The sequence below is a fragment of the Mustelus asterias genome, chromosome 7 (assembly GCF_964213995.1).
Source record: "Mustelus asterias chromosome 7, sMusAst1.hap1.1, whole genome shotgun sequence".
NCBI classification, from domain to species: Eukaryota; Metazoa; Chordata; class Chondrichthyes; order Carcharhiniformes; family Triakidae; genus Mustelus; species Mustelus asterias.
In genome coordinates this window covers 30839641-30983819 of record NC_135807.1, presented here as the reverse complement: position 1 = coordinate 30983819, position 144179 = coordinate 30839641, and the positions used below count along the sequence as shown (strand labels likewise).

Sequence of the window (144179 nt, the reverse complement as noted above, 5' to 3'; positions counted from 1 at the left end):
CAGTAAAGCCATCTGATATACTCACTCAAAGGAATTAGATTGAGGTGCTTAAGATGTCGTCCTGATAGAAAGTATTTCTGTGTGGACCCTTAGTAACCGCACGGGGCCATTTTCTTATTACTACAAGCCTTAATTTAATTCACCGACATGAGTGACATGGAAGCAAATTAAATGCCTCCCCTTTGAGCAGATAGTCTAATTTAAACTAAAGCAAGATTTATATATAAGAATTAACAAGCTAATTGTGGTTGAACACATTACACTACACAATAAATGGTAGATGCAACCAAAAATGGATTCCATTTTCCATGGACAACCACCCACCCAGAGATCTGTTACATGGTTAGCCAACTAATCTCACTGGATCTTCATCTTTCTCATGAAAATTTTCAATCTCCACATTCGAAGATCTGGCCTTGGAATTCTCTCCAAAGGTCGCTCGAACTCGGATGGCTTCAGCAACAGTCCACCTCGCAGAGCTTCAGTCTCATTTTCCAAGATTCCTTTCATATGGATTCGCAAGTACACCTGAGCATCATCTTTCTAATCACAATTTCAGATTTTTGGCCGTGCCACGCAGAACACCGTTGCTCCAAAGTGGTACCTTTGCCCCAGTGGCCTGCAGCACAAAGTCACCAACCTTCCTCTGCCTTCTCGGATCTTCAGGGCTTTCCTTGAGCCCTTGTCGACTATCAGGACTTCTGTCAAGCCCATTTCACTGAAAGTGTGCTCCCGCAGACCTTTCTTTCATTGGAATATGATATTCCTCTTCTTAACTCAACTAAAACATGTTCTTGTACCCTGTCTCTTGTCCTTGCCTTTGGGACACTTCTTGGGGCCTCTTCTTGTCCCCCTCCCTTGTGTCTGGTACACTAACTTCACTATGGTGCTCCACACCTGGTCATATGTCTTAGGTTTCCTTGCTCCCTTTTTCTCTATGGGCCTATTCTCAGCCTGAAAAAGGTGAAATATTCAAACTACGCAATGTGCAGCCAGTTCCCAGTTGGCGAATGCACAGGAAGCCTGAGGTTCACTGGGACTTAGTTCCCAACCTTGAAGGTATGTTTAGGTTTCTTAACAATAGTTTTACAGTTTTAGCAGCATAGTAACCGGAACAAACCTCTAACCTAATTGGAAAGTTCCCAAGCCAGTAAAGCCATCTGATATACTCACACAAAGGAATTAGATTGAGGTGCTTAAGATGTCGTCCTGATAGAAAGTATTTCTGTGTGGACCCTTAGTAACAGCACGGGGCCATTTTCTTATTACTACAAGCCTTAATTTAATTCACCGACATGAGTGACATGGAAGCAAATTAAATGCCTCCACTTTGAGCAGATAGTCTAATTTAAACTAAAGGGAGATTTACAAATCAAAGTAATAATGTTGTTATAAAAAAGAGTTGACCGGTGAAATTCTCCCATCTGAGTCCCATGGGGAATGACATGGGAAGGGAAACAGGGAGTTTTAAAAAATTATTCATTTATAGGAAATGGGCGTCGCTGGCTGGTCAGCATTTATTGCCCATCCCTAATTGCCTGAGGTCGGTTGAGATTCAACCACATTGCTGTGGCTCTGGAGTCACTTGTAGGCCAGACCAGGTAACAATGGCAGATTTCATTCTTTAAAGGACATTAGTGAACCAGATGAGTTTTTCCTGACAATCATTTCATGGTCAGCAGTAGATTCTTAATTCCAGATATACCTTATTGAATTCAAATTCCACCATCTGCCATGGCGGGATTTGAACCTGGGTCCCCAGAACATTAGCTGAGTTGCTGGATTAATAGTCTAGCGATTATACCACTAGGCCATTGCTTCCCCATGAATCCTCATGATGTAGATCATTATGGAATATTGTAATATCATGGTGGTGTTACTGGATTAGTTATCCATTAAATATTAGTCATGGCCTAATAATCTGTTGGCACTGAGTTGAAATCCCACCTGATATTAGAACATAGAAAAGCTACAGCACAAACAGGCCCTTCGGCCCACAAGTTGCGCCGAACATGTCCCTACGCTTACCTATAACCCTCTATCTTACTAACTTCCATGAACTTATCCAAAAGTCTCTTAAAAGACCCTACTGAATCCACCTCCACCACCACTACCGGCAGCTGATTCCACGCACCCACCACCCTCTGAGTGAAAAACTTACCCCTAACATCTCCTCTGTACCTACTCCCCAGCACCCTAAACCTGTGACCTCTTGTGGCAACCATTTCAGCCCTGGGTAAAAGCCTCTGAGAATCCACTCTATCAATACCCCTCAACATCTTATACACCTCTATCAGGTCACCTCTCATCCTTCGCCTCTCCAAGGAGAAAAGACCTAGCTCTCTCAACCTATCCTCATAAGGCTTGCCACCTAATCCAGGCAACATCCTTGTAAACCTCCTCTGCACCCTTTCTATGGCTTCCACATCCTTTCTGTAATGAGGCGACCAGAACTGGGCACAGTACTCCAGGTGGGGTCTGACCAGGGTCCTATACAGCTGCAGCATTATCTCCCGATTTCTAAACTCAATTCCTCTATTGATGAAGACCAGTATTCCATACGCCTTCTTAACCACAGCCTCCACCTGCGACGCTGCTTTGAGCGTCCTATGAACCCATATTGGTCCATATTGGCACCCAGTTATTGGTGACCATGCCAGATTGTTGTAAAAACCCATCTGGTTCACTAATATGCAGACTCCACACAGACAGTGACCCAAGCTGGGAATTGAACCCGGGTCCCTGGCGCTGTGAAGCAACAGTGCTAACCAAGTTGGCCGAAGGGCCTGTTTCCATGCAAACCTTTATGACTCTATGACTTTATGACTGCCACCCTAAAAATCTTTCTTGACTAATGGTATCATTATCCAATCATCCAATGTGGATAAATACGGGACTTGAACCCATACTGTTGAACCCAACTCTGAAGAAGACTTGACTTGCCAGCGATACCTAGATATGACTAAATTCCAAAACTAAATTTGTCACAACTTGTCTCTTTTCCTTACAGATGTTGGTTGATCAGTCATGTGTTTCCAGTACTTTCTATTTTTATATCTGGTCAAAAATCCTCCCAATTATACGTCCAACGATCCTAGTGGAAAGTGTGTGTGTGTGTGTGCATGACTCACCATAATGAAGGAGCAGCGCTCCGAAAGCTTGTGCTACCAAATAAGCCTGCTGGACTTTAACCTGATGTTGTGAAACTTCATACTGTGCTTACCCCAGTCCAACGCCGGCATCTCCACATTATGGAAAGTTTTAAAGTTTATTTATTAGTGTCACAAGTAGGCTTCCATTAACAATGGAGTGAAGTTACTGTGAAAATCCTCTAGTCGCCACACACCGGCACCTGTTCGGGTACATTGAGGGAGAATTTAGCATCTAACAGCACCTCTTTCAGAAACTGTGGGGAGAATATAGACTCCCCACAGACAGTGACCCAAGCTGGGAATTGAACCTGGGTCCCTGGCGCTGTGAGGGCAATATGAAGTCTCACAACACCAGGTTAAAATCCAACATGTTTATGGAGAGCAGTGCTAACCACTGTGTCACCATGCCACCAATGTGTGACCCTGGGATCAGTCAGTAGAGCACAGATTCCTAAATCACTGAACTACTTGGGATAAACCATAACAAAAACCACTGCATCACTTTTGAGACCCTCGGTTTACATTCTGACTGCTAGAAATTGGAGGGAGTGGGGGGGGGGAAGGAAGAGGGCCTTCCTTTTACTTGATGCTCTCCTCCTCGGAGCCGGTTTGATGGGATCTTTTCCACCTTCTTTATTGCTTATTCATCAGTGTATCAGGCGCAAATTCCTGCTGTCTTACATTTTGAAATACAATAGCCTACTCCACAGCAGCAACCCACCTACTGTTAAATACTTGTAGTCAGAAATGGGTACTATTGTTTTACACTTAAGGGAAAGATAAAAGGATCTGTATTGGGAGACAGACATTAACAATGAGCTTTACAATACTGTAAGTAGTTAATTGCTAGATGAGGCACCTCACATCTACGAGAAAGGCACAAGTAGATCCAATTCATTGTGGTTTTATCTGACTGTGCCCAGAATGTTCTAGTAATTTGATATCAGCAGGAAACTTTTTCAATGCACTCCTTATTTAACAGGAGGTGAAAAAGGTGATCAGCATTTTTCCCTCAAGGCAGTCACAGCACTGGCCTGCTTGTACATTGCAAAGCCCAGCCCACGCTTGTCTCCATTTGCTTTGAACTTCACACTGCTATCAGTTCAGAGTTCCAGCATGCGCATTTGCAAATGGGGTGTTTGTTAGAAGGAGAGACTGGGACAGGATGGAGCCAGCCTGATGTGGCAACTTCTAAACTTTCCCTTATCAATCGTCAATTTAGATTTGACTTGGTGCCTGCTAAGGTGGAAACACTGGGCTGTGGGGGCTGGGTTGCGAAACGGAATTGTTCTCTTTTACTTAAATCAAAAGTCTGGCAAACAATAAGGCCTGAACTATTGAGATTTGCTATGCAACATGCACTTTACTCTTCCATATCTAGTTTAAAGTTTATTTATTCGTGTCACAAGTAGGCTTATGTTAACACTGCAATTAAGTTACTGTGAAAATCCCCTAGTCGCCACACTCCGGCGCCTGTTTGGGTACACTGAGGGAGAATTTAGCACGGCCAATGCACCTAACCAGCACGTCTTTCGGACTGTGGGAGGAAACCCACGCAGACTCGGGGAGAATGTGCAAACTCCACACAGACAATGACCCAAGCTGGGAATCGAACCCAGGTCCCTAGTGCTAACCGCTGTGCCACTGTACCACCACTGTGCTGTATTGTACAGAGCAAGAGTAGAGGAAGTTTAAGGAGTTATTTCTTGATCACTGTTTTATCTTTTTTGAAGTGAAAGGTGTAGATGTTTGAGAAAGGCCTCATCATCTCATTGGTGGAGAATTGCAGATTCAATATTTAAGTGTGATAAGAAGCGGTATGGACAATGCTGATTGCTACTCTCTGAGTTAAGAGGAAGGACAATAGAAACATTGGTCCATCAGGTGGAAAAAGGCCATCGAAGCGGTGAACTGGCAAAGAGGGAATGCTAGGAGGGTGGAATTTTCTGCCCCCCACTTTCGGCAGGGGGAAAGGTCAGTGAGGACAGAGAATCCAATGGGAATCCCCAAACGGCCTTTACGCCAATGGGATTTCTCATTGACATTGTCCCTGCCCCCCACCAATGATGTAATGGCTTCCATTGGGGAGGTTCAGGTGGGGTTGGGGTCCCATGTCAATGGGGATGGGGATTCTACTTCTGATTAGGGCGCCCTTTAAAATTGATGCCCCAATCTGTGAGTCCGCCCCACCAGCACGATGTGGATCCTCCCCCTCCATTTTCTTTTCAAAGTGCTCGGAAATTTGGCAGGAAAAGCCAACAAGGAAGCTGGTGGGATGCCCTCTGCTTTTCCTACCCAAGACAACACTTTCAATAGAAATCATAAAATTCTGCTTCTGTGGCACGGCGGCACAGTGGTTAGCACTGCTGCCTCACAGCACCAGGGATCCAGGTTTGATCCTGGCCTTGGGTCACTGTGTGTGTGGAGTTTGCACATTCTCCCCATGTCTGCGTGGGTTTCCTCCAGATGCTCCGGTTTCATAGAATCATACAATCATAAAATCCCTACAGTGCAGAAGGAGGCCATATGGCCCATCGAGTCTGCACCGACTACAATCCCATCCAGGATCTATCCCCGTAACCCCATGTATTTACCCTGCTGATCCCTCTGACACTAAGGGGCAATTTAGCATGGTCAATCAACCTAAACTGCACATCTTTGACAAGTGGGAGGAAACCGGAGCACCCAGAGGAAACCCACGCAGACACGGGGAGAATGTGCAAACTCCGCACAAACAGTGACCCAAGGCCGGAATTGCACCCGGGTCCTTGAAGCTGTGAGGCAGCAGTGCTAACCAATGTGCCACCGTACCATTTGCACAGTCCAAAGATGTGCAGGTTGGGTGCATTGGCCATGCTAAATTGCCTCTTAGTGTCAGTGAGGTTAGCAAGATCAGTGGGGTAAATACGTAGGGTTTCGGGGTAAGCCTGGGTAAGAGTCGGTGCAGACTTGATGGGCCGAATGGCCTCCTTCTGCACTGTAGGGATTCTATGATTCTATGAATGATTGTTAATAGCGTGGAGGAAATTTAACCCAGAATATTATTTTAAATTAAACTTTTGAAATAGAAACAGGGGAAACAACGTTCAAACTACAAAGAGGCCACTTCAGAATTGAAGGCAGGAAATTCTTCACAGAGTGATCAATGTTCAAAGTAACCCTCCAGCCAAAATCAAAAACCTTGAAGATCATTTAAGGAACAATCTGATGTTCCAATCAGGGAAATGTTTTCCCTCTCTGTCGTTCCGCATCCATAATTTTGTTCAGATTTTAGAGCAAATCTGTAGCAGTCTCCTGAATGTTACTGGGGTGGGTGGGGCTGGGGGGGGGGGGGCGGGTATGGGCACTGCGAGGATTACAGTGCTCCTTTAACCCAAGTGTTCTCACATTTCTCACTAGGATGTTACATGAGTCTTTGATTGTGGAGCCGTTGTCAGTTTGCACCTGAATGCAGGTAATTGATAAGACAGGATGTATATTCGAGAAGGAACTAGTCGACCTACAATAATCTACCTTAATTCAGTCCTGCAGGAAAAAGCGGAGGAACAACAAAGGGGCTGCAGTGTTGTCGTGCAAATGAGGTGTTCACTCTGTTTCAGAGGAGTTAATATCATCAAGTCTAGAAGTGACAAGTTGTAAAACAAGAGCAGTACACAAACCCCGAGAACAGGCTTGAGCTTACTTTTAAACACATACCTGGGTGGTGCGGGTGGCACAACGGTTAGAACTGCTGCCTCACAGCTCCAGGGGCCTGGGTTCAATTCCGGCCTCGGGTCACTGTCTGTGCGGAGTTTGCACATTCTGCCCGTGTCTGCGTGGGTTTCCTCCGGGTGCTCTGGTTTCCTCCCACACTCCAAAGATGCGTGGGTTAGGTTGATTGACTATGCTCAATTGTCCCTTAGTGTCTGGAGGACGAGCGGGGTACATGTGTGGGGTTATGGGGATAGGGCCTGGGTGGGATTACTGCAGGTGCTTCTGCACTGTATGGATGCTATGAAATTCTTGTCGTTCATCATTTCTTTAAGGCTCTCCCTTGCTTTTGAAGGCGTGAAGCTTGGATGAGTGAATGTAACAAGCATTTAGCACGGGCTCTCTAATTAAATTCCATCTTTCACTGCCATTTGTCACTTTTAACTCTTTCTTACCAAATCAATTTCACACACAGTAGAGGTAGATTTGCTGCCATCAGTGAAAATTCAGCCACATACACAGCCAGAGCGTGGGGAACTATGGCCCCTCGTCAAACCTGCACATCTTACATTAAACAACAAACACTAAGCTTCAGTATTGTCGTCACCCGGATTTGTAGTTAGAATTTGGCACAGAATCACCCACTTCAAATTCCCTACACAAAGTGGCTGTTTATTTGTGTATTTTACTGTAGGAAACAGGAATTCAGATAAAGATGTTACAGATACAGGCTGTTTCTAACCTTGGGATTGTCAGAATGAGCTAGGCTTCAAGCACCAAATTGTCGCCATTAGAAGTTTTATCTTTTGCCTGATGTTGCTCACTTCCGCTCTTTTCTCAGTCCAGCTGGCCTAGAATGTTCCCCCAACCAACATCACTAAAACTGTTTCTGGTAGCTTTGTTGTGTGAAAATTAATTAATAGAAATCATAGAAACCCTACAGTGCAGAAGGAGGCCATTCGGCCCATCGAGTCTGCACCGACCACAATCCCACCCAGGCCCTACCCCCACATATTTACCCGCTAATCCCTCTAACCTACACATCCCAGGACTCTAAGGGGCAATTTTTAACCTGGCCAATCAACCTAACCCGCACATCTTTGGACTGTGGGAGGAAACCGGAGCACCCGGAGGAAACCCACGCAGAAACAAGGAGAATGTGCAAACTCCACACAGACAGTGACCCGAGCCGGGAATCGAACCCAGGACCCTGGAGCTGTGAAGCAGCAGTGTTAACTACTGTGCTACCGTGCCGCCCTATTGTTGGGGTCTCCCTGTACATTCCTCCAGCAGGCACATTTCAAATGTCCCTCTCAGTTATGAACTGAGGCTGTGGGGCAGCACAGTGGAGCAGTGGTTAGCACTGCTGCCTCAAAACCACCAAGGACCTGGGTTCAATTCCCGGCTTGAATCACTGTCTGCACGTTCTTCCTTTGTCTGCGTGGGTTTCCTCCGGGAGCTCTGGTTTCCTCCCACAGTCCAAAGATGTGCGCGTTAGGTGCATTGGCCATGATAAATTGCCCCTTAGTGTCAGGGGGACTAGCTCGGGTAAATGCATGGGGTTGTGGGGATAGGGCTTGGGTGGGATTGTGGTTGGTGCAGACTCAATGGGCCAAATGGCCTCCTTCTGCATTGTAAAGATTCTATGATGATCTCAGTGACTTGCTGTGGATTGGGTGGAAGAGCAAACTGCAGCCATAAATGTTTGGTTAATAATGCAGTATTAATTTTCACGTGCTCTCTGAAGAAGCCTAGCCTCCACTGTTGCTAAAGTATCAGACTATTTGCCCAAAGCCCAATACTAGTTAAGTTGAAATTTCCTCCAATTAAATAGAGGCGTAGAGTCATAGAGTTTACAGCATGGAATCAGACCCTTCGGCCCAACTTGTCCATGCTGCCCTTTTTTATAACCTCTAAGCTCTAACCAATTGCCCACATTTGGCCCAAGTCCCTCTGTACCTAACTTACCCATGTAGCTGTCTGAATGCTTTTTTAAAAGACAAAATTGTACCCGCCTCTACTACTACCTCTGGCAGCTTGTTCCAGACACCCACCACCCTCTGTGTGAAAAAATTGTCCCTCTGGACCCTCTTGTATCTCTCCCCTCTCACCTTAAACCTATGCCCTCTATTTTTAGACTCCCTGATCTTTGGGCAGAGCACGAATATAGGACAGAACACGAAGCCGCTGCAAGTGTCCCCGTTACGAACTCTGCTTCATGCTGACTCCATCCCTCACCTGGGCAACTGTCTGAAGCTGAACTGGATTGTTTGCAGCCTTGGCGTTAAATCTGACCCCAAAATGAACTGCCGCATAAATGCTAAAAAGTGCACTGGAGGAAAAGTCCAACTCTCTGATTTGATTTGTATTGTTTGATTTAATTGCAAAAGTAATTCCTAGTAACTACACACCAGTCATTCAATGTCAATGGTGGGTAAGGTTCTCGAGACAGCCAGGGAAACAAGTTAAGAGGCACTTGGACATGTTTGAGTTAATTAAAGAGAATCAATGGTTCACGAATGTCCTTTAGGGAAGGAAATCTGCTGTCCTTACCTGGTCTGGCCTATATGTGACTCCAGATCCACAGCAATGTGGTTGATTCTCAACTGTCCACTGAAATGGCCCAACAAGCCGTTCAGTTTGCCACCACCTTCTCAAGGGTGAGTTGGAAACAGCAATAAATGCTGGCCAGCCAGCGACGCCCATGTCCCACGAATGAATAAAAAAAACACGGATTTGTAAAAGGCAGATTCTATTTGAATAGCCTATCTGAACAATTTGATGAAGTAACAGACAAGGTTGATGAAGGGAGTGTAGTGGGTGTTGTCTACATGGATTTTAAGAAAGCATTTGACAAAGTATCACATAAAAAACTGGTGAACAAAATTGAGGGCCAGCGTCAACAATGAAAATTAGCTTAAGAACAGAAATCAATGATGTTTATAGTTTATTATTTATTTATTAGTCACAAGTAGGCTTACATTAACACTGCAATGAAGTTACTGTGAAAATCCCCTAGTCGCCACACTCCGGCGACACTCGGGTACACTGAGGGAGAATTTAGCATGGCCAATGCATCTAACCAGCATGTCATTCGGACTGTGGGAGGAAACCAGAGCACCCGGAGGAAACCCACACAGACACGGGGAGAAGGTGCAGACTCCGCGCAGACAGTGACCCAAAAAATTGAACCTAGTGCAGTGAGGCTGCAGTGCTAATCACTCTGCCACCACGCCGTCCTGTTGAATGGTTGTTTTTCAGACTGGACGATGATAGGCAGCCCTCAGATCATTGTTTTTTGATATATATATATATATATATATATATATATATATAAGTGACTTGAAGAGTAAAATTACAAAATTTGCTGATCATACCAAATGTGGAGGTGTGACAATTAGTGAAGATGATACCAAGCAGCTGCAATAGGTGATAGATCGGCCTGCAGAGTGGGGAAGGGTTGTCAACTACAGCCGGATATATCCATGGAGACATTTCCATGGAATCCCATCAGCCTGGCTCAAACTGGTGAGCCCATCCGGGTGGGGTGGCGGGGGGGAGGGCAACATCCAAAACCCCAGAGACTCGCCTGCGAACAAGGCAACGAGTGCTATTAGTACAGTGAATATAGTCTCGCTGAACCTGTTTGTCACCCGATATTTACACATGGACTTTCCACCTCATCCCTTGATCATTAGCAGCAGTGAACACATTTTTATTTTAATGAGACATTACTGCGTTACTAGAACCTCAATCGCGTGGCGGTTCTTTAAAGCAGCCGCTGTCAAATCCTCACAACCTCCCTGGTCTCTCCGCGTCCCCGCCCCCCCCCCCCCCCTCCGGCCCCCACCCCAACCCTGTATACACACAGAGAAACACAGATACAGACAGAGGCACACTCACAAAGTGCTTTCTGCCCACTTGCTTAGAACATAGAACATAGAACATAGAACATTACAGCGCAGAACAGGCCCTTCGGCCCACGATGTTGCACCGACCAGTTAAAAAAAAACTGTGACCCTCCAACCTAAACCAATTTCTTTTCGTCCATGAACCTATCTACGGATCTCTTAAACGCCCCCAAACTAGGCGCATTTACTACTGATGCTGGCAGGGCATTCCAATCCCTCACCACCCTCTGGGTAAAGAACCTACCCCTGACATCGGTTCTATAACTACCCCCCCTCAATTTAAAGCCATGCCCCCTCGTGCTGGATTTCTCCATCAGAGGAAAAAGGCTATCACTATCCACCCTATCTAAACCTCTAATCATCTTATATGTTTCAATAAGATCCCCTCTTAGCCGCCGCCTTTCCAGCGAAAACAATCCCAAATCCCTCAGCCTCTCCTCATAGGATCTCCCCTCCATACCAGGCAACATCCTGGTAAACCTCCTCTGCACCCTCTCCAAAGCCTCCACATCCTTCCTGTAATGTGGGGACCAGAACTGCACACAGTACTCCAAGTGCGGCCGCACCAGAGTTGTGTACAGTTGCAACATAACGCTACGACTCCTAAATTCAATCCCCCTACCAATAAACGCCAAGACACCATATGCCTTCTTAACAACCTTATCTACTTGATTCCCAACTTTCAGGGATCTATGCACACATATACCTAGATCCCTCTGCTCCTCCACACTATTCAAAGTCCTCCCGTTAGCCCTATACTCAACACATCTGTTATTCCTACCAAAGTGAATTACCTCACACTTCTCCGCATTAAACTCCATCCGCCACCTCTCGGCCCAACTTTGCAACCTGTCTAAGTCTTCCTGCAAACTACGACACCCTTCCTCACTGTCTACCACACCACCGACTTTGGTGTCATCAGCAAATTTGCTAATCCACCCAACTATACCCTCATCCAGATCATTAATAAATATTACAAACAGCAGTGGCCCCAAAACAGATCCCTGAGGTACACCACTTGTAACCGCACTCCATGATGAATATTTACTATCAACCACCACCCTCTGTTTCCTATCCGCTAGCCAATTCCTGATCCAATTTCCTAGATCACCCCCAATCCCATACATCTGCATTTTCTGCAGAAGCCTACCATGGTGAACCTTATCAAACGCCTTACTAAAATCCATATATACCACGTCCACTGCCTTGCCCCCATCCACCTCCTTGGTCACTTTCTCAAAAAACTCAATAAGGTTAGTAAGGCACGACCTACCTGCCACAAAACCATGCTGACTATCACCTATCAATTCATTACTCTCCAAATAACTATAAATCCTATCCCTTATAATTTTTTCCAACATCTTGCCGACAACAGAAGTGAGACTCACCGGTCTATAATTCCCGGGGAAGTCTCTGTTCCCCTTCTTAAACAATGGGACAACATTCGCTAACCTCCAATCTTCTGGTACTATACCAGAGGCCAACGACGACCTGAAGATCAGAGCCAGAGGCTCTGCAATCACTTCTCTTGCCTCCCAGAGAATCCTTGGATAAATCCCATCCGGACCAGGGGATTTATCTATTTTCAGACCCTCCAGAATATCCTGCACATCCTCCTTATCAACTGTAATACTGTCTATTCTACTCCCTTGCAACCCAGTGTCCTCCTCAGCTATATTCATGTCCCCTTGCGTGAACACCGAAGAGAAATATTGGTTCAATGCTTCACCAATCTCCTCCGGTTCCACACATAACTTCCCTCTGCCATCTATAACTGGCCCTAAACTTGCCCTAACCAACCTTCTGTTCTTGACATACCTATAGAACGCCTTAGGATTCTCTTTAACCCTATCCGCCAAAGTCTTCTCATGTCCCCTTTTAGCCCTTCTAAGCTCGCTCTTCAACTCCCTCTTAGCCAATCTAAAGCTTTCTAGTGCACTACCCGAGTGCTCACGTCTCATCCGAACATAAGCCTCCTTTTTCTTTTTAACCAACAAAGAAACTTTTTTGGTGCACCACGGTTCCCTAGCCCTACCAATTCCTCCTTGCCTGACAGGGACATACCTATCACAGACTCGCAGTAGCTGCTCCTTGAAAAAACTCCACATGTCGGACGTTCCCAGTCCCTGTAATCTCCTAGTCCAACCTATGTTTCCTAATTCTCTCCCAATAGCCTCATAATTACCCTTCCCCCAGCTAAAACCACTGGCCCGAGGTTCATGCCTATCCCTTTCCATCACTAAGGTGAACGTAACCGAATTGTGGTCACTATCACCAAAATGCACACCAACTTCCAAGTCTAGCACCTGGTCTGGCTCATTTCCCAGCACCAGATCCAATATAGCCTCACCTCTAGTTGGCCTGTCTACATACTGAGTCAAAAAACCTTCCTGCACGCTTTGAACAAAAACTGACCCCTCTAACGAGCTAGAGCTATAACAATTCCAGTCAATATTAGTCAAGTTAAAATCCCCCATAACAATTGCCCTATTACTATCACTCCTAAGCAGGATTGACTCCGCAATCCTTTCCTCAACCTCTCTAGAACTTTTAGGAGGTCTATAAAAGACTCCCAACAGGGTGACCTCTCCTCTCCTATTTCTAATCTCCGCCCATACTACCTCAACAGATAAGTCCTCATCAAACCTCCTCTCTGACACTGTGATACAATCTCTGACCAATAATGCTACCCCTCCCCCTCTTCTACCTCCTTCCCTACTTCGACTAAAACATTTGAACCCCGGGACCTGCAGCATCCATTCCTGCCCCTGCTCTATCCATGTCTCTGAAATAGCCACAACATCGAAGTCCCAGGTACTGATCCACGCTGCAAGTTCACCCACTTTATTGCGAATACTCCTGGCATTGAAGTATACACATTTCAAACCCTGCTCCACCCCACCTCTGCAATGCCGTGCATTGCAGTCCCCATCCATGCATCCCTCACTTTCAGCCCCACTACTCAGGATCCCTCCCCCCCCCCGAATCAGTTTAAACCTCCCTGCATGGCCTTAGCAAATTTACCCCCCAGGATATTGGTCCCCTTCTGATTAAGGTGTAGACCATCCTTCTCATAGAGGTCACACCTTCCCCAGTACGAGCCCCAATTGCTTAAGTACCTGAACCCCTCCCTCCTGCACCATCCCCTCAGCCATGAATTCAAACCTTCCCTCTCCCTATTCCTCTCTAAACTATCCCGTGGTACAGGCAAGAGTCCAGAGATAACCACTCTGTCAGTCTTGGCCTTTAGTTTCCACCCCAACTCCATAAATCCCTGCCTAATATCCCCTTCCCCTATCCTCCCTATGTCGTGTGTCCCCACATGTACAATAACTTGTGGTTTATCTCCCTCCCCCCTAAGAGTCCTGAATACCCTGTCAGACACATCCCGGACCCCAGCCCCTGGTAGGCAACACACCAACCCTGAGTCCCTACCTTTAGTTCCGACCCTCCTATCTGTCCCCTTAATTGTGGAGTCCCCAATCACAAGGCCCAGTCTTTTACAGCCCCTAACCACCTGAGCTTTCTCACTCGGCTCACCCCCAGAGATCTGCTCTCTATGCTCAGTTGATTCCTCCTCAACTGTAGCCTCCAGCACCGAAAACCTATTATGGAGGGGAACCGCCCCAGGGGATTGTCTTCCCGATTGCTTCTTACCCCTCCTCCTGGCATTGACCCAAGCCTCATTTCTAGGAGTTACTATTTCTCTATAACTCCTATCAACTTCCACCTCCGCCTCCCGAATTATGCGGAGTTCCTCTACCTCCCCCTCCAGCTCCTTTACACGCTCCTCCAGAAGCTGCAATCTAATGCACTTCTTACAACTAAAATCTCCTGAAACACTACTGGATTTCCTCACCACATACATCCCACAGGAGATGCAGCATACTGCCTGAACTGCCATCCCTGAAGCCATTACCAGCAAGAAAAAAAGAAAACAAAAAACTTCCCCACACTTATAATTAGGTTAGAGGAGGATGGAAGGGTGGGATCCTCTACCAGTGTAGAGGATCGGGTATCTCCTCTGCACCAATTTATAGGGCTAGGGGCCCGAGAGAAAAAAAAAAACTACTACTGAGGGGGAACCACCCAGGTAACTGACTTTTAAAGTTAAAATAAAAACCCTTCCCAGACTCCTTTGCTGCCCACTTCTAGTTTTCACTTTAAACTTGAAAAACTGCTGTTAAAGTAAAGGCCAAAAAAATACACACACTAGCTGACTAATTAAATAAATAAACAATTCAATTAATCCAATTAATCTCTTACCAGCACTGCTGCTTTTCAATCACCCCTCTCAGCTTGCTCCAGTGGATCTTACGTTGCACTCCCCTCACAGCCAGCCAGCAGCAACTGCTGAGCAGACCTCCAATATGGACTTACAAGCAAACCAGAAACAAAATGGTTTCCATTCCATTACTCTTCTCAACAACTACACCCTAGCTTAGCCTTTAACCTTCTTAGCAGGAAAAAACAGGAAATTATGTCGATGAGTGTAATAGGTATGCGTCATCATAGAATCCCTACAGTGCAGAAGGAGGCCATTCGGCCCACTGAGCATGCACCGACAACAATTCCCCCCAGGCCCTATCCCCGTAACCCCACATATTTACCTTACTAATTCCCCTGACACTAAGGGGCAAGTTAGCATGGCCAATCAACCTTGCCTGCCCATCTTTTGAGTGTGGGAGGAAACTGGAGCACCCAGAGGAAACCCACACAGACACGGGGAGAATGAGCAAACTCCACACAGACAGTCACCCAAGGCCAGAATTGAACCCAGCTCCCTCGTGCTGTGAGGCAACAGTGCTAACCACTGTGCCACTGTGCTGCCCTTAAATAAAATTAGCATTAGTATTAACCTTATAGGTGGCACACACTGCTGTCACTGTGCACTTGTGGTGCAGAGAGTGATGTTCAATGTGGTGGATGGGGTTCCAATCAAGCAGGCTGCTTTGCCCTGGGTGGTGTCAAGTTTGATTAATGTTATTGGAGCTGCAGCGATCCAGGCAAGTGAGGAGTATTCCAGCGCATACCTGTGACATTGAGATGATGGACGGATTTTAAAGAGTCAGGAGGTGAGCTATTCACTGCACAATTTTCAGCCTCCGACTTTCTCTTACAGACCAGAATATTTATATGTCTGGTCCAGTTACGTTTCTGCTCAATGGTAACCAAGGATGATAATGGTCGATGATTCAACTGTGGGTAACACTATTGAATGTCAAGGAGAGATGGCCCATCGAGTCTGAACTGACTCTCCAACAGAGCTCTTACCCAGGCTCAACCCCTGCCCTATCTCCGTAACCCGCACATTTATCCCACTAATCCCCCTGACCTGCACATCTTTGGACACTGTGGCCCTATTTTACCATTTTCATAGAAATCATAGAAATCATAGAAACCCTACAGTGCAGAAGGAGGCCATTCGGCCCATCGAGTCTGCACCGACCACCATCCCACCCAGGCCCTACCCCCACATATTTTACCCACTAATCCCTCTAACCTACGCATCTCAGGACTCTAAGGGGCAATTTTTTTAACCTGGCCAATCAACCTAACCCGCACATCTTTGGACTGTGGGAGGAAACCGGAGCACCCGGAGGAAACCCACGCAGACACGAGGAGAATGTGCAAACTCCACACAGACAGTGACCCGAGCCGGGAATCGAACCCGGGACCCTGGAGCTGTGAAGCAGCAGTGCTAACCACTATGCTACCGTGCCGCAAATGCTGGGCAGACTTGAAACTGGGAGTGTTTCAGATCTGACTTTTAGACCCGTCCTGAGGCGCCCCCAGAAGTTTTCTGCCTCCAAAAATATCAGCGATTTTGAATCATGCTGCACAAGCCTGTGGGCGGGGCTTAACGCGCCCGAAACCCTGCAGCTCTGATCGGAGTCTCCAACTGCGCATGCGCAGAAAAAAAAACGATAGCATGCGGCTCCCCTACCACATCGCTCCTGGACCGGATAATGCCTCCCCCTGGCTCCCACAGACATTGCCCCATCCCCACAACATTACTGACCCCCTTATCCCCCATCCCCTCCGCCACCCAGACTGATCGCAGGCCCCTCCCCCTTTCCCCTCACTGATCGCGGGCAGAGTGGCAGCGAATCTCCCCTTCCCCCTCACTGATTTCAGGCAGAGTGGCAGCAGACCCTCACCCCCCCCCCCCCCCCCCCCCCCCCCCCCCCCACTGATCTCAAGCAGAGAGCCGTCAGACATTCAGCACTTACCTCCTCACTAGCTGGAGCACCCGAATCGGACTTCTATGGAGCATGTCTGTTTTGCCCTGAATCTGGGTGGGCGAACGCGGTGGTAAAGGGGGAAATGCCAGTAAAGTTGGGCGTGCAGCCCATGAAGTCAATTTAAATGCATGCAAATGCATTTAAATGGCCGTCGTGCCTGTTTCGGGTGCGGTCCCGATCATGGCCGTTTTCGCGCCTTGGTAAAGGGGGAACTGGCGCGGAGGCGGGCCCGGATCGGGTTACTCGCCTCTCGCCCGACTTTACCAAGCTTCCGCGCCTGAAAACGGGCGCAACTTGATGGTAAAATCGGGCCCTAAGAGGCAATTTAGCATGGCCAATCCACCTAATCTGCACATCTTTGGACTGTAGGAGGAAACCCACGCAAACAAGGGGAAAATATGCAAACTTCACACAGACAGGCTGGGATTGAACTCAGATCTCTGGTGCTGTGGGGCAGTCTTTGTGCCACCATGTATCCCATGATATGATCCACGACAACTCATTTCAAAATCTCCTGATTGCTTTCAATAGATTTTACAAAGTTCTGTCATGGACTCCATGTGACTCCCAGCCATTCATTTGTGTCAAGTGGAATTTCATGCAGAGAAGTGATAGGTGATATATTTTTGTAGAAGGGATAAGGAGAGGCGATATGGACTTAATGGCACAATTCTGAAGAGTGTGCAGCAACAGAGGGATCTGGGTTGATGTACATAGATCGTTAAAGGTGGCAGGATATATTGAGAGAGTAGTATGTGAAATTTGAGTTTCAAAACTAAAGAAAGGTATTGGATACAATAAAACAGTGAAGATATGCTAAGCCTTTATAAAACCCTGGTTAGACCACAGCGACAGGGATGTGTCCAGTTTTGTCACCTTGGGATACATGAAGGCTCTTTAGAGACGCAGAGGAGATTTTGCAGAATGCCAGGAATGAGGAAAAGCTAGTTGGGCTGGAGAAGCTGGGATTGTTCCCCTTGGAGCAAAGGAGATATCAAAGAGATAGCCATGTAGATGATTTTAGGATAAGGAAGGCAGGCAAATCCTTTTAGTTGATAGTTGAAGGCGCACATTTAAAGCTTTGGACAAGAGATGCGGGCAGAATGATTTGGAACTTGCTCCTTACGTGGGAAGAGTGGAATCAGATTCAATGAATGATTTAAAAAGGAAATTGGATGAGCAACTGATGGAAATGAACAGAGCTAAGAGGATAGAGAGGGAATGGACCTGAGTAGATTGACCTATAGAGAGCTGACATGTACTTGACAGACCCATGGCTTCTTTCTGTGCTTTAATGAATCGATAAGACTCTCCCGTCCTGAAGGTATTGCTGGGGGCATTTTTTGGCAAGTAACCCTTTATTCTAGAATGATAACATTGTGCGACACAGAACATGGTGTTTGAAACGAGCTATCCAAGTTGTTTTTTGAGCAATTTCCCCTGTATTTCCCCAGAGCGCTGTATAGTTTTTCCTTTTCAAGTGTTTATCCAATTCTTTTTGAACATTGTTATTTGATCTGCTTCCTCTAACCTTCCAGGCAGCTTATTCCAGATCATAGCAGCCTGTTGCTCTGTAAGAGCAAGAAGGCCTCGCTACCTCGCTAATCCCCCTGTAAGAACAAATCTTCATCTCTACTCTGGATCTTCTGCCAATTAACTTAAATATGTATCTTCTGCACATTGACCCTTCTGCTAGTGGAAACCATGGCTGGAATTCTCCGGTCTCGCACACGCACACCCCACCACCACTGCCAGTGAGAATGGAGAATTTGGCACTCAGCCAAATCTCCATTTATAGCAGCGAGACTGGAAAATCCCATCCACGGGTGAGGTCAGAAAATCCAGGCCCATTTAGAAACTAGAAGCTGGAGTAGGCCATTCAGCCCTACAAATGGCCCTTCAAGCCTGCTCTGCCATTCATCTTGATCATGGCTGATCATCGAATTCAATATCCTGATTCCCCCCTTTCTCCCTAAGTATCCTCATAATGTTGAATCCCTTAATTAAATCTCCCCTTCAAAGAGGCCAACCTCAGCTTCTCTATCCACAGAACTGAACGATAGAATCCCTACAGTGCAGAAGGAGACCATTCAGCCCATCGAGTCTGCATTGACTCTCTGACGGAGTATCTTACCCAGGCCCTATCTCTGTAACCCCTCATAATTACCTCACTAATCCCCCTAACCTACACATCTTGGGACACTAAGGGGCAATTTAGCATGGGTAATCCAACCTAACCTGCACATCTTTGGACTATGGGAGGAAACCGGAGCACCCCCACACAGACATCGGGAGAACATGCAAACACAGTCACCCCAAAGTTGGAATTGAACCCGGGTCCCTGGCTCTGTGAGGCAGCGGCGCTAACCACTGTGCCACACCGTGCCACCATAGTGAAGTCCCTCATCCCTGGTAAATTTCCTTTGTATCTTCTCCAAAAACGTTGACATCCTTGCTAAATTTCAATAAAGTTGGGATAAACTGCATTCAGTTGTGATACTTCAAGAAATTGGAAAGCCAAGGAATGAGCTGAAGGTGAGCCACAAGATTCCTCCCCAATGTTTGGGGGCTGGAGTTCTGAGAAATGAATTCAGGAATAAAAGCAAAAATACCCAGTAGGTTTGGCCGTATTAGTGGAGAGAGAAACCGAGTTAACGTTTCAGGTCGTTGACCTGTGGTTGAGTTTTGATAGGACAGATAAGGGAGACACTGGGTTCCTTTGGGATTTTCAGCCGTTGTGGAGCTATATTACCAAGCCACATAAGATATTCAGTTAAACAGAACTGCAGGAATAGTACTGGGGTCACAGATTCAAACTAGCAAAAAAATATATAATGTTAAAAATGATTCTTTGAGAAAAGATTGTTCAGCAAGTGGAATGAATTTCCAGATAGGAGAGACTTCAGTTGTTTAGAAATAATTGGTTCACTCTGTTAAAGATGGGTCGAGTGGCCTTTCTCATCCTGTGACAATAGAGGGGTTAATACAGTTTGTTAAGTTTGAGTGTTGAGTGCCCTCTAGTGGGGTATGGAGTCATTATTTCCTCAATGCACCACAATACCACAATCTAACCTTTACTAAAATGTAGAGCTGGAATCTCATTGAATCATAGAATCTTACAGTGCAGAAGGAGGCCATTTGGCCCATCGAACCTGCACTGATGACAATCCCACCCAGGCCCTGTAATCCCACATATTTACCTTGCTAATCCCCCTGACACCAAGGGGCAATTTAGCATGGCCAAACCACATAACCCGCACGTTTTTGGAGGATGGGAGGAAACTTGAGCACCCGGAGGAAACCCATGCAGACACAGGGAGAATGTGCAAGCATACATGTAGACAGTCACCCGAGGCTGGAATTGAACCCGGGTCCCTGGCACTTTGAGGCAGCAGTGCTAACCACTGTGCTACTGTGTCGCCCGTTGGCCTACTCTCTCCAATCATAGATGATCTTGTCCATAACTTCCTTCTCATTCACACACAAGTCTTCATGTTTGTGAGCTTCTGGATTGACAGCTGCTGGTAGAGAACTCGGGTCACAGGTTCAAACCAGCAAGAAAAGAGGTAATTTTGGTGATGATTTTCATTTTGCAAATGAGTGGAATAAACTTCCAGATGGAGTAACGAAGGTGAAGATCTTGGAATTGTTTAGAAGCAATTGAATATAGAGTAAGAAGGGGCTTTGCCCTGTTAGTGAACAGGGGTGATTATCCTGAAACAGTCCATTTCAGCTGAGAAACAATGCGAAACATCCACCCAAATAAATGTTACTGATGGTGTGTTTGTGGCATCTCTGCTGACCGGACGACCAGGAGCTACCATTCCAGCCAGGCAGGGGTTAATTTGCGCTTCCCTCGATTTTCCTGTATTTGAGTGCAGCAGGGTTGGCAAAGGCCCACGTCACCTGACTCCTGCCTGACTGGTTCAAATCCTCAGGAGTGACTGTTTCGTCCAGCTGTTAAAATTGTAAATTTGCTGAAAGGTTGGGTGGGGGAGCATCTCAAAACATATGAAGTAATTCAGGGCCAGCAGATGCGATTTCCCCACCGGGACTGCAAAATAACAGAGCTCATGTCAGGTCTACAGCTTGGACGACTGTTTCCTCTGAGGAGTTCAGCACAGCTGCATTTTTGAATTAGGGGGAAAAAAAACTCGCACTTACAAAGAGACTTATTGTATTCTCCGCACTTTATAAGCAGCACCGTTACCACATGTAAGTAAATATGACAGCCAGCTTTGCACACAGAGGTGTCAACTAAAGCTTAGGGGTATCACCTCTGCCTGGTTGTAAGATCAAGTCTTTTAAAAAATATGTTTTCACTCCAACCTTAAAGTTACATGCTAGCGGAGTGCCACAGGGATCAGTGCTTGGCCCTCTGCTCTTTGTGATTTTTATTAATGACTTAGAGGAGGGGGCTGAAGGGTGGATCAGTAAATTTGCTGATGACACCAAGATTGGTGGAGTAGTGGATGAGGTGGAGGGCTGTTGTAGGCTGCAAAGAGACATAGATAGGATGCAGAGCTGGGCTGAAAAATGGCAAATGGAGTTTAACCCTGATAAATGTGAGGTGATTCATTTTGGTAGGACTAATTTAAATGTGGATTACAGGGTCAAAGGTAGGGTTCTGAAGACTGTGGAGGAACAGAGAGATCTTGGGGTCCATATCCACAGATCTCTAAAGGTTGCCACTCAAGTGGATAGAGCTGTGAAGAAGGCCTATAGTGTGTTAGATTTTATTAACAGGAGGTTGGAGTTTAAGAGCCGTGGGGTTATGCTGCAACTGTACAGGTCCTTGGTGAGACCACATTTGGAATATTGTGTCCAGTTCTGGTCACCTCACTATAAGGAGGATGTGGAAGCGCTGGAAAGAGTGCAGAGGAGATTTACCAGGATGCTGCCTGGTTTGGAGGGTAGGTCTTATGAGGAAAGGTTGAGGGAGCTAGGGCTATTCTCTCTGGAGCGGAGGAGGCTGAGGGGAGACTTAATAGAGGTTTATAAAATAATGAAGGGGATAGATAGAGTGAACGTTCAAAGACTATTTCCTCGGGTGGATGGAACTATTACAAGGGGGCATAACTATAGGGTTCATGGTGGGAGATATAGGAAGGATATCAGAGGTAGGTTCTTTACGCAGAGAGTGGTTGGGGCGTGGAATGGACTGCCTGCAGTGATAGTGGAGTCAGACACTTTAGGAACATTTAAGCGGTTATTGGATAGGCACATGGAGCACACCAGGATGATAGGGAGTGGGATAGCTTGATCTTGGTTTCAGATCATGGGCCAAAGGGCCTGTTCTGTGCTGTACTGTTCTATGTTCTATTACAAGCCAATGCTCAGAATGGACCGGGCAAACCTAAATCCATTCCTTACTTGCTTGCTTCACAAATCCAATTCATGGTCCCCACCCCAATAATCTAGTCCAGCTCCAGTCCCAATAGCAGTACATGGTCTCCACTCCAGTTATCTAGTCTACCTCCAGTCTCAATAGCAGTACACTGTCAGAGATGAACCTTTCAGATGACACATTACACTGAAGCTGTTCTTGGGTGGCAGTAAACACTCCCATGGTGATACTTTGAATAAGAGTGGGAAAGTTGTCCTGTTCAACATTTATCACAAAAAAACAGATTGTCTACCTTACTGCTCCTTGTGAGGTCCTGCTGGACGCAATTCAGCTGCTGGATTTCCCTCCGCGATCACATATATAATGCAGCTTCTTACTTCTTTCACAAATCGAAATTTGAATGAAAGCCCAAGTGATCTGGTTTTGCTGGTGGTTGAGATGGAATATTGGCCAAGGCAGCCGGAAAATTCTCATCTTCCTCTTCAAAGAGTGCCCCACGGGGCTTCTTAAATTGCCTGAGTGGTAATTGGAGCTTTGGTTTAATGTCTTGTCTGAAAATGCTCTTTTCCGTGGCACGATGCTGATGTGTGGGCCTAGGCTGCTTGCTCAAACTAGGGCTTCAAGCCACATCACATCATTACTGTGGTGTGAAAAAGACAGTGCTTTTACAGTGATGCAGAATATGGAGGAGTACTGCTCAGTGAGTCTCAGAACAACAGCAAATCAACTTTTTAAAAATTCTTTCACGGGATGCAGGGTATTGCTGGCTAAGTGTAATAATTAGTGGCACAGTGGTTAGCACTGCTGCCTTACAGCACCAGAAAACTGGGTTCGATTCCTGGCTTGGGTCACCGTCTGTATGGAGTTTGCATGTTCCCTGTGTGGGTTTCCTCCGGGTGCTCCGGTTTCCTCTCATAGTCTGAAAGACATGCTGGTTAGGTGCATTGACCTGAACAGGTGCAGGAGTGTGGCGACTAGGGGAATTTCACAGTAACTTCATTGCGGTGTTAATGTAAGGCTTACTTGTGACTAATAAATAAGCTTTACTTTATTTCTTGCTCACCACTTTAAGGGAAAAGCAACAACACATTTATTTACGGGTATAGGTTATACAGAGGCTTGCAGCCTTGTGGCTGCAGCCAGCTCCCAAGATGGTTCCGGAACAGAATCAAAGAACAAAGAACAAAGAAAATTACAGCACAGGATCAGGCCCTTCGGCCCTCCAAGCCTGCGCCGACCATGCTGCCTGACTTAACTAAAACCTCTTAGCCTTCTGGGGATCATATCCCTCTATTCCCATCCTATTCATGGATTTGTCAAGACGCCCCTTAAAAGTCACTATCGTATCTGCTTCCACTATCTCCCCCGGCACCGAGTTCCAGGCACCCACCACCCTCTGAGTAAAACTTGCCTTGTACATCCCCTTTAAACCTTGCCCCTCGCACCTTAAACGTATGCCCCCTAGTAATTGACTCTTCCACCCTGGGAAAAAGCTTCTGACTATCCACTCTGTCCATGCCTCTCATAATCTTGTAGACTTCTATCAGGTCGCCCCTCAACCTCCGTCATTCCAGTGAGAACAAACCAAGCTTCTCCAACCTCTCCTCATAGTTAATGCCCTCCATACCAGGCAACATCCTGGTAAATCTTTTCTGCACCCTCTCTAAAGCCATCTTTCTGGTAATGTGGTGACCAGAATTGAACACTATATTCCAAGTGCAGCCTAACTAAGGTTCTATAAAGCTGCAACATGACTTGCCAATTTTTAAACTCAATGCAAGCATGCCAAATGCCTTCTTGACTACCTTCTCCACCTGCATTGCCACTTTCAGTGACCTGTGTACCTGTACACCCAGATCCCTTTGCCTATCAATACTCTTAAGGGTTCTGTCATTTATTGTATATTTCCTATCTGTATTAGAACTTCTAAAATGTATTACCTCACATTTGTCCGGACTCAACTCCATCTGCCATCTCTCCGCCCAAGTCTCCAACTGATCTATATCCTGCTGTATCCTCTGGTAGTCCTCATCGCTATCCGCAAATCCACCAACCTTTGTGTCATCGCAAACTTACTAATCAAACCAGTTACATTTTCCTCCAAATCATTGATATATATTACAAACAGCAAAGGTCCCAGCACTGATCCCTGAGGAATGCCACTTGTCACAGCCGTCCATTCAGAAACACAGCCTTCCACTGCTACCCTCTGTCTTCTTTGACTGAGATGTGGAGATGCCGGTGTTGGACTGGGGTAAACACAGTAAGAAGTCTCACAACACCAGGTTAAAGTCCAACAGGTTTATTTGGTGGCACAAGCCACAAGCTTTCGGAGCGCTGCTCCTTCATCAAGTGAATGATGAATTGTGGCTTGTGCTACTAAGTAAACCTGTTGGACTTTAACCTGGTGTTGTGAGACTTCTTACTGTTCTTTGACCGAGCCAGTTTTGTATCAACCTTGCCAGCTCACCTCTGATCCCATGCAACTTCACCTTCTGCACCAGTCTGCCATGAGGGACCTTGTCAAAGGCCTTACTGAAGTCCATGTAGACAACATCCACTGCCCTACCCTCATCAATCATCTTCATCACTTCCTCGAAAAACTCGATCAAGTTTGTGAGACACGACCTCATTTTAACAAAACCATGTTGCCTCTCACTAATACGTCCACTTATTTCCAAGTGGGAATAAATCCTGTCTCGAAGAATCCTCTCCAATAATTTCCCTACCACTGATGTAAGGCTCACCAGCCTGTAATTACCTGGATTCATCATGATACCCTTCTTACACAAAGGAACAACATTGGCTAGTCTCCAATCCTCTGGGACCTCCCTTGTACACACTGTAAGGAGGACACAAAGATTTCTCTCAAGGCCCCAGCAATTTCCTCCCTTGCCTCTCTCAGTATTCTGGGGTATATCCCATCAGGCCCTGGGGACTTGTCTACCTTAATGTTTCTCGAGAACCCCAATGCCTCCTCCTTTTTGATCTCCACGTGACACAAACTAACTACACACCCTTTCCCAGATTCATCATCCACCAACTCCTTCTCTTTGGTGAATACTGACGCAAAGTACTCATTTCCTCTGGCTCCATGCATAGATTCCCTCCCTTGTCCTTGAGTGGGCCAACCCTCTCCCTGGCTACCCTCTTGCTCTTTATGTATGTATAAAAAGCCTTGGGATTTTCCTTAACCCTGCTGGCCAATGCTTTTTCATGACCCCTTTTAGCTCTCTTTACTCCGTGCTTAAGTTTCTACTTTCCTTGTATTTCACAGTTGCTTTGTGTGTTCCCAGCCTCCTAGCTTTGACAAATGCTTCCTTTTTCTCTTTGACTAGGCTCACAATATCTCTCATTATCCAATCATAGAATCATACATCGCAGAAGAGGCCCTGCTTACCAGGGTGACCCCACCCTGCTCCCCAATTAATTCCCCAGATCATGTGACCTTTATGTTGCAGATTAATCCTTAAAGGGACAATCACCACATTCCTCCCCCTCTACATCCCTTTATACAAATGTCAATACTCAATTTACACAGTCCCAAATATGCAAAGTGGCGAAGGCTGGGAGGACCTTGGCACTGCCCACTGGGCATCTGGCAGCACCAAGGGGGTGAAACCTACTGAGGGCAGGGCCTAATGGGGGCAGGGCCTCTGGGAGGAGATCAATGGGGGTGAGGGGTCCTGCTGCCACTCTGCACTTCGGGATCAGTGACAGAGGGAGTGAGACCAGCGATCAGGGCTGGCCATCAGTTTGTAGGGTGGGGGGCAGGATGGTTTCCGCTTGCCGGGACAGTCGGGGATGTGGGAGGGGAGATCGAGGCAGGCCGGAGTGGGGGGGGGGAGTGCAGAGATTGGGGTGCCGGGGCGCCAGCAATCACAGCATGGAGGGGGGTCGCATGGCCAGTGATGCGGGGTCTCAGGGGTGGCCAGTGCTCGGGAGACTGGCAGTGCCGGGCTACTGCGCATGCGCTAATCTCTGCTCTGACAGATCAGCGCATGCACAGTGGACTGCTCAGCACTGTGCTGCCGGCCTCTCCAGTGAGAATAGGCCCCTGATTTTTCGCAAGATTCACGTTAGTGCACTCTGTGGTGCACAGAGTGTGGGACATTCATTTTGAAAATCCCGCTGAAAAAACCAGCAGGATTTACTCCAGTTTTTATGCAAATTTGACGCTTAAATTTTTTTGGGAGAATCCCACCCATAGTGTTACAGTCATAGCTCGGGTCTGGAGAAAGATCAGCTTATGGTAGGTCCATTCAAAAGTCTGATGGCAGAAGGGAAGAAGCAGTTCTTGAGTTGGTTGGTACGTGTCCTCAGACTTTCGCATCTTTGTCCCGACGGATGAAGGTGGAAGAGAGTATGTCCGGTGTGTGTAGGGTCCTTAATTATGCTGGTTGCTTTTCCTAGGCAAACTAAGGTGCATAATGTGAGAGTGTTGGACAATACTATACAAGGATCATGGAATCATAGAATCCCTACAGTACAGAAGGAGGCAATTCGGACCACTGAGTCTGCACTGACTTCTGTGACAGTGACCCTATCCTATCCCCGTAACCCCATAGATTTACCATGACCAATCCATCTAACCTACACATCTTTGGACTGTGGGAGGAAACGCATGTAGACCTTGGGGAGAATGTGCAAACTCTGCACAGTCACCCAAGGCCAGAATTGAACCTGGGTCCCTGGCGTTGTGAGGCAGCAGTGCCAATCACTGTGCCACTGTGTAGCATCATATTAAATAGGACCAGACTCTGGTGAATGCAAAGACAGGAATGCATGTATGTAAATGCACAAGGTGTGCTGGATAAGGTGGGTGAACTATAAGCACAAATAACCCAGGTGTGACTGTGCTGTACTGGCAATAATGGAAACATAGAACATAGAACATAGAACAGTACAGCACAGAACAGGCCCTTTGGCCCACGATGTTGTGCCGAGCTTTATCTGAAACCAAGATCAAGCTTTCCCACTCCCTGTCATCCTGGCGTGCTCCATGTGCCTATCCAATAACCGCTTAAATGTTCCTAAAGTGTCTGACTCCACTATCACTGCAGGCAGTCCATACCACACCCCAACCACTCTCTGTGTAAAGAACCTACCTCTGATATCCTCCCTATATCTCCCACCACGAACCCTATAGTTATGCCCCCTTGTAATAGCTCCATCCACCCGAGGAAATAGTCTTTGAACGTTCACTCTATCTATCCCCTTCATCATTTTATAAACCTCTATTAAGTCTCCCCTCAGCCTCCTCCGCTCCAGAGAGAACAGCCCTAGCTCCCTCAACCTTTCCTCATAAGACCTACCCTCCAAACCAGGCAGCATCCTGGTAAATCTCCTCTGCACTCTTCCCAGCGCTTCCACATCCTTCTTATAGTGAGGCGACCAGAACTGCACACAATATTCCAAATGTGGTCTCACCAAGGTCCTGTACAGTTACAGCATAACCCCACGGCTCTTAAACTCCAACCCCCTGTTTTGAAAATGCTGGGAACTTATGTGTTCAACAAAGATATGGAATGAAATAACTCCTCAGAGGTTGGTGTCTCTTCACCAGATTCCCTTTCTGTACAAACTTAATTCCACTCCGAACAGTGCTGCAGATACAGAGTCAGAATCTCAAATGTCAGTAGCTATGACACTCCTCAATATATATATATACAGGTGAGACTCCCTGATTGAGCAGGCAATCATTATCTCAATCAGGGAACTCATACTCCAAGAGGCCAACCTCATAGGCTTCGTTGAGGTAATTACATAGAAGAAAAAAGGGAAGTAGGGTATAATATTGAATAGGGATAATGTTGTGGTGTTGGGAAGTGGGGATGTCCTTGAGTGGGTATAGGCACAATCCATTTGTTTAGAGTTGGGAAACAAAAATGGTATGATCATGCTACTTGGGATGTACTATAGGTCTCCAAATAGTGAGACGGGGATAGAGGAACAAATCTACAGGGAAATCAGAAAGGCGTGTAAGAAACATAGCGTGGTGATATTGGGGGACTTTAATTACCCAAATATCAATTGGGATAATGTTACAATAAAGGGTAAGGAGGGGGAGAAATTTCTCAAACATGTTCAGGTGAACTTCCTTCATCAATATGTTCTTAGCCCAACTCAAAAGAAGACATTGGTTTACCTGGTGCTGGGAAATGAGGTGGGCCATGTGTCCATTGATGAACATTTGGGTAAGAGTGATAAGCATATCATATTTGATTAGTACAGGAGAAAAACAAGGCGTGATATAGAATCAAATGTTTAAATTGGAAGAGGGCTAATTTCATGCAATGGCAATAATCCAGCCAGGGTTAAATTGAACCAGAGACAAAGAGAAAAACCTGTAGCAGAATAATTGACAATCTTTAACCTTGTAGATGGTGGACAGTGTTGGGGAGCCAGGGGATGAGTTACTCGCTACCGAATTCCCAGCCTCTGACTTGCACTTGTAGCCACAGTATTTAGAAACATAGAAACATAGAAAAACTACAGCACAAAACAGGCCCTTCGGCCCCACAAGTTGTGCCGAACATATCCTTACCTTTTAGGCCTACCTATCAGTAGAAACATAGAAAAACTACAGCTTAGTTTCTGGTCAATGGTAAGTGGGATTTAGCAATGGGAATGTTATTGAATATTAGGTGGAGATAGTTAGATCCTTCTTTCATTTGTTCATGGGATATGGCCAGCATCCATTGCCCATCCCTAATTGCCCTTGAGAAGGTCATGCCTTCTTGAATCACTGCAGTCCACGTGGTACAGGAACAGCCACAGTGCTCACAGTGGGTGAGGGGGAGTGAGCACCTTAAGACCAGGAATGAGCCAGACACACTCTGACCCCATCACACTCTAATACTCATCTTTATTTATTGCTCATTGGGGCGAATTTTCCTGTTCCGCCTGTCATGGGAATTGTAGCGGGCGAAGGGTGGACCATGAAAAGGTTTGTTGACGTCGGGCAGGGTTTTCCAGTTTCGGGGCGGGCGCAGCTGGAAAATCCCGCCCATTGTTTCTTCGCTCAGCAATAGTTTCTATTCATACCTCCGTGTTTTTTTGAAATTCCTGCTAATGTGGTGCCAAACTTTTATCTTTCTGAATTTTGCTCATCGGCCCCTTGAGTGAGAAACATTTTGAAACATGGCTCCCCATAAACAGGTTGGTTAAGCTTTTACTGGACAAATTAATGGAGCTAATTGGTAGAGGCAGAAACAACAATCATTCAAGGGTACTAATAAGCACTTGATGAGGAAAAAAAGGGCAATGGGGAAAGGGCGTTGGGGATGGGATAAGCACAATTGCTCTTTCAGAGAGATGGCATGGTCTCAGTGGGCCAAACGACCTTCTTTTGTGCTTTCATCATTCTATGATTTTCTGAAGTGTTAATAAATTCTCCACATCAGCATCCTTAGGTTTTACACAAAGTAGCCACTGAGATGGTGAATACATCGATTTTGCTTTTTCAGAATTTCTTCGATCCTGGAAGAACTCCTAAGGATTGGAAGATAGCAAACAGAATCCCTGTTATTTAAAGTAAGCAGGAAGAGAGAAAATGGGAAACTAGGCCAGTTAGCCTAATATCAGTGGTAGGGAAAAATCCTGGAAACTATAAGGGGTGTAATAAGGCACTTAGAAAATCATAATATGATTAGGGTGGCACAGTGGCACAGCGCCAGGGACCCAGATTCAATTCCGGCCTTGTGTCACTGTCTGTGTGGAGTTTGCACTTTCTCCCCGTGTCTGTGTGGGTTTCCTCCGGGTGCTTTGGTTTCCTCCCACAGTCCAAAGATGCGCGGGTTAGGTGGATTGGCCATGCTAAATTGACCCTAGTGTCAGGGCGATTAGCAGGGTAAATGTGTGGGGTTATGGGAATAGGGCCTGGGTGGGATTGTGCCCCGATGGGCTGAATGGCCTCCTTCTATACTGCAGGGATTCTATAATTAAGCAGAGCTAACACTGATGGATCTCAGCCATTTAAGAATCTTGATTCATGACGTAGATAAATGTACTGAGTGTAATATTCCCTAGTTTGCTGATGATATAGAGTTAATTGGAAAAGTAAGCGATGATGAAGAAACAAAGAAGCTGCAAATGGATATAGATAAGTTGGATGAGCGAGCTGGAACAAAGTTATCCTGTTAACAGGAAAAATAAAAAAGTAGACTTTTCTTCAAAGGTTGATAGACTGGGTCATGTTTGTATGCAGAGGAGAATGGGAGGGTGATGGTTAACTGTGGAGAGGGGTCATTTATTATGTCAGCTAACATTGGGGGCAGAGATTGAATGGTTGGCAGTTTAGTGGGAATGGGGACATGTTATCATCTTGGCCAAGGTATGATTGATTATCTTACTGATTTTTGATGAAAATGGGACCCCCCTTTAAAGGATCTGGGGATTAAAAATACTGCTGACACATGGGGCTGAATTTAGCAGGTTTGTGGTGTTTCCAGCCCAATAGGAGCCAGGATGGAGGTAAGTGCGGAGGTGTGTGTGAGGGCATGTTGTGGTAGTTGGGACGGGAGGTCCAACAGCACAGTGGCACAGTGGTTAGCACTGCTGGCTTACAGCACCAGGGATTCCCGGTTTGGGTCACTGTCTGTGCGGAGTCTGCACGTTCTCCCTGTGTCTGCATGAGTTTCCTCTGGGTGCTCTAGCTTCCTCCCACAGTCCAAAGACGTGCTGGTTAGGTGCATTGGCCATGCTAAATTCTCCCTCAATGTACCCGAACAGGTGCCGGAGTGTGGCGACTAGGGGATTTTCACAGTAACTTCACTGCAGCGTTAATGTAAGCCTACTTGTGACACTAATAAATAAACTTAAACTTAGGGGTGACTTAATATAGAGGTTCCAGGTGGAGGGAGCAGGCCCGACCTGTAAAAGATCAGTGTGGGAAGACTCGATCCCCTTTCAACCCCCAGCAGCTTATCCTTCCAAGATCCCCTCGTGTCCCTGACCTCCCTCCACCAGCCTCAAAATTGAAGCTGGAGAGGAAGTGGCCCTTAACACTTAAAGGACCTCAATTGGAGCTAAGAAGGGCAGGTTGACTCACTCCCCTGTAAAATGGAGGTCAGTTTGAGGGCGGAAGGCAAGGCCACCTGGGGAATTTTACGCGCTTTCCTGGTGACAAACCCACTAACGGGAGCCTGTACAATTCTGCCCATGTAATCAGGAGGGTCAGACTATTTACAGCTTTCTGATCTCTGCTGCACGTGCACACACTGATCTCTAAATTCCACAAAGGCTTGCTCCTCTAGATGGCGTCAATGGTGAATTCTGTTGACATAGATGCAAGAGGCTTTTCAGCCCCTTTGATTCTGTTCTGCCAGTCTCAATTTGAGTAAGTACTCTCATATCACCAGGTTAAAGTCCAACAGGTTTATTTGGTAGCACGAGCTTTCAGAGCTTTGCCCCTTCATCAGGTGAGTCACTCACCTGATGAAGGGGCAAAGCTCCGAAAGCTCGTGCTACCAGATAAACCTGTTGGACTTAAACCTGGTGTTGTGAGACTACTTACTGCGCCTACCCCAGTCCAACACCGGCATCTCCACATCAAGTCTCGATCTCAATTTCAATGACCTGCCTCTGCTTCATATTACTTGGACTCGCCCACGGATTTTCACTTCCTTTAGATGTACAAAGTCATGGGAGATTTGTGCAATAGACCATCCTTTGATTCACCACAGACAAGGCCACAGTGTTAGCAGATTCAGTAGTGCACTAGTAAAACTGTGTTGAGTTGAATGTACACCCTCCCAGAATCAAGGGGAGTGAAGCAAGAGGCAAAAAAAAGACAATTTGTAGTCCTTCCACAACATATTTATTGGAATTAATCATATCCCACAGGCAGAAATCTATTCATAAATACATTGCATAATAAATTAAAGACTAACACATGATTCATTTTCATTGGCAGTATGAGGGCAGCATTTGGCAAAACGTAAGGCTTCATTTGAGTTTGGAATTGGATAACAGTTTAAGGTTTATTTATTCATTAGTGTCACAAGTAGGCTTACATTAACACTGCAATGAAGTTACTGTGAAAATCCCCTACTTGCCACAGTCTGGCGCCTGTTCGAGTTCACTGAGGGAGAATTTAGCATGGCCAATGCACCTAACCAGCATGTCTTTCGGACTGTGGGAGGAAACCGGAGCACCCGGAGGAAACCCATGCAGACACAGGGAGAATGTGCAAACTCCGCATAGACAGTGACCCAAACCGGGAATCAAACCTGGGTCCCTGGCGCTGTGAGGCAGCAGTGCTAACCACTGTGCCACACAATCAAATGATCAGGCATTAAATGCCAAGTATTCAATACAGCACTTTTAAAATAGGACTGAGCATAATTTTCCAGGTGGTGCCCTTCCCAGTCACGGCATAAATCAGAAAATCATCGGCACAATGCCCACACTTATCTACATACACTGGGTGAGGAATTGGTGACTACATCAGTAAGTGTGTGTTAAAGTCACAGGCAGAATTCCCATGATTTTCCAACACCGATTGCTGGTGGACATGATTCCTTTCGCTGGCACAAACTCAGGAAATTACCTCCAGTGTTTACACTCAGCCTACCCCTGACTGGTTCCTCTCGGGCTTTTCCCCCTTCTTTTTCTGTGGGCACTGACTGCTAACAGGCAGCGGCATACTTCCAGGAGCTTTCAGAGTCCAGGAGCCTGTATTGAGCTTTGCTGGTGATCTAAACTTAGCTCATTCTTTGTGCTTGTCTGCCAGCAGGGCAGTCGACTGAACAGTGAGCAGGACTAGTAATCCTGGCTGATTGTAATGTTTTAGGACTATACTGAGTGTACCAGTTTCCACCGCTGATTAAACACTCGTTACAGACAGTGGAATGTGGAATGCATCCTTGTCTATATTTGAGATCTTCCCTGAACATTGCCCACAGCCCACGATGACAGAGGAATAGGAATAGTGCTTTGCCACATGGTTGCTTCAACGTAGCATTTTCACACCATAAGGAAGATTAATAAAGTTATTTAAAACAGAATGGCCAGTATAAAATGGTCTGTCTCCCTTTATAATACAGAACAATGCAACAATCATAAGTTAACCTGATTCCTGTTCTTTCTTAAATCAGTATACTGCCCCTTTATGTCAAACAGTGAATTCTAAAAACAAGTACACAGATTTTAGTTTTATCAATATTGCACCCACCACCATTATTAATAATGGATTATTAAATATGAATTTCAGTCATTCAACAGCATAATCACAGGTGGAGATAAAATTCATTTAGTGGACCTAAACTGCCACAAATTTTGAAATGTTAATTTATCCAACTTAAACATGTTTTTGACCACATAAAATATGCATTCAGATTTTCTTCAAAGATTCAACAAAAGTACCAGTTTTAGAGTTGACTTATTCAGAAGATGGAAGAATATAGGAGAGCTTCTCTTTTCCGAGTTCATTCTTGGGATGTGGGTGTTGCTGGCGTTCATTACTCTGTGATGTTGGTGATACTGGTCTCCTGCTTTAGCAAACCATACAGAGGGCAGATAAGCAACAACCACATTGGAGTCTCATGTAGAATTGGACATCGCATGCTCAATTCTTCGCATGTCAGTCTTGAGAATGAGTGTCAGCCAGTCAACTGAGTGAATTGGTTAGCTCAGTTGGCTGGGCGGCCGGGTTGTTATGCAGAGTGATACCAACGTCACAGGTTCAATTCCTGCTCAGGCTGAGGTTATTCATGAACTTTGGCCCTTCTGAGGTCTGGTGATCCTCAGGTTAAAATCACCACCAGTCAGTTCTCCCCCTCAAAGAGCAGCCTATGGTTATCTGGGACTATTGTGACTTTACCTTTACCTAGACCTAACAGCAATGACATCCATCGAACTGTATGTCATTCTGACAGACTGAGACCAATTGTAAGACTCCCTCGTGCCTGGCCAACTAAGCTCAGCACAAACTAGCAGAGAAATCATCTAAAGGTAAATAAATTTAAAAAGGGTTGTAAGAGGAGGAGTGGGGCCAATTAGAGATCAAAGGCTTGGTAGGCATGAGGGCATAACTGAGATACCAAATGAATACTTGGCATCTTTTTTTTACAAGGCAGAAAATGCTGCCAAATCAGAGAAAAAGATCATTGAGATATCAGGCGGAATCTTGTGCCCTCCATGTGGCAGGTTTGGTGGCAGGGAGGGCATTTAATTGGGCAGGAGGATGGCAGATGGGATCTTGCTGCCTTCCTGCCTCCAACCCAATTAAGCCCACGTTGGGAAGGCTTATGGATGACCTTTCTTCCTCACCACCAGCTGAAGGTCTGAAGTGGGCAATTAAGTATTAACCCAGTGGCGGGCGGAGGTGCATGACAAACAAATGCGCTGGCTCCCAGGAGTGGGGGGCTGGGGGATGGGGGGGGGGGGAATGCCTCATTTGAAAGCACTCGGGGTACAATTTCAAAACATAGATCACCCAAAGAATGAAAGTATTGTGAACTGAGTGCGGACAGTGATAGACTTCACAAGGACATATGACAGGTTGAGGGGATGGGGCAATACGTAGCAGATGAAATTTAATGCAGAGAAAAGTGAAATAACACACTTTGGTAAGAAGAATGAGGTAAAGCAATAAAAATCAAAGGGTACAATTCCAAAGAGTGCAGTGGTTGAGTCTTCTGGGGGCATATGTGTTGAAAAAGTGTTGCATAAGGTATTAGGATCCTGATAGAATCATAGGTTTACAGCATGGAAACAGGCCCTTTGGTCCAACTTGTCCATGCCACCCTTTTTTTAACCACTAAGCTAGTCCCAATGGCCCTTGTTTGACCCATATCCCTCTATACCCATCTTACCCATGTAAATGTTTTTTAAAAGATAAAATTGTACCCGCCTCTACTACGACCTCTGGCAGCTTGTTCCAGACACTCACCACCCTCTGTATGAAAAAAATTCCCCTCTGGACACTTTTGTATCTCTCCCCTCTCACCTTAAACATATGCCCTCTAGTTTTAGACTCTCCTATCTTTGGGAAAAGATGTTGACTATCTACCTTATCTATGCCCCTCATTATTTTAGAGACCTCTATAACCCTCAAATCTCCTACGCTCCAGGGAAAAAAGTCTCAGTCTATCCAGCCTCTCCTTATAGCTCAAACCTTCAAGTCCTGGTAGCATCCTAGTAAATCTTTTCTGCACTCTTTCTAGTTTAAAAATATCCTTTCTATAACAGGGTGACCAGAACTGTACACAGTATTCCAAGTGTGGCCTTACCAATGTCTTGTACAACTTCAACAAGATGTCCCAACCCTTGTATTCAATATTATATGCAGAGGCATTGAGTTCAAAAGCAAGGACATTATGGTGATTGGCGTATTGTGACTCATTCTGTGCACCACATTTTAGGAACAATGTGAAGGTTTAAGACAAAATGCATTAAAAAAATTAAGAGAATGTTTCAAGAGATGAAGGACTTCAGTTACATGGATAAGTGGGCAAAGCTGAGACTACTACTCTCCTTTGAGAAAGGAAGGTTGAGAGGAGATTTGATAGAGGGGTCAAGATCATGAGGGGTCTGAACAGAGTGGATAGAGAGAACTTGTTCCCATTAGCAGAAGAATTGAGAACCAGAGGGCACAGATTCAAAGTGATTGGCAAGACAGGGGGGAAAGAAAGTTATGCACTGAGTGGTTGGGCTCTGGAATGCACTGCCCGAGGGGGGCAGAGGCAGATTCAATCATATCCTCCAAAGAGCAATTGGATAAGCACCTCAAGATGAAATATTTGTAGGGTTATGGGGAAGGGAGGTGGTGGGACTAGCTGAACTGCTCTTATAGACTTAACTGTTCTCTGATTCTCATTGACCTATGATTTTCACTTAGCAGTGAATGAAATTCAACTCTGGAAACATTATTGAAAATCTCCATTCAGATGGAGTTGGATTTCAAATGACAATATAAACCTATGGTGTTAATTACAAGTGGGTGTAAGTGTGATCCTCAATAATGGGGCGGTTCCCTGGCCCCACGTGTTCGTGTGCAGATTGCCCTGGGGCCGCGCGGTGAGGAGCTTAGTACATTTAGCGCTGGCAAAAACTTCCTTAGGGATTCTCCCCACCCCCCGTATCCCAACATAATCTAGTTCCCACCCTAAGACCAAATTAGCATATTTAAATATTCTTAGTCAGTTTCAAGTTGGATTCTCCCTGCTTCTGGTATTCCCCAACCTTCGCATGCAGCAGGAACCTGGAACACATCACTCCTGGTCTCCACAAACAGAGACAGTCGTGATGGCCACACTGGGGGCCTTGAAGGCTTTTGAAGCACTCGGTTTGTCGTGGACATGAAAGGCAGTGCTCTGGCACTGACCCCTGGCACTCCCTACCAGTCAGTCCGGCAGTCTATGTTTGAGGGTGTGGGGGTGGGGAGATAAGGCTGGCAATCTATGATGAGGGATGAGGGGGAAACATGCCATCAATGCGGGGTTCCTGATGTCCATGGGTGGGGGGAGGGAGGGAGGTCTTCAATTTCACTTTGAGATCAGGGCGCCCTTTTCAAATGACAAGCTCGATCTTTGTGAAATAAGGCTTGCCGGCACATTTAGGCCTTGCCCCTCTCTCGACTGGTGCAAAAAATGGTCCCCCTTCCAAAAAATGACAAAGTGCAGAAAGATCACGATCCGATTCACTCCGACATGCTGGCATGAATCGCACCGGTTTTCTCATCCGGAATGACACTGGGAAAATTCTGCCTAATCTTCTCAAGTAATAAAACAGAATTTAACTTATTCAATCGGGAGTAAACATGGACAAGTGGACATGGGCATTTAACCTTTCTGGTCAGTATGGTTCAGATTCAAACGTGCAGTGAACTCCTCTGCTGCGGGGAGGGGAGGGAAAGGGAAACTCTGATTGATTGGATCGTGAGATCACATCCAAACCAGAGAGGGAGTCACAGGCGCTTTTGGAGGAAATTGAAAAGGGGTTTTTTTTACTCCCAGTCTGGCCTCAAGGCTAATTTCAGAGCAGCATTTGTCAAACCATCTGATGGGATACAGCAAGGGGAAACACAAGGCAAAGGTTAAAGAGTAGAAAAATAACTTTAAAGAAAGGATTTAATAAAAGAGTTTAAAAACATGCAATTCTGTATTCCTTATCCCTTTTACGTTTTCTCTCCAAATTTTAAACCACAATTTTGCATCCAGTATTGATGCAGAATGACATTGAATTAACTAAAAGGTACAATTATTTTTTCAATGCATCACATGATTTCAAAAGTTCTTTGTAAAATTATCATCCTATTCACCTACCATACAACAAAAAAACCCGATAAAAATATAAACTATACTTTCCAATTTTCCTCCCACAAAAGACAATGGGGCAAATTGGAATTTACAGTTATATAACAGACTTTATAGTTTCAGCCTCCCATTACACAAATGTCCCAAATTTTCTGTCAATTTCAGTGGAAATGACAATCGGAAGTCAAGCCTTGGATAGCTGAACTGATATTGCCTGTTTTACACCATTATCTTAACTGGGTACAACTCCACAGAGGACTGCCAATTGTTGTACGGTGATTCAGTCATATTCCTCATGTGTGTGTGTCAGTAGATTATTTACTGCATTGTCAGTAGTGCACAGTCCTTGCAGCGGGATCAGCTGAACACTGATCACAATCAGGATTCTTGCTGATCCTTTATCTGCCTCAGGGGCAGGGAAGCCATCTCTAGTGTCTCTGCCACTGAACTGCTGAGATCATCTTTATTGAGTACTAAACAAAGATAAAAGTTGGAACTGTCACGGTCGGTACAGATCAGTGCTGCAGCCCATTTACTAAGTGAGCTGTCTGAAAGATTTAACTGCTTTAGTCTTGAATTAGGTGTCACATTAGGCCAGATTCAGGGCGGAATTTTCCTGTCCCGCCCGCCATGGGACCCATAGCGGGTGGGACAGGACCATGCAAAGATCCACTGAACTCGGGGGGGATTTTCCGATCTTGGGGCGAGCACGGCCAGAAAATCCCACCCATTATCTAAAGAAGCTAAGACCAGGCTGAAGTCCATGCATCATGGATATTGCAATTCTACTATGTTGAGATTTTAAAAAAAGTTAGGAACTGTATAAAGAGTTCAGAATTTTCTCCTTCAACTTATTTCAACTCTTCAAAAATCCGGACCCTTGAGTGACTGGGCCCCTTCAACCAACTTGTGTTAGTTTTTCTGTTTTTATTTCAGATCTCCAGCATCCACAGTCTTTTGCTTTTACTTTCGTGTTAGTTTGGGCTGGAGAGAAACTCTTTGAAAGCCTTCAGTTCAGATACAAGTAAAGTCATATAAAGTTACCAGCAACATACATTTCATTGAAAAAATTCTGTGCATCAATAGTACCCCGTATTTACTCAGGGCCCAATAAATTGGCAACATCCTTCCATTTCAGCAATTCATTTGGTTACATATAGTTAAGAACTTCCCACTTCCTAGATCTTCCTAGATAACTATAGGGTCCATGGATGATAGGGAGTGGGATAGCTTGATCTTGGTTTCAGATAAAGCTCAGCACAACATCGTGGGCCGAAGGGCCTGTTCTGTGCTGTACTGTTCTATGTTCTATCTGTAGGGTTAACTCCAAACTCCTCATGACATCTACTTGAGAGAAATGAGGTTTGGAAAATCAGGCCAACATTGCTGCAAATTCGACATGGATTCCCATGGAGTGGGAACCCTGCAAGGAGGAGTGGGATGGCAGGAATTATCCCTTTTATCCTCATATTCCGTTATATGACGTATTCTGGGGCAGAGTTTGAGAGGTATTATCTGCCCTTTGGCACACTTCCCAAGTGCCAGTGAGGGGCCAGCGATAATGTGTGCACTAATCCTATGCATAAATGTGCTGACCTCACAATAAGGTGAGAACAGCTCATTTTAATTGAGGCCCATTGTCACATACATTCCATTCCTGAGATAAGCTAATATACACAAAATAAACATTTTTATACTTCATGTACACATGCAAACACAACATCACTGACGTCCATTAATTTGAACTTAGCCATCCTTCAAATACCTTTTCCTCTGACTTCAGCTTAGCTACTTTTGTAACTACTCGATGGCTGATAAAACAGTCAGACATTTCTTCCCCTCTCTGGCTGCTACTCTACAAAACTAATCATTGAGTACATCTTACAACCTGTTTAAGGCAATTTGGTCTCTTCAAACGATCCTTTGGATTTGTCTCTTTTCAGGAGTCCAGGGTTCAGAATAAGAGGTAGTGTTTTTCAACTTTCATTGTTAGTGTGGAACATTCTCCTGCCTCAGATTCAGTTCTATAAAATGTCTGTTGGAACTATTTAGTCAGTTCCCACATGACTCTCTTCAGCAAGAGAGAGAAAGACTGATCGGTACGTTGGTGGATGTCAACCGACTTGACAGTTTTTCAGGAAAGGTGGCGATTTCTGCAGTGTGTTTTTCAGAGGATTCAAGCAGCCATTCTTCACCTGACGAGTTTCAATAGCGAATGCAGGCAAGCTACTTTGACAATAGGGGTGGGTGGGGGTGCATCACAGCTGAATCTGATCCAATCTCCAACCAATAGCCACAAGAGTTCACTTTCCAGCACTACAATGACCAGGAGCAGGAACTCTTGATGATTTATTCATACTCAGAATACAAAGGCAACCAGAGTGTCGCCTGAGACAAGGTCAGCATGGGGTATATTCCTCTTGATATACCCCACCATGCATATACACACACACACAACCATCAATCAGAATGGAAATAGGGTGTTTGGCCAATTCATTTCAGAAATGCGCCATAACAGGGATGATAACCAATTATATCCGCATCACCCCCAATAAATATAGCTCTGCACTAAATTTAATTGCAATTAAGTACTTCACTGGTTAATATCGGTGTTCTTTCAGAATGCCAATATAATGGGGCTTAAAAGGTCCATGGATTTAGTGAAAAAGAAGAACAGGTGAAAATTTTGATGGCGGAAGTGGCTCCTTGCATTGGATGTAAGGGACGGTAGTGACTTTCAGTGCGATTTGTAAACAAACGAGAAAATATTTAACATTTAGTTCCTCATGAAGACAGCAACATTTTTTTAAAGGTATTGGCAGTGGGGAGCTGCCATGAGGACTGGTGTTGCTTTCTTCCATTTCACATCCACTCATTTCTTCCCCTTCTCTCCCCCGAATGGTACAGGCACTCTCTGGGATAGGATTCCGTGATGCTGGACACTCTAGTTAAGCTCATCCAAATGCAGAGCCTGGGCAGTGAGCATAGCAGGCTATTCATCCATACTGGAATCACAGCCAAAGCCCCAACGTCTGCATATAGGCAAGTTGAAGTAGGGGTAACTGGACAGTGATTGAAATATATATCAAGACTGGTGTTTCTCTTTTGTTGTCTGGGCCCATTATTCTGCTTAAATTAGTTAACTCAGCACAGGCCAATGATGAAATTTGCAAGCTTTCTCATTTTCCTGACTGAGATACATTTTTTATATGCTCAGCCATTCTGCGGAACTCCTAGGCATAAGTTTAACTAAATTACAATGTCATATTGAGTGTCGTGCTGACAACACCACATTCATTGTCAGCCTCTTTGCACAGTAAAAATTCTCTCTTTTTAAATATAACACGGCATTGTAGGAAGAAATTCGATCAACTCCATTCTGTCAATCATCATTCTCAAATCCCCACAATCCATTTAAAGCCATCACCAACTCAGTAAATTGTTCAGCTTCTCTTCTCTGGAAACTATTTTGTTCATGTTCCAAAACTCTCGTCACTATGAATGAGTTTACCATGGTTTGTTTTGGCTGTGCCAGTCTCTTTTGTGTTAGCAGTCTGGATGAAACCAGACAATGGAAAGCTGACTAGATGATCACACCTGCTGAACTCAAACTGACAGTTCCTGTGGATAATATTTTAATACAATACATGACAGACAAATTCTCGCCACCCTAACTCGCTCCCAACTGCAGAAATGATCTTCGGGCTAAAGCTAGAGACATGAAGTGAGTCTAAGGTAGTTTCCTCTGAGTCAGTGATCGATACAAGTCCACAGCTTGTGAAAATCCTCATAATTTGGTATGAATTAGCCTGGATTGAAAAACACACTCAGACAGATCAAAGATAGTTGCTAAAATAGGGACAAAAAAATCAGTAAGGCATTGTTTGGTAAGATTAGAATTAAGGCACATCATTGGAAGAGAATAGAAGCAATTTGACTTTTCATTTGTGTAACTATACAGTTGATTAGGAGTTGATCTTCTGAGTTTCCAAAGCAGCGTTAGATTTCCTCGTTCAACCATTCATCACCTCATTAAACATGATGATATTTACAAGATGTATGATCCTCATCTGGCGCCCACACACAGTCTTTTCACGGTCAAACACCTTGAAAGAATTTTATTTTACCAACATTGGCAAGCGACTTAGTGACATTGGCTTCGAAGTTTCCATTATGAACGCCTGTCCCTTTGAAGGCTCCTGCGCCACCATTCTTCTCCCAGTAATGGTGCCAGTTTCCTAAACTGTCGGCTCCAAATCCATAAACGCTCACCTGCAAAGCAGAGGCAGCACATCTGTTAAAAGTGAAGCTGCACATGAGAAGGAAGTCCAAATTTTCTCCCCTTTTATTCCCCCTTTTGACAGTGACTTGAGGTTACAAGGATGGGACTACCCTTGTCGATGGTGGAGGGATGGGTTGGGTCACACAGCTTGATTCTGAATTGGTGTGATATCCACACAGGCCCTTTCCAGCAAAACAAACATCACAGGAGAATAAGCACTGCTAATCTTTCAATTTGCTTAATCAGGGGCACTGAGGCCAATTACTCCATCGAGATTAGCAGTTTTATGTATATGAACCTGGGATTGAGTATTCGTCATCTAGGAACATAGGAACAGGAATAGACCATTCGTCCCCTTGAGCCTACTCTGTCATTCATGACTGATCTGAACCCAAATTCCATTTACCTATTTTGCTTCCATATCCCTTGATACCTTTGCCTAATCAATATTACTCTTGGTAGCCCTTTTCGTCAGAGCAAACACAACCATTTGGGGGACAGAATTCCAGATTTCCATGACATGCTGCATGATTGAAGTGTTCCCTAATTTTATTCCTAATGGCCCGACTCCAATTTTAAGACTGCAACCCTTTGTCCTTGATTCTCCCGTCGGGGAAAACAGCTTCTCTGATTCTACCCAGCCGACTACCTTCAACATGTTAAACACCCCGATCAGATCACTCCTCCCTCTTCTATACTCGAATCCACGTGGCTGTCCAACATTTGGTGGTATATTTACCAAATGAGCAATACAAGGGCTTTATTACTTTTCTTTTTAATGAGTATGATGCACCAGAAGTCACATTTACCTCATCACAAACATGAAGTGCAAAAGCTATGACCAGCATTCCAGTCGAGCAGTATCTTCCTTGGTGCTCATTCCAGTTGTCATGAACATACTTAAAAAAATGCGGGCTATAGATCAACACCTGAAAATTTCAAGAAGAAGTAATTGGACTTAGAACATAGAATCATACCGTGCAGAAGAGGCACTTTGGCCCATCAAGTCTGCACCAGCAGGCGAGAAACACCTGAACTCCCACAAAATCCCATCTACCAGCCCTTGGCCCAGAGCCTTGAATGATACGACATGTCAAGTGCTCATCCAGGTACTTCTTAAAGGATGTGAAGCAACCCGCCTCTGCCACACGCCCAGGCAGCGCATTTCAGACCGTCACCACCCTCTGGGTAAAAACGTTTTTCCTTACATCACCCCTAAACCTCCTGCCCCTCACGTTGAACTTATGTCCCTTTGTGAGTGACCCTTCAACACTTGGAATACTGTGTACAGTTCTGATCACCCTAATATAGAAAGGATATTATTAAACTAAAAAGAGCGCAGAAAAGATTTACTAGCATGTTACTGGGACTTGATGGTTTGAGTTATAAGGAGAGGCTGGATAGACTGGGACTTTTTTCTCTGGAACGTAGGAGGCTGAGGGATGATCTTATAGAGGTCTATAAAATAATGAGGGGCACAGATCAGCTAGATAGTCAATATCTTTTCCCAAAGGTAGGGGAGTCTAAATCTAGAGGGCATAGGTTTAAGGTGAGAGGGGAGAGATACAAAAGTGTCCAGAGGGGCAATTTTTACACACAGAGGATGGTGAGTGTCTGGGACAAGCTGCCAGAGGTAGAAGTAGAGGCGGATACAATTTTGTCTTTTAAAAAGCATTTAGACAGTTACATGGATAAGATGGGTATAGAGTAATATGGGCTAAATGTGGGCAATTGGGATTAGCTTAGCGGTTTATAAAAAAGGGCGGCATGGACAAGTTCGGACGAAGGGCCTGTTTCCATGCTGTAAACCTCTATGACTCTATCTAAAGGGAACAGCTGCTCCTTATCCACTCTGTCTACGCCCCTCCTAATCAGGTTGCCCCTCAGACCTCTCTGCTCCAACAAAGGTAAGTTGTAAGATAAGCTGCAACTCTACGAGTGCTGTGTATGCCTAAAATGAGGCAATGTGCAAACACCCAAAAAAGCAGCATGATTCTGTGCTGCTGGTTGCAAACCAGCTGGCTTTTGAATCAAATTCCTCATGGTTTATACAAGGCACACAGGATATCAACAGAAATGCAATCAATGACCCTGAACCCTGGGAGATGCAGTCAAATTTGTGTTCCCTTAACATGCTGATGCTGTCAGCCATGAAAATAATTAATCACTGAATCAGACAGTGCAGAAGAGGCCCTTCGACCCTTTGAGCCCACACCGACATGCGAGAAACACCTGAGCTTCCACCTAATGCCATTTACCAGCACTTGGCCCATAGCCTTTGAGTTGAAGTTTAGGTCTGGTTGAATAATGCATTTTTTGCTCCTTTATGCTTCCGCAACAAGCTGGAGAGATGTCCTCATTACCAATTCCCAACTACCAATAACCATCACTAGGATGAAAATCCAGCCCATAATCACTATATTACAGTGTGATTTTTAAAATGTACAAAAAATACATTCAATATCAGTGTTTGATAGGATTTTTCCAAGATGTCTCACAGCTTTGATCTGGAAGCGGGCACTAGAACTCCAGCGTTGGTAGAAATGTTCCAACTATAATGTAAATGTGACCTCAACCAGTCACCAAAGATCTTCCACCTGCACATTCCCAACTAAATACAGAGAACAAAATTCCAACTCACCTTGTCTTTATTTGCATTGATCTTACGTAACACTGGTGCATATGTGCTGTTCATAAAAGAATAAAATGTAAAAAATGTCATTAATTAATCTCATTCTGAGCACAGAGTTAAAGAGAATATAATAATTTTATCGAAACAATCTGATGTCTAATTGTATCGTATTGATCAACTTGGATATATATTGTTAATTGTTGACCGACAGTGCATCGAAAATTCTTGATCAACATATTAATTTATCCTTTATTTTCATTGAATTTGTGTGTCCAATGGACACTTGTTTTAATATATTCATTCATGGGATGTGGGCATTGCTGACTAGGCCAACATTTATTGCCCACCCCTAATTGTCCTTGAGAAGGTGCCTTCTTGAACTGCTGCAGTCCATGTGGTGTAGGCACACCCACAGTGCTGTTAGGGATGGAGTCCCAAGATTTTGACCCAGCGACAGTGAAGGAACGGTGACATATTTCCAAGTAGGATGGTGTGATCCCATGTGTCTGCTGCCCTTGTTCTTCTCAGTGGTACTGATCATGGGTTTGGAAGCTACTGCGTAAGGAACCTTGGTGAGTTCCTGCAGTACATTTTGTAGTTGGTGGACACTGCTGCCATTGTTCATTGGTGATAGAGGGAGTGAAGGGTGCAGACCATGCAAAGGTCCGCTGACCTTGGGTGGTATTTTTCAGTTTTGGGGCGAGTGTGGCTGGAAAATGTTTTTAGGGCGGCACGGTAGCACAGTGGTTAGCACTGCTGCTTCACAGCTCCAGGGACCTGGGTTCGATTCCCAGCTTGGGTCACTGTCTGTGTGGAGTTTGCACATTCTCCTCATGTCTGCATCGGTTTCCTCCGGGTGCTCCGGTTTCCTCCCACAGTCCAAAGATGTGTGGGTTAGGTTGATTGGCCATGCTAAAATTGCCCTTAGTGTCCTGGGATTCATAGGTTAGAGGGATTAGTGGGTAAAATATGTAGGGGTATGAGGGTAGGGCCTGGGTGGGATTGTGGTCGGTGCAGACTCAATGGGCCAAATGGCCTCTTTCTGTGCTGTAGGGTTTCTATGATTCTATGAAAATCCTGCCCTTGGTGTCAGGAGAATTAGCAGGTTAAATATGTGGGGCTATGGGGATAGGGCCTGGGGGGGATTGTCGGTGCAGGCCCAATAGGCCGAATGGCCTCCTTCTGCACTGTAGGAATTCTATGATTCTAATTGTGTTGTTGCCTTCCATTCAATAGAGATGGAAAACAAAACAAATGTAAATATAACATGGAGGGAAGTTGACCACCATGGAGTCACAAGTCTGATTCAGCTATTGACTCACCGAGTGATTTGGCCCGTGGTGAAGGCACTGATTAGCCACTTCATGTCTAACACTTTAAATGGGATCAGGACCAAGGACACGTTGCTCGGGAGATTCTGAGCACTCTCAGGGTACATGAAGTGATGAGTGGTTTTAGTACCCACGTCCGCCTCGTAGCCAGAGGTTTGTGCCCGATTCATCCTATGAGAACAGGAGACAAGGAAAGGAAAATGAGATGTCAGAAGACAACAGGACATTAAGCGAGTGCTAAAACGATTCCAGCTCTGGGGTGATCTTAAACCCCCGCTCTCCCTCCATGGGAATGGCGGCTGGGGTTCAAGATCCAGCAAAACCCAGAAACGATGGATCTCGCTGGCAAGATTGCGATCTCAATTTTCACCGCCCCCTCGCTGGCAACATTACCAGGTTCATGCATATAAGGGATGTGAACTTAATCTTAATCAACTTAAATATAATTAAACACCCCCCTTGCCAGATATTCTCTCCTAAGTATATTTTCAAATCACGCCACAGGTTCACCCAGACATGAACCTGTCGAGGGAATCCCCCCCACTCCCCCTTCCCTGGGGCATAAAGGTGAGCATAGCCCCTGGGGGAGAGGGATGTGGCCAGGCAATAGCCTGGCACTGCCCCTGACACAGGTTGGTATGGTAGAGGTAGGGTCCCCCAAACCCCTTGGGCTCTGGCTTTCCGATTTGATTTGATTTGATTTATTATTGTCGCATGTATTAACATACAGTGAAAAGTGTTGTTTCTTCTGTGCTATACAAAGCATACCATTCACAGAGAAGGAAATGAGAGAGTGCAAAGTGTAGTGTTACAGTCATAGCTAGGGTGTAGAGAAAGATCAACTTAATGCAAGGTAAGTCCATTCAAAAGTCTGACGGTAGCAAGGAAGAAGCTGTTCTTGAGTTGGCTGGTACGTGATCTCAGACTTTTGTATCTTTTTCCCGAAGGAAGAAGGTGGAAGAGAGAATGTCCGGGGTGCGTGGGGTCCTGAATTATGCTGGCTGCTTTGCTGAGGCAGCGGGTAGTGTAGACAGAGTCAATGGATGGGAGGCTGGTTTGCATGATGGATTGGGCTACATTCATGACCTTTTGTAGTTCCTTGTGGTCTTGGGCAGAGCAGGAGCCATTCCAAGCTGTGATACAACCAGAAAGAATGCTTTCTATGGTGCATCTGTAAAAGTTGGTGAGAGTCGTAGCTGACATGCTAAATTTCCTTAGTCTTCTGAGAAAGTAGAGACATTGATGAGCTTTCTTAGCAATAGTGTCAGCATGGGGGGACCAGGATAGGTTGTTGGTGACCTGGACACCTAAAAACTTGAAGCTCTCGACACTTTCTACTTCGTCCCCATTGATGTAGACAGGGGCATGATCTCCTTTACGCTTCCTGAAGTCGATGACAATCTCCTTCGTTTTGTTGACATTGAGGGAGAGAATATTGTTGCCGCACCAGTTCACCAGATTCTCTATCTCATTCTTGTACTCTGTCTCGTCATTACTTGAGATCTGACCCACTACGGTGGTGTCATCAGCAAACTTGAAAATCGAAATGGAGGGGAATTTGGCCACACTGTCATAGGTGTATAAGGAGTATAGTAGGGGGCTGAGAATATAGCCTTGTGGGGTGCCGGTGTTGAGGATGATCGTGGAGGAGGTGTTGTTGCATATCCTTACTGATTGTGGTCTGTGAGTTAGGAAGTTCAGGATCCAGTCACAGAGGAAGATGCCACGGCCCAGGCCACGGAGTTTGGACTTGTGTTTCATGGAAATAATGGTGTTGAAGACTGAGCTGCGGTCAATAAATAGGAGTCTGACAGAGAGTCAGAGAGGTTTACAGCATGGAAACAAGCCCTTCGGGCCAACTTGTCCTTGCCGCCTTTTTTTTAAAAAACCCCGAAGCTAGTCCCAATAGCACGCATTTGGCCCATATCCCTTTATACCCATCTTACCCATGTAACTGTCTAAATGCTTTTTAAAAGATAAAATTGTACCCGCCTCTACTACGACCTCTGGCAGCTTGTTCCAGACACTCATCACCCTCTGTGTGAAAAAATTGCCCCTCTGGACCCTTTTGTATCTCTCCCTCTCACCTTAAACCTGTGCCCTCTAGTTTTAGACTCCCCTACCTTTGGGAAAAGGTATTGACTATCTAGCTGATCTGTGCCCCTCATTATTTTAGAGACCTCTATAAGATCGTCCCTCAGCCTCCTACACTCCAAAGGAAAAAGTCCCAGTCTATCCAGCCTCTCCTTATAACTCAAACCATCAAGTCTCGGTAGCATCTTAGTAAATCTTTTCTGCACTCTTTCTAGTTTAATAATATCCTTTCTATAATAGGGTGACCAGAACTGTACACAGAATTCCAAGTGTGGCCATACCAATGTCTTGTACAACTTCAACAAGACGTCCCAACTCCTGTATTCAATGTTCTGACCACTGAAACCAAGCATGCTGAATGCCTTCTTCACCACTGGGAACACACGAAGCAAGTGTGGAATACAAGGAAAATAGAAAGAAACTTAAGCAAGGAGTAAGGAGGGCTAAAAGGGGTCACGAGAAAGCATTGGCCAGCAGGATTAAGGATAATCCCAAGGCTTTTTATACATATATAAAGAGCAAGAGGGTAGCCAAGGAGAGAGTTGGCCCACTCAAGGACAGGGGAGGGAATCCATGCGTGGAACCAGAGGAAATGGGTGAGGTATTAAATGAGTACTTTGTGTCAGTATTCACCAAAGAGAAGGACTTGGTGGATGATGCATCTAGGATAGAGTGCGTAGATAGTTTGAGTCATGTTGAGATCAAAAAGGAGGCGGTATTGGGGTTCTTGAGATACATTAAGGTAGACAAGTCCCCAGGGCCTGATAGGATATACCCCAGAATACTGAGAGAGGCAAGGGAGGAAATTGCTGGGGCCTTGACAGAAATCTTTGTATCCTCACTGGCTACAGCAGAGATACAGTAAGAAGTCTCACAACACCAGGTTAAATTCCAACAGGTTTATTTGGTAGCAAAAGCCACTAGCTTTCAGAGCGCTGCTCCTTCGTCAGGTGAGTGGGAGTTCTGTTCACAAACAGGGCATATAAAGACACAAACTCAATTTACAAAATAATGGTTAGAATGCGAGTTTTTACAGGTAATCAAGTCTTAAAGGTACAGGCAATGTGAGTGGAGAGAGCGTTAAGCACAGGTTAAAGAGATGTGTATTGTCTCCAGACAGGACAGTTAGTGAGATTTTGCAAGCCCAGGCAAGTCGTGGGGTTACAGATAGTGTGACATGAACCCAAGATCCCGGTTGAGGCCGTCCTCATGTGTGTGGAACTTGGCTATCAGCCTCTGCTCAGCAACTCTGCGCTGTCGTGTGTCATGAAGGCTGCCTTGGAGAACGCTTACCCAAAGATCAGAGGCCGAATGCCCGTGACCGCTGAAGTGTTCCCCAACAGGAAGAGAACACTCTTGCCTGGTGATTGTCGAGTGGTGTTCATTCATCCGTTGTCGTAGTGTCTGCATGGTCTCCCCAGTGTACCATGCCTCGGGGCATCCTTTCCTGCAGTGTATCAGGTAGACAACGTTGGCCGAGTTGCAAGAGTATGTACCGTGTACCTGGTGGATGGTGTTCTCACGTGAGATGTCTCTAATGGCCTCTGATCTGACGAAGGGGCAACGCTCCGAAAGCTAGTGGCTTTTGCTACCAAATAAACCTGTTGGACTTTAACCTGGTGTTGTGAGACTTCTTACTGTGTTTACCCCAGTCCAACACCGGCATCTCCACTACAGGGGAGATCCCAGAGGATTGGAGAATAGCCAGTGTTGTACCTTTGTTTAAGAAGGGTAGCAAGAATAATCCAGGTAATTATAGGCCGGTGAGCCTTTCATTAGTGGTAGGGAAATTATCGGAGAGAATTCTTCGAGACAGGATTTATTCCCACTTGGAAATAAGTAGAAGTATTAGTGAGAGGCAAGATGGTTTTGTGAAGGGGAGGTCGTGTCTCACTAACTTGATTGAGTTTTTCGAGAAAGTGACGAAGATGATTGATGAGGGTAGGGCAGTGGATGTTGTTGACATGGACTTCAGCAAGGCCTTTGACAAGGTCCCTCATTGCAGACTGGTGCAGAAGGTGAAGTCGTATGGGATCAGAGGTGAGCTGGCAAGGTGGATATAAAACTGGCTCGGTCAAAGGAGACTGAGGGTAGCAGTGGAAACGTAGGTTTCTGAATGGAGAGCTGTGACAAGTGGCGTTCCTCAGGGATCAGTGCTGGGACCTTTGCTGTTTGTAATATATATAAATGATTTGGAGGAAAATGTAACTGGATTGATTAGTAAGTTTGTGGATGACACAAAGGTTGGTGGATTTGCGGATAGCGATGAGGACCATCAGAAGATGTAGCAGGATATGAATCAGTTGGAGACTTGGGTGGAGAGGTGGCAGATGGAATTTAATCCAGACAAATGCGAGGTAATGCATTTTGGAAGGTCTAATACAAATAGGAAATATACAGTAAATGGCAGAACCGTTAAGAGTATTGTTAGGCAGAGGGATCTGGGTGTACAGGTACACAGGTCACTGAAAGTGGCAATGCAAATGAAGAAGGTAGTCAAGAAGGCATACGGCATGCTTGCCTTCATCAGCTGGGGCATTGAGTTTAAAAATTGGCAAGTCATGTTGCAGCTTTATAGAACCTTAGTTAGGCCACACTTGGCATATAGCGTTCAATTCTGGTCGCCACACTACCAGAAGGATGTGGAGGCTTTGAAGAGGCTACAGAAAAGATTTACTAAGATGTTGCCTGGTATGGAGGGCATCAGCTATGAGGAGAGGTTGGAGAAACTTGGTTTGTTCTCACTGGAACGACGGAGTTTGAGGGGTGACCTCATAGAAGTCTACAAGATTATGAGAGACATGGACAGAATGGATAGTCAGAAGCTTTTTCCCAGGGTGGAAGAGTCAATTACTAGGGGGCATAGGTTTAAGGTGCGAGGGGCAAGGTTTAAATGTACGAGGCAGATTTTTTACACAGAGGGTGGTGGGTGCCTGGAACTTGTTGCCGGGGGAGGTAGTGGAAGCAGATACGATAGTGAGTTTTAAGGGGCATTTGGACAAATGCATGAATAGGATGGGAAAAGAGGGATACGGTCCCCGGAAGCGTAGGGGGTTTTAGTTAAGTCAGGCAGCATGGTCGGTGCAGGCTTGGAGAGCCGAAGGGCTTGTTCCTGTGCTGTAATTTTCTTTGTTCTTTGTTCACTCTGTCCACCTGTGACTCCATTTTCAAGGAGCTATGAACCTGTACCCCTCAATCTCTTCTGTAACTCTCCCCAACGCCCTACCATTAACTGAGTAAGTCCTGCCCCGGTTCAATCTACCAAAATACATGACCTCGCATTTGTCTAAATTAAACTCCATCTGCCATTCGTCAGCCCACTGGCCCAATTGATCAAGATCCCTTTGCAATCCGAGATAACCTTCTTCACTGTCCACAATGCCACCAATCTTGGTGCCATCTGCAAACTTACTAACCATGCCTCCTATATTCTCATCCAAATCATTAATAGGTGTCCTTGTTATCTAGGTGCTCCAGGGTTGAGTGCAGGGCCGGGAGGTGGCATCTGCTCTGGTCCAGTTGCGGTGGTAGGAAAACTGTAGTGGATCCAGGTCGTCCGGGAGGCTGGAATTGATTCGTGCCATGACTAACTTTCGATAATGATGGATGTCAGAGCCACCGGCTGATAGTCATTAAGGCACGCTGCTTGGTTTTTCTTAGGTACCGGGATGATGGTCGTCTTCTTGAAGCAGTTAGGGACCTCAGACTGTTGTAAGGAGAGGTTGAAGATGTCTGTGAATCCCCCCACCAGCTGATCCACGCAGGATTTGAGTGCTTGGAGCAAGGGTTTGACCTCACCACTCTCCCCAGTCATCGGCAGAACCCCGGGTAAATACACTATTGGGGGGGGAAGAAAATGAGCCCCCGATACATTTGTGGTGGGTGGAGTGGGGAAGTTTCAACTCTCTGCTGATCGTGGTGGCATCTTTAAAGGGTTTCTGTGGACTTAGCCTTGCCGCCTCTATCAGGCCCTGCCCGCTAGACTCAGGATGTAAACCATGCCTGCACGTTTTTTCTGTTAGAGTAGCAGAAAATCTGGTCTGAAAGCTCATCTATGCATCCGGAGAGATTGACACCGGGATTCAGTCGGAGATGGACACTCTTGGACAAAGTATGGGAATATTCCACCCATCATGTAGCAATCTCTTAAAGGCAAATTACAACAGGCCTAGTATCGTTTTGTGTGGTACAATGTTTAATGGGAGTAGTGTAAACCCCTCTGCATTACACAATGCTGGGAATGTCCTCAGAGGTCACACTTTTTACAGCTAAACCCTCACTAAGGAATTTAATTACAGTGTAAGAAGGGTGTGGACTGCTCACATTCTCTCAGCTTCTTCCACATGATTCTGGAAGCAAGGAAGATCCAGAACCTCTGAGTAACTAGGCTGCTGCAGTGAATGGACCAGTACAAGGTGTTTCACTGCTGTCACCCAATTGCCTTCCAATTAGGGTGCGTAAAATAACACTCCAGTGAAGTGCCCTGGAGCATTTTAGTACATTAGGGTGCTAAATATAAGTAGCTGTTATTGTGCCCAGCAGTGAACTGACCTGCTGAGGATTGTAGATGAAAACTGGCCACTTAGTTGAGGTACTCAAGGATAAGTGGCATTGATGGAACTGTACCTCATTGAGAATCAATGCTTTAAGGAGAATGGGAGCAGGACATTGGGAGTAAACAAAATGCGAGTCTCCGACAATGCTTCATTGAGTAATAGGTGCACCTTGAAGTGCTAAACCATGCAGATTAGAAAGGCTTCAGGTTTGATTCTGGATTTGTGTTAAAACTAGAAGGGCACATGGTCCCCATGCAAGTATGATGCACATTTAGAAATCAACCCATATTGCAGGGTGCACAAAGCAAGCTCTCACAATGGTACAAATGAAATCTGGAACGTGCAGATGTACAGCCTCACTGCACAACAACATTACCTGGTGATGCGCGATATAACACACGGGAGGCAGGATGTACTCAGGAAATAAAGGCTTTTATTGCCAACAATAACAGAGCTACCATATACAGTATACAATCCCTGACTAAAGGGTCACCAGGCAGAGCACTGACCTTTATACCTCTCCCAGGAGGCGGAGCCGACTGGGGTGTACCATAACAACTATATTAACAGGTAGAACAGCCCAACCCTAACCCCAACAGTAACATATCTACAGACTCATAGTACTGGCCAGACCATGGCTCAGCACTACCTGGTGGGAACCAACAATGGTTCACCACATTCACCCCTCCTTTGAAAACAAAGGCCGGCGGGGTACAAAACACAGAACAATTGTTCATCTGTCTATAAGTTCAAACGGTCTGGGGGACCGCACCGTCGTTGTGACCTCCTCAACACCGGCGATGAAACCGGTTCAGGCAATCGCGGTGACCTTCTCTCCAAGGCGGTGTCCAGTGACTCCTCCAGTTCCTCACGGGCCGGTAGACCCCGAGGTGGTGACAATCCGCTGAACTCGGGCACGTCTTGAAGTGGCGACCATCTCCTGGACTCAGGCAAGCTGTACACGGGAGTAAGAGGGTTAAGTGGTGGTCCCAGTACTGCCCGCGCCGTGTCAGGAGGGGAAATAATGGTTGGGGGGTCCCTAACAGGAGGTGTGGGAGCGACAGGGGTTTCCAAGCCCCCTGCTGGCGCCAGATCTCGAATCGAGACCGTGTCCTCTCGCCCGTCAGGATATGCCACGTAGGCATACTGAGGGTTGGCGTGGAGGAGATGGACCTGTTCAACCAAAGGGTCGGACTTGCGGGTCCTAACATGTCGCCGCAGGAGGACAGGTCCTGAGTACGTCAACCAAGAGGTCCCAGAGGAAGACTTCCGAGGGAATGAAAACATTCTCTCATGAGGAGTAGCGTTGGTTGCCGTACACAGGAGTGAGCATATGGAGTGGAGCGCATCAGGGAGTACCTCTTGCCAACGGGAGACTGGAAGACCTTTAGACCTCAACGCCAGTAAGACAGCCTTCCAGACTGTAGCATTCTCTCGTTCGACCTGTCCGTTACCCCTAGGGTTGTAGCTCGTGGTTCTACTAGAGGCAATCCCATATGAGAGCAGGTATTGCCTCAAGTCATCGCTCATGAACGACGAGCCCCTATCGCTGTGGATATAACAGGGGTAACCAAACAGGGTGAAAAGATCACGAAATGCCTTGATAACCGTGGCAGCGGTCATATCAGAACAGGGAATGACAAAGGGGAATCGTGAGTACTCATCAACCACATTGAGGAAGTACACGTTCCGATCTGTCGAGGGAAGGGGGCCCTTAAAGTCCACACTCAGTCTTTCGAATGGACGAGTGGCCTTAACGAGTTGTGCCCTGTCAGGTCGGTAGAAGTGCGGTTTGCATTCCGCGCATACCCGGCAGCTTCTGGTTATGGACCTGACATCCTCCACCGAGTAGGGCAGATTCCGGGCTTTTATGAAGTGGAAGAGCCGAGTGACCCCCGGATGGCAGAGGTCATTGTGGAGAGCCTGCAATCAATTCTCCTGCATACTAGCGCATGTTCCACGCGACAGGGCATCCGAGGGCTCGTTGAGCTTCCCTGGACGATACATGATATCATAATTGTAGGTGGAGAGTTCGATTCTCCACCTCAAGATCTTATCATTCTTGATCTTACCCCGTAACGTGTTGTTGAACATGAACGCCACGGACCGCTGGTCCGTGAGCAGAGTGAACCGTTTTCCCGCCAAGTAATGGCGCCAATGCCGGACGGCCTCCACAATGGCCTGGGCCTCCTTTTCCACCGCCGAATGTCGAATTTCAGGGCCTTGGAGGGTGCGAGAAAAAAAGGCGACAGGCCTGCCCGCCTGGTTAAGTGTGGCGGCCAGGGCGAAATCAGATGCATCACTCTCCACCTGGAAGGGGATGGACTCATCGATAGCGTGCATCGTGGCTTTCGCGATGTCGGCTTTTATTCTTGCAAAGGCTAAGCAAGCCTCTGGTGCTAGGGGAAAAGAGGTAGACTTGATGAGCGGACGGGCTTTGTCCGCGTAATTGGGAACCCACTGTGCGTAGTATGAGAAGAAGCCTAAGCATCTTCTCAGTGCTTTGACGCTAGTGGGCAGGGGAAGTTCGAGGAGAGGACGCATACGGTCTGGATCAGGGCCAAGGACCCCGTTTTCCACCACGTATCCGAGGATAGCTAGGCGGCGCGTGCGAAATACACACTTCTCCCTGTTGTAGGTCAGATTCAGGCGAGATGCAGTGCGTAAGAATCTAAGAAGGTTGGCATCGTGGTCCTGCTGGTCATGGCCGCAGATGGTGACGTTTTCCAGGTACGGGAAGGTAGCCCGCAGCCCGTTCTGGTCCACCATTCAGTCCATAGCACGCTGGAAGACCAAGACCCCATTCGTGACACCAAAAGGAATCCTTACAAAATGGTACAGGCGACCATCCGCCTCAAAGGCCGTGTATTGTCAGTCCTCTGGGCGAATGGGGAGCTGGTGGTAAGCAGATTTTAAGTCGATGGTGGAGAACACCCGGTACTGCGCAATCTGATTGTCCATGTCAGATATGCGCGGGAGGGGATACGCATCCAGCTGCGTGTATCTGTTAATGGTCTGACTATAGTCTATGACCATCCGGGGTTTGTTCCCATTCTTAAACCACCACGACTTGCGCTCTCCAAGGACTAGCGCTAGGTTGGATGATCCCTTCCTTGAGGAGCCGCTGAACTTCAGATCGAATGAAGATCCGATCCTCAGCGCTGTAACGCCTGCTCTTTGTTGCGATGGGCTTGCAGCCTGGCACGAGATTCTGGAATAGGGAGGGTGTGGTAATCCTAAGCGTTGAGAGACTACATGTGGAGCGCGTTGGGCAATTTAGAGGCTGCGGGTCTCCCACTGAAAGCGGAGGGAGTGGCCCACCGTATTGCAGGGTTACACTCTTCAAGTGGACCATAAAATCTAGTCCTAGGAGTATTGGCGCACAAAGGTGCGGTAACACAAGGAGCTTGAAGTTCTCGTAAACCGTGCCCTGCACCGTCAGATTGACCACGCAACTCCCTAGCACGGTGACAGACCGGGACCTTGACGCCATCAAAATTGTCTGCTTGACAGTTCGAATCTGGAGACCACACCGCTTCACGGTGTCTGGGTGAATGAAGCTCTCCATGCTCCCGCTGTCAAACAAACAATAAATCGGGCGTTTGTTTACCTGTATGTCCATCATGGACTTGTCGAGTCTGTGAGGCTTGGCCTGGTCCAGGATGATCGACGCCACTGTTGGTTCGTGGGCGCAACTGCAGGCAGCTGAGATGGTTGATGACGACCCCTGCTGGTCATTCGCGGTCGGTGCCGACCAAAATGGCTGCCCCCATAGGTCGCACGTAGACGATGGCGCCAAAACCTGCGGCCCCTGCAGGTCGCACGTGTCTTGCGACTCCGTCGTTCGGAATGGCGACGTCCTGGAATCGCACGTGGTAGAAGACCTTGAAGATGCAGAAGACAAGGAGGCCGGCTCCGGGGAGTCACACGCCGCACTGCTGTTCTTGGATGGAAGTTTGGACCGGCATACCTTGGAATAGTGCCCCTTCTTGCTGCAGGTGGAGCACAACACCGCTTTAGCTGGACATCGCTGCCGAGGGTGTTTCACCCCCCCCACAGAAGTAACACCGCGGGCCACCTGGAGCTGCTGCCGTTGTCAGGTCCGAGGCTGGGAACGCAATCGCGCAGTTTTTCGGTCCCACTGAATGAAGTGGGGTCTGTGACTGCCCCTGACACGCTGTCTCTACGTGGTCGTCGGGGTACATCGCCAGACTTTTGGAGGCCATTTCTAGAGCGTCAGCTAACTCTATGGATTTAGTGAGATCGAGGTTACCTTGCTCCAACAGCCGAAGGCGGATGTACGACGAGCCGATTCCCGCCACGAACGCATCTCGAGCTAGGTCATTCATGTACTGGTCTGCCGACACTGCCTTGCAGTTGCAGGCTCTGGCTAGCTGTTGAAGCTCGCACGCGTCCTGTTCCGTCGTTTCGCCGGGCTGCCGCCGTCGAGTGGCTAGAAGGTATCGAGCATGCATCTCATTCGGCGGTTTGTTGTATAGCTTCTTGAGAAGCTCGAGGGCCCCTTTGTAGTCGGTGGCCCCACGGATCGCTAGGTATACAGCGTCGCTTACCCTCGCGTGGAAGACCCGGAGTCTGTCGGCGTCGTTGTGGACCGCTGTGGAGGCGTCGAGGTAATCTTGGAAACACTTCAACCAGTGGTCAAAAGTGTTCGATGCTCCCGCCGCACGTGGGTCCAACGTAAGCCGTTCGGGTTTAAGCATTTGCTCCATGTTTTCTTTGTCGTTTTTAGAAAAAAAAGAATTTACTTGTTGGCAATAAAATTGATGCGCGATATAACACACAAGAGGCGTGATGTACTCGGGAAATAAAGGCTTTTATTGCCAACAATAACAGAGCTACCATATACAGTATACGACCCCAGACTAAAGGGTCACCAGGCAGAGCAGTGACCTTTATACCTCTCCCAGGAGGCGGAGCCGACTGGGGTGTACCATAACAACTATATTAACAGGTAGAACAGCCCAACCCTAACCCCAACAGTAACATATCTACAGACTCATAGTACTGGCCAGACCATGGCTCAGCACTACCTGGTGGGAACCAACAATGGTTCACCACACCTGGTGAACCACTCTGACAATCTGCTGTTTTATCTAATCTCAGCTGGGGAAATAGCTGTGATATCTCAAAGCATTTCACAGGAAAGAGAATTACTTTGAATTGCGGCAGAACACAGGAACCATTTTTGCACAAAGCAAGACCTCACAAGCAAAAACACGATGATTAAACAGTTAAATAGCTTGGTTCGTTTGCTGGAGAAACACAAGGACACAGAATTCCCTGCCTGTTGACAAACGGTGCATTGAGATCTTCACTGCTTACCTGAACCGGGTGCTGGTCTCAGGTGAGTGTTCAAGATCCCTATTTGGCCTCATCAGAAGAGCAGGTTCTCTGCTAACGTAGCACTCTCTCAGTGGTGCACTGGAATGTCATATCCTACAATGTTGAGCTCCATATTTTGGAATGTGGCTCCACATTCTGATCCAGAGGCGAGACTGCCAACTGAACCAAGTTTCTCTCAGATTCCAATCACTAGCAGTCGACAAGCCCAATCTAGGGTAAGTGAACAAACATCGGAGAGCCGCACAAGAGAAACATTGTATTAAGTATGTCCCCTTCATGTAGATGTTGAGCCGTGTGTCCAATTTACAAAGAGGTTTGTATACTTTCTTTTTTGTTGTCCGTCCAATTTTCTTTCTCTCCTCCTTTCACTGCTTAAGTTAAATAAAAAGCATTGCATAGTTGTTTGAGAAATTCTATCTGCAGGCATGGCATCATGAGCAATATTCTATTTGAATTCTGAACTTGCAATTCGCATCTCAAATAAGTGGGCAACATCCTAATTTTAACACCAAGCATCTTACCTCATGATTAAATCATTGGCGTCAATTGATGGTCCATATTTGGATCCTTTTAAATTGCCAGAATTTCCTACAACAGCACATGTCCTACATCTGTTTGCTCCCTGGTCCATGAACATATTGTCCCCCGGAAACAGATTAAATAGTTCTTCCATTATGTCACTAAGATTGGATGGGTTTTTTTCTTGTTGAAGCCTCTATGGGAAGGTAATATTTGAAAAAAAAGGTGATTCATTAGTTTATACCCAGCAATATTACATCAAATCATAACACTGTACAGAACGCAAGGCGACCCATTGAATCTGCACCAGCTCCTTTCAACAATCTAGTTAAGCCCACTCCTTTATTCTTATACCCGGCAATTCTTTTTGTCCAAGTACTTATCCAACTCCCTTTCGAAGGCTACAATTTGTTTTTTTTCACGTTGCTCCTAAAACTTCCCCCAATCACCTTATACCTGTGCCATCTTGTATTCCACCCTTCAGACATCTCTTTATCCTTCATGGTTTTAAAGATCTGAATCAAATCTCCTCTGAATCTTCACTGCTCCGAGGACAACACTTCAGTCGGCACACATCCCCAAACCATGTCACTAAATCTCCTTACCCTCTCCAAAGCCTTCACGATCACCTAAAGTGCCATGCCTGGCATTGGACCCAAACTACCCAACTTGTTGACTTTGGTGCTGTATTCTTCTATTTACAAAGCCCAGGATCCACATGCTGTACTGATCTGTCCTGCCACCTTCAGAGAATTGTGCACAACTGTCTACCCAGCTCCCTCTGTTCTTCCACTCCCTTTAAAATAGTACCATTTTGCCTCCATTTTCAACCTCAATCCTTGTACTAAAATAGAACCTAATATTCTGCACTGAATTACATCCGCCCTGATGGCCATTCCACCAGCTGTCTGAGTCTTGAAGTCGATTCATACCTTCCTCACCACCTACAACACTTGCGAGTTTCATGTCATCTGCAAGTTTCAAAATTGTACTCTGTACCTCCAAGTCCTAGTTATTACATATAATTAAAAACAGCAGTAATCCCAGTACTGAGCCGGGTGCAAACTCCAGTGTATACATCCCTCTGTTCTGATAAACTAGCATTCACCACAACTCATTGTTTTCTCTCCCTTAGACAATTTTGTACCCAATGCTCCTTTTTATGCTATGGGTTTCCATTTTCCACACAAGCCAAATATCTGTTATGTTATGAAATAGCCAAATAAGCCAGCCAGCAATACCCACATCCCATGAACGAATATAAGAAAATTGCCTTTTGAAAGTCCATATTCACAACATCAACTACAATGCCCTTATCCACACTCTTTGTTACCTCATCAAAACACTCAATCAATTAGTCATTAGCCTTTAATAAATCCATGTTAGCTATCCTTTATTAATCAATGCTCGTCCGGGTCATTTCTCCCAGATTATTGTTTTTAAAAGTTACCCAGCATAAATGTTAAATGGACTGGCCTGGAATCGCCAAGTTTATCCTTTTATCTATGGATCAAGGTGTAACATTTACAATCCTTCTGTATTTTGGCATATATAGAAATAGTTAACTTTATTATAACGCTGTTTGGTCTCCAGTAAGGATGCAGCAAGATCCAATAAAAGTCAATGAAGATGCAATAAACTTATTATGCATTGGTCGATTGTGCATAATGACTAAGGTTGTCTGCCTAATGGTTGGCTCACATTCTGACGTAAATAGTTCGTTAATTTGTAGCACTGGGGGCAAATTTGACTTTGGGACTAATTGAAATGAATGGAAATGAAAGTCAGGAGTGATATAAAATGGGTGGTTGAATTGATATAGCTCCTTTACATAACCATTAAGTTGCATCTTACACCTCTTCAGGTGTCCAGGGTGTTTCACAGCTAACAAATTACTTTCGAAGTGCTATCACTTATTATATGGCTGGCATGGTGGCACAGTGGTTAGCACTGCTGCCTCACAGCGCCAGGGATCCGGGTTCAATTCCAGCCTCAAGCGTGGAGTTTGCACATTCTCCCCGTGTCTGTGTGGGCTTCCTCCGGGTGCTCTGGTTTCTTCCCACACTCCAAAGATGGGCAGGTTAAGTGGATATGCCATGCTAAATTGTCCCTTAGTATCAGTTAGGTAGATTAGCCATGGTAAATGCGCGAGTTTACGGGAGAGGGTGGGGGAAGTGGGCCTGGGTAAGAGGCTCTTCAGAGGGTTGGTGCAAATCGATGGGCTGAATGGCCTCTTTCTACACTGTCGGGATTCTATGACTCTAAAGTCCTTTAAACAGCCTACAAGTCAGTCAATCTGTTTTGATGGTGACATGTTTGTGAGAATATCCTCATCTTCGTCAAATTATGATGTTGACTGAGGGATAAACACCAGGATAACTCCCCTGCTCTTCTCCAAAACAGTGCCACTGGATGTCTTACACCTAACCAAGGAGGCAGATGGAAGCTCAGTTTAACATCTCATCCAAAAGAAGCCAATGTGTTCAAGCCCTGCCTGGACTGTAACTAACAACCTTGAAACAGTTTAAAAGAACCCAACCATCAGGTATTCAATTCGCTTCCCCGTTCCCGACGAGAGGAATTTCCTTTTGTTTTATTCATTCACTGGACCTGGGCATCACTGGCTGGCCAGCATTTATTGCCCATCCCTAGTTGCTCGAGAGTGTCAACCACATTGCTGTGGCTCTGGAGTCACATGTAGGCCAGACCAGGTAAGGATGGCAGATTTCCTTCCCGAAAGGACATTACTGAACCAGATGGGGTTTTCCAACAATTGACAATGGTTTCATGGTCATCAGTAGATTCTTAATTCCAGGTGATTTTTATTGAATTCAAATTCCACCATCTGCCGTGGCAGGATTCGAACCCGGGTCCCCAAAACATTAGCTGAGTTTCTGGATTAATAGTCCAGTGATAATACCACTAGGTCATCGCCTTCCCTTATGGTCCCGACCATGGTTCTGGGAGGGACGGACAGAGGGCAAAAGTTCGGCAAATCAGACATGCATATTCAAGAACCCTGCCACACTGCTGGGCGGCATGGTAGCACAGTGGTTAGCACTGCTGCTTCACAGCTCCAGGGACCTGGGTTCGATTCCCGGCTTGGGTCACTGTCTGTGTGGAGTTTGCACATTCTCCTCATGTCCGCGTGGGTTTCCTCCAGGTGCTCCGGTTTCCTCCCACAGTCCAAAGATGTGCGGGTTAGGTTGATAGGCCGTGCTAAAATTACCCCTTAGCGTCCTGAGATGCGTAGGTTAGAGGGATTAGTGGGTAAATATGGAGGGATATGGGGGCAGGGCCTGGGTGGGATTGTGGTCGGTGAAGATTGGATGGGCCAAATGGCCTCTTTCTGCGCTATAGGGTTTTTATGATTCTATTGCTGTGGCTCTGTAGACCAAACCAGGTAAGGTCGGCAGATTTCCTTCCCTAAAGGACATTACTGAACCAGATGGGTTTTTCTAACAATCGACAATGGTTTTATGGTCATCAGTAGATTCTTAATTCCAGATATTTTTTATTGAATTCAAATTCTACCACTTGCCATAGTGGGATACGAACCTCGGTCATAGAACATAGAAACATAGAAAACTACAGCACAAAACAGGCCCTTCGGCCCCACAAGTTGTGCCGAACATATCCCTACCTTTTAGGTCTACCTATAAACCTCCATCCTATTAAGTCCCATGTACTCATCCAGGAGTCTCTTAAAAGACCCTATTGAGTTTGCCTCCACCACCACTGACGGCAGCCGATTCCACTCGCCCATCACCCTCTGTGTGAAAAACTTCCCCCTAACATTTCCCCTGTATCTATCCCCCAGCACCTTAAACCCGTGTCCTCTCGTAGCAGTCATTTCCACCCTGGGTAAAAGCCTCTGAGAGTCCACCCGATCTATGCCTCTCAACATCTTATATACCTCTATTAGGTCTCCTCTCATCCTACATCTCTCCAAGGAGAAAAGATCGAGCTCCCTCAGCCTATCCTCATAAGGCATGCCACTCAATCCAGGCAACATCCTTGTAAATCGCCTCTGCACCCTTTCAATCTTTTCCACATCCTTCCTGTAATGAGGTGACCAGAACTGAGCACAGTACTCCAAGTGGGGTCTGACGAGGGTCTTATATAGCTGCATCATTATCCCCGAACTCCTAAACTCAATCCCTCGATTGATAAAGGCCAGCACACCATACGCCTTCTTAACCACCTCCTCCACCTGCGGGGCCGATTTTAGAGTCCTATGGACCCGGACCCCAAGGCCCTTCTGATCCTCCACAGTACTAAGAGTCTTTCCCTTTATATTGTACTCCTTCATCCCATTTGACCTGCCAAAATGGACCACTACGCATTTATCTGGGTTGAAGTCCATCTGCCACTTCTCCGCCCAGTCTTGCATCCTATCTATGACCCTCTGTAACTTCTGACATCCCTCCAGACTATCCACAACCCCACCAACCTTCGTGTCGTCGGCAAACTTACCAACCCATCCCTCCACTTCCTCATCCAGGCCATTTATGAAAATGACAAACAGCAAGGGTCCCAGAACAGATCCCCGGGGCACTCCACTGGTCACTGACCTCCATTTAGAAAAAGATCCATCTATACACACTCTCTGCCTCCTTTGGGCAAGATGTGGAGATGCCGGCGTTGGACTGGGGTAAACACAGTAAGAAGTTTAACAACACCAGGTTAAAGTCCGACAGGTTTATTTGGTAGCAAAAGCCACACAAGCTTTCGGAGCTCCAAGCCTCTTCTTCACCTGAAGAAGGGGCTTGGAGCTGCGAAAGCTTGTGTGGCTTTTGCTACCAAATAAACCTGTTGGACTTTAACCTGGTGTTGTTAAACCTCTTACTGTGTTTACTCCTTTGGGCAAGCCAGTTCTGGATCCACAAGGCAGCAACCTCTTGGATCTCATGCCCTCTCACTTTTTCTACAAGCCTTGCATGGGGGACCTTATCGAACGCCTTGCTAAAATCCATATAAACCACATCTACCGCTTTCCCTTCGTCAATGTGTTTAGTCACATTTTCGAAGAACTCCACCAGGCTCGTAAGGCACGATCTGCCTTTGACAAAGCCATGCTGAGTATTCCTGAGCACACTAAACCTCTCTAAATGCTCATAAATCTTGTCCCTCAGGATCTTCTCCATCAGCTTTCCAACCACTGAGGTTAGACTCACCGGTCGGTAATTTCCTGGGCTCTCCCTATTCCCCTTCTTGAAAATAGGAACCACATCCGCAATCCTCCAATCCTCTGGCACCTCTCCCGTCTCCATCGACGACGCAAAGATCATCGCCAGAGGCTCTGCAATCTCTTCCCTCGTCTCCCACAGTAACCTGGGGTACATCCCATCCGGACCCGGCAACTTATCTATCCCCAGAACATTAGCTGAGTTTCTGGATGAATAGTCTTAATAGCTGTGGTAGTGTTTGGGCGCGATTTTACCTGCCGTTCACACTAAGTTCTCGCTGCACCGAGGTCGGAGAATTTAACGGCCAGCCAGCTCTTGGTTGACGACAGCAGGATGGGAAAATCCTGCCGGCATGAACAATGGTAACATTCTGGCCTTTAATTTAATTTAGCAGAGGGATGAGAAGCAGGATGCAGCGTTAGAAACCAGAAACAAGATACACAGAGGATTGAGAGATGCAGATAGCATTCGAGTAAAGAATGGTAAGGTATGAAATGAGCTCAGACTAAAGGGAAATACGACAAGATCTAATTCAGATCTAATTCTACCTAAAAACATGAAGCGTGCTAAATAAGGCTGGTGAGCTGCAGGCAGAACCAGCCATAGGTTTGTATGTTATATTTCAAGGAATATAATGTTGTAGTGATAATGAAAACCTGACTCAAAAATAGGGTTGGACTGGGTACTAAATATTCCTGGATACAAGGTATTCAGGAAAGATAGGAGGAGGTGTGGCAGTGTTGATTAAGTTAATATGTGCTCATGGAAGAGGGTGGCTTGGTGAGGCAAGGTCAGATTCTATTTGGTGGAGTTAAGAAACCATAGATGTGCCATTATACCACTGGCCTATATTTTCTATAGGCCACCAAACTAGTGAGAAAGATAACATAAGACCATAAGACATAGAAGCAGAATTAGGCCACTCGGCCCATCGGGTCTGCTCTGCCATTCAATCATGGCTGATTTTTTTCTCAGCCCTATTCTCCTGCCTTTTCCCTATAATCCCTGATCCCCTTATTAATCAAGAACCTATCTATCTCTGTCTTAAAGACACTCAATGACCTGGCCCCCTTTTGCAGCAAAGAGTTCCACAGATTCACCACTCTCTGGCTGAAGAAATTCCTCCTCATCTCTGTTTTAAAGGATTGTCCCGTGAGCCTGAGGTTGTGCCCTCTGGTTCTAGTTTTTCCGACTAGTGGAAAAACCTTCATACAGAGGAACAATTTTGCAGGGAAATTACAGAGAAATGCAAGTACTATAGAATTGTGCTAATGGGGGATTTGAATAATCTTGTAGCAATAGTGTAATAGGTATAGATGGAAAAGGGTTTCCGAAGTGTACTGAGGACAATTTTCTTGATCAGTGCATTTCCAGTCAAGATGATTGGGTATAGTTGCGATATATTCCATGACGGGAAAAGGTACAGCAATCAAAACTAGAGCTCCCTAGATCACGAAAGGGATAGAGAGTAAGATAAAGCAGAAAAAGGATGTGTATGACTGATGCCATTTGGTTTTTTGATTTGATTTATTATTGTCACATGTATTGGGTTACAGTGAAAAGTATTGTTTCTTGCACGCTATACAGATAAAACATACCGTTCATAGAGAAGGAAAGGAGAGAGTTTAGAATGTAGTGTTACAGTCATAGCTAGTGTGCAGAGAAAGATCAACTTAATATAAGGTGGGTCCATTCAAAAGTTTGATGGCAGCAGGGAAAAAGCTTTTCTTGAGTCGATTGGTATGTGTTCTCAGAATTTTGTATCTTTTTCCCAAGGGAAGAAGGTAGAAGAGAGTATGTCTAAGGTGCATGGGGGCCTTGATTGTGCTGGCTGTTTTTCTGAGGCAGCAGGAAGTGTAGGTGGAGTCAATGGATGGGAGGCTGGTTTGCATGATGGACTGGGCTAGTTTCTTTGGATGCCAGACGGTACCAATAAGAAATGGGTCCAATATACAAAGTTCAGCGCAAAAGTGAGAAAGGAAGTAAGAAAGACGGATATATCAGAAATGAAGAAGCAGCTAACATAAATGGGAATTCAAAAGTATTTTATCGTCAAATAGGCAATAAAAGGGTGCCAAGAGGATGGGTGGGGTTGATTAGTGATCAGATTGGGGATTTATATTTGTAGAGGATATGGCTAAGATATTAAATGAGTACTTAGCATTTTCACCAAGGAATAAGATTCTGCCAAAGTCCTGGTGAAAAAGAGACAACAAAGAACAATGGGCTTAAATTTGGAAGGCTGGCTGTAGTTGAAAAGTCATCGGGACTGATGGAATGCATCTAGGAATGATGAAAGAAGGAAAGGTAGAAATCCCAAAGGTACTGGGTATAATCTTCCAATTCTCTTTAGATACAGGGATTTCACCAGAGGAGTGGAGAACTGAAAATGTTACCTTATTCAAAAAATGGTGTCAGGATAATTGAAGCAAACTACAGGTCAGTTGATTTAATTTCAGTGATGTATAATCTGGAACAAAATTAATAGTTACTTGGATGAGTGTGCATTAATTGAGAAAAAACAATATCGATTTTTTTTAGGGCAAATCATGTTTAACTAACTTGATTGAGTTTTTTGATGAAGTAACCTGGAAGGTTGTTGAGGGTAATGTGTTTGTTGTAGTGTCTATGGAATTCCAAAAGGTGCTCGATAGAGTGCCTCGAAATAGGCTTACCAGCAGAGTTGAAGCCTATGAAATAAAAGGGACAATTGCGGCATGGGTACGAAGTTGGCTGAGTAACAAGAAAACATAGTGGCAAATAGTTTTTGTATGGGAGGAAGGTATAAAGTGGAGTTCCTCTGTTATGTAACTGATGATAACATTTGATCTGTTGTAGTGTGACCAATGGTAACAAGCTGTAAGGGTCAGCTGACCCAATAAACTATGTAACCAATGACAAAATGATGTGATGATCAGCTGACCAGCTGACTCAGTATGAATAAGAACCTGTTGGGAATTGTTAAATTGCGTGGAATAGCCCAGGGTCTCAAGTGTTGGAGTAATGAAGTTTCTTTATTAAACCTTTTTCTTTGATTTATCTGTTGGAGTAAGTTTTGTTTCATTTTGCTGCCTATAACTGAAGAGTACTTTCAGCTGGATGAACATCCCCAAGGGTTGATACCAGGGCCACTGCTTTTCTGGACTTATGTTAATGACTCAGGCTGGGCTTTTCTGGCACTGTTGTGGAGGACGCAGCAAGCCAACCAAAAGTCCACTGGCATTGGCGGGATCGGAAAATTCTGGCTTTAGTCTTGTCTGTATGGCACAGCTCAAAGCATGATGCGGTATCAAGAATCAGACTGCATCATGTGAGTTCCAGCATTATATTGATGAGGCACAGCAGCGATAGAGAAGGAAAGAAAAGGAAGAAAATCCTCTGTTCCAGATCCCACTACCTGTGGGACATCCTGCCCCATGTGCCCATAGATCGGTGGATCAAGAATCTGCCTGTTCAGTCGCGTTAAGATGCTGGCCAGAAACCTGCGACCTGGAGTGGATATGATCCTTGATTTGAGAGATGACAGGGTATAATTGGAAAGCATAAAACTCGGATGTATTGTGAACTCTGAGGAGGATAGTGATAGACTTCAAGAGAACATAGAAAGAATGTTAGAATAGGTCGACATGTGGCAAATGAAACTAATTCAAGTGAAGTAGGAAGTGATTCATTTTGGTAGGAACATTGAAGACAAGCAACATAAAATAAAGACACACATAAGCAAAGCCCACCAGGGTTATATACACTCAAATCCTTTTTGATTTGATATGATTTATTATTGTCACATGCATTAGTATATAGTGAAAAGTATTGTTTCTTGCATGCTATACAGACAAAGCATCCCATTCATAGAGAAGGAAACGAGAGAGTGCAGAATGTAGTGTTATAGTCATAGCTAGGGTGTAGAGAAAGATCAACTGAGTGCGAGGTAGGTCTATTCAAAAGTCTGATGGCAGCAGGAAAGAAACTGTTCTTGAGTCGGTTGGTACGTGACCTCAGACTTTTTCCCGATGGAAGGAGGTGGTGTGTGGGGTCCTTAATTATGCTGGCTGCTTTTCTGAGGCAGTGGGAAGTGTAGATAGAGTCAATGGATGGGAGGCTGGTTTGTGTGATGGACTGGGCTTCACTCACGACCCTTTGAGGTTTCTTGCAGTCTTGGGCAGAGCAGGAGCCATACCAAGCTGTGATACTACCAGAAAGAATGCTTTCTCTGGTACATCTGTAAAATTTGGTGAGAATCATAGCTGACATGCCAAATTTCCTTAGTCTTCTGAGAAAGTAGAGACGGTGGTGGGCATGGGGGGTCCAGGATAGGATGATCTGAACACTTAAAAACGTGAAGCTCTCGACCATTTCTACTTCATCCCCATTGATGTAGACGGGGGCATGTTCTCTACTATGCTTCCTTGAAGATGGTAGGATGGGTTGAGAAATTGTTAAGTAAGGCATAGGAGATCCTAAGCTTTATAAATAGAGGCATAGAGTACTAATGCAAGGAATTTATGTTAACCCTTCAGAAAAAACTGATATGGCCTCTGCTGGATTATTGCATTTGCTTCTGAGCATTGCACCTTAGGAAGGATTTGAAGGTTTTAGTATGGGTGTACAAAAGATTTATCAAAATGGTTCCAGGAATGATGGACTAGAGTAATCAAGTAGGGTATCATGTAAACTGCATAATGTGCATCAATCTGAATGTCCCCACAAAGTCCACACTTATGTTGCCCCCTTTAAATTACTGCATATGCACGGCCCTGCCAAAAAAATTAAAGGGATTGCTCACTCGAACAAATCAACCACACACACACATCGACAAAATGATTAGCGGGGATATTAGATACAAGGATAGATTGGAGAGGTTTGTGTTCTTCTTAAAGAAAGGAAAGCAGAAAACTAATAATTAGATCTGTTCAAAATCATGAGGGGGTCTAGACAAATAATTCCCACTGGGGGAAGGGTCGAAAACCAGAGGACTTCTATTTCAGCTGAGTGACAAAAGAGCCAAAGGTGATATGACGCAAACCTTTTGAGTGATTTGGATCTGAAATGCGCCGCGTGAGTGTTTGGTCGTGACAAATTCAATCATGGCTTTTGAACTGGATAAGTATCTGAAGAGAAAAGGCTTTTGCCGGTTGATGAGGAAAGGGCAGAGGATTGGAGTTGGTTAAATTGCTCTTGCAGAGAGCCTACGTGGGTTCTTTAGGCCGAAGGGTCTCCTCGGCCTAAAGAGAGCTGTTCAATATTTGCAGATGACATAAAATGAAGAGGGAGAGCTAATCTTTAGAAGACCAAAAGGAAACTGCAACAGGGTATTCATAAAATGGAGAAAATGGGCTAAAACTGGCAGACTGAATTGAATGAGAGTGCGACATTTCATTATGGCAAAAAAATGGTAATTCTGTTCTGAATGGAAGGAGCCTTTGTGCTGTAAGAACAGAAGGAATTTGGCTTACAGGGCATTAAAAGTTGATAAGGCTGTAAAAAATGAAAGTAAATGGAATTCTGTTTTATTACCAGAGATAAATATAAAATTTAATCCTAATGAATCTATATGAAACCTTAATATGACCTCCAAGGGAATACTTTGTACAGTAAAAGACTCCACACTACACTAAAGAAATTGAGGCTTTAGAGAGGGTACAATGCAGATTCACTAGAATGCTAAGTGGTATTGAAAAATACAGATAAATAGAACAAGAAAAAATGTTTATTTTTTCCGCCAGAATGCAGCAGATAATGGGATGCTATGATAAACGTGTTTGAAATTATAGAATGTTGGCATTGGGCAGATTAAATGGTTTCCACTTCTTGCAAAGTCAAAAATGAGTGCCCGCAGGTACAAGACTAAACATAAGAGAGCTTTGTGCACACATTGCTGGGAACATTTGCTAAACAGATTGGTTTGCTTTATGTAATGGCATTGGAAATTTGGGGAGATTGGGAATTCAGTGCAAAAAAATGAAGGAAGTGCTAAATGTTGTAATCCAAGGGGCAGCAGTAAATATATAAATAATCAGAGAAATGTGGAGAAAGATAGAGAATCTGGTGAACCGGTGTGACAACAGTAATCTCTCCCTCAATGTCAACAAAACAAAAGAGATTGTCATTGACTTCAGGAAGCGTAGTGGAGGATATGCCCCTGTCTACATCAATGGGGACAAAGTAGAAATGGTCGAGAGCTTCAAGTTCTTAGGTGTCCAGATCACCAACAACATGTCCTGCTCCCTCCATGCCGACACTATAGTTAAGAAAGCCCACCAACGCCTCTACTTTCTCAGAAGACTAAGGAAATTTGGCATGTCTGCTATGACTCTCAGCAACCTTTACAGATGCACCATAGGAAGCACTATTTTTGGTTGTACCACAACTTGGTATGGCTCCTGCTCTGTCCAAGACCGCAAGAAACTACAAAGGGTCGTGAACGAAGCCCAGTTCATCACTCAAACCAGCCTCCCACCCATTAACACAGTCTACACTTCCCATTGCCTAAGAAAAGCAGCCAGCATAATTAAGGACCCCACGCACCCTGGACATACTCTCTTCTACCTTCTTCCGTCTTGGAAAAGATACAGTGGTTAGCACTGCTGCTTCACAGCTCCAGGGTCCCGGGTTCGATTCCCGGCTCGGGTCACTGTCTGTGTGGAGTTTGCACATTCTCCTCGTGTCTGCGTGGGTTTCCTCCGGGTGCTCCGGTTTCCTCCCACAGTCCAAAGATGTGCGGGTTAGGTTGATTGGCCAGGTTAAAAATTGCCCCTTAGAGTCCTGGGATGCGTAGGTTAGAGGGATTAGCGGGTAAATATGTGGGGGTAGGGCCTGGGTGGGATTGTGGTCGGTGCAGACTCGATGGGCCGAATGGCCTCCTTCTGCACTGTAGGGTTTCTATGATTTCTATGATTTCTATGATACAAAAGTCTGAGGACATATACCGACTCAAGAGCAGCTTCTTCCCTGCTGCCCTCAGACTTTTGAATGGACCTACCTCGCATTAAGTTGATCTTTCTCTACACCTTAGCTATGACTGTAACACTACATTCTGCACTCTCTCCTTTCCTCCTCTATGTACAGTATGCTTTGTCTGTATAGCGTGCAAGAAACAATACTTTTCATTGTATACTAATACATATGACAATAATAAATCAAATCCAATCAATCAGCTCTAAAGAGAAAATTAAATTAATTAAATAGAGAATACCAATATTGAAGAGACAAATTGCACTCAATGGAAACCAGTATACATAACAAAATAATTGTTACGAGTAAGGGATTATTAAGCTAAAACCTATAACTTGAGACATGTATATGTGTATATTATATATATTATATATATATATAAAATATACATTCTGCACTCACTCCTATCCTTCTCCATGTACGGTATGCTTTGTCTGAATAGCACGCAAGAAACAATACTTTCCATTGTATACTTTTAAAAATTCTATTTTTATTCATTCGTGGGACATGGGCGTCGCCGGCTGGCCAGCATTTATTGCCCATCCCTAGTTGAGAGTCAACCACATTGCTGTGGCCCTGGAGTCACATGTAGGCCAGACCAGGTAAGGACGGCAGATTTCTTTGACTGAAGGACAATAGTGAACCAGATGGGTTTTTCCGACAATCGACAATGGATTCATGGTCATCAGTAGATTCTTAATTCCAGATATTTTTTATTGAATTCAAATTCCACCATCTGCCCTGGTGGGATTCGAACCCGGGTCCCCAGGACTAATACATGTGACAATAATAAATCAAATCAAATCAAATGCTTCCAAGTAAGGATGGTGAGTGACTTAGAATGGAAGCTCCCATATGTTCTCAGGTCTCTGCTGCTCCAGCCCTTCTGGTAGTGGTTATGGGCTAGTCCCCCTGACACTAAGGGGCAATTTACCATGGTCAATCAATCTAACCCGCATATCTTTAGACTGTGGGAGGAAACCGGAGCAACCGGAGGAAACCCATGCAAACAAGGGCAGAAAGAGCAAACTCCACACTTGCAGTCACCTTAGACCAGAATTGAATCCAGGCCCCTGGCGCTGTGAGGCAGCAGTGCTAACCACTGAGCTGCCCCGAGTCCATAGTACATACCACGTGCTCCCTCAATCCTATTCCCAGTGTGAGGATACTGTGCCTTTAAGAAATATATCAGTGGCATGTTTCTTGTGCAGGATTTGCCTTCTGGACTTTTTTTTCAAGGGGGAATTTTTAACAATGATTAGAGTTTTCAAGGTTTTTTTAAAGATACCATTATATACTTTGGTGTTCTAGACAGCATTGATCAATGGGCATTGAAGTATCAGAGCCTGGCATTGGGGGCATGAAGGTGTGGGTGGAAAGGCCTGGCATAGGGGGCAGGGGTCATGCGGGGGAGGATGAGGGGGTGTGACTTGGCACAGGTGGCATGAGGGTGGCGTTTTAAAGTTACCTTTCAAAAGGTCCCCTCATGCATTTCAGGATTCATGACAGGGCCCATGAACCCCGACTCTTGAAAAATCTGGTTCTCACTCCATGAAAATCGTGGAGGAGTTGGCTAGGTTGGGAATGCCAGATGGGGGCTCCTGACAGGAAGCTGCCCGTTCCTGAAGGCATTCTGGAAAATTAGGCAGCCCAGGAATGGGGTTGGGAATCCTGTGATTAGCCCACCAATTTTAAAGGGCTCCTGAGTCAACCCGACTCAGTGAAAGTCCAGGCCATAGCTTCTGCATGCAGGTTTTGTTCAGCGTGGGTTTGCACACCATTTGTGACATTTCTCCTTGTAGTGCACAATTTGCAAATTGGGAAATAAGCCCAGAGGAATGTCTACTGCTCCTTTCAAAGTGGTGCCCTCTGTTTTATGAGTTAACAGGCACAGATATTGATGCAGTATAGCTTTAATTGCAGTAAACAAGTGCGATAAGACAAATGCCCGTGTGATATTTTTACATGTGGCTATGATTCATCTCACATGCTGAGCTATGCGAGCGGGTTAGAGAGCTGCTGTTGTTTGGATGTGTATCAAAGTTTAGTGAATCAAATCAATCATATTTTTAGAACTCAACGAGCCCAACCCACCACTGACAATTAAAGGCTGGCAGCGCAGTTTTTTTTAGATGCCTTCTAGGACATCAAAAGGAAATGAAGTAACTTTCAACGAGAAAAGGACATTTAGCTTTTCAGAATCAGCCTTCCCATTTTCAAAGTGTGACTACCACGTGATTCATGGGCTCCTTCTCCACACCAAACACATCCAAATAACTATACCTCATCTAAGTATCTAGACAGTGAGTCGATTTGATTGTAGAGAAAAGGAAACCAGAGCTCCCTCATAATTTTAACCCATGTGCACACAAACTTGTGATGGGTAGGGATTGGAAGGAGGGTCAGTGGCTGATTTCTATCCTCCCTCATCCAAGTGTCCTGAACTCCCGGGAGAGACTATCATACCTGGGACATCGCAATCTGAATGATTGGCTGCACTTGGAATATAGTGTTCAATTCTGGTCGCCACACTACCAAAAGGATGTGGAGGTTTTGGAGAGGGTACAGAAAAGATATGCCAGGATGTTGCCTGGTATGGAGGGCATTAGCTATGAGAAACTTGGTTTGTTCTCACTGGAATGGCAGAGGTTGACGGGCGACCTGATAGGAGTCTACAAGATTATGAGAGGCATGGACAGAGTGGATAGTCAGAAGCTTTTTTCCCAAGGTGGAAGAGTCAATTACTAGGGGGCACAGGTTTAAAGTGCGAGGGGCAAGGTTTAGAGGAGATGTACGAGGCAAGTTTTTTACACAGAGGGCGGTGGGTGCCTGGAACTCACTGCCGGGGGAGGTAGTGGAAGCAGATACGATAGTGACTTTTAAGGGGCATCTTGACAAATACATGAACAGGATGGGAATAGAGGGATACGGTCCCTGGAAGGAGGTTTTAGTTCAGACGGGCAGCATGGTCTGTGCAGGCTTGGAGGGCCGAAGGGCCTATTCCTGTGCTGCAATTTTCTTTGTTCTTTGGTTCATTCCTGCACTGCAGTTACAATATGATCAATTAGGGATAGGCAAGAAATGCTGGCCTATCCATCCACACCCACATCCTGCAAATGAATTTTTAAAAATATCCACTTTTAGAGTTTACTTCTAAGCTTGTCAAACTGAAGAATGTGAAATCAGGGTTGCAGTCGATATATGAGGTAAAACAATAATTTTATCAATACCAGAATTATCCTCTGTGTCTGAATCATTACATTACTCAGAGATAAATGAATCATTCTCTAGTGAGCTGCTCGCGCTGACATGCCTAACAAATTAGTTAGGTTTCAATTTGATTGCCATTTTCAGGATGTGGGTTGATAGTTAGATTAAAAGATTCCTTGTCTGCACTCTATAATCGCTACCATATAGAACTCCTCTTTAATCCACTTCAAATGGATCGCTGCTAGTTCAGCTGAAACAAAATAAGCAAGATTACTGTTCTCCGTGTGAGAGGCAAGAAGCAAACACAACCGAAAGAAGCAGAAGGGAATTATTTTATTTAATAACGGCATCCTTTTGAGTTCAGGGATTTAGACACTACCTTTGTGCTCTTCAACATAGCTGATCACTCCATCCTCCTCTCAGGGTTCTGACCCCTCCTGCTTCTATTCTCATCCATTCTAAGAAGTCAGATTATCTTTGACTTCACCTCCCACACCCACAGTCAATAATCAAAGTTCCATCACTTCTTGCCTCCTTCAAGGTTCCACCATTTCCCCCATCACTTTCCTATCTTTGCCCCATCACTTCCACCATTGTCCCCGCCTTCAAAGTTCCACCAATATTCCCGTCATTCAAGATTCCCCTTCATTTCCTTTTCTCATTCCCCCTCATAACAATTGTGACAAAAACATAACATAGAATCATAGAATCCCTACAATGCAGGAGGAGGCCATTCAGCCCATCGAGTCTGCACTGACAACAATCCCACCCAGGCCCTATCACCACTTAGTTACCCCGATAATTCCTCTAACCTATCTCATCCTGGGACACTGAGGGTTAATTTAGCATGTCAATCAACCTAACCCGCACATCTTTGGGCTGTGGGAGGAAATCTGAGAACCCAGAGAAAACCCACGCAGACACGGGGAGAATGTGCAAACTCCACACAGTCACCCAAGTTGGGAATCAAACCTGGGTCCCTGGAACTGTGAAACAGCAGTGCCAACCACCGTGCCGCTGTGCTGACCTAATGGTATTATTAGACTATTAATCCAGAAACTCAGCTAATGTTCTGGGGACCTGGTTTCGAATCCTGCCACGGCAGATGGTGGACTTTGATTTCAATTTTAAAACTCTGGAATTAAGAATCTACTGATGTCCATAAAACCATTGCTGATGGTTGGAAAAACCCATCTGGTTCACTAATACCTTTTAGGGAAGGAAATCTGCCGTCCTTACCTGATCTGGCTCACATGTGACTCCAGATCCACAACAATGTGGTTAACTCTCAACGACCCTCAGGCAATTGGAGATGGGCAATAAATGCTGGTCAGCCAGCGACACCCATGTCCCATGAATGAATAAAAGAAACTGCTGGGTTACATATTTAGTAAATGATTGTATCGAGAGCAATCAGTGTAATTCATTTGATTTATGTGCAATCTAAGTTGTCTTCCCTGGTGGGATTTCCTGACTGATACTGTCAAAGATTAATTGCAGCAGAAAACTGTTTGATGGCTAGATGGTGCCAACCTGAACCATAAATATACACACATTCGCACATTGTGTTAAAAGGACAAATCCTTTATCTCTGACCTGGCTTAATTATGATGTGGAGGTGCCGGCGTTGGACTGGGGTAAACACAGTAAGAGTTTTAACAACACCAGGTTAAAGTCCAACAGGTTTATTTGGTAGCAAATACCATCTCATAGGGAGAGAGTTCATGTTTTAATTTTAACATCTGTGGCAGGAGAGTACATTTATTCTAAAAGAAACCTGCCGTTACTATCCACACTCTCTGTTCAGTAGTCAGAATTCAGCTTTTAATACCACTCAGGTTTTATGGTCATTGGCACTTGGGGCCTGTGATAGCGTGGCCCCTTTAAGGGGCAATCATTCATGGGTCATATGACCCTCCCAGGACCTATAGGAATGGAGCAGCCTATGTATTAGGGCATGAGTCTGGGTAAGAGGGAATCTTCAGTGTGAGTCCGGGAGTTGGTGGAACTGGACCTGTGTCTGTGCTGAGCTAGTCTGTATATAGTTAGAACTGTTGTCCAACAAATAATTATCATGATTTAAAGCTTCTTCATCGTATTACCTCACGCTACAACAGGGGTCAGTCACCCACACGCAAACATCAAATCAGGAAGTTTATAAAATACTTTATTCCCTAAACTCTGTAAATGCTTAATGAACCGTGAAAGAGTAGGAAAGGCGTGATTTTAACTCTCTGCCTGATGTAAAGGGATGACTGTGACCCATGAAGGGCACTGGATCACTTAGCAACTGTTGCTATGGCCATTGTCACCTTGAGTGGTGTTCAAGGTGGATGGCCTGTTTCAGGTGGGAGGCCGCCTTTACAAATCAGTGTTCTTTTGACGTACATTTTCTGTAACTTCCAAATCACACAATTCTACACCCTCTATTGCATCCCACAACTTTGTGCATCCTAAAACTACAGTGAAAATCAGACCCCCTTTTTCAACAGACCACACTCACTCAGACATCAAACCCCCCCTGAGGTTTTCCTTTTTTCCTGTTGTACTGCTATCGTGTTAAGTTAGACGGCTGCTGCCACACTGCAGGGTGGAACCAGGAGAAGTAGCAGCAGTTGACAATTGAAAATTTATGGCACTTTTATTGAATTAAACAAAATGGCTGCTTGTCGGCAGGTTTCACTGAAGCGTTACTTAAATTGCTGACACTCAGTTCAACAATTGTGTTTGGATCCTAACTGCATCATAGGACTTTAACTAGGCTCTCGCCTGACGGTACTGTCTGTGATATCTCCAAAAATCTGGGGGTAAAATAGTTGCAGACCTTGGTGTGAATACAAAGGAAAGGCCAACTTCAATTTTAGCCCTCTCTCTCTCTCCAATGTGCATTAAAATCAGGGCTTTGGTGTCTTAAGAAACTAGAGAAACCGGGACGGCACGGTGGCACAGTGGTTAGCATTGCTGCCTCACAGCGCCAAGGACCAGGTTCCATTCTAGCCTCGGGTGACTGTATCAAGTTTGCACATTCTCCCCATATCTGTGTGGGTTTCCTCCGGTTTCCTGCCATAGTCCAAAGACGTGCGGGTTAGGTGGATTGGCCATGCTAAATTGCCCCTTAGTGTCAGGGGGATCAGCAGGGTAAATGCGTGGGGTTACAGGGATAGGGCCTGGATGGGATTGTTGTTGGTGCAGGCTAGATGGGCCGAATGGCCTCTTTCTGCACTGTCGGGATTCTGATTCTATGAGAAGTGTACTGCACTATCGTCTTGCTACACTTCCCAGAGTTCTACTTGTTTTAAAAAAATTATTTGACATTTTGTCTAGAAGATATTAAAAACAATGTTAACTGTCATCCCTGGGTGTGGGGGGTATTTTTCTAAATTTTCCACTGCAAATATAAATCTCTAAATATTAGTTCTATGCAATGCATGTTCTTTGCACCAACATGCCAAACTTCTCATTTCCTAATACTGGATTTAATTTGCCACATATCTGTCCAGTTACAAACTCGCCTAAATATTTCCATAGACATTTCACTGCATCCTCTGTTTTTGCTGTCCTCCCTAGATTAATACTCCAAGGAAATTTGAGATGCTGGCACTTAGGGGTCCTATTTTTCACATGCATGCTAATGTCTTAAGTCGCTCTAAGTAACTGTATATCCTAGTGAATCTACACCGGCTTTTAATTTTTTTTCATTCGTGGGATAAAAAAGGCTTTTTTTTTCATTTTAGAATCATAGAATCCCACAGTGCAGAAGGAGGCCATTCAGCCCATCGAGTCTGCACCAACCACAATCCCATCCAGGTCCTATCCCCGTAACCCCATGCATTTACCCTAGCTAGTCCCCTTGATACTAAGGAACAATTAGCACGGCCAATTCAGCTAACCCACACATCTTTGGATTGTGGGATGAAACTCCGGAGCATCCGGAGGAAAACCACGCAGGCGTGGGGAAAACGTGCAAACTCCACACAGACAGTGACCCAAGCCGGGAATCGAACCCAGGTCCCTGGCCCTGGGAGGCAGCAGCGCGAGCCACTGTGCCACCATGCCGCCCCAATTAAATTAAGTGACGGCACCTCTTGCGAAGTGTACTTACCAGCCACCATTTGTAGGACTCTTCAGGAATCGTGTAGTTACTTTTGGTAAGGATGGGATACATAGTGGGAATGTATCGTTTGTCAAACCACTCCGATTCACCCAACTCAGAGACACAGCGGCTGCATTTGCACTTTCTCATGGTGAAGAATTTATGAAGTGTGACGTTAATCTTGTCGGTGTAGGTGAAAAAGACAGATAGCAGCAACAAGGCAAAAAGCAGCAAGTACAAAAACCAGTGAAGCTTCTGCAGCTTGTGAACAAGCATTGTGAAACCTTCTTGATGACAATACTCCTCCCCACTTAGGCAGTAAAAGTCAAGGAGGGAAGGATAACAACAGAACCTGTCAGTGAACCATGTGGACCTCTATATGTGTACTCTGCAATGAGGTCTCTGTTTATAACTCCAATCTCCCTAAGTGACTGGTTGTTGAACAAGAACACAAGCAGTTTTAAACATTCTTCTTCAGAAAGGAATCCGCTGGTCAGAAACCAAAGTTTTCAGGACGGAAACAGAACACACCCAGTTTTCCTGAACATTAATCCAGATAAAGTTAACGTGGAGTTGAGCCAACTTTTTGAAACTTAAGGGCAAGCAGGATGCACTTTGGAGATGGTATCAAACCAGAAGGTCCAATTTCTGTCATGTTGATGGCTGGGACTCCAGTCAAACGGTTGGTTTCACTTTAAAAATTTACCTTCATGCCATTTCGCTTTGGCAATCTCTTGACCACACTTGAGCTCAAAATGGCCGAATACAACTTCTCCTAAATCAAGAAAACAAAGGAGAAATGTCAAAATCCACTCTTAATTAATTCACTGGGACAGAGAAAGGAGCACTTTCTGAGACAACCTCACATAAATGTCTAAGATTCAGGATGCTACTGAAAGAAGTGAGTGTGGATTTTGGGACAGAGTGCCCCGTCTTAGCTGGTCTTGCTCTGGGGATGCTAGTGTTTCTGGGATGGGAAAGAGAAGAGGTAATTCTTTGTATCTGAATCCTTACCACTTAACATCACAGATAGAGAATACACTGGCAGGAGATCACAGGACCGGAATTCTGTCACCTCTTCTGTACTTGTAAATATTGAGCATTTCAATTACTTATTAGGATCAATTTTCTTTTGTTTAACAGAGGAAAAAATGAGTGTGAAAAAAAAGAAATGGGAGAGAGAGTAGGCCAGATGGACCCTTAAGTTGCACCATTCAATGAGATCTTGGCTTATTTTGGGCTCACTTCCACTGTCCCACTCCATCACCATATCCCGCGTTTAACCTACTGTGCAAAGGTTTATCACAGCCTTAAATATGCTCAATGATAGAACACTCACAGCCCTATGCTGTAGAGAATTCCTAATGTTACTAATCCTCTGAGCAAAGAAATTTCTCCTCATCTCAATCCTAATTTCTCCCGTGACTGTGCTCCCCAGTTCACAGTGGTTAGCACTGCTGCCTCACAGCGGCAGGGACCCGGGTTCGATTCCCGGTTTGGGTCTCTGTCAGTGCGGAGTCTGCACATTCTCCCCGTGTCTCTTTGGATTTGCTCTGGGTGCTCCGGTTTCCTCCCGCAGTCCGAAAGAGGTGCCGGTTAGGTGCATTGGCCGTGCTAATTTTTCCCTCAGTGTACCTGAACAGACGCCGGAGTGTGGCGACAAGGGGATTTTCACAGTGACTTCATTGCAGTGTTAATGTACGCCTACTTGTGACACTAATAATTAAACTTTAATTCTAGACTTTCCAGGCTGGGGAAACAACTTTTCAGTCTCTACCCTGTCATGTCTCCTTAGAATTTGATTTGATTTGAATTGAAGTTTCAATTAGATTGACTCTCATATAAATCCAATTTACATGCTTTGAATTGAATAGTGTTGAAGCCAACAAAGAATTTAGTTGTCATGGAAATTAAGTGGGACTGAAGACACCATACTTCCTACCTCATTTTCCTGGGTTTCCACTTTGGGTGGGTCCAAAAAGGTTGTGCCCATACCAAGTGGACTACAGGTCTGTAGACATGTTTGGAGGGGGAAAGCATCAGCTCGTGACCTCTGTCCAATGATTAGCTGTGGTTTCTTCTCCCATTCACTAGCTTCATAGAATCTCTACAGTGCAGAAGGAGGCCATTCAGCCCATTGAGTCTGCACCGATCACAATCCCACTTAGGCCCTATCCCCATAACTTTACTTATATAACCTACTAAACACTAAGGGGCAATTTAGCGTGGCCAATCGACCTAACCCACACATCTTTGGAGTGTGGGAGGAAACCCACGCAGACACAGGGAGAATGTGCAAACTCCACACAGACAGTGACCCAAGCCAGGAATCGAACCCGGGTCCCTGGCGCTGTGAGGCAGCAGTGCTAACCACTGTGCCACTGTGCTGCTTGATTAAACCTCAATATTAGAATTCTCAAGTGAGCTGAAGTACCAGGCAGGGTTAATCGGTGTTGTCCCTCCTGTTCACATCTAGAAGGAATGTGAATGGTCACAAGCCCCAGCTCCTTAAGTTAGGAGAACGTCATCCCAGTGTTTGGTCCGGGAACACAGCCAAACATTCAGCAAACTGAATACTGATTGACACTGTAGTTAGGCCCCTGCTGAGAAGATTAGTGGCATCCAACTTGCCCCTCAACCTAATTGCAGTCGATGTGCCACTGATGTGACACCGCAGGGTAAATCATGGGTGCATGATTTTGGGAAATGTGTAGAACATTTCTCAGCCTGTGTTCCTGGTAAGTGAATATTCATTGTGTGGAAGCACATTAGCAATTTTCACCTGTAGATGGTAATATACAATGAGCAAAGCATTAAGGACTCTCTATGGTGGGAGCTATACGGTGCACAGGAATTGTACTCGTGGGGAATTCAGATCACAGAATTAAGTCCACCTTCAACCCACACACTTTGTCAGTGTACCCTCTCCTGGCAATACAGGAGTTTGTAATATTAGACATCATAGGTCACAGTTACAGCATGAACTCTTTCTACTTTAGGCCAATATTGAATGCCTGCAAATAAAGTTAGTGATCTGACTATACTGAATTAACAAATTTATTAAAGAGCAGGGATCAAAAACGGTATAGCTCAGTCTATTTCCTAACTGGATAATATATTCACCAACCTAGTTGCTAAGGAAGTGCAAAAAAACTGTTACCAATGCATCTGAGGATGCCAACGTTTAAAACCTTTCAACGTCTAACCACATGAGCAGACAATACACATGTTTATGTCTGCTTGCACGGCTAGTGGAACAACACACTGCATCAAGCACGGCTGATCAGCTCTGATGAAGAGTGACCCACACTTGAAATGTTAGCTCTATTCTCCCTCCACAGATACTGTCAGACCTGCTGGGATTTTCTCTTTTTTTCTCTTTTTGACCAGGAGACTCTCTTTCTGCTCACTATGGGCGTATGAGAAGAATTTGCAGGTTGTTAAAACAACTTGTTTGGACATTCGATGAACTCACCTTACATGGCCATCAAGTCTTGGTGTGGGACTTGAACCCAGAGCTTCCAGCCCGGAGGCACGAACACTACCCACTGCACAATAAGATCCTCTAGTTCACTGCAATTTTGATTCACAGAAATTACAGCAAGCAGCTTTGAACAAGTTTAAGTGCAGATTAGTAAGTGCACAATTTGCTTCTTTACTCTGACATGTGCTCAGTTTGCGTTCTTGGCAAGTTACTGAGCTGACAACTGCAGCACCTTTTCATTTCCGAATTCTGTATCTATGCCAAAATAAGTGCATGCCGCATGTTCCAAACCAACCCATTCAATGTTTAAATGTCCTGTAAAACAATCAGATCAACATGATACTGCCCAATGTGTCAGTGGCAGATAGCCACGGCCATACAATAACTGATAACTGAATTAGATAAGGGAAAACATAGAAACTAGAAGCTGGAAAAGGCCATTCGGCCCTTCGAATCTGCTCCACCATTCATTTTGATCTTGGCTGATCCCACCTTCCCCCCATATCCCTTGGTCCCTTTAGCCCCAAAAGCTATATCTAATTCCTTCTTGAAATCAGACAACGTTCTGGCCTCAACTACTTCCTGTGGTTGTGAATTCCACACATTCACCACCCTCTGGATGAAGAAATTTCTCCTCACCTCAGTTCTAAAAGGATTAGCCCTTTTCCCCAAACTATGATCCCTAATTCTGGACTCCCCCATCATTAGGAACGTTCTTTTTGAATCTACTCTGCCTAACCCTGTTAGAATTTTTAAGTTTCTATGAGATTTCCTCTCACTCTTCTAAACGCCAGTGAATATAAATCTAACCGACTTATAGTCTCTCCTCATATGACAGACCTGCCATCCCAGAATCAGTCTGGTAAACCTTCGCTGTACTCCCTATATAGCAAGGACATCCTTCCTCAGATAAGGACACAGAAACTGCACACAATACTCCAGATGTGGCCTCACCAACACCCTATACAATTGCAGCAAAACAACCCTATCCCTGTACTCAAATCTTCTCACTATGAAGGCCAACATACCATTTGCCATCTTTACTGCCTGCTGTATCTGCGCACTTACTTTCAGTGACTGATGCACGAGGACTCCAAGGTCTTGTTGAGTATATCCACCTCTCTTAATTTACACCCATTTGTGTAATAATCTGTCTTCCACTTATTGCTACCAAAGTTAAAGAAAATTCATTTATTAGTCCCAAGCAAGCTTATATTCACACTGCAATGAAATACTGTGAAAATCCCCTAGTCACCACACTCCGGCGCCTGTTCGGGTACAATGGGGGAGAATTTAGCGTGACCAATGCGCCTAACTAGCACATCTTTCAGGCTGTGGGAGGAAACCGGAGCACCCGGAGGAAACCCACGCTGACACGAGGAGAATATGCAAACTGCACAGAGACAGTGACCTAAGCCACTGGGTCACTGGCTTGTGAGTCATAGGCTGAGTATGTAGGCATCTGCATAGCAGATGCAGTATAATGTGGATAAATGTGAGGTTATCCACTTTGGGGCAGCACAGTGACACAGTGGTTAGCACTGCTGCCTCACAGCGCCAGAGACTTGGGTTCAATTCCCGGCTTGGGTCACTGTCTGTGTGGAGTTTGCGCACATTCTCCCCGTGTCTGCGTGGATGTCCTCCAGGTGCTCCGGTTTCCTCCCACGGTCTGAAAGACGTGCTGGTTAGGTTCATTGACCCGTACAGGCGCCGGTGTGTGGCGACTAGGGGAATTTCACAGTAACTTCCTTGCAGTGTTAATGTAGGCCTCACTTGTGACTAATAAACAAACTTTAATTTTTACTTTAAGCCGAGAATCGAACCTTGGTCCCTGGTGTTGTAAGGCAGCAATGCTAACCACTGTGCCACCGTGCCGCCCCAAAGTGGTTGACCTCACATTTATCCACATTATACTGCATCTGCCATGCAGCTGCCCACACACTCAGCCTGTCCAAATCACCCTCCTCACAGCTCACCCTCCCACCCAACTTTGTATCATCTGCAAATTTGGAGATAATACATTCAGTTACCTCTTCCAAATCATTAATATATAATGTGAACAGTTGGGGTCCTAGACAGATCCCTGCAAAACCCCACGAGTCACTGACTGCCAATCAGAAAAAGACCAATTTATGCCAACTCTTTACTTCCTACCTGCTGACCAGCTTTCTATCCATCTCAAGACATTACCTGCAATCCCATGTGCTTTAACTTTACATAGTAGTCTGTTATGTGAGACCTTGTCGAAAGCTGTCTGAAAGTCTAAATAAACCACATCCATTGGTTCTCTTCAGTCAATTCTACTAGTTACATCCTCAAAGAATTCAAATAGATTCGTCAAGCATGATTTCCCTTTTGTAAATCCATGCTGACTTTGACTGATTATACCACTGCCTTCCAAATGTCGAGTTATGAAATCCTTGATAAAACTTCCCCAGTACTGACATTAGGCTCACTGGTCCATAGTTCCCTGTTTTCTCTCTACCTCTACGGGATTACACTTTCCCGAACAAGCAGTAACAAGTCTTATTTTGTAAACTTGAGTGAGCAGCTTTCTCTGGAGAAAGCCAGTGAAGTGATAGTGAACCTCTTCTGATCAGTGCCAAGCAGGGCAGCTGATTCCAATTGGATTTATTCTCTTTAATATTTCTTTCTGCCTCATTCATCTCTTAAATATGCTTTTTACAGTTGACTGGCATGGATTGACTGGGAATTCTTGGAATCCCTCTTGATATCGCTGAGCGTTTTGCTGGGGAAATTAAGAGTTAACCTAATTAAACTGGGACCTGAGTCACATTTAGGCCAGTCCAGCTAGGGACGCCAGGTTTCCTTCCCTAAAAGGACATGAGAGAATCAGCTGCACAGTTTCAACAATCTGATGGGTTCATGGTAACTTTTATTTCCAAATTTCTTTTTAAAAACTGCGATCAAGCTGCCAAGGTGGGATTTGAACTTGTGTTTACTGGGTTATTAGCACAGTGGCAATAGCCCTGCACTACCCTACTAATTCTTCACATAGTAGCCTGAATAGATGCAAGTTGGTAGATTATTTAACCATGCAAGAATAGGGCCCTATTTGTGAAGCTCTGGCAGAATGGAGAAATTCCAAGTGACCTTAGAGATGGCATGATGATCCTGATTTCCAGTGAGCACACAGACAAGCTGAACTGTAGCAACTACAGGACAAAGCACAACATTTGGACAAAATATTGACTAGGTTACTTCTTAATCGCCTCTCACCAATTGCAAAGGAGGTTCTTCCAGAGTCCCAGTGTGACTTCGGACGTATGAGATGAACAACCATCATGTTCTTCCCAGCATGCCAACTTTGGGGAAGGTGCAGAGGGAGCATCCATTTGTATATGGTTTTATTCGATTCTACAAAAGGTTCCACGACAATTTGGGTGCCCAGATAATTTCACGAACATCATCTGTCTCCAACATGACAATTTGCAAATAAAAACAGTAAGCACTGTGGCACAGTGGTTAGCATTGCTGCCTCACAGCGCCAGGGATCCGGGTTCAATTCCCGGCTTGGGTCACTGTCTGTGTGGAGTTTTCACATTCTCTCCATATCTGCGTGGGTTTCCTCCGGGTGCTCAGGTTTCCTCCCACAGTCTGAAAGATATGCGGGTTAGGTGGATTGACCATGCTAAATTGCCCCTTAGTGTCAGGGGGATTAGCAGGGTAAATGCTTGGCGTTATGAGAATAGGGCCTGGGTGGGATTGTGGTTGGTGCATACTTGATGGGCCGAATGGCCTCATTCTACACTGTAGGATTCCATGATTCCAATGTCTCCACCACAGACCCTTTCCCTGTCAAAACAGAATGTCAAAACAGATGTGCAATTGTGCCAATGCCATTATCAATCGGCCTTGCAGCACCATTGTGGCTAAGTGATGGGCTTCCCAAGGTGTGATAATAATTTAGCACACTGATAGTAATCTCTTCTATCTCAATTGCTGAAGGCCAAAACCAAAACAACACCCCCTTCTGTAACAGGAGTAGAGTTTGCTGATGACACACAAGCTTGTGCTCAATCTCAGAGAGAACTACAACAGATGGCTGATGTATTCTCCAGAGCTTACAAGAGCTTGATATTAGGAAGACCAAAGTCCACTATCAACTCGCACCAAATGTATTAAATCCAATGCCTTCAACTGAGATTCATGGTAATGTCTATGCATTTCTATACATTAGGCAGCTAGCACCCTCATCCAAAATAGGCAATGAGTATATTTAAATCTAAAATATATGTCAAAAGACCATAGATGTAAACCATAGACATAAGACATACAATCCTGATGTGATTTTGGTCTTCCGTGTGCACAGCATGAGAATGTGGAATTCCAAAACTGCCAAGTTGTGGGTTCGTGAGATTCATCGACATGGAATAGACCCCCCTATAGGAAGCACTCGCATTCATCAAGCAGAGGCCATTTCTCTGATTGGGACGCATACACAGAGTGAAAGACGTGTGCATCGCCAGGGATTTTTGGGATGGCGAGGTGGCCAAGGCAGGAAGACAATAGGATGCCCAAAGCTTGTAACTGTGACAAGGTCCTAAATCTCATTTTTTTTTGCACTTTGGAGACAATAGCCCAAAGCAGAGGAACATGGTAACATCAGGTGGGTTGGCAAGTGCCACTGTGACTATCAGTGGCTACAGCAGCTAGGCAACAGGCGTCAACACACACTGGCTACGAAGAGTGACTTTATAGGTGGCGGTTGTGGCAAAACCTGTTTCTCCTGGGTTGGTCTCTTCAGCCATCAGCAAAGGTGTACCATATGAGGCTTCTCCATCCTCAGTGGGTTTGCTGTGTGTCCATCATACTTAACTGGAAGAGTGCCAACATACTATAAGAAGGATGTGGAAACGCTGGAAAGAGTCCAAAGGAGATTTACCAGGATGCTGCCTGGTTTGGAGGGTAGGTCTTATGAGGAAAGGTTGGATCTCATGGGATAAAGGGGGAGGTGGCTAGATGGGTGGAGAACTGGCTTGGTCACAGAAGACAGAGGTGGTAGTGGAAGGGTCTTTTTCCGGCTGGAGGCCTGTGACTAGTGGTGTTCCGCAGGGCTCTGTATTGGGACCTCTGCTGTTTGTGATTTATATAAACGATCTGGAAGAAGATGTAACTGGGGTGATCAGTAAGTTTGCAGATGACACAAAATTGGCAGGACTTGCAGATAGTGAGGAGCATTGTCAGAAGCTACAGAGGGATATAGATAGGCTGGAAATTTGGGCAAAGAAATGGCAGATGGAGTTCAATCCTGATAAATGCAAAGTGATGCATTTTGGTAGAAATAATGTAGGGAGGAGCTATACGATAAATGGCAGGACCATAAAGTGTGTAGGTACGCAGAGGGACCTGAGTGTGCAAGGCCACAGATCCTTGAAGGTGACGTCACAGGTGGAGAAGGTGGTGAAGAAGGCATATGGCATGCTTGCCTTTATAGGAATGGGCATAGAGTATAAAAGTTGGGGTCTGATGTTGCAGATGTATAGAAGGTTGGTTCGGCCGCATTTGGAATACTGCGTCCAGTTCTGGTCGCCACACTACCAGAAGGACGTGGAGGCTTTGGAGAGAGTACAGAGGAGGTTTACCAGGAGGTTGCCTGGTATGGAGGGGCTTAGTTATGAGGAGAGATTGGGTAAACTGGGGTTGTTCTCCCTGGAAAGACGGAGGATGAGGGGAGACTTAATAGAGGTGTATAAAATTATGAAAGGCATAGATAGGGTGAACGGTGGGAAGCTTTTCCCCAGGTCGGTGGTGACGTTCACAAGGGGTCATAGGTTCAAGGTGAAGGGGGGGAGGTTTAACACAGATATCAGAAGGACATATTTTACACAGAGGGTGGTGGGGGCCTGGAATGCGCTGCCAGGCAAGGTGGTGGAGGCGGACACACTGGGAACGTTTAAGACTTATCTAGACAGCCATATGAACAGAGTGGGAATGGAGGGATACAAAAGAATGGTCTAGTTTGGACCAGGAAGCGTCACGGGCTTGGAGGGCCGAAGGGCCTGTTCCTGTGCTGTATTGTTCTTTGTTCTTTGTTGAGGGAGCTAGGGCTGTTCTCTCTGGAGCGGAGGAGGTTGAGGGGAGACTTAATAGAGGTTTATAAAATGATGAAGGGGATAGATAGAGTGAACGTTCAAAGATTATTTCCTCGGGTGGATGGAGGGGGCATACAAGGGGGCATAACTATAGGGTTCATGGTGGGAGATATAGGAAGGATGTCCGAGGTAGGTTCTTTACTCAGAGTGGGTGGGGTGTGGAATGGACTGCCTGCAGTGATAGTGGAGTCAGACACTTTAGGAACATTTAAGCAGTTATTGGATAGGCACATGGAGCACACCAGGATGATAGGGAGTGGGATAGCTTGATCTTGGTTTCAGATAAAGCTCGGCACAACATCGTGGGCCGAAGGGCCTGTTCTGTGCTGTACTGTTCTATGACTAGATATTTTCAAAAAGGGCAGTTTTGAAACAGAGGTGAAATGTATCCAAAATCCATATTGTGTTACTGTCAGACAACCTCACCTTAAGAGACATTTGCCTAATGATAATGATCCTAACCACACACTGATCTGAGTGTTTTCACATTTAGATAAGGTAGGTGGATGAAGGTAAAGGGACCAAAAGATTGTGGGAAACTGATTAGAATGATTTGCTTGCATAGAAGGTAAATGCCAACATGGACTGGTTCGCCAAAATGGCCTGCAGTAATTTACACCAACGTGAGTAGATTTAGTCCAGTTCAGCAATAATACTGAACTCAAAAGTGTAAGTGTGAGCATTGATTGAGGAAGGTGTTAGCCAAGATCTCTCAGGGAGGGCTCATTACATAATGTCCTGGAGCAGGAGTGATGGCTTATTTACACTACCTAGAGGTCTGAGCCCAATTACAATGCCACTTCCAGGGCCAAAACTCAAGTCAAACTTTAACTGGGCAAAATGCTGCCTGCTGTTATTTAGGAGACAAAACCTCCCAATGCTTCTACACAGCCAAATCAAACAGTGTTAATTCAGGACAAAGCAATGTCGTGATATGAGGTGATCGCCATCACTGCTAACAGCCCTGGCCCTGTAACTATTCCATTTTTGGTGAAGAGCTGTACAATTTGTTTTGGCTCTTTTTCACATATCCCTCAGTAAAATTTTTATCTGAAAACAAAGAATGCGACACATAAGCCTTGTTTTCAAATTAGTCATAAAACATTCATGTCCCTTCGAGGTAGTAAGTGAAATGTGAGGAATTCTTAGACATATTAATCACAATCTTCACCACCAGAACCTCCTGGAAAACCTCAGCATCTGTGGGGAGAGAATAGAGCCAATATTTCGAGTCTCAATGACTCTTCGTCACAATTGCATCCACAATATTATGCTTGTAATTATAATCTTATATGGCTTAATTGAACACATATTATATACTATTTAATCTGATCCATTTGGAGGAAACTGACTTTGATGGACTAGAAAACGAGTAGAACAGGAAGAGTTAAGTTCAAACAGAAATGCAAGCACATATTCCTCACTAAATTTACCCCCAAACTCTGAACTTGGGAGTTTATCAGTTCAATAAACAAATTCCATTTTAGACTGCAGACTAGGAATATTTCCACTGAAACTCAGCCTTGTCAAACCTATGCCCTAAGAGGTAGGGCATTGTTTATTGGACAAGTAATGGAAAACTTTCCAATGCTGCCTACTGGTAACCGCATACTTCTGCACACACGTCGGATAAGTGACGGGGTAGGGCGAATGGAGTGTCCATGAACCTTAGCTCTATCAACCTGTACCTCAGCCTTTAGTCTTTGATAAGTGAGGTGTTTTCCAACAGCCTGCAATATGTAATCGTCAAACAAAACAATCTGCAAATATGGTTTTTTGTGTTGCTTGGTTTGGAGATTCAGAAATTATGACGGATGTCTTCTGCGCATGTGATGCTCATCAATTCTTTTCAACATTAATTTACTGAATTTAAGTTGTCTAATTCATAGTTTGCAGCCTAAGCCAAAAATAACCAGTCATAAATAAAGCTTTTGTTGCCAAGTCTCATTGCTGAATGGACGTTTATACAATTACACACACATATAAACATAGAAAATAGGAGCAGGCCCTTCGAGCCCTCCAGAATGATCATGGCTGATTATCCAACTTAGTAACCCATTCCCACATCAGCCCTACATATCGTATGATCCCTTTAGCCCCAAGAGAGCTATGTCTAACTCCTTGAAAACATACAGGGGGTGATTCTCCCATCCTGTTACGTTGCTTTTGTAGCGCAGCAGCCCGGGAAACTCGAGCGGAGGCCGTGATCGAGCTGGCTAGCGATCGGGAGGACGGCAGTGTGGGGCTACTGCACGTGCGTCAAACTCAGCGCTGACAGATCGGCACATGCGCAGTGGCCCGATCAGCACTAGGCTGCCAGCCGCTCCAGTGGGCCTGATTTTCAGTGTGATTCTTGCTGAGGCACTCTGCAGTGCACAGAGTGTAGGAGATTCATTTTGAAACTCCCACTAAAAAAACCAGTGGGATTTACTCCAGTTTTTACGCAAATTCAACACTTTAATTTTTTGGGAGAATCGCCCCCACAATGTTTTGGCCTCAACTGCTTTCTGTGGTAGAGAATTCCACAAAGAAGGCCAGTCCAGGAAAGTGGAGAGCATAAATATAAGAAGACCTTGGGGTGGCACAGCGCCAGGGACCGGGTTCAATTCTGGCTTGGCTCCACACTGTCTGTGTGGAGTCTGCACTTTCTTCCCGTGTCTGCGTGGGTTTCCTCCGGGTGCTCCGGTTTCCTCCCACAGTCCAAAGATCTGCAGGTTAAGTGGACTGCCCATGCTAAATTGACCCTTAGTGTCCAAAGATATGCAGTTTTGGTAGATGGATTAGCCATGGTGAATGCGCGGGGTTATTCGGATGGTGGGGTATGGACCTGGGTGAGATGCTCTTTCGGGGGGTCGGTGCAGATATGATGGGCCGAATGGCTTCCTTCTGCTCGGTAGGGATTCTATGGTTCTCAATGGATTTGAGCATCACTGGCTAGACTAGCATTTATTGCCCATCCCTAAATGCCATTGAGAAAATGGCAGTGAGCTGCCTTCTTGAACCACTGCAGTAGGTACACCCAAAGTATTTTTAGGGAGGGAGTTCCAGGATGTTGACTCAACAATAGTGAAGGAACGGTGACATATTTCCAAGACAGAATGGTGAGTGGCTTGGAGGTATTTGCCTCCCTTGTATTGCTAGGTGGTAGAGGTCATGAGTTTGGAAGGTTCTGACAAAGGAGTGAGTTTCTGTAGTATATCTTGTAGATGACACACTGCTGCCACTGTGCATTGGTGGTGGAGGGAATGAATGTTTCAGGTGGTCTCGAGTTTCTTGAGTGCTGTTGGAGCTGCTCTCATCCAGGAAAGTGGAGAGCATTCCATCACATTCCTGACTAATGCTTCGTAGATGTTGCACAACTTTTGGCCAGTCAGGAAGAGAGTTACTCTCCTCATAACTCCCAGTATCTGAGCTGCTATTTTAGCCAGTGCATTTATATTACTGGTCCAGTTCAGTTTCTGGTCAATGGTAACCCCCAGGATGTTGATAGTGGCCGATTCAGTGATGGTAATACCATTGAATGTCAAGGGGAGATGGTTGGATTTTCTCTTTTTAGAGATAGTCATTGCCTGGTACTTGTGTGGTACAAATATTACTTGCCACTTGTCAGCCTAAGATCCAGTGTTGTCCAGGTCTTGTTTCATATGGACACGGACTTTCTCAGTATTTGAGGAGTTGTAAAAAATGCTGCACACTGTAATTATTAACAAACATTCCCACTTCTGATCTCATGAAAAAGGGAAGGTCATTGATGAAGCAGCTGAAGATGGTTGGGCCAAGGAGATTACCCTGAGGAATTTCTGCAGTGATGTCTTAGGGCTGCGATAATTGACCTCCAATAGCCACAATCAACTTCCTTTGTGTTAGGTATGACTCCAGCCAGTGGAGAGTTCAGCTTAAAACAAATGGTGACCTTCAAAGTAGTCGATGGGCCGAATGGCCTCTTTCTGTACTGTAGGGTTTCTATGATTTTTTTTCATGAGGAAACTATTAGCAGCAAAGATAAATTACATTTAAAATACTGTCAAAGTCTAACCAGTAAACATTTCCAAAAAAAAACTATCAATAATATGCTCCCACTCTCATCACATCTGTAATTAATATTTCAGAATTGGCAACGTGAAAAGATTGGAACTGAGTAACAGTAAGAGGACCTTGATGATTAGTAAGATCAGAGACCAAAAGAAGGATAAATATTGCCCAGGATACTGGGAAGAACTCCCCTTCTCCTCTTCAAAGCAATCTAATGAAACCATTTACGTCCATCTGAGGCACATAGGTCTTCAACTACATGTATTATTCAAATGTTGGCACCTCCGACAGTGCAGCACTCCCTCTGGACTGCGCTGGTATGTCAGTCCAGATTTTTGCACTCACATCCCTGGAGTGAAACTTGAACCTACAACTCCTGGCTCAAAGTCAAGAGGGCTACCAGTGAGCCAGTTACAGTAAATCTCTGTTTCAAGTGTCCCATTTTAAAGTGGCTTTGTTTTAAATTTTACATTTTATATCTGGATTCCATTCAAAGTGCAGTATCCCCTGTTTTAACTGGCGCAAGCAGTGATGATATCATGTCCCAGCTTTTTGACATCATCACGTCTTCCTCCCATACTAAATTAGACTTCATTTTTAAGCTCTTTCTCTTACCGCACCCTATACTAGTTGAGGAAGTCTTTGGAGTTTGTTTCTTGAGAAAACAGTATAGATACAGTGGTGTAAGCTTTGTGTTTCAAATTTCTCTGCAGACAAGGCAGCAATTTTAAAGTCACTTATTGTACGGTACAGTATTCCAGACCTGTGATCCCGTCTGACCATGAGCCAAGAATGGCCAGCTAGCTGTGGTAGTGAACCTGCTCCTGTCAAGAAATCAAGAGAAACCATCACCCTAACAGTGAAATTAGATGTTTCAAAATGGCTTGACGAAGGAGAATGCACGGTTGATGTTGTGAGTGCATTTGGATTATCCCCTACAACAGTGGGACCAATCTTTGGTAACACTGGCAAAATCAAACAAAATGCTCAATGTCTTCCAGCTTTAAGTGCTGGCAGGGTGAGTCGGTCTAGCAACAGCATCATAGACAGCATGGAAAGTCTCTTGGCCATTTGGATCGATGACCAAAACCAGCGCCAGGTTCTGATTTGATTTATTATTGTCACATGTATTAGTATACAGTGAAAATTATTGTTTCTTGCGTGCTATACAGACAAAGCATACCGTACATAGGGGAGAAGGAAAGGAGAGGGTGCAGAATATAGTGTTAGAGTCATAGCTAGGTGTAGAGAAAGATCAACTTAATATAAGGTAGGTCCATTCAAAAGTCTGATGGCAGCAGAGAAGAAGCTTTTCTTTTTAGGTTTATTTATTAACCTAACTCAGTAATTTTTTAACCAAACTCACTAAGATTGGTGGCATAGTGGACAGTGAAGAAAGTTATCTCCAATTGCAACGGGATCTTGATCAATTGGGCCAGTGGGCTGACGAATGGCAGATTGAGTTTAATTTAGACAAATGCGAGGTGATGCATTTTGGTAGACAGGGCAGGACTTAGCCAGTTAATGGTAGGGCATTGGGGAGAGTTACAGAACAAAGAGATCTAGGGGTACATGTTCATAGCTCCTTGAAAGTGGAGTCACAAGTGAACAGAGTGGTGAAGAAGGCATTCGGCATGCTTGGTTTCATCGGTCAGAACATTGAATACAGGAGTTGGGACATCTTGTTGAAGTTGTACAAGACATTGGTAAGGCCATACTTGGAATACTGTGCGCAATTCTGGTCACCCTATTATAGAAAGGATATTATTAAACTAGAAAGAGTGCAGAAAAGATTTACTAGGATGCTACCGGGACTTGATGGATTGAGTTATAAGGAGAGGCTGGATAGACTGGGACTTTTTTCTCTGGACCGTAGGAGGCTGAGTGATGATCTTATAGAGGTCTATAAAATAATGAGGGGGCACAGATCAGTTAGATAGTCAATATCTTTTCCAAAGATAAGGGAGTCTAAAACTAGAGGGCATAGGTTTAAGGTGAGAGGGGAGAGATACAAAACTGTCCAGAGGGGCAATCTTTTCACACAGAGGGTGGTGAGTGTCTGGAACAAGCTGCCAGAGGTAGTAGTAGAGACGGATACAATTTTGTCTTTTAAAACGCATTTAGATAGTTACATGGGTACAATATGGGCCAAAGGGATATGGGCCAAATGCAGGCAATTGGGATTAGCTTAGGGGTTTAAAAAAAAAAGGGCGGCATGGACAAGTTGGACCGAAGGGCCTGTTTCCATGCTGTAAACCTCAATGACTCTATTAGTGTCACAAGTAGGCTTAAATTAACACAGCAATGAAATTACTGTGAAAGTCCCCTAGACACCACATTCCGGCACCTATTCGGGTACACTGAGGGAGAATTTAGTATGGCCAATGCATCTCACCAGCACGTCTTTCGGACTGTGGGAGGAAGCCGGAGCACCCGGAGGAAACCTGCGCAGACACGGGGAGAACGTGCAAACTCCGCACACCTCCTGCTGCCTCAGCAAAGCAGCCAGCATAATTAAGGACCCCATGCACCCCGGACATTCTCTCTTCCACCTTCTTCTGTCGGGAAAAAGGTAAAACATTCTGAGGCCACGGACCAAATGACTCAAGAACAGCTTCTGCCCTGCTGCCTTCAGACTTTTGAATGGACCTACCTTGCACTAAGTTGATCTTTCTCTACACCCTAGCTAGGACTGTAACACTACATTCTGCACTCTCTCGTTTCCTTCTCTATGAACGGTATGCTCTATCTGTATAGTGCGCAAAAAACAATACTTTTCACTGTATGCTAATACACGTGATAATAATAAGTCAAATCAAATCAAAAGTTAGCCCCACCATACATTCAGTCCCTACATCCAAGTCATTGATGTAGATTGTAAACCATGCAAACCATGAGAAGCCACACCAGAGGACTGACAGGTGAAGCATTGTAATCAACCAAGAGCACATACCAAACACCGTCAAAACAAGGTCCATGGAATGACCAGTCCATCTATATGGTCAAATGATAAGGATGACCAGAGCATTGATATGCCAAGTGAAGACATTCATTATGGTAATCATCAAAGACTATACTGTGCTCCCAACAGTTGAGGAGGAGCTCCCTATTTTTCCCACTCCTCATTTGACCACAAGAGATTTTTCTATTAAGAATATGCTTGCCAGTTCCGTGAATGCTTAACCATTTTAAGTGCAGTGACTGTAAAAGACACACAGATTGATTGTAAAAGAGAAGAGTATTTATTGTACGTACGCACACACCAATATTTTGTCCAGGAGCTTCCTTTCTGCACTGAGTCTTCAAACATTGCCTGTGGCATGTAGATGGTCAAACAACAGGCAGGGCTCAAACTGACTGGCAGGATGGAGAGAGAGCAAGAGAGAGAGAGAGACTCACTCAGGGTCCTGTTTCATGTCTTCTGTTCTATGGCGTGGAGATAAACTGCTTCTTAAACACAAAGAGGATTCGTTGGCTCCTCACACGATCCCCTCTCACCTACTCACCTATTAGCCAAACGTGGTCATAGCAAGTTGATTCCAAGTCCATGGTTTATAAATGATTAGATGATGGCTGGACAAGTTCCTTTCTCTGCCTGGGTCCATTGTCCAAAGGGATTGCGTCTAATGGTTTATTTCCAACACAGTTGAATACACAGGAGCTGTTTGGTTGTTTTGTGGGTGGTTCACATTCCTCTAAGTTAATTGTCTTTTATAGGTTATTCTAGACTCCATTTTTAATGGAATTTTAATTTGCAGGGTACAGCTATGTTAATGTTCAGCCATTTAGGAGCTACCGTTTTAAGTCACTGAAATACCGTTGCTCATCTTTTAAAACTCAACCAGTGGTTTCAGATCAGTAAATAATTTTTGATACAAAGTGTGGCTTTACAACAATTGGCACAGTGGTACCAACAGAAGCATTTGCCACCATACAGATTATATTCCCGCAGGTGAAGGGTTGGAGAGTCTGTTTCCATGTTGTATATCTCTATGACAATGAGCTATATGCAAAACTGAATACCTGTGCGGGTGCAAATGTCCTTTCACATCACACACTGAAATGTATGTACCCACAGAAGTGGCATGTGATGGCTCAGCTGATCATTGGCAAACTTACCACGGATAATGGCGCAGAGATTCAATCCCTGGGATCTATTACACTTAGGCTATGATCCCAGCTGATGTTACTACTGGACAAGTCAGATCTCAGGTTGGAGCTGGCTTGATAGATCCTAATGTTTTAATTTTTGGTTAGAAGCAGAAGACTGCCGATAAACTTTTAACAAAAGAACATTTATTAAACAAGAAAGATTAATTATAATACACTACTCCTTCACTCCAGCTATACCTTTACAGATATCAATTGGTAAGGATAACACAAATGACAAAATATACCTTATATTTTAATAAGTTCTTGTAAGTACACAGTCCACGTAAACGAATAGGTAAGCTGTTAATAAACACACCACACTTTGAAACCAAATGACAGATGCCACCCATCTGATGTCCCCCAGATGCTTGTCACATTGCGAGCCAACTGATCTCACTGCAACTCTGTCTTCCACATGAGGGTTTTCAATATCTGTTCTTGAAGAACAAGCCTTGGAATCTTCTCCCAAACAACACATTTTCTTGGATGTCTTCAACAAGGGTTCAGTTCCAGGATTTCGATCTCCTTTCGGTATTCCTCTGCTCTGGATCATCACATGCATTCATGCTTCCATGCAATCTCTCAGATACCCAGTCACAGCAACAGAACACCACTGCTTCACAGGCTGCTTCATAGGTGTCACCAACCTCAGGATCATTTCCGATCTCCTGGCCTAAAATTTGCAACTCTGTCTTTAACTGGGAGCCTCTCTCTATTCCTTATTTTAATTTGCTTTGCCTTTCCAGTCTTCCTGGGACTTTCCTCTGTCACATTCCTTAGATTCTGGGACTTTCTGTTCTTATCTTGGTCTTGGCCTGCTCTCCCCATACATTGCCCTGTCTGTTCTCGGAGTTTCTGTGGAATGCTTCTTGCCTCTGGTTGCTAAGCAACAGCTTAGATTTTAACACACTACACGGTAGCACAGTGGTTAGCACTGCTGCCTCACAGTGCCAGGGTACCAGGTTCAATTCCAGCCTTGGGTCACTGTCTGTGTGGAGTTTGTACATTCTCCCCGTGTCTGCGTGGATTTCCTCCAGGTGCTCTGTTTCTTCCCACAGTTCAAAGATGTACGGGTTAGGTTGATTGGTCATGCTAAATTGACCCTAGTGTCAGGGATTAGCAGGATAGATGCATGGGGCTGCAGGAATAGGCCCTGGGTAGGATTGTGGTTGGTACAGACTCAATGGGCCGAATGGTGATCTTCTGTACTGTAGAGATTCTATAATTGCTTTTACGTCGTAAAACCTTTATTCCAATGCAGGCATCTAAACCCACAAACTTTCAGGTTACCTTTTTCAACATGAAGCTAAACTGAAGTTTACTAGATCACATACAGAAATACAAAATTAAACTTACTCAAACTAATACCTGATTCCCAATAAACACCATGTAATATCAATTACTTAAACCATATCTTTTTCCTAATAGTTGCTACAATTATGCACCCTGGTCACGCCAGATATTTTACACTGTGGAACCATGGGTCCCAGTCATTGGAAACCTATCAGCAACAAGAACTGTCTTTGTCATCATTCATGGTATCATCAAAGTAATAAAAAAGAGCACTAAAGCATAAGGAACACTCTTGAAACCCTGTGCTGACACAGGGAGATTACCTAACTCTGCAATGTCCACTATCTACAAGGCACAAGTCAGGAGTGTGACGGAATGCTCCCAACTGGCCTGGATGGGTGCAGCTCCAACAACAATCAAGAAACTCGACACCATCCAAGACAAAGCAGTCCACTTGATTGGCACTACATCCACTCCCCCACCACCGACACTCAGTAGCAGCAGTGTGTACTATCTATAAGATGCACTGCAGCAATTCACCAAAGATCCTTAGGCAACACTTTCCAAACCCACGACTATTTCCACGTAAAAGGACAAGGGCAGCAGATAAATGGGAACACCACCGCCTGCAATTCCCCTGCAAGCCACTCACCATCCTGACTTGGAAATATATCGCCGTTCCTTCACAGTCGCTTGGTCAAAATCCTGGAATTCCCTCCCTCACGGCATTGTGAGTCAACTCACAACACGTGGACTGCAGCATTTCAAGAAGGCAGCTCACCACCATCTTCTCCAGAGTAACTAGGGATGGGCAATAAATGCTGTAAGAAGTTTCACAACACCAGGTTAAAGTCCAACAGGTTTATTTGGTAGCAAATACCATAAGCTTTCGGAGCGCTGCCCCTTCGTCAGATGGAGTGGATATCTGTTCTCCAACAGTGCACAGACACAGAAATCAAGTTACAGAATACTAATTAGAATGCAAATCTCTACAGCCAGCCAGGTCTTAAAGGTACAGACAATGTGGGTGGAGGGAGCATTCAACACAGGTTAAAGAGATGTGTATTGTCTCCAGACAGAACAGCTAGTGAGATTCTACAAGATCAGGGGGAAAGCTGTGGGGATTACTGATAATGTGACATAGATCCAACATCCCGGTTTAGGCCGTCCTCATGTGTGCGGAACTTGGCTATCAGTTTCTGCTCAGCGACTCTGCGCTGTCGTGTGTCGTGAAGGCCGCCTTGGAGAACGCTTACCTGAAGATCCAAGGCTGAATGCCCGTGACTGCTGAAGTGCTCCCCCACAGGAAGAGAACAGTCTTGCCTGGTGATTGTCGAGCGGTGTTCATTCATCCGTTGTCGTAGCGTCTGCATGGTTTCCCCAATGTACCATGCCTCGGGACATCCTTTCCTGCAGCGTATCAGGGAGACAACGTTGGCCGAGTTGCAAGAGTAGGTACCGTGTACCTGGTAGATGGTGTTCTCACGTGAGATGATGGCATCCGTGTCGACGATCCGGCACGTCTTGCAGAGGTTGCTGTGGCAGGGTTGTGTGGTGTCATGGTCACTGTTCTCCTGAAGGCTGGGTAGTTTGCTGCGGACAATGGTCTGTTTGAGGTTGCGTGGTTGTTTGAAGGCAAGAAGTGGGGGTGTGGGAATGGCCTTGGCGAGATGTTCGTCTTCATCAATGACATGTTGAAGGCTCTGGAGGAGATGCCGTAGCTTCTCCGCTCCGGGGAAGTACTGGACGACGAAGGGTACTCTGTCCACCGTGTCCCGTGTTTGTCTTCTGAGGAGGTCAATAAATGCTGGCCAGCGAGCAACATCCATGTCCCATGAATGGATTTTTTAAAAAATCACCAGCTGACAGACTGCGTGGCATGGTCTGACATTAATATGTGTAACCGTTGTGAACTTGCAAACTTCACTTTACTGTGGAACCACTGGAAAGTTACTATTCGACACACAAGTGCAGACAACCCTCCCTGGTCATCGTTTGTCGATACTCACAATAGTACGTGATGTATTGATCAAAAAACAGCAGTAGAAGAAAGATGCTCATGCCCAGCAAGCAGGTAATGAATTGCCCCACCTAAACTTCAGATGAAAAGTTTGCATTTACCATATGATGGCCCATAGAATCTGGTGGAAATCATCAGCCTGGGTCCAGAGTCGAGATCATATCAAGTACGACACTGTGATGAAACAGATGCTAAATCTGACCAATACCACAACCAAAACCGACCAAAACCCAGCACCCCCATCAACAACCAGCAATGAGAAAACATACGAGTGTCTGTAACCAAGATCACCATTATAGGAAGGATGTGATCGCACTGGAAGGGGTACAGAGGAGACTCACCAGGATGCTGCCTGGTGGAACATTTAAGTTATGAAGTGAGATCGGGTAGGCTTGGGTTGTTCTTGTTGGAGCGGAGAAGACTGAGGGGTGACCTGATCGAGGTGTACAAGACAGGATGGATAGGGAGCCCTTAGTTGAGGAATTAGTCACGAGGGGACACAAGTTCAGGATGAGGGGCAGGAGGTTCAGGGCGGATGTGAGGAAAAATATTTTTACTCAGAGGGTGGTGATGGTCTGGAATGTGCTGTCTGGGAGGGTGTAGAGGGGGGTTGCCTCACATTCTTTAGAAAGTACCTGGACAAGCATTTGGCACATCATAACATTCAAGACTATGGATCAAGTGCTAGTAAATGAAATTAGGGAGGTAGGTTAGGTGGTTTGCACATGTCAGTGCAGACCCAATGGGCCAAAGGGCCTCTTCTGCATTGTATGATTCTGTGAATTTAACACTGGGAAGAAGGGGGATGTTCTGATGTGATGTATACGTATGTGGTGGACCTCAGTTGTGCCTTTGTCCTATATGGACCACCATTGTGTGTGCTTGTCATACCTGGACACATCCCCTTCCAGTTTGGTTCCTCCCCTCGGCACCTAGTATAAAGGTGGCTGTCTCCTCCCCCTTGTTCTGAGCTGCTGTAACAGCCTTACAGTCACAAGCTCGAGCTAGGACCCGCAGGGCGCGCAGAAATTGGGCGCACGATTCTCCTGGCTGCTGCTTGCGGGTAGTTAGGAGATGTCTGGCGTAAACCACGTTAGGGTTCTTTCGGAACTGCCCTTTTAGGAGTTCAATAGCGTCCGCGTATGTAGCAGCGTCCCGGAAGATTCCATAGACAGCTTCGCTTACCCGGGCGCGGAGCACGTGGAGTTTAGCGTCGTCGGTGTCAATGGCCGTAGCGGTGTCGACGAATGCTTCGAAGCAGTCCAGCCAATGATCGAATTTATCAGAGGCTCCAACCTCTTGAGGGTCTAATGCTAACTTGCCGGGTTTTAGAAACTGCTCCATGCTGGTCAACTGTTGTGAATAAAATTGATGCGCTATCAATAAGGCGAAAGACTACCAGTGTGCCAATACAAGTGTAGGCTTTTATTCACAACAGAATCAGGAGCAGATCCCAACAAGTAACCGACCTGGACTGAACAAGGGGGAGGAGACAGCCACCTTTATATGAGGTGCCGAGGGGAGGAACCAAACTGGAAGGGGATGTGTCCAGGTATGACAAGCACACACAACGGTGGTCCATATAGGACAAAGGCACAACTGAGGTCCACCACAACGTACTTTTAAGGAGGGTAGCTTAAATTGCTGTCCATTTCAAGCCAGTACATGATAGAAAGTGATGTATAATCTGTAGACATAATACAGCAACAGTGCTATAGGTCAGGCGTTTCTGCATAGCCTCCCAAATAACATTGTCTGCATGAAGTCTCGATCTTCAAATAAAGAATCCTGGAATTCCCTCCCTAACACCCACAGCCCTCCCTAACGGCATTGTGGGTCAACTCACAACATGTGGACTGCAGCATTTCAAGAAGCCAGCTCACCACCACCTTCTCCAGAGTAACTAGGGATGGGCAATAAATGTTGGCCAGCGAGCAACACCCATGTCCCATGAATGAATTTTTAAAAAAATCACCAGCTGACAGACTGCGTGGCATGGTCTGACATTAATATGTGTAACTGTTGTGAACTTGCAAACTTCACTTTACTGTGGAACCACTGGAAAGTTACTATTCGACACACAAGTGCAGACAACCAGAGAGGATGCTGAGATCTGTTTGACAAAAGCTACTTTTTTCACATATTAATTATTTCCTTAACACTTACCTCCATGTCTGATTGTTAAAGTTGTAAACAGCCTTGGTGCACTGAAGGCTGTCGTAATCCAGTTTTCCAATGTCTATACTTTCAATTTTCAACTTGTGTCTATGATAATGTGAGTTATTTTGGACTGTCCCTAAATGTATGTGTTTATTTTTATTTTAGGGTATGTCTTTGTCCACTGCCATTATAAAACTGCGTCTGTGCAAACACTTCCTGGTGCTCAACTTCCTTTTCCATCACAAACCATTGTTTCTTTCCTTCATATAATGATTGAAGAACTTCTTTTGGTTTTTGTTTTTTACATTAGAAACATAGAACTTAGAAAACTTACAGTGCAGAAGGAGGCCATTTGGCCCATCAAGTCTGCACCGACCACAATCCCACCGAGGCCCTATCCCCGTAACTCCACCTATTTACCCCACTAATCTATCATCTCGGGACATTAAGGGGCAACTCAGCATGGCCAATACACCTAACCCGCGCATCTTTGGACTGGGGGAGGAAACCGGAACACGTGGAGGAAACCCAGGCAGACATGGGGAGAATGTGCAAATTCTACACAGACAGTGACCCAAGCTGAGAATTGAACCCAGGTCCCTGGAGCTGTGAAGCAGCAATGCTAACCACTGTGCCGCCCTGAATTTCTCTACAGCCTTCTTCCCCCATTCCTAAAAGGCTTTGCTCTTTGCTGGGGTAAATTCTGCAAGCATAGACTGTCCTTCCAGTTCTTCACCTTGTTCATGGATCAGCTCCATGTTCCCCATTTTGTTTGAAAAATAGCTGTATGCTGTGCTGAACTCATCAATCTCAACTCTGCCTCATCTCAAATGTCCTTTCAAATGCTACATACATTTTAAAAAATTCTTTTACAGGATGCGTATGTTGTTGGCTAGAGCAGCATTGCCAATCTCTAGTTGCCCTTCAGAAGGTGGTAGTGAGCTGCCTTCTTGAACTGTAGATACACCCACAGTCCTATCTATAAGGGAGGGAGTTCCAGAATTTTGACCCAGTGACAGTGAAGGGGCAGCGATATACTTCCAACTCCAGGATGGCGAGTGACATGGAGGGTGACGTTCCCAGATATCTGCTGCCCTTGTCCTTCTAGATGGTAGCAGTCATGGATTTGGAAGATGTAGCCTAAGAAGTCTTGGTCAGTTCCTGCAGTGCATCTTGTAGATGGTACACACCGCTGCCAATGTTCGGCATTGGGGATCTTTGTGGAAAGGGTACCAACTAAGTGAAGTGGGCTGCTTTTGGGTGTCAAGTTTCTTGAGTGTTGTTATCATCCAGATAAGTGACGGGTATTCCATCACAGATGGTGGACATACCTTGGGGAGTAAGGAGGTGAGTTACTCGCCACAGCGTTCCTACTTTGACCTGCTCTTGTAGGCACAGTATTTATATGGCTAGCCCATTTGCCTTTCTGGTCAATGGTAACCCCAGGATATTGATGGTGGAGGATTCAGCAATGGCAATGTCATTGAAAATCAAGGGGTGATGGTTAGATTCATAGAGGTTTACAGCATGGAAACAGGCCCTTCGGCCCAACTTGTCCATGCCGCCCAGTTTTTACCACAAAGCTATTCCCAACTGCCCGTGTATGGCCCATATCCCTCTATACCCATCTTACCCATGTAACTGTCTAAATGCTTTTAAAAGACAAAATTGTACCCGCCTCTACTACTACCTCTGGCAGCTCACTCGACACTCACCACCCTCTTTGTGAAACAATTGCCCCTCTGGACACTTTTGTATCTCTCACCTTAAACCTATGCGCTCTAGTTTCAGACACCCCTACCTTTGGGAAAAGATATTGACTATCTAGCTGATCTATGCCCCTCATTATTTTATAGACCTCTATAAGATCACACCTAAACCTCTAGATTTTCTCTTGCTGGAGATGATCATTGCCTGGTCCTTGCCTGGTGCAATGTTACTTCAGTAAGAAGTTTAACAACACCAGGTTAAAGTCCAACAGGTTTATTTGGTAGCAAAAGCCACACAAGCTTTTGGAGCTCTTAGCCCCTTCTTCAGGTGACCTTCTTCACTCACCTGAAGAAGGGGCTAAGAGCTCCAAAAGCTTGTGGGGCTTTTGCTACCAAATAAACCTGTTGGACTTTAACCTGGTGTTGTTAAACTTCTTACTGTGTTTACCCCAGTCCAACGTCGGCATCTCCACATCGCAATGTTACTTGCCAGTTTCCAGCCCAAGCCTGTATATAGTCTGGGTCTTGGTGCAATTGGGCATGGACTGCTTCAGTATCTGTGGAGTAACAGATGCTGCTGAATATTGTGCTGTCATCTGAACTATTCAAGGAAGGAAGGAAGATTGTGTGAGTTAATATTCATCCCTAAATTGATATGATTAAAAAAGATCATGTTGTGGGAAAATAGGTTGCTGCGTTTCCTACAATGAGTGGTTTGGGCATTCCAGAGATGCTGAAAGGTTTTAATGATATGTTAATTACATTCTTAAGATTTGATTTGATTTATTATTGCCACATATATTGGCTTACAGTGAAAAGTATTGTTTCTCGCATGCTATGCAGACAACGCACACCGTTCATAGAATACATAGGGGAGAAGCAAAGGAGGGGATGCAGAATATAGAGTTACAGCCATAGCCATAGGGTGTAGAGAGAGATCAACTTAATATAATGTAGGTCCATTCAAAAGTCTGTTGACAGGGAAGAAGCTGTTCTTGAGTCGGTTGGTACGTGATCTCAGATTTTTATATCTTTTTCCCTACGGAAGAAAATGGAAGAGAGTATATCTGGGATGCCTGGGGTCCTTGAATATGCTGGCTACTTTTCTGAGGCAGCAGGAAGTGTAAACACAATCAGTGGATGGGTGGCTGGTTTGCATGAAAGAGTGAGCTATGTTCACAACCCTTTGTAGATTTTTGTGGTACATCCGGATAGGATGCTTTCTATGGTGCAGCTGTAAAAATTGGTGAGAGTCATAGCGAACATGTCGAACTTCCTGAGCCTTTTGAGAAAGTAAAGGTGTTGGTGAGCTTTCTTAACTGTAGCATCGGCATGGAGGGACCAAGATAGGTTGTTGGTGATCTGGACATGTCGAAACTTGAAGCTCTCGACCATTTCCACTTCATCCTATATCATCGTTCCTTCACTGTCGTTGAGTCAAAATCTTAGTACTCCCTCTCTAACAGCACTATCGGTGTACCTCCACCACATGAACAGCAATAATTCAAGAAGGCAGCTCACCTCTACCTTCTCATGGGCAATTAGGGATAGGAAACAAGTGTTCCCAACTAATGATGCTGACATCCCATGAAAAAATAAGGAAAACATCTATTGCAAACAAAGACACGGGAGTCAAATAAAAATAGACAATGCAGAAAGAACTTTTGGCATTTTACTCTTCACAGGTGCTTGTTTACAAGCAGGTCAACAGGCAACTGTGAAGAGAAAAGGGACAAATAGTACTTTAAGTGTGAACCCTAGGGCCAACAAATGTCCAGCATCTAAAATGTTCAGGAATCTTCAGGAAAGGTACGCAGATGAAGAGCATTGTTTGAGTGCAAATAAATTGGGGATTTCCTTTGATGTTTTGTTGTAGTAGGGGCTGACACATCCTCTCACTCACTTAATGTACTGATTTTTACTGTATATAATAAAGAGTATGAATGGGGATAGCTGGGATACTGGGTGGGAGGAGAGTTGTGATACTGAACAAAGTCAATAAACTCCCCCAGTAAAGAAAGTTTATTTATGTCACAAGTAGGCTTACATTAACACTGCAATGGAGTTACTGTGAAAATCCCCTAGTCGCCACACTCCAGCGCCAATTCAGGTACGCTGAGGGAGAATTTAGCATGGCCAATGCACCTAACCAACACATCCTTTGGACTGTTGGAGGAGCACCCTGAGGAAATCCACGCAGACACGGGGAGAATGTGCAGACTCCACACAGACAGTGACCCAAGCAGGGAATCGAACATGGGACTCTGGCGCTGTGAGGCAGGAGTGCTAACCACTGTGTCACTGTGCCGCCCAACAGTATTGTAGACTAGAAACTGGCTGAAGGAAAGTACAGATGGTGCTCATTAGAGATTGCTGTTGGAGTGCGGACTCTGGGAGTGCAAGAATGAATGGAATGCCACATGGCTTATGCTGGGACCTCCACTGTTTTTCATTTAAATTAATGGTTCCCATTCGGAACTCCATTGCAAACTGGATGTGTTTGACGATTCTCTACCCCAGAGGGCTGTGGGTGCTGTGAGTACATTCAGGGCTTAGATCCACTGAGATTTGGATTGTAAAGGAATCAATGTATAAGGGAATGCATCGGGAAAATAGAGTGGTGGTCGAAATTCAGGTATGATCTTACTAAGGAGCAGAGCAGGCTCAAAGGAGCGTATAGTCTATTCTTGTTCTTATTCCTTGTGCTTTTATACCAAACTAAATAGGTCTCAAAAACCTCCACTGGCACTCCATTGATTTGTACCAGCCACAAGAGTCCCAGTATTGATCCCTGGTCCCAGCTGAGTAAGCAGCAGAATTGGATCAGGAGAACACTAGAACATTACAGTTGGTCTACATGTCCTTGCGGTTTTCAGGATTAAAATCAACTGGAGGTTGTCATTTGTGAACATTATCTATTGAGTTCTGCTGGAAAATGTGCTGCTGTGGACTCAGATGTAGCGTATGGTCCAACTGTGATGCCCTGCCTTAGTCAATAAATTTCCAACACTCACCGTCTGGACATAACATGACATGATGCATAAAGGTACGAGTGAGGATGGAAGATGAAGAGTAAATAAATAGGAAAGGATTCAAAAATGAACAGCCATAAATATCCTTAGAGCTGCTCCCTCTCCACCAGGATGACATCACTAGGAGTGAGGCAGATACGCTGGCACATTAGTTAGCACTGCTGCCAGGGACCAGGGTTCGATTCCCAACTTGGGTCACTGTCTGTGCGGAATCTGCACGTCCTCCCCATGTCTGCATGGTTTTCCTCCAGGTGCTCCAGTTTCCTCCCACAGTCCAAAAGTGCTGCTTAGGTGCGTTGGGACATGCTACATTCTCCCTCAGTGTACCCGAACAGGCGCCAGAATGTGGCAACTCGGGGATTTTCACAGTCACTTCATTGCAGTGTCAATGTAAGCCTACTTATGACACGAATAAATAAAAAAAACTTTAGACACACCACGTCCACAATCTACTGGAGTAAACAGGGTTTCCACTGAAAATCCATAAGTGCGGATCTAAGGAAAACTCCAGACCAATAAACCAGGCTGGTTACCATGCTGTGTAAGGTTGCCATAGGACAAACTGGGCAGTAATTTAAATGATGAGATTTCTGTGATTTATAGGATGGGCCTTTGCTTCTAAGATCACATTTCCAGTTGGAAAAGTTTTTTTTTCAAAAGCGTGGCCGGTTTATTTTTGTGCATAATTGTTGTTCCAATTTTTAGAACCCATAATCTGCAACACTGCAATCCAGAGAGGTCAGTTCCTTCAGGGACGCACTAATTGGATACACAGCCATCAACTATCAGAATGGTAGCGTTGGTCATCAGCAACACCAACCCAGGCTAACATGTCTGCTTGGCTCAGTGTTCTTTTTCTGAATCAGAAGATTATGGGTTTAAGCTTCAGGCTTATGTGAAACACTGACTGGAGGCAGTGGTGCAGTGGTATTGTTGCTGGGCTAATAATCCAGAGACCGGGTAATCCTCTGGGGACCCAGGTTCAAATCCTATCATCGTGGCATGATGACACAGTGGTTAGCACTGCTGCCTCCCAGTGTCAGAGACCCAGGTTCAATTCCGGCCTCGGGTGACTGTCTGTATGGAATTTGTACATTCTCCCCGTGTCTGCATGGGTTTCCTCCAGGTGCATCGATCTCCTCCCACACTCCAAAGTTGTGCAGGTTAGGTTGACTTGGCCATGCCAAATTAACCCTTAGTGTCAGGGGGACTCGGAGGGTAAAAACATGGGCTGATGGCGATAAGGCCTAGGTGGGATTGTTGTTGGTGCAGGCTCAACGGGTCTTCTTCTGCACTGTCAGGATTCTATGAATCCATGATTCTATGGCAAATGGTGAAATGCAAATTCAATAAAAATCTGGAATTTAAAAAGTGTCTAATGATGGCCATAAATCGATTGTCGTAAAAACCTATCTCGTTTATTCAACCCTTTAGGGAAGGGAATCTGCCCTTACCTAGTCTGGTGACTCCAGAATGTGGTTGACTCTTAAATACTCTCTGAAAGTTCAAGGGCTATTAGGGATAGGCTATAAATGTTGGCCAGTGACACCCTGGTCACAAAGAACGAATAGAAAAAGGAATCCAGACGTTTGACACACCGTTGATGTTCATGGTAAGCACGCCTTTGACAGATGGACAGGGGTTTTTTTCAGATCATCTGCTCAGTTGATTGTAAAAAAGATCAGTATTAAAACAAAAGTGAGTAAGGCATTTTTTTGGGTGTTCTGGCCAACATTTCTTCCTTAACCAACACCACCGGTAACAAACTATCTAGTCTTCCATTTATTTTCTATTTATGGGCCTTTACAGTGTGCAAATTGACTGCTGTGTATCCTGATGTAAAAATAGCAGCCACATTTTAAAAACCAATGCATTGATTCAGAAGGGCGGCACAGCAGCAGAGTGGTTAGCACTGCTGCCTCACAGCGCCAGGGACCTGGGTTCGAATCCAGCCCTGGGTGACTGTCTGTGAGGAGTTTGCATGTTCCTCTCGTGTCTGCGTGGGTTTCCTCCAGGTGCTCCGGTTTGTTCCCACAGTCCAAAGATATGCAGATTGGCCACGATCAATGCATGAAGTTATGGGGTTAGAGTCGGGGATTGGGTCTAAGTAGTGTGCTCTTTCGGAGGGTTGGTGCAGACCTGATGGGCCAAATGACCTCTTCTGCACTGTAGGGATTCTATGAAACTATTTGGCAGGCTCCGATGAGAAGGAAAAGAGAAGCTTTTAGCAGGTACAAGGGGAGCAAATCAGTGGAGGCATTAGTGGAATATAGAAAGAGCAGGGTGGAGCTTAAGAAGGCAATTAGGAGAGCAAAGAAAGGATGTGAGAAAGCTCTGACTGGTAAAAGTAGGCAACTGCACATGGGATACAAGGTAATTTGAGGAGATGGATTCAAAATTGGCTTAGCTGTGGGAGACAGAGGATGATGACAGAAGGCTGCTTTAGTGATTGGAAGCCAGTGTCCAGTGGTGTACCACAGGGGTCTGTGCTGGGTCCCCTGTTATTCACCATTTATATAAATGAAATGGTTAACAATGTGGGGGGTAGGATTAGTATGTTTGCGGGGTACATGTTCATAGCTCCTTGAAAGTGGAGTCACAGGTGGACAGAGTGATGAAGAAGGCATTCGGCATGCTTGGTTTCATCGGTCAGAGCATTGAATACAGGAGTTGGGACGTCTTATTGAAGTTGTACAAGACATTGGTAAGGCCACACTTGGAATACTGTGTGCAATTCCAGTCACCCTATTATAGAAAGGATATTATTAAACTAGAAAGAGTGCAGAAAAGATTTACTAGAATGCTACCAGGACTTGATGGATTGAGTTATAAGGAGAGGCTGAATAGACTGGGACTTTTTTCTCAGGAGTGTAGGAGGCTGAGGGGTGACCTTATAGAGGTCTATAAAATAATGAGGGGCATAGACAAGGTAGATAGTCAATATCTTTTCCCAAAGGTAGGGGAGTCTAAAACTAGAGGGCATAGGTTTAAGGTGAGAGGGGAGAGATACAAAAATGTCCAGAGGGGCAATTTTTTCACAGAGGGTAGTGAGTGTCTGGAACAAGTTGCCAGAGGTAGTAGTAGAAGTGGGTACAATTTTATCTTTTAAAAAGCATTTAGATAGTTACATGGGTACGATGGATATGGGCCAAATGTGGGCAATTGGGATTAGCTCGGGGGTTTCAAAAAAAAGGGCGGCATGGACAAGTTGGGGTGAAGGGCCTGTTTCCATGCTGTAAACCTCTATGACTCTATGACACAAAGATTGGCCGAGTGGTTAACAGTGAGGTTGAATGTCTTGGGCTATACGAAGATATAGATAGGATGGTCAAATGGGAAAATAAGTGGCAGATGGAATTTAACCCTGAAAACTGTGGAAGGAGTAATTTGCCAAGGAAGTATTCAATGAAACGCATGAGATAGGAAATTCTGAGGATCAAAGGGATCTTGGCATGTTTGTCCATAGATCTCTGAAGGTGGAAGGGTACATTAGTGGAATGAAAAAGGCATTTGGGACACTTGCCTTTATCAATCGAGACATAGATTACAAAAGCAGGGAGGTCATGTTGTAGTTGTATGGAACTTTGGTGAGGCCACAGCTAGAGTACTGTGTGCAGTTCTGGTCACCACACTATTGGAAGGATGTGATTGCACTGGAGGGAGTGCAGAATAGATAAGAAGGCTCAGTGTTATGCCCCATAGCGGATGGAATAAACATAAACTGATCATCTCTCAATGATCTTGTTGGGCCTTGCCAGATACTGATTAACCAACATGTTTACTTACACAACGGAAGGTCGAGAGGGAGGAAGAAACACTTGGGGCGGAACTTTACCGTCCTGCCCTCCACGGAAATTGTAGCGGGTGGGACACGGATCATGCAAAGGTCTGTTCACCTGGGGCAAGATTTTCTGGTCTTGAGGTGAGCGCGGCTGGAAAATCCCACCCTTGAAATGTGACACCTGTTGTGATGAAGGGACCAGGACAGTCAAATGTATGCACAGTAAAGCTCCACCAATAGCAATGAGATAACTGACCAATCACATTTTGTTTTGTTGTTGGGGGGCAAATCTTGAGTGGGACACCTGACTTCTTCTTTGAAAATTGCCATTTATGTCCATCCAAGAGAGTGGATGGGACATTGGTTTAATGTCTCATCCAAAAGGCAGACCTCAGACAGTGCAGCAGTCCCTCGGTACTGGGGTGGTATGTAAGCCTAAATTATGAAATGGTGCTTGAGCCCACGATCTTTCAATTCAGACAAGAGAGCTTTATCCATTAAGGCATGGTTGACGCCAGCAGAACTTTTTTGATTTGATTTATTTTTGTCACATGTATTGGTGTCCAGTGAAAATTATTGTTTCTTGCGCACTATGCAGGCAAAACATATGGGGCAGCACAGTGGTTAGCACTGCTGCCTCACAGTGCCAGGGACCCAGGTTCGATTTCCGGCTTGGGTCACTGTGTGTGCAGAGTCTGCATGTTTTCCTCGTGTCTGGGTGGGTTTCCTCCGGGTGCTCCGATTTCCTCCCACCGTCCATAAGACGTGCTGGTTAGATTCATTGGCCATGCTAAATTCTCCCTCAGTGTACCTGAACAGGTGTCGGAGTGTGGCGACTCGGGGATTTTTACAGTAACTTCATTGCAGTGTGAATGTAAGTCTACTTGTGACTAGTAAATAAACTTTTTTTAAAAATACCGTTCATAAAGTACATAAGATAGAAAGAAAGGAGGCGCAGAATGTGGTGTTGCAGTTACAGATCGGAAGATCTAACAAGGAGTTTCACCGTCATAACTGAAAGTGTTGATGAATCAACTTAGGGGCTTTCAAGAAGTTACTCATCTTCTGCAATCTGCTCTCTGATAAAATGTTGGAAGTGATAAGTCCCAAGAGAGTTTTATTCATCCATTTAGGGAAGTGGGCATTGCTGACAAGTCCAGCATTTATTGCCCATCCTTAATTGCCCTTGAGAAGGTGGTGGTGAGCTGCCTTCAAGGAAGGAATTCCAGGGCTTTGATCCAGCGACAGTGAAGGGACAATGATATATTTCCAAGACAGGATGGTGAGTGACTTGCAGGGGTGACATTCCCAGGTAATTGCTGCCCTTGTCCTCCTAGATTGTAGCGGTCATGGGTTTGGAAGGTGCTGTTTAATGAACCCTAGTGAGTACCTGATGTGCATCTTGTAGATAGTACACAATGCTACTATTGTGCTCCGGTGATGGAGGGAATGGATGTTTGTAGAAGAGGTGCAAATCAAGCGGGCTGCTTTGTCTTAGATGGTGTCAAGTTTCCTGAATGTTGTTAGAGCTGTACTCATCCAGCCAACTGGAGAGTGTTCCATCACACTCCTGACTCATGCCTTGTAGATGGTGGACAGGCTTTGGGCAATCAGGAGGTGAGTTACTCATCGCAGGATTCCTGGCCTCTGCCCTGCTCTTGTAGCCATGTGATAAGAGTCATGATGGTATGATGAGTGTCATGTGTATTTCTCTCAGATTGTCATCACATCTGTTTCTTCACCACACTGATCCATTTCCCACCAGCAAATCAGCTGGACCAAGACTGCTCTGGCATCAGCTATGGTGCTTTAGACTGCATGCAGGGGCCTCCACAGCTGGTGATCTCTGGAGCAGCTTGAGCCAGTGAGCATCACAGAAATCTCAGCATGAGGAGCAACAGTTTGCAAAGCCTTCACTGAGGCCACCATCAAATCTCTCTAACAGCCCTTGTAAAAGTTACAATCGTATTTCCAAGTCTAGAGATAAGAACTTCCCGAGAATTAAATCTTTGACCCTCCAGAATTACATCGAGTTAACATATAAACAAGTTACAAAACCAGTTGGTCTACACCGGTGTTTATGACTCTACATGAGCCTCCCTCCCTTTTTCATCTAACTCTAAAGGCATAAACTCCTATTCTGTTCCCACTTTGAACTTAATCCTTACTACCTCAAAGGTAGTGAAACCACGGCCGCGATTCTCCCAAAAGCACTGAATTGGCGGGAAAATTGTTCTCGATCCCGACTGTTTTGTCAGTTCAGCTTCTCACCTGAATTTTCCCACTCTGTGCACTGCAGAGGTAACTGCAGAGGTCCCAGTCGTGAATGTCACTTAAAACTCGGCGTGGGAGGTGGGGGTGGGCCTATTCACGCCAAAGTGCCTGAAATCGGTGGGATGAGTGGGAATCCGCGTATGCGCACATCGCTGGGAGATCGCAGAAAAAACCTCCCAGCATCCAGATCACTGCCCTCAAACTCCCACAGACATCACTGGCCTCATCGCTGGCCCCCATAACCCCCTCACACACATCACTGGCCCCCACAACCCCCTCACACACATCGCTGGCCCCCACAATGCCCCCCCACACACATCACTGGCCTCATCGCTGCACCCCCCCCACCCCGACTCCCCCCACACACAGACATGCCCCCATGGATCCGGATAATGCGGGTACCCAATCCCTCCATCCCTTGAACATACTGTCCTCACTGCTGCCCTGCAGAGAACTAGCATTGCGCTGACATGCACAACCCCAGCTTGCGACCATTCCCTCTCTTGGATGGGAGCCCTGAGAATTGCACCCCCCCTGGACACAGCAGCTAATCGATTAAGAGCCCTGAGAATTGCACCCCCCCCTGGACACAGCAGCTAATCGATTAAGAGCCTTGAGTATTGCACCCCCCGTGGACACAGCAGCCGATTGAATGGCAGCCAGTCAGCATCCCGAGGGATGAATGACACTCAACTGAATGCGGCCTTCAAAATCTCTCACAAGTATTTGTGGCCAATGGGCCCTTGACTGGCCGCACTCACTGCATCTGTACCCCCTAATAAGCCAGAGCTGTATAGAAGCTGCAGGGTTGGACACACAGCCAGTCATGTCTCAAAGATGTCTGCTCCCAGGTTTTCACTGGCTGACTGGGAGCACCTGCTACATGCTGTGGAGGAGAGGTGTGAGCGGATCTTCCCCGGCCAAGGCCCTAACCCAAGGGGAGCATCTGCCGCGGCATTGTGGGAGGAGGTGGCAGAAGCAGTGAATGCCAGGAGCCTGACACCGCGCTTCTACGAGCAGCAAGGGTGAGTAAGTATCCCATTTGGAACCCCGCAAATGCTTGGCACGGATCTCCAAACCTGCTTAGACACCTAAGGGCATGCAGCAAGTGACCCTTCCCCCAGAAACAGAAGCTAAGCCCTTCCCCTCACCCCTCAACGAGCACCCTTCAATGGTGACCACTTTCCCCGAAACTGTCAGCACAACGCCCAGGAAACAGCACAGACTGGTGGTGGTGTGCCTGACCTGCGGAGGAGGAGTGTGCCGTGGAGCTGGCAGGGGGTGATGGGCCATCCCGAATGGTCACCGACAGCCAGGTCGGCGTACAGCATGCAAGTGAGCAGAAGCGCACCCTCAACCTTGGTCCTCCTCTAAGTAAGTGCGATGCTGCATGGAATGTTTTGCCTCCCTCTCCCTAATGTGTGTTCTTTCTTACAGCTCTGGACCCAGAGGAACCCGACCCTTCGTGTGTTGCCACCAACCCCGCTGCTCTGGAGCAAACGACCCCCTGGATGACACCTCAGAGGGAGCCACTGAGGAATCCTCTGAGGGCAGCACCACTAAAGTAGCACCGGTATGTACCACACAACCCACCAACACAGAGACGATCAACACGGTGGGTACCTTTAGTGTTGAGGCTTCTGGGTCACGAACTGGTGAGTACATCACAGCCGCTGATGCACATCGGATGAAGGCGGTACATCCGAGGGCTCGGGCACACGGAGGTCTGCCGGAGGCCAGGATTCAGCTGTCCCCAAGCCAGCTGCTGGGCCTCTGGGTTTGTTCTGTCCAAGGCTGATGGAGATGCATCAGGAAACCCAAGGAGTTGGGGAAGGGCTGTCAGCAACCATGCTGCGACTGCAAGGCTGTTTAGGGGAGTCAAACAGAGTGCTGTTGCAGGAGGTGGAGCCGACACAGCGCGAGACCCAGGCCAACACTGCAAGGGTGGCGATTGCAGTGGAAAGTCTGGCTCAGGAGTCTGTCCTCATGGGTGACAGGGTCCAGGCCATCCTGGAGACACTACGGGCCACGGGCGAGTGTGTTTCCAGCATCCAGGAGGCACAGCGTTCGATGGCCATGGGTGTCGGGGGCATGTGGGAGACACCGATGGCCATGGCTGGGACTCTCGCTGGCATCCTGGAGACACAGCAGGCCGTGGCTGTGAGCCTCGACAACTTAGCCCAGGCTCAGAGGGCAACTGCTGAGGGGCTCCAGAGCCTGGCTTGCTCACAGAATGCTGTAGCGGAGGGGCTCCGGAGCTTGGCTGAGTCTCAGAGGGCCAGGGCTGAGGGATCACACATCATGGGGCAGATGTATCTAGGTCTCCAGGACTGGCAGAGCCAGGTGATGTCGGAGCTTCTGGAGCTCAGTCCAGCTAACCTGGCATCCTGTGGAGTTTCTCCGGGGCCTCTGGGCAAGGGAGGAGGAAGGGCTTGAGCCCAAGCCGGGGCCTTTCAGCCAGGAGATCCCAGACGTCCAGAGACCTTCCAATTCCCCCCTTCCTCACACCGGGGCATCTCAGGGCCAGCAAGATGAACAGGGTGACAGCAAAATAGTGCCGTCCGCAAGTCAGCCGGGGCCTTCCAGGTCCCAGTCACCCAGGGGACATCCGCCAAGGGCATCAGAAGCAACGGAGCGTGCATCACAGCTGGACACCTCCACTTCCGATGTGCATCCTGGGGTAGCGCCGAGAAGAAGCAGTAGACAGCACAAAGTTAGAAAGTTGTAGTTCACGAGATGGCACGGGTGAGGCCAGCATTAATCAGAGTTTGGTAATCATTTACGTTGAGGGCACAATAAACTATTAATTGCACATCATGCCATGATGTCTCCAACTCCCAAACATAGAGCTGCTGTTTGTTGAGCCTTGCAGACTCAGCCACATGTTTCAGAGTGCCTGCCCTACCTTCCCCAACATCCATCAGGCCCATGGTGCAAGTGCCCCCCCTCCCCCGTCCCAAGAAAAGTGTCCTCAATCCTTACAGCTACGTGGGCCAGGGTGGAGGCGTGCATTCGGAGTACAGGTAGGAGTCAAACTTGAGTTGCTCCAGTGGCAGGATCCCAGTGTACACAACAGCGAGTCGTCATCACCCTCCAGCCTTCAACCAAGCCTCGCAACCATTGCCAGCCCATTAATAGGGTTGGATGTTTCTGGGGGATAGGGTGGTGGGATGAGAGAGGCTGGGGAAGGGCGATGTGGTAGTTTGAGGGCCCAGGTTGGTTTGGAGGGGGAATAGCGGCTGCACTTGCTCCTGGGGTGTGGTGGATGTGTGTTGGTTGCACCCCCCTCACTGCACAGCACCAGGTAGGTGAAGCGGGCTGCAATCAAGGCGTCCCTCGCTGTCCTTCCTTGCCGGACACCCTGCCATCGCTGCCCAGTGTCTTTCCTCCGACTCTTCATATGGCGGGACGTCCACCTCACCCCCTTGCCGCTCCTCCTCTTCCTCCTGCTGGTCTCCCCGCTGCTGGGCGATGGTGTGAAGAGTGCTGCAAATGATGCGTGAAGCACGCACAGGGTCATACTGGAGGGCCCCCCAGGGCGGTCCAAGCAGCGGAACCGCATCTTCAGCAGGCCGATGCACTGCTCAACGACGGACCGGGTGGCTGCACGGGCCTCGTTGTAGCGGGTCCCCGCCTCGGTCTCGGGCCTCTGCACAGGCGTCATCAGCCATGACCTTAGTGGGTAACCGTTGTCAGCCAGGAGCCATCCCGAGAGCCTGGGCTGGTCTTCAAAGAGCCCAGGGATGTCCGAATGTCGGATCACAAAGCTGTCATGGACACTGCCTGGGTGGCGTGCATCGATCTGCGTGATCTTCAGCCGATGATCGCAGACAATTTAGATGTTCAAGGGAGTGAAAACCCTTCTGGTTCAAAAATTGCTGTGGCCATGCATGGGGGGCCTGCAAGGCGATGTGCGTGCCATCCACTGCTCCCTGCACATTCGGACTCCCAACGATGGATGTGAAGCCGAGACTCGGGCCTCCTGCTGTGCATGGTCCACCTTGAAATGAATGAACTGCCCTGCCCGGACATACAAAGCATCTGTGATCTGCCGCACACATCTGTGCATGGAGGCCTGGAAGATCCCAGCTAGGTCACCACTGGGAGACTGGAATGATCCGGAGGCTTAGAAATTGAGGGCTGCCGTCACCTTCACGTCCACAGGGAGCAGATGGCCACCCCTCCCCCGCGGTTTCAGGTGTGCGAGCACCTCACAAATGTGTTGCACCGTGGTCTTGGACAGGCACAGCCGGTGACGGCACATCTCCTCCGAGAGGGCCTCCTTGCCCTCGGCACCCTGCGCCTTCTGTGCACCCTCTCGGAAGCCTGCTCACTCACCTCCTGGCCCTCAGCAGCAGCCTCCTGCCCTCCTTCCTGAAGGTCAGCTGGTGGCTGCTCTTGCGGTGGTCTCTCCACCCGCCACCGCCTGAGCTGCCACCTCCTCCTCCTCCTCTGCCCCTGCTGCTGCCAACATGGCCAGCTCCAGATCGAGCAAACCAAGGTCCATCTGCACAGTGGGGTTTGGAAAGAGCGTAGAATGACGGATTATTATCATTGGCTGCATGGACCCAGCACCACCCCAATCCCTCACTTAGGCCAGAATGCCCACTTGTGGGAGCTGGCAACCCCACACAATCCATGGTGCCATGCGTGACCCGATTAGGGTTGTGTGCGATTCCCATCATGACAAATGCTGGCACAGATTATGCAGGTCGGTGTGCAGATGTGGACAATGCGTACCCTTGAGCCATTGCTATGTGTGTAACTGCAGCATCCATTACAGGCATGTGTTGCTGGTCCACGTCACAGGGCAGGGACAGACTGCAAAGCAGCACTAGATGGGTGCCCAGTGACAGCAGATTCCATGTAGTCCATGTCTGAACCTCTGCACCCCGGCCAGGAGCAGCAGCTGCTTCATCTGGTTAGGCCTCAGTCAACAATGCTACGCTTTTCCCCCACCCCAGAACACCAGCACTTAGTTGAGTCCCTGACCACACCCTGCAGCAAGACAATGCCACTGCAAAGTGCTGTGGAGGGGGAGGGTGAACGGGAGCCCTCGAGGCTGCTTCCCACACTGCACTGCAGCGCTGCCCAGTTGGGGGGAAGGAGGGGGGGGGAGGGGGTGAGCGGGACTCCCTGACAAAACCTCATCCAGAGAGCTGTGGGGAAATAGAAGCCCCCCCCCCAACCCTGTCCCCCCAACCCCAGATATCACTGGTCCATGGGCCAACACCTGAAGGCAGCAGGAGGAAGGCCACCAGGCATCTCCAGGACCTTCCTGCAACATCCCCCACACTCCACTAGCAGCACTTACCTCTTCAAGGCTGCCACACCAGGTTGAGACTTTTAAATAGCTATTCTGATTCGCGCCAAAGTCACATCACGCCAAAGAGGTGGGAGACGCAAATGTGGGCAGAGATTGCCGTGTGGATCCCGATAATGGCATGTAAAGGTATGTAAACGCATGGTAAACAGTGGCCGCCGGTTTCACCGGGTTCCCAGCGACGCCATTTCTCTCCGGCTCCGGATGTGCGCGGGTCGTACAAGCTGATGGGGAACCCGCGAAATGACCGACATGCGCATCTCCCAGCCCGACCCGCCAGAAAAGTTGCAGGTCGCAATGGGGGAAATCCCGGCCCACATTACCTGCCGTGCCACAGGCTAGTGAGAATTGAAATCGGAGGGTAGAACAGAAGAACAGAGGGTAGAACTGGCTGGAGGTATGGTGTTGGAGGGAGGGTTTTACATTCCTGAAACATTGTCTCTGGTTCTGGGGAAGATGGGGCCTAAAGTTTTTTTAAAATAAAGTTCAGTTATTAGTCACAAGTAGGCTTACATTAGCACTGCAATGAAGTCAATCCCCTAGTCGCCACACTCCAGCGCCTGTTCGGGTACACTGAGGAAGAATTTAGCATGGCCAGTGCACCCAATCAGCACGTCTTTCAGACTGTGGGAGGAAACCGGAGCACCCGAAGGAAATCCATGGAGACACAGAGAGAACTTGCAGACTCCGCACAGACAGTCACCCAAGCTGGGAATCAAATCTGGGTCCCTGGCAACAGTGCTAACTATTCTGCCACCGTGTCACCCCACCATGCCACCATGCCGCCCTTGTGTGAAGCAGGTTGAATGGGTTTGCTAATGAATGAGAACCATGAGGAGGTAACGTTAATGAGGAAAACAGAAGCAAAATATCGCAGATGCTGAAAATCTGTTTTAATCATATTGAAAGGTGAACAAAAAAGGGCAAGTAGCACCAGAGGAAGAAATAGTAACTGATTAGGTGGAGCAAAAGTAAGATGGAATGTAATAAGGCCTAAATTAGGTTTTCTGTGAATACATGTGAATACAGTGTGGTAAATAAGGGTAGTGAGTGCAAGCGCAGTTAAACAGGTGGGAACATGATGCTGTAGCAGTTATAAAGACAAAGAGTGGGTATTTAATACAAGGGCCTGGAGCTTTGTGTAGGCTCTTCCAAACTGCACACCTGACACATGTGTGACTTTGCCCAAGATTTCTGTCTTCACACAGGGGTCGGGTTTTCAGTTTCTTAAACCTCACCACCAACACCATGTCACCCCACTCCCCCCCTCAGATCACCTATGCCATCTCCAGGCCTCCTCAAACATTCTCATCCACCCTGCATGCTAACCCCTGATAGCCCAGGTAACTTCCATGCCCACTCAACGTCCCAACCATCTCCCATGCTATCCCATACCAACTTAAGTTTAAGTTTATTTATTAGGATCACAAGTAGGTTTACATTAACACTGCAATGTGAAAATCCTTTGTAAAATTCCTGCAAAAATCTTCCAAGTGATGGTGTTCCCAGGTAATTGCTGCCCCTGTCCTCCGAGATTGGAGTGGTCATGGGTGTGGAAGATGCTGCTTAATGAACCCTGGTGAGTACCTGATGTGCATTTTGTACATAGTACACACTGCCACTATTGTGCGTCGGTGATGGAGAGAATGGATGTTTGTGGAAGGGGTGCCAATCAAGCAGGCTGCTTTGTCTTAGATAGTCAAAATCTCCCTTATCTAAGGGGGAATGCCAGTTCTATTCCCCCTTAGATAATCCATGCCACCTCCATGAACTCTATGTATTCTCCATGCATCCTCCATCGCTATTCCTCCATTACGCACTATGTACAGTCCTCTGAAGCCATGCAATAACAATGAGAATTATTTTAAAATTATCAAAGCAAAAACCTAAACCTCTAATAATCTCATCAAATTCTGAATTCAACTACACTATTATTGATACTGGAAATAAAAACAAACGCTCCAATGCAAAAAAGTGTAATCCTGTATGTGTTTATTAGGTTTGTTAACAAACTACATCCAATGCATATTTTGTTATTATAACCTCTTAAAAGTTTCAATAGTACTTGGATAAATAGACAACCTGCTGAGCTGAAGTCATTATAAGCTTTTGAAACTCAGCTAAGCATTCATAATGGATGTACCTGTTGTACCAAAAGCATCCGGCTCCATAACCTAAAACTGACAGAATGGAATGTTGCCCCATTTCCATTTCAGTGTGCTTGTCAATTAATGGAACGGAACAAGTACAGTGATGCTTTTCAACTTTCAAAATCAGGGTTTTTTAACAGTAGGACTGTCAGTTGATTTATATCACAGTGCAAAACATGATAACAGAAGCTGACAAGCCGTTTGTTTTTTTTACATTTTAATGCATTATGGCACTTTTGACAATTGGAAAAATATTGTAGTGCATGACAAGAATTATGCAATGCTGGTCAATGTCCCAATTTATCTTTGCAGAACAAAACCCTCTGATGAATTATTGCATTATAACCCACCTATGTTACAATACAGCATCCAAAGTGACATTTGAAGGAGTCAAAACACAGAGGGCTGTGGAGGCCGAGACGTTGAGCGTCTTCAAGACAGAAATTGATAAATTCTTGATTTCTCGAGGAATTAAGGGCTATGGGGAGAGAGCGGGTAAATGGAGTTGAAATCAACCATGATTGAATGGTGGAGTGGACTCGATGGGCCGAATGGCCTTACTTCCGCTCCTATGTCTTATGGTCTTATGGTCTTAAAACACTTTACATTTACTTTCCAGAATGTTGCTAACTCCTCTGCACGCTTTCCCAGCTGGTCACAAACTCCCCAAAGAGGAGCATTTGTTAAGCTCTTCCAAAACACAGCAGTATTGTGTGGGAAGAAATATAATTTTCCTGTGATCTTCACAATGGGACCCTGACCTCAGAAGAGGTACACCCAAAACAGGTGTACACCTGTTTTGGACCCAAGGCCTTCCTGACCCCCCAAAAAGTTACACAAAAATGACGTGGGGTCAGGTAGGCACGGGGAAATTGTTTTTACAGCAAAAAAAAAGTTGTGTTTTGCAACCCAACTCACACCTCAATTGGGAGATGTAAATCCGCCCCAAGGTGTTCAGGAAACATAACAAAGAACAAAGAACAGTACAGCACAGGAAACAGGCCCTTCGGCCCTCCAAGCCTGTGCCGCTCCTTGGTCCAACTAGACCAATCGTTTGTATCCCTCCATTCCCAGGCTGCTCATGTGACTATCCAGGTAAGTCTTAAACGATGTCAGCGTGCCTGCCTCCACCACTCTACTTGGCAGCGCATTCCAGGCCCCCACCACCCTCTGTGTAAAAAACATCCCTCTGATATCCGAGTTATACTTCGCCCCTCTCAGCTTGAGCCCGTGACCCCTCGTGATCGTCACCTCCGACCTGGGAAAAAGCTTCCCACTGTTCACCCTATCTATACCCTTCATAATCTTGTACACCTCTATTAGATCTCCCCTCATTCTCCGTCTTTCCAAGGAGAACAACCCCAGTCTACCCAATCTCTCCTCATAGCTAAGACCCTCCATACCAGGCAACATCCTGGTAAACCTTCTCTGCACTCTCTCTAACGCCTCCACGTCCTTCTGGTAGTGCGGCGACCAGAACTGGACGCAGTACTCCAAATGTGGCCTAACCAGCGTTCTATACAGCTGCATCATCAGACTCCAGCTTTTATACTCTATACCCCGTCCTATAAAGGCAAGCATACCATATGCCTTCTTCACCACCTTCTCCACCTGCGTTGCCACCTCCATAGTGAAGGAGGAGTAGGCTTCTCGGTCTTCTGGCTAAGATCAAGTGTAGTTTTTGATCCTGCACTTGATAGAAGTCGATGAGGTTACACCGAGGCTTCATTTGAAGCAATTTTTTAAAGCGGCATCTGGGCCTTTTGGCTAAGATGCAAATGAGATAAAGCACTGGAGTGGTTGCAATGCCTGGTCCTATCAGCTTGGATCATGTAGACCGAGCCCAAGACAGGAAAAGGGCGGCCTGTTATGTCAGCTTGGATCTGTAATGTGTCGCTGGTAGAGACTTTGATTGGACATAACTAAAATAAAATGGAGGGCGGCATGGTGGCACTGCTGCCTCACTGCGCCAGGGACCCGGGTACAATTTTCGGCTTGGGTCACTGTCTGTGTGGAGTTTGCGCATTCTCCCCATGTCTGCGTGAGTTTCCTCTGGGTGCTCTGGTTTCCTCCCACAGTCCAAAAATGTACAGGTTAGGTGGATTGGCCATGCTAAATTGTCCCTTGGTGTCAGGGGGACTAGCTAGGATAAATGCATGGGGTTATGGGGATAGAGCCTGGGTGGGATTGTGGTGGGTGCAGACTAGATGGGCCGAATGGCTTCCTTCTGCTCGGTAGGATTCTATGAGGTGACAGTATTGGTTAACGATAATATCACAATACTGGAGAGAGGGGATGTGCTAGAGGGGTCAAGGACAGAATCTATTTGGTGAGAGGTTTGAATCGTTAAGATATCAGATGTATCCTATAGGTCACCAACTCGTGGAAATGGTAAGAGGAACAAATTTGCGAGGAAATGTTGGAGAGGTACATAAACTATCGAGTGGAGGACTTGAATTATTTTAATATAGGCTGATATAGTAGTAATGTAGAAAGGAAAGAATTTCTAAAATGTGTTCTGGAGAAATTTCTACATCAGCAGAACACACTACTGGATCTGATTCTGAGTAAAGAGGTGTGGCAAGTAGATAAAGTGTCAATGCAGGAACATTTACGTGATTGTGATCACATTTTAATAAAGTTTAGGTTAGCTATTTAAAAGGACAAAGATCAATTTGGAGTAAAAATAAGTATTTGCAAGTCGGCCAGGTTCAGAGGGCTGAGAATGGATCAGGGTCCAAGTAAACTGGAATCAAAGTTTGGTAGGCAAGACTGTAATTGAACAATGGGCTGCCATTAGGGGAGACAGTTTAGAGATAACTGGCATGCATTCCCACCAGTGGAAAAGCAGAGAAATGGTGTGTATGACAGACACCAAGCTGATAATACAAATGAGAACCAGGCAGAATATGGAAAATTCAGCGAGGAAGCAAAGAAAGAAATTAGCACTAAAGTTTGAGAAGAAGCTGGAAGCTAACGTGAAAGGGATTCCCAAAGTCTTCCATAGGCATATAAATAGTAAAAGGTAAAAGGAATATTACCAATTAGGGACAACAAATGTATACATTGAAGCAGGGGGCATGGTTGAGGTACTAAATGAATGCTTTCAAACTGTCTCTACGGAGGAAGAAGTTGTTGATAAAGTCACCATGAAAGAGGAGGCACTTGAGGTACTTGACATTGATGCAGAGGAGGTAACCAGTGACAATGTCTTGTCACTTGCAGAAATGTGGATAAATAAAGGAAAGGCAGCATTTTTGTTTAAGTGCACATTGGGTGGGATTTTACGGACTCGCCTGGATGAGACTGGAAATACCCGCCCGAGGTCAATAGATTCCCATTGGACCCCGTTGTGTTCACGTTGGGGGCAACATGGTGGCACAGTGGTTAGCACTGCTGCCTCACAATGCAGGGACATGGGTTCGATTCCTGGCTTGGGTCATTGTCTGTGTGGAGTTTGCATGTTCTCCCCGTGTGTGCATGGCTTTCCTCTGGGTGCTCCAGTTTCCTCTCACAGTCCAAAGACGTGCTGGTTAGGTGCATTGGCCATGCTAAATTCTCCCTCAGTGTACCCGAACAGGCGCCGGAGTGTGGCGACTAAGGGATCCCCACTAATAAATAAACTTATTTATTAGTTTATTAAACTTATTTATTATTTATTAGATAATTAGATAATAAACTATCTATCCCCACTAATAAATAAATAGACTAATAAATAAACTTTAAAAACTTTAACTTTACGCTCGCCCCCACCGATTCCATGTTCTGGCCATTGTGTTTGATTAATTGGATTGCAGTTTTGATGAGCTAACAGAGAGGGGTGATGAGAGTAATGTGATTGATGGGTGTACTTGGACTTCTAAAGAGCACTCGATAAATAATCCAAAACAGGCTTGTATCCAAGTGTGCTTTGCTATTGGAGGTTGAATGTGGAGGAAAGGGGAAATTGAACTCTGTTCTATGTGTTTTGGAAACCTAAAGACAGAGATTGAGGGACACTCAGGTAAAGAAAAGACCCAATTCTAACCAACTTGTTGCTATGACACAACATAAGAATTAGGAGCAGGAGTAGGCCATCTGACCCCTCGAGCCTGCTCTGCCATTCAATAAGATCATGGCTGATCTTTGAGGTGGACTCAGCTCCACTTACCCATTCCTCACCATAGCTCTTAATTCCTTTACTGTTCAAAATGTATCTATCCTTGCCTTAAAAACATTCAATGAGGTAGCCTCAGCTGCTTCAGGGCAGGGAATTCCACAGATTCACAACCCTTTGTGTGAAGAAGTTCCCCCTCAGTCCTAAATCTGCTCCCCCTTATTTTGAGGTCTTGCCCCCTAGTTCTAGTTTCACCCGCCAGTTCCCTGCTTCTATCTTATCTATTCCCTTGAATTCCAATGAGTATAGCCTCAGTCTACTCAGTCTCTCCTCATAAGCCAACCCTCTCAACTCCGGAATCAACCTAGTGAATCTCTTCTGCACCCCCTCCAGTGCCAGTATACCCTTTCTCAAGTAAGGAGACCAAAACTGTACACAGTACTCCAGGTGTGGCCTAACCAGCATCTTATACATAACCACAGTCAAAGATAAATATTAGTCTAAGCTTTATAGGATAATAAATAAACCTTGTAGGACAGATCAAATTAGGATGTGGGAGAACAGTTGTTACTGTGCAGTTGTTGTCCCAGGTAGCACAATAGTGTAAGAGTGGAGATCCTGTTCACGCCAAAAGCTAGAGCTCGCTGGCAGATAGTTAAGAAGTCTTTTTGCTGTAATAGTGACCTATAAAAGAGAACAGGGTGGAACTTTGTCTTTGAGGTGGGAACAGGAGCCAGGATTATTATCAGATCAGAACCAGGAAAGTCCTTTAATTGGTTTGGAGACTGGCGGGTGGGGACAGGTGGGTCAGATCAAGTGCAGGACTCATTCAACTCCCCACACCAACCATTATTGAGGTTGTAGGTTATCCCGAGAAAGAAAACTGTGGACCATGCCAAATCTTCAACTGATTCCGGGACTTGATGGATCGAGTTATAAGGAGAAGCTGGATAGACTGGGACATTTTTTCTCTGGACCGTAGGATGCTGAGGGGTGATCTTATAGAGGTCTATAAAATAATGAGGGGCACAGGTCAGCTAGATAGTCAATATCTTTTCCCAAAGGTAGGGGAGTCTAAAACTAGAGGGCATAGGTTTAAGGTGAGAGGGGAGAGATACAAAAGTGTCCAGAGGGGCAATGGTTTTACACAGAGGGTGGTGAGTGTCTGGAACAAGCTGCCAGAGGTAGTAGTAAAGGCGGGTATAATTTTGTCTTTTAAAAAGCATTTAGGTAGTTACATTGGTACGATGGGTATAGAGGGATATGGGCCAAATGCGGGCAATTGGGATTAGTTTAGGGGTTTAAAAAAAAGGGTGGCATGGACAAGTTGGGCCGAAGGGCCTGTTTCCATGCTGTAAACCTCTATGACTCTATGATTCTATGATTCAAAGGTAAGTGATAGAACTCAAGAAAGCCAAAGGACTGGCCACTCAATTTATTGCCGTGGACCTGAATGTCATGTTGGATGTGGGGATGGTGGGATGGAGGTGATGGAGAGGATAGATGTCCTTTTTTATGGAGGGTGACCAGAAGAGGCCACCCGCTGAGACCAAACCAGCCAACTTGAGCAAAGGTAATAGTTTCTCCATATTGACACTGTCAAGTTCTTTCAAGATTTGAAACAATAAGCTCACTCCGTAATTTCCACACAGGGCTTGCTTCATTCATCAATGAGGTATTAGGTGAAATAAAAACAGGAAATGCTGGAAAACTCGGCAGAAAGAGAAAAATAAAAGAAAAAAATCCTTTTCTATGTAAATCTTTGGAAGCAGTTGGAAAATATCCATATGTTGAATATAACATAAAAATCCAGCAATTGAATCAGGATTTGCTTTCATCAGTTCTGATAAGGGGTTTGTTTGAAATAATAGTTCTCTCTGGAATATGATAAACCTGTTAAAAATTACCAACAATTACAGGGTTTCTCGTGCCATCTGAGATTAGTTTATGTTATCTGCTTGAAATACAGTTATCAGACAGTAAAAGCTTGCAATAAAAGAAATATTACGTCACAAGGTGCATAGCTCTGAACGTTCAGCTGCCTACATTGCACAATTGGCAGGAATAGTGTTTATGATCAGCTTGATCACAAGCTAACATTAAAAAAAACTGACCTCCTGTGTTTTGTTTATGGTCTCCCCAGTAGCCAAGAGATTCAGTCACAGAATGGCCATTCTTCAGGCTTTAACTGGCCTCCTAATTCTCCAATTATAAGAGGAACGGCAGAACAGGCCGGCATACACCTCCCATTGGGAACATTCAAAGTTGGAAATCATTTATGTGATTGAGGGTTTTACACACCTTGCAAGGCCCAAGTTCTGCTCACTGCATAGTGAATGCACAGAGAAAAACCAGCGAGAGGAAGCACCCCCCCCCCTTCCCTCCTCACCCCCTCTGCCTCTCCCCACCATCAAAGGTACTTACACATGGAGTTGGAAGCAACACTCCTTCTGACCCTGTATTAAGAGTGAAGAAGCTCAACAGCATTCAAGACAAAGCAGCCAGCTTGATTGGCATCTTATCCGCATTCACTCCTTCCCATGCACAGTGGCAGCAGTGTGTGTACAATCTACAAGATGAACTGCAGCAGTTCACCAAGATGTGGGCAACGCTGGCTAGGCCAGTAGTTTTTGCCTATTCCTAAATGCCCTTCAGAAGATGTTGAAGATGATGCCTTCTTGAATGGCTGCAGTCCGTGTGGTGTAGGAACACGCGCACCGCTGTTAGGGATGGAGTTCCAATATTCCCAGTGGCACAGTGGTTAACACAGCTGTCTCACAGCGCCAGGGACCTGGGTTCGATTCCCGGCTTGGGTCACTGTCTGTGTGGAGTTTGCAGGTTCTCCCCGTGTATGCATGGGTTTCCTCCGGGTGCTCCGGTTTCCTCCCAAAATCTGAAAGACGTGCTGGTTAGGTGCATTGACCCAAACAGGCACCGGAGTGTGGCGACTGGGGGAATTTCACAGTAACTTCATTGCAGTATAATGTAAGCCTACTTGTGACTAATAAATAATAAATAAATATTTGCCCCAGCAATAGTGGAAGAAGGATGACATATTTCCAAGTCAGCATTGTATGTGGCTTGGAGGGGAACTTGCAGGTGGTGGTGTTCCCATCTGCTGCTTGTCCTTCATGGTGGTGCAGGTTGCAGGTTTGGAAAGTGCTGTCGATAGAGTCTTGATGAGCTGGATGATATTGAGCTTCTTCAGTATTGTCAGCACTCATCCAAACAAGTGGTGACTATTCCATCATACTCCTGACTTGTGCCTTGAAGATGATCAGCAAGCTTTGGGGAGTCAGGAGCTGAGTTATTCTTTGCAGAATTCCCATCCTCTAACCTATGATATAGCCTTAGTATATATATGGCTGGTCCAATTCAGTTTTTGGTCAATGGTAACCCCCAGGAGGTTGATATTGGGACCTTCAGTGATGACAATGCTGTTGAATGTCAAGGGGAGATGGTTGGATTTTCTCATGTTAGAGATGGTCATTGCCTGCCACTTGTGTGGTGCAAATATAACTTGCCACTTATCAGCCCATGTCTGAATGTTATCCGGGTCTTGCTACATATGTACGCATTCTGCCTTACTATCTGTGGAGTCATAAATGGTGCTGAACTTTGCGCAATCATCAACAAACATCCGCACTTCTGACCTTATGATGGAAGAAGAGTCATTGATGAAGCAGCTGAAGATTAAATGCCCAAGAGATTCCAACTGTCTCTTCCTGAATTTGGTCAGCCGCGTTCTCTTGCCTTAGATTTTGTGAGCACCTCTTCATTAAAGACCTGAATGGCTGTAAATTGGGAGAGGGGAGTGTGCAGTGGGACCTGGGTGTCCTTGTGCACCAGTCACTGAAGGGAAGCATGCAGGTGTAGCAGGTGATAAAGAACGCAAATGGCATGTTGGCCTTCATTGCAAAAGGTTTCGAGTACAGGAGCAGGGATGTGCTGTTGTATTATACAGTGCCTTGGTGAGGCCACACCGAGAGTATTGTGTGCAGTTTTGGTCTCCTTTTCTGAGGAAGGATGTTCTTGCTCTTGAGGGAGTGCAGCAAAGGTTTACCAGGCTGATTCCAACGATTGCGGGACTGATGTATGAACAGAGATTGACTAGGTTAGGATTGTTTTTGCTGGAGCTCAGACGAATGAGGGGGGATCTCATTGAGACTTATAAAATTCTAACAGGACTAGACAGGATAGATGCAGGGAGGATATTCCTGATGGTGGGGGAGTCCAGAACCAGGAGTCACAGTCTGAGAATTCAAGGTAGACTATTTAGGACGGGGGTGAGGAGGCATTTCTTCACCCAAAGAGTGGTGAGCCTGTGGAATTCATTACCACAGGAAGTAGTTGATGCCAAAACATTGAATGTATTCAAGAGGTGGCTGGATAAAGCACTTGGGCGAACGGGATCAAAGGTTATGGGGAAAAAGCGGGATTAGGCTATTGAGTTGGATGATCAGCCATGATTGTAATAAATGGCGGAGCAGGCTCGAAGGGCCAAATGGCCTCCTCTTGCTCCTATGTTCTATGTTTCTAATAGTATTTTGACTTGTCCAAGATACCTTTATCATTCACCTCAAAAAACAACAGCTATGCAACCTCAATTCTATTCTGTACTACTTGTTTGGGAACCAAACAACTACTTCCTTCCATATGTCAAAATTGGTGTGGTGTAGCATTCCAGGATTCTCAGCTTCATTTTCGCAGCTAACATTTCAGTGATCATAATCTTTATCATTTTTTGAAATGTATCTTTGGCAATTACAATCCTTCATCTTATTTGGTAGTCACATTTTCTATTTGGTGTCAACATGCTTCCTTGGTAAAAAAATTTGTCAACCTTTTTGGTCCTTTCATCACTCACTGTGATCTTATATTCAGGTATAATTTTCCTTTTGGACACTGTGAGACATTTCTTGCAATTTATGCTTGACACTTTATTTCACTTTCACTCACTATTATGGTGCATTCCAATCTTTATTAATATTTGATTAATATCTGTTTAATTCCCCTCACTTTCACCCAAACAGATCTAGACCCAAGGACACAAAACTATGTCACAGGGCTATGAGTCTTGTTCAACCTCTGAATGAAAGGATTGAAATCAACCAGAGTTATGAACTTTCTCCTTGGTAACAACCATTTCTTAGCTAGATTATAATTTCCCAGATATTGTAAGAAGTTCAGGTGAAACTCCTCAGTAAATGTTCTCTCACCACAAGAGAACCCGAGTGGGGGTTTGTGAATCTTTGATGCAGAAGTCTAAATGAGGCAATTAAAGTTTTAAGTTTATTTATTAGTGTCACAAGTAGGCTTACATTAACACTGCAACTAAGTTACTGTGAAAATCTCCCAGTCGCCACACTCCGGCACCTTTTCAGGTACACTGAGGGAGAATTTAGCATGGAAGAAACGCATGTAAATACGGGGAGAATGCTCAGACTCCACACAAACAGTGATCCAAGCTGGGAATCGAACCTGGGTTCTTGGTGCTGTGAGGCAGCAGTGCTAACTACTGTACCAGTAAGGAAAGCTTGCAACTGTGGCGGTTACACAAAAAGGTATAAATCACGTCATAGAATCATAGAAACCCTACAGTACAGAAAGAGGCCATTCGGCCCATCGAGTCTGCACCGACCACAATCCCACCCAGGCCCTACCCCCATATATTTACCCACTAATCCCTCTAACCTATGCATCCCAGGACACTAAGGGCAATTTTTAGCATGGCCAATCAACCTAACCCGCACATCTTTGGACGGTGGGAGGAAACCGGAGCACCCGGAGGAAACCCAAGCAGACACGAGGAGAATGTGCAAACTCCACACAGACAGTGACCCAAGCCAGGAATCGAACCCGGGACCCTGGAGCTGAGAAGCAGCAGTGCTAACCACTGTGCTACCGTGCCGCCCCATGCTAGATAAATTCCAAAATGAAAAGATGGCTAGTTCTTATTTCTATAAGAGAATCCTAGGTTTAGACTTTACTTGTTACCATTACAGCATTTAAAAAGAAAGTAAGGATATCCATCAAATACTAGAGTATCACCTTAATCCATGAGTGCATGAGGCTAGGCTCAGAACAGGTCTGATGTCAGTCAATGAGAATCTAACAATTCTGAAAATCCGAGTTTGGATTGAGATATTTACAGTGAATTTTGGGTTGTATAACTTTTTTAAATTTAACTTTTACTCTATTTTTAAAAGTTACAAAACCAATGTGCAGAGTGGACCAGACAGACCCAATTCCACCTCCTTGCTTGCTCCAAAAAACAAAATTCAAATTGAATCCAATTCATGGACCCCACAAGAGAGACATACAAGATCCAAGCCAACAGGAAAAGACATTGTACCCCATCTTGGCGAGTTTGATCTCAGCCAAAAGACTGAGAAGCAATTTTGAGGTTGCATAATTAATGGTTATGAAGAATAGGATCATTTGATCATTAACAGATCAACCCTTATTAATATTTTACATCTGGAGAAAGGACCACCTATTATAATGAGGGTACTGTTCAATTTCTAATAAATATTATTTTGAATTTATTCCTGAAATCTGGACTTTAGGTAACAGTCAAGTTGGTTAATGTTGCTTAGTCAAGGTACAATATCCATAGAACATAGAACATAGAACATTACAGCGCAGAACAGGCCCTTCGGCCCACGATGTTGCACCGACCAGTTAAAAAAAAAAACTGTGACCCTCCAACCTAAACCAATTTCTTTTCGTCCATGAACCTATCTACGGATCTCTTAAACGCCCCCAAACTAGGTGCATTTACAACTGATGCTGGCAGGGCATTCCAATCCCTCACCACCCTCTGGGTAAAGAACCTACCCCTGACATCGGTTCTATAACTACCCCCCCTCAATTTAAAGCCATGCCCCCTCGTGCTGGATTTCTCCATCAGAGGAAAAAGGCTATCACTATCCACCCTATCTAAACCTCTAATCATCTTATATGTTTCAATAAGATCCCCTCTTAGCCGCCGCCTTTCCAGCGAAAACAATCCCAAATCCCTCAGCCTCTCCTCATAGGATCTCCCCTCCATACCAGGCAACATCCTGGTAAACCTCCTCTGCACCCTCTCCAAAGCCTCCACATCCTTCCTGTAATGTGGGGACCAGAACTGCACACAGTACTCCAAGTGCGGCCGCACCAGAGTTGTGTACAGTTGCAACATAACGCTACGACTCCTAAATTCAATCCCCCTACCAATAAACGCCAAGACACCATATGCCTTCTTAACAACCTTATCTACAAGATAATAAAACAAGATAATAAAAGTTGAGGCAGAGCAGCTGATAGTGGTTTTAGTTATCAGGAGCAGCGCTGTATGCTAATGTGCTGTTGCAATGGACAAAAAACACAGAATACCATTGTTCAGGTGTGTGTGGTGAATCACACTGTTGTGAACAGAGTTAACCTTGCTGTTCTTGCAAGCTAGTTTTTATGCCTGTTAAAATGTTTTACTGTGAGTTTACTCAAAGTTACTTTTAATCTATTATTCCTGTATTAATTCCATATTATTTGAACCTTATTCCATCTCTATCCAAAACCGCTCTGTAGGGTTGGCAATAAGAATGGTGTCATCAGCATATCTTATATTATTAAGGTTGTAGCCTCCAGGAAGGTCTTCAGTCTTTCTAAGAATATTCTCACCACACAAATCGAATACATTTAGAGTGGCATGGTGACACAGTGGTTAGCACTGCTGCTTCACAGTGTCAGGGACCCAGGTTGAATTCCGGCCTCGGGTGACTATGTGGAGATTCCTCCCTGTGTCTGCGTGGGTTTCCTCCAGGTGCTCCTGTTTCCTCTCACAGTCCAAAGATGTGCGGGTTAGGTTGATTGGCCATGTTAAATTGCTCCTTTTTTAAAATACTTTTCCAATTCAATCAAATCAAATCCAATTCAGAGTCTCAACAAGTTGAGACATTCCCGATCCAGGCTGACAAGACAGGGCGAGCGACCAAACCACCCTGTCCTGGGCCTGATCTACATGAGCCAAGCTGATTGGAGAAGGGGGAGGTTCCTCCTCCAAGACTTGAGCTCATTTGCATCTTAGCCAAAAGGCCGAGATGCCGCTTTTAAAAATTGCTTCATATGAAACATATGAAGCCTCAGCGCAACCTAATGACCTCGACCAAGCGCGGCCGACCATGGGCTGCCGACCACACTACACTTGATCTTAGCCAAAAGGCCCAATTGCTCCTTAGTGTCAGGGGAATTATCAGAGTAAATATGTGGGGTTACGGGAATATGGCCTGGGTGGGATTGTTGTCAGTGCAGGCTCGATGGGCTGAATGGTTCTGTACTGTAGGAATTCTATGATTCTATTCAATGATTTCTATGAAATCCGGGGATAAAGCACACCCCCGTGGCCAAAATTTTCTGGCCCTTCCCGCCAGTGAGATCTTCTAGTCCCACCAATGGCGCCTCCCTCCCCCTGGCGGCAGAAGGTGCGGGAACACAAAAACCTGTAGACATTGGCAGGACTGGAAAATCCCACCGCTGGTCAATGGTGCGCTGCCTCCGCCACTGGTAAAAGATGCCGTGGGGCGGATAGGGGAGTAGGAAAATCCCACCTCCTGTCTGACCCCCCATCCCCCTGTCAATCCTCACAAAACTGCTCAGATTGTTCCCAACTTTTGCGGCGGCCACAGCTCGTTCCCAATAGAATTCGTTTCACCCTAAGATCTATCGTTATGGTTATTGAAAAGAGCTACATTGATGAAAAAAGATGCTTTCATATTTTTATTGATTGAAGCAAGGCATTGGAATCGGAAAAACATGAAGGACTAATGAACATGTTACAGCCTCTTGATGGCGAAGCGCTTCGGGTGATAAGGAATCTATTGGAAACTCTGTAATATTCTGACCAATGTTAATCCTTTAACTAATATGGATACAGATGTCATTTATTTTGTTGCTACATCTGAGAGCGTGGCGCACAGATTGGTTACTAAGTTTGCCATATTATGGACACGTCAGTGACCTTCACTGAGTCTGAGGACACGTACCAACCAACTCAAGAACAGTTTCTTCCCTGCTGCCATCAGACTTTTGAATGGACCTACCATGTATTAAACTGCTCTTTCTCTACACCGTAGCTGTAACTGTAACACTACATTCTGCACCCCCTCCTTCCCTTCTCTCCCATGTACTCTACAAACAGTATGTTCTGTTTGTATAGCAAGTAAGAAACAATACTTTTCACTGTCATTCCAATACGTGACAATAATAAATCAAAAAGTATGTTAATGGCTGAAAATGGCAGTCCAGAGGTTGAGAAAGATGCTTTGTAAATGCAGGATTATCCTGGAACATTTATAATCAGATTCCCTGGTACATATTGCTAAAGGTGCCCCTTGGTGGAAAGCCCAAGAGGGGTGGAAGGTCTCGCTTTGCCGTATGTGTACCCGAATCTGGATTAGTAATATACTCAAGCACACTTTCCAGGCATTCACCGAATGGCTCCGGATTAGCCTGTCCAATCCCAAATACATGCAGAAGAAATTAACGGGTTAATCAAGCGAATTGCTGTACGTGTTGAAGCATAGCCCAATCCCATTTATTAATCCATTCAGGGCTGTTAAAAACCTGCCTCCTTTCTTTGAAAAATTAAAGCCCGTCTTCTCTCTCCCTCTCCTCCTCTCCTGACTCTTCCCCAGTTTTCGGGTTAAAAAAATGAGAAGTTTGTCGCTTTTTAATATAATTTTTAATTTATAGTTGAGTTGATTCACAAAATGGAACGGATAAAGTACATGAGATCTTACAATAACCCAGCCTCCCTCCAAGAGAAAAAAGTTTGCACCAATTGGTATGTTAGCAATTAAAACATTCTGGCTATAAGAAATGATTAGTTTTTTTTAACAAGGGCGGACCATTTCTGAAAGAACAGCCTATTCAACGTAAGTGTGTACTTACCCCCACCGATATGATGCACGTACCGAGTTCCCACTCTTTTAAAGACCCTTTGTCTTATTTTGTTTCAAAGAGGGGGAAAGCAGCCGTAAGTAAAACAAAGAAAACCTGGCAGCAAAAGGCGAGCAGATTCATTAGAAATAAGTAGCAGGAGCATTCCTCAGCATGGAGATAAGAGCACGCTCCTCTTCCTACTGTGTTCTCACACACACAGAATGGGCTTCGATGCAGTGGCCCCAAATACAAGCTCCACCTATGGCTGCATACCATGCAGCACAACCAGTAAGAAGGACAGGAATGAATCATTCCGTCAACCCCCCCAGACCCATACCTGTCCCTTTTCTTTACTCACTCTCTCGCGAGTTGGCAAAGTTATAAACTAGCAGAGCGACAAATCACCAGTTGTCTTTGCACGAACATGGGAGTGCAGAATCAGAGAGTGATTGCTGCCCACAAGGATGCCTCCTCGCCCCTTTAAAGTTTATGTATTATTAGTCACAAGTAAGGCTCACATTAAGACGGCAAATGAAGTTATTGTGAAATTAGTTTGCCAGCTCTGTCACAGAACAATCCAGCTAGTCTGCTCCCCCCCCCAACTTAAAGGTAAAGTTTATTTATTAGTCACAAGTAAGGCTTACATTAACACTGCAATGAAGTTACTGTGAAATTCCCCTAGTCGCCACAGTCCGGCGCCTGTTCAGGTCAATGCACCTAACCAGCACGTCTTTCAGAATGTGGGAGGACACCAGAGCACACGGAGGAAACCCACGCAGATACGGGGAGAACGTGCAAACTCCACACAGACAGTGACCCAAGCTGGGAATTGAACCCGGCGCTGTGAGGCAGTACTTTTTCCCCATTCTAAAGTTTCCTCCTTGAATTTTTGATTAAGTTCTCCGTTGACTGTCACTGTTAAATCTGCTTCCATCACGGTGGCACTTGGTTAACACTGCTGCCTCACAACACCAGGAACCCGGGTTCGATTCCCGGCTTGGGTCACTGTCTGGGTGGAGTTTGCTCATTCTCCCCGTGTCAGTGTGGGTTTCCTCCGGATGCTCCGGTTTCCTCCCACAGTCCAAAGATGTGCCGGGTAGGTGCATTGGCCATACTAAATTCTCCCTCAAGTGTACCCAGACAGGCACTGGAGTGTGGCAACTAGGGGATTTTCACAGTAACTTCATTGCAGTAAGAATGTAAGCCTACTTATGACTAATAAATAAACTTTAACTTTAAAAAATCACCCCCTTCATCCCAGATCATAGCAATGTTCTGCATAAAAAAGAAAGCTCTTCATTTCTCCCCTGGGTTCTTAGCTCGTTATCTTAAATCACTTGTCCTGTTGTTACCCACACTCCTCTTGATGGAAAATGTTTCCTCCTACCCACTGTCTCAGAAACCTCTCACATTTAAGCACCTCTAATAAATCTCCCTCATATGTTTTTGTTCAGATCTGACAGGAATATTTGCAATGTTTGTAGCAGAGAATAACAGAAGCAATTTTCACCAAATACCTGAAGTGCTTTAGAGTATCCAAGGTGGCCAAGCACACATTTCCATGAAGAAAAGACCCAGGACACCAAATCTGAAGTTAAGTCACCGTGGCCCCAGATAACCATTTGTTAAAGTTTATTTATTAGTGTCACAAGTAAGGCTTACATTAACACTGCAATGAAGTTACTGCGAAAATCCCCTAGTCGCCACACTTTGGCACCCGTTCGGAGGGAGAATTTAGCATGGCCAATGCACTAACCAGCACATCCTTTGAACTGTGGGAGGAAACTGGAGCATCCGAGTAAACCCATGCAGACATGAGGAGAATGTGCAGACTCCACACAGACCCAAGCCGGGAATCAAACCAGAGTCCCTAGCGCTGTGACCATAGGCTGTGACTGGTGGTGATTTAACCTGAGGATCACCACACCTCAGGTAAGGTTCAGAAGGCATGTCATTATGAATAACCTCAGCTGAGAATTGAACCCATGCTATTGGCGTCACTAACCAGCTATCTAGCCCCCAGATCTGCTCTGCCCAAGCCCGCAAGAAACTACAAAGGGTCGTAAATGAAGCCCAGTCCATCACCCAAACCAGCCTCCCACCCATTGACTCTGTCGACACTTCCCACTGGCTCGGAAAAGCAGCCAGCATAATTCAGGAACCCACGCACCCTGGACATACTCTCTTTTACCTTCCATCAGGAAAAAGGTACAAAGGTCTGAGGACACGTACCAACCGACTCAAGAACAGCTTCTTCGCTGCTGCCATCAGACTTTTGAACGGACTTACCTTGCACTAAGTTGATCTTTCCCTACACCCTAGCTATGATGGTAGCACTACATTCTTCACTCTCTCCATTTCTTCTCTGTGAATGGTATGCTTTGTATAGCGGGCAAGAAACAATACTTTTCACTGTATACTAATACATGTGACAATAATAAATCAAATCAAATCAAAAGATGTCACTGAATGACAAGAGTTGTCTGCCAGCTACCAATCCCTCAAGAGGGCATTGATGAGCATAGACTTCCATTGCATTGGTCCATGATCATGCTTGGTAAAGTGACAGTTGCCTTTTGCAGTATGGCTGACCAGGAAACTCTCCTGTTCTACTGTCTGCTATTTGGTATATTGCAAGGAGCTGCCAGCTGATAATCAGCTTGCTTGGCCACATTATGAATACACCTTACATCACTATCAAGTCCTGAAGTGGGACTTCAGCCCAGAGTTTCTGGCTTAGAAGTGGGGACACTTTCACTGTGCCACAGGGCTTCCCACGTAAGCTAAGGCAAAAAGAAAGTTTATGTCAGATGCTAAGTGTAGAAAGCGAGAAGAATGACGAACGTGCAAGGGTGAAAGTAAACAGGAAATTTGGAAGGCAAAGGAGAGCATGAAATATGATTGAGAAACTGAAAGGTGTTATATCAATGCATAAAACCACAAAACCATTGTCGATTGTCAGAAAAACCCATCTGGTTCACTAATGCCCTTTAAGGAAAGAAATCTGCCATCCTTACCTGGTCTTGCCTAAATGTGACTCCAGAGACACAGCAATGTGGTTGATTCTCAACTGCCCCCTGAACAAGGCAGCTAGGGATGGGCAATAAATGCTGTGATGTGGAGATGCCTGTGTTGGACTGGGATAAGCAGAGTAAGAAGTCTCACAACTTGGGGCGGCACGGTAGCACAGTGGTTAGCACTGCTGCTTCACAGCTCCAGGGACCTGGGTTCGATTCCTGGCTTGGGTCACTGTCTGTGTGGAGTTTGCACATTTTCCTCGTGTCTGCGTGGGTTTCCTCCAGGTGCTCCGGTTTCCTCCCACAGTCCAAAGATGTGCAGGTTAGGTTGATTCGCCATGCTAAAATTGCCCTTAGTGTCCTGAGATGCATAGGTTAGAGAGATTAGTGGGTAAATATGTAGGGATATGGGGGTAGGGCCTGGGTGGGATTGTGGTCGGTGCAGACTCGATGGGCCGAATGGCCTCTTTCTGTGCTGTAGGATTTCTATGTTCTATTTCCAACATCAGGTTAAAGTATAACAGGTTTATTTGGTAGCACAAGCTTTCGGATTTGTGTTCACAGACACAGCATATATAGACACAAACTCAATTTACAAGATAATGGTTGGAATGCGAGTCTTTACAGGTAATCAAGTCTTAAAGGTACAGACAATGTGAGTGGAGAGAGGGTTAAGCACAGGTTAAAGAGATGTGTATTGTCTCCAGCCAGGACAGTTAGTAAGATTTTGCAAGCCCAGGCAAGTCGTGGGGGTTACAGATAGTGTGACATGAACCCAAGATCCCGGTTGAGGCCGTCCTCATGTGTGCAGAACCTGGTTATCAGTTTCTGCTCAGTGATTCTGTGTTGTTGTGTGTCATGAAGGCTGCCTTGGAGAACGCTCACCCAAAGATCAGAGGCCGAATGCCCGTGACCGCTGAAGTGTTCCCCAACAGGAAGAGAACACTCTTGCCTGGTGATTGTCGAGCGGTGTTCATTCATCTGTTGTCGTAGCATCTGCATGGTCTCCCCAATGTACCATGCCTCGGGACATCCTTTCCTGCAGCGTATCAGGTAGACAACGTTGACCGAGTCGCAAGAGTATGTACCATGTACCTAGTGGATGGTGTTCTCACATGAGATGATGGCATCCATGTTAATGATCCGGCACGTCTTGCAGAGGTTGCTATGGCAGGTTGTGTGGCGTTGTGGTCACTGTTCTCCTGAAGGCTGGGTAGTTTGCTGCGGACAATGGTCTGTTTGAGGTTGTGCGGTTGTTTGAAGGCAAGAAGTGAGGGTGTGGGGATTGCCTTGACGAGATGTTCGTCTTCATCGATGACATGTTGAAGGCTCCGGAGAAGATGTCGTAGCTTCTCCGCTCTGGGGAAGTACTGAACAACGAAGGGTACTCTATCCGTCGTGTCACGTGTTTGTCTTCTGAGGAGGTCAGTGCGGTTTTTTGCTGTGGCGCGTCGGAACTGTCGATCAATGAGCCGAGTGCCATATCCTGTTCTTATGAGGGCATCTTTCAGCGTCTGGAAGTGTCTGTTGTGATCCTCCTCATCTGAGCAGATCCTGTGCATACGGAGAGCTTGTCCGTAGGGATGGCTTCTTTAATGTGTTTAGGCTGGAAACTGGAGAAGTGGAGCATCGTGAGGTTATCCGTGGGCTTGCGGTACAGTGAGGTGCTGAGGTGGCCGTCCTTGATGGAGATGCGTGTGTCCAAGAATGCAACGGATTCCGGAGAGTAGTCCATGGTGAGTCTGATGGTGGGATGGAACTTGTTGATGTCATCATATAGTTGTTTCAGTGATTCAATAAATGTTGGCCAGCCAGCAACGCCCATGTCCCACGAATGAATAAAATAAAAATAAGAGCGGCAGGGAACTATGGAAATTTATCTGATAAGAAACCAAAAAGGTAACTTGTATGCATAGGTAGAAGACATGGGGACAGTTCTTAATGAATACATCACCTCTGTTTTCAGAAAAGAGATTGATGAAACAGGCATTATGGTCAAGAAGGGTGGGTAGAACATGGATGGGATAAATTTAATGAGGGAGAAACATTAAAGTGGTTAGTATCCTTGACAGTGGATAAATCACTAGAACCAGCTGAAATGTATCCCAAGTTGCTAAGGCAAGCTCTGACCACCATTTTCCAATCTTCTCTATCTACAGGCATGGTACCAGAAGACAGAAAGACTGTTAACTTTGTACTGTTGTTTAAGAAGGGAGGAAGTGATAACCCAAGTAATTATAGACCAGTCAGTCTAACCCCGGTGGATGGGAAAGTTATTGGAAAAACTTCTGAGACACAGTATAAATCATGGTGTGAAAAGGCACGGGTTAATCAAGGACAACATGGGTTTATCAAAGGAATTTCTTGTCTAACTAACTTGATTAAATTTTTTATCAGATCTAATAAGGAGGATTGATGAGGCTAGTGCATTGGACATACTCTGCATAGATTAGCAAGGCTTTTGATAAGTTCTTGCAAAGCAGATGGCCAGAAAAATGAAAGTTCATGGGATCCAAGGGGAAGTTGGAAGTAAGATCGAAAATTGGCATAGCTGCAAAAAACAAAGGGTAACAGTCTAATGGGTGTTTTGTGTTAGTAAGGCTGTTTCCTGCGGGGTTCTCCAGGTCTATCTATAATTCACATTTAGGACCATAGAACTATTGCAGGAGAGGAAGAGGCAATTCAGTCTGCCATGTCAGCTCTCTGCAACAGCAATTCAACTAATTCCATTCCCATACAGATGTGCATTTCACAGAATCACAGAGTTGTTACGGCGCAGAAAGAGGCCGTTTGGCCCATAGTGTCTGTACCAGCTCTCCAAATGAGCATCTTTAGTGCCTTTCCCCTGCCATTACCCATACCCCTGAACATTGTTTCTTCTTAAGTAATCATCCAATCCAATGCCCTCTTGAACGCCTCTGTTGAGCCTGCCTCCATCACACTTTCAGGCAGTGCATTCCAGACCCGAACCATTCATTGTGTGAAAAAGTTCCTAATCAACACACATTTATCCATGTGACTACCAACTCTATCCCGAATAACTGTTTCTAGAAAATTGCCCACCATTGATGTTTAACTGACTGGCCTTTAATTGCTGGGGCTATCCTTACAACATTTCCCTTTTTGCCTTCAGTTAATTATCCAATGTCATGTTGAAAGTCATAATTGAATCCACATCCACCATACTCTCAGACAGTGCATTCCGAATCCTAACCACTCGCTGCATGGAAAAGTTTCTCCTCATGTCACCTTTGGTTCTCTTGCCATTCACCTTAAATAGGTGTCCTCTGGTTCTCAATCCTTCCGCAGTAAGAAGTCTAACAACACCAGGTTAAAGACTTCTTACTGTGTTTACCCCAGTCCAACGCCGGCATCTCCACATCATCTCAATCTTTCCACCAGTAGGAACAGTATCTACTCTGGCCAGGCCTCTCATGACTTTGAACAACTCAGTCAAATCTATTTTCAACTTCCGCTTTTCTGAGGAGAACAGTCCCAGCTTCTCGAATCTATTCTCTAATTTATAACAAAGTCCCTCATCCCAAAAAACATTGCTGTAAATCTTTTCCTCACCCACGCCAACGCCTTCACATCCTCCCTAGAGTGTGTTGCCCAGAATTGGATGCAATATTCTAGTTGTGGCCAAACTAGTGTTTTATATAAGTTCCCCCTAACTTCCTTGCTTTTTGTGGTGACTTGAGACCACAAATAAGGTAGTCGAATGCGATCTTTAAAAAGAAGGAATACCTTTACAGAGAATCTGATGAACTGGTGCGACAACAATAACCGCTCCCTCAATGTCAACAAAATGAAGGAGATTGTCATTGACTTCAGGAAGCGTAAAGGAGAACATGCCCCTGTCGACATCAACGGGGACAAAGTAGAAAGGGTTGAGAGCTTCAGGTTTTTAGGTGTCCAGATCACCAACAACCTGTCCTGGTCCCCTTATGCCGACACTATAGTTAAGAAAGCCCACCAACGCCTCTACTTTCTCAGAAGACTAACGAAATTTGGCATGTCAGCTACGACTCTCACCAACTTTTACAGATGCACCATAGAAAGCATTCTTTCTGGTTGTATCACAGCTTGGTATGGCTCCTGCTCTGCCCAAGACTGCAAGGAACTACAAAAGGTCGTGAATGTAGCCCAATCCATCATGCAAACCAGCCTCCCATCCATTGACTCTGTCGACACTTCCCGCTGCCTCGGCAAGGCAGCCAGCATAATTAAGGATCCCACGCACCCCGGACATTCTCTCTTCCACCTTCTTCCTTCGGGAAAAAGATACAAAAGTCTGAGCTCATGTACCAACCGACTCAAGAACAGCTTCTTCCCTGCTGCTGTCAGACATTTGAATGGAATTACCTTGCATTAAGTTGATCTTTCTCTACACCCTAGCTATGACTGTAACACTATATTCTGCACTCTCTCATTTCCTTCTCTATGAACGGTATGTTTTGTCTGTATAGCGAGCAAGAAACAATACTTTTCACTGTATGTTAATACATGCGACAATAATAAATCAAATCAAATCAAATAAATAATGAAGATTAAGAATAATAGTAACTCAGCAGAATAATAATAACAGTAATAACTATGAAAACAGGAGCACTAGTAAAACACGTCTTATTTGCAGAACACTCTCTTGTAGACCGGAAAGTCCGCCAAAGCCCACACACTCTCAGAACCCAGTAAAAGAATTACATAGGAGAGAGGCTTATAAGAATACTCTGCACTCACAATGAAACTCTATAACACGTCTACCCCCTTAAATTTCAATCCATAATCAGGACAGAATACAACAAAGGTCATATTTTAACTATATGAAAGGTTGTCAGGAGCTTTGCGGTTGCATTGTGAGCTAAACAATATGAATGGGGATTCTTGTATGCGTAGGTGGAGGTAAATTGAGAATCTGCACATGAACATTTCTCTTCCCGCCCCCAGCAGAATCAACTAGCAAACCTGGAACCACAGTAACCACTTCCTGGTGGACGACCACACCAGCATTGCCTTCTGCCATTAAATTAGTAATGGTTGCTAACTCTAAACCTTTTCTTGACAGTGAGTTACAACATAAACAGATATGGTCTTAGTGTCTGCAAACAACTCTTCAGTGTTGCAGTCTCACGACACAAGAAACTGGCTTAAAATTATTCCCAGTAACCACTTTTGATTTGATTTGATTTGATTTATTATTGTCACATGTATTAACATACAGTGAAAAGTATTGTTTCTTGCGCGCTATACAGACAAAACATATCGTTCATAGAGAAGGAAACGAGAGAGTGCAGAACGTAGTGTTACAGTCATAGCTAGGGTGTAGGGAAAAATCAACTTAATGCAAGGTTACTGCTAAAATTCCTGATGTAAACCTGAGAATCTGGTTTGAAGTGCCTCTCTTTGGCGTGGTAGTCGTGTCTCTCCTTCTGCTTCTCTTGTTTCCTGTTCACTTCCGAGGTGATGGATTTTGGTAGATTGAACCAGGGCAGGACTTACTCAGTTAATGGTAGGACGTTGGGGAGAGTTACAGAACAAAGAGATCGAGGGGTACATGTTCATAACTCCTTGAAAGTGGAGTCACAGGTGGACAGAGTGGTGAAGAAGGCATTTGGCATGCTTGGTATCATAGGCCAGAACATTGAATACAGAAATTGGGATGTCTTGTTGAAGTTGTATAAGACATTGGTAAGGCCACACTTGGAATACTGTGTACAGTTCTGGTCACCCTATTATAGAAAGGATACTATTAAACTAGAAAGAGTGCAGAAAAGATTTACTAGGATGCTACCAGGACTTGATGGTTTGAGTTACAAGGAGAGGCTGGATAGACTGGGACTTTTTTCTCTGGAGCATAGAAGGCTGAGGGGTGATCTTATAGAGGTCTATAAAAGAATGAGGTGCACAGATCAGCTTGATAGTCAATATCTTTTGCCAAAGGTAGGGGAGTCTAAAACTAGAGGGCATAGGTTTAAGGTGAGAGGGGTGAGATACAAAAGTGTCCAGAGGGTCAATTTTTTCACACAGAGGGTGGTGAATGTCTGGAACAAGCTGCCAGAGGTAATAGTAGAGGCGGGTACAATTTTGTCTTTTATAAAGCATTTAGACAGTTACATGGGTAAGATGGGTATAGAGGGATATGGGCCAAATGTGGGCAATTGGGATTAGCTTAGGGGTTTAAAAAAAAAGGGCGGCAAAAAAGTTTCCATGCTGTAAACCTCTATGACTCTATGACTTCCACCCTAAGATCTGGATGAGACAGATCCAGATGAGACTTTGGCCTTCGACCCAAGAACAATCCCGCTGGACAGAGCCCGGTTGTGGATTGTGGTTTGATATGATACTGGAATAAAAATCTTGAGAGCTTTGTACTCGAAGTATCACCTGCCATTCTTTTCAACGCCCCCTTCAGAGTTTGAACAGCTTGCTCTGTCAAATTGTTTGAAACCGGATGAAATGGCAGAGTGCGCACATGGTATATCCAACCTTTTGTATGAATTTTTGAAATAACTCATTTGTAAACATAGTGCCATTATCCAAAACCAGCAAATCTGGTAGCCCATGAGTTGCAAAAAATTGGCACAGCTTCTCAATTGTCACAGGAACTGTAATATTACTCATGGCATGTGCTTCCAATCATTTTGCATGCACATCTATGACAACCAAAATCATGTGTTTCTTGAAAGATCCCACAAAGTCCACATGCAGTCTGGACCATCAGGACACTTCCAAGGATGAAGTGGTGCTGGTGGCTCCATTTTCTGGTTCATCTGACTAGCTGAACAGGATCCCACCTTGTTCTCCAAGTCCAGATCCATATTAGGCCATCAAATATACGACCTGGCTAGAATTTTCATTCGAGAAGCACCTGGATGAGCCTTGTGAATTTCATCCATGACTTGCGAATGACCAGGGGGCGGAATGACTACTCTTGACACCCATAATATGTATCCATCCTGCACACTTAGCTCATCCCTACCCTTCACATAAGGCTTCAACACACCATCTTCTCTGATAGTTGGTCATCCTTGCATCAGAAATCTTTTAACTTGCGACAGAATAGGATTTCTGTCCGTCCACTGCATAATCTGCTTCACACTTACCGGAGAATGTGCAAGTCTCTCGAGTAAGAAAATTGTTTCGGAGGATTCAATACCTTGGATAGCAAATCCAGTGAAGGGAGACAACTCAATGTGCTGTGTTAGCGTTGTCTTTCCTTGCTCTGTACACGATATTGTACTGATACGCTGACAATGTAAGCGCCCAGCGTTGTATTCGTGCTGAGGCCATGGGAGGAATACATTTCGACTCACTGAAAAGACTCATGAGGTCGGTACATATGGTGAATGAATGATCATCGAGGTACTGGTGGAATCTTTTCATTGCAAAAGCGATAGCTCGACCTTCTTTGTCCAACCGTGAATATTCCTATTCAGCTTTTGTCAGCGTCTGAGATGCAAAACCAGTTTATATTTATTTATTAGTCACAAGTAAGGCTTACATTAACACTGCAATGAAGTTACTGTGAAATTCCCCTAGTCGCCACACTCCGGCGCCTGTTCGGGTCAATGCACCTAACCAGCACGTTTTTCAGAATGTGGGAGGAAATCGGAGCACCCGGAGGAAACCCACACGGACATGGGGAGAACATACAAACTCCACACAGACTGTGACCCAAGCCGGGAATCGAACCCAGGTCCCTGGCGCTGTGAGGCAGCAGTGCTAACCACTCTGCCACTGTGCCACCATATATGGGATTTCTGGACCAGTCCTCCATTACATGAGAAAGT

The 144179-nt window shown here is 45.4% G+C and overlaps 1 protein-coding gene across 1 annotated transcript; it reads right to left on the bottom strand.

Moving 5' to 3' along the window:
* Positions 1–32154: 32154 nt before the first annotated feature.
* On the bottom strand, positions 32155–133586 carry LOC144495609 (CMP-N-acetylneuraminate-beta-galactosamide-alpha-2,3-sialyltransferase 1-like). Its single transcript, XM_078215809.1, has 7 exons — positions 133382–133586; positions 77836–78601; positions 58386–58579; positions 45842–46021; positions 44529–44574; positions 42697–42816; positions 32155–41877 (listed from the first exon to the last, which is right to left on the bottom strand). Exons 2-7 carry the CDS (start codon positions 78100–78102, stop codon positions 41704–41706), a joined length of 981 nt encoding a protein of 326 aa, XP_078071935.1. The 5' UTR covers positions 78103–78601; positions 133382–133586; the 3' UTR covers positions 32155–41703.
* Between the last annotated feature and the right edge of the window lie 10593 nt (positions 133587–144179).

Bases quoted from the DNA above. Each gene is read 5' to 3' on its own strand.
- LOC144495609 (XM_078215809.1), bottom strand. From the start codon at position 78,102: ATGCTTGTTCACAAGCTGCAGAAGCTTCACTGGTTTTTGTACTTGCTG. The intron at 58,580-77,835 runs GTAAGTACACTT...ACCTTCCCATAG, and splicing joins AGTCCTACAAATGGTGGCTG to AGGCTTCAACAAGAAAAAAA. The intron at 46,022-58,385 runs GTAAGATGCTTG...CTGTTCTCATAG, and splicing joins GCCAATGATTTAATCATGAG to GATGAATCGGGCACAAACCT.